The 114,616-nt window shown below is 37.2% G+C and overlaps 3 protein-coding genes across 4 annotated transcripts; 1 reads left to right on the top strand and 2 right to left on the bottom strand.

Moving 5' to 3' along the window:
• Nucleotides 1-17,914: 17,914 nt before the first annotated feature.
• Nucleotides 17,915-19,546, bottom strand: LOC145986775 (zinc finger MYM-type protein 1-like). The gene has a single exon (XM_083121181.1). The coding sequence runs from the start codon at nucleotides 19,544-19,546 to the stop codon at nucleotides 17,915-17,917; it is 1,632 nt and encodes a 543-aa protein (XP_082977307.1).
• Nucleotides 19,547-21,125: 1,579 nt separating this feature from the next.
• LOC146003301 (uncharacterized) lies at nucleotides 21,126-54,412 on the bottom strand. The gene is made up of 14 exons (XM_083141555.1): nucleotides 54,337-54,412; nucleotides 46,732-46,834; nucleotides 43,659-43,745; nucleotides 42,958-43,097; nucleotides 39,954-40,116; nucleotides 36,846-36,946; nucleotides 35,717-35,885; nucleotides 34,865-34,983; nucleotides 30,032-30,188; nucleotides 27,801-27,910; nucleotides 26,800-26,941; nucleotides 26,344-26,523; nucleotides 24,438-24,514; nucleotides 21,126-23,879 (listed from the first exon to the last, which is right to left on the bottom strand). Exons 2-14 carry the CDS (start codon nucleotides 46,787-46,789, stop codon nucleotides 23,400-23,402), a joined length of 1,983 nt encoding a protein of 660 aa, XP_082997681.1. The 5' UTR covers nucleotides 46,790-46,834; nucleotides 54,337-54,412; the 3' UTR covers nucleotides 21,126-23,399.
• Nucleotides 54,413-54,718: 306 nt separating this feature from the next.
• Nucleotides 54,719-108,672, top strand: IFT54 (intraflagellar transport 54). 2 transcript variants are annotated; one of them, XM_083141533.1, is made up of 14 exons: nucleotides 54,719-55,096; nucleotides 60,287-60,404; nucleotides 65,575-65,687; nucleotides 72,336-72,434; nucleotides 77,211-77,386; nucleotides 80,241-80,463; nucleotides 84,576-84,657; nucleotides 87,702-87,731; nucleotides 88,893-89,163; nucleotides 89,932-90,129; nucleotides 90,911-91,028; nucleotides 101,428-101,619; nucleotides 104,502-104,728; nucleotides 106,669-108,672. In XM_083141533.1, the coding sequence occupies exons 1-14, from the start codon at nucleotides 54,962-54,964 to the stop codon at nucleotides 106,832-106,834; spliced, it is 2,148 nt and encodes a 715-aa protein (XP_082997659.1). In that variant the 5' UTR covers nucleotides 54,719-54,961; the 3' UTR covers nucleotides 106,835-108,672. The 2 variants fall into 2 exon arrangements, with proteins under 2 accessions (XP_082997659.1, XP_082997667.1); XM_083141541.1 differs by lacking the exon at nucleotides 87,702-87,731.
• The last annotated feature ends 5,944 nt before the right edge of the window (nucleotides 108,673-114,616 follow it).

Raw genomic sequence — 114,616 nt, 5'->3', positions numbered from 1 at the left:
TGGAAAGTTGTTATCACTGTGAAGAGTAACTGAAAAAGTTTAAAAGGCAACATGTTGTTGCAAGTTGCACATCGCAGGAGCTATAGATTCGTTCAAACTGCTGCCAACCTCCATGGCAGAGTGGTTAGCACAATGCACTTCGATGGCAGGAGTCCTGAGTTTGAATCTCAGCCTGGGCATGGGTGTTCTTGGTGAGTGTCCCTTTATCAATTGTATCATCACTCATCTTGATCTTCACAATTAGCCAAAAATGTAAAGCAAAATAAACCCAATCAATCAATTGTTCAAACTGCTGAGAAGTTGTTAGTCACCATGTGGATGTCACAAAAGAAAGTGTTCTGTGTTTTTGCACTTGCAGAATTGAAATTGTAAAACATATGCACCTGCATTTTCACATTCATTATAGCCTTGGTGTGAAGGATGACATCTCAATGTACAGTGGGATCCATGAGTATTATCGTGCAAATTGTCCATGACTATTTTCATTAAAATTTCTCTTACATCCTATATGTTTTTAAGCGATGGATTTTTATGTATGATGTTGCAGAAGTTATCAACAGCTTGTTTTGAGTTTTCTTTTAATTCTTGAAGCTCTTATTAGGTCAAATAAAGTGCGTGAACATAGTGATGGACAATTTGCAGGGTAATACTCATGGATCCCACTGTACGTGTCTATTATGAGATGGGACAAGCAGCAGAGTGAACTGGGCTCTTTGGTGCAGATTTCTAGGTAGTATGTGAAGCAAAATGTTTCAGAAAAATATGTTGAATACATTCAAGAGACATTCAGCAGAAGCCGTAAAAAATCCATCCAGCAAGCAAGCATGCAGCTTCAAAGCCCATCAACCACAGTGCATAGGGTACTCCATAAAAGCTTGCATTTATATATGTACAAGATCCAAATTCATCAGCATGTAAAGCCAAGTGAGTTGATGGCAAGGAAAGAATTCATGTGGTGGAAACAGTGGCGGCTCGTGGTGAACCAAAGTGGAGGGGCGACAGCTCATAAATTTGCTCTACTTGTGAGTTTAATTGATTAATTTCGTATATAACAGCCAACATGATAAGAAATTGATATATTCGTCTTTACCGAATATCATGCTTTGCACGTTTGCACATATTATGATAAATTAATAATTATTTAACAGTAATGCGAAAATTACGAAAGATGGAAGAAGAAATAGAGTTCTAACAGATTTAGTTGTTTGTTTTTTAACGTAACAGAGGGGAAAATTGATAAGCACAATGACGAATATTTACGTGCATTGAACGTGAAAATTTCTAGTAAAAATGTTACACAAAAAACGTTTCCTGTCCAACATGACTAATTGATATATGAAATAGGGCAGCAAAGTAAATATCTCACTGGAAAGGTGATATCTGCGTTACCAGAAGCTCAAGCTCTACAGTAAAAACTTCAAACTTACCAGAAATCTTCTTCAGACATGCTTGTTCACCAGAAATCTTCTTCAGACATGCTTGTTCTAGATTCAAATTCGGTCTAGGCTGGCCTAGGTTTTTTATGTTTATTTTATTCATCTAGACTTCTGGGAGAAAAACTTCGCATCAACAAGTTCTCCACATAGCTCATCGCAACAAACGCACAACTACAGCACACTACCGAAAAAGCTTCACTTTTCCATGGAAAACGAAGAAACAACAAACAAAGAGAATCAAGTATTCTCTTTGCAACAAGTGTCAATGCTATTGTCTTCCCATGCAGTCATTTTATTGCCTCGGGGTTGCCAGACAATTTTGCCAATTTTTCAGAAATTTGTAGTACACAGGTTCCTGTAGCGGCTCTTGGTGAGTTTAGATGACTAGTTTCTAATTTATTTAACAGTCGGCTTGAAAAGAAATTGTGAAACTTTGTCACACTATCAAGGTTTTTTCAAAACGTGCTAATCAAAACATGTAATTAAATCTAATTTTGTGAGTAACACGAAGCTGTAGCAGACTTCCGTGGCTATAAAAAGCCATGGATCCTAGGTTCGAATCCCGGCCTGGACATGGGTGTTCTTTGCGAGTGCCCTTCCATCATTTAATTATCACTTATCCTCATTGTCGTGATTACCGAAAAGTAGCAGAAAGCGACGGTAAATAACAAATATCAAGCACCTGTCTACTTTTTCAGTTACCGATATTTTCTTTCCTCATTGGAAATTGCATTATTTATTGCTCTATGGAATACAGAATGATTTCTTTCGACGGTTGGTAATTTTCTTTCTTACGTTAACTTCATTGTTTCTGGCAACTCTTCATTGTTTACCGTTCTCCGGAGAGAGGGCCAGTTTCGCCTAGGGGGTTGGTTTCGGACGACAAACCCTCCGTCCTCCCAGCCCATTCCCAGCCACAGATCCCGCACGTGTTATTCAGCCAGTTCCCTCGCCTCTTACCCCTCGCGGCAGCGCCTGAAAATGCTCTACGTCTCGTAAGGTGGGAGGACGCCGCCCTGCCAGATTTCTCTCGAAGTTCCGTATTCCCCCGCACGGTGGCCTGCAAACTTCGCAATTGTCGCGGAAGAATGAACACAGAACCGACTAACCAACGATCTATAAGCAACGGAATATTTGTAATTCAGACAATGTAAAATATAATATATAAATGTTAAAGTAATGTTTGTTCACTTGTGATTACACACGGCAGTGCGGCGTCCGTATCGTCCTTATGAGCGGCCGCCCCTGGGTGGAAATGCTGGATAAAATTGATTCCTCAACAGGGTGTGTGGGTGTGCTTTTCCAACAAGCCAACATTCCAGATGAGTAAACATACATAAGTGTCAAATCTTGCAATCAGAAATTCCACATGTTGTGCACAAGACACTCCCAAATTTGGAGTCATGAAGGACAAATTTATCGTCTCTTATTTTTTGGTTACATGGACATGTTAGAGGCCTCAACTTCCAGAAGAAACATTCATCCAACAAGATGTTGCCAAGGAAGTTGACGTTTCTTAGATGACCACATCCATGCAGGATGGATTGGGAGAGGATCACAGTTCATGATGTGGTCACCACCATCAACGGGCCTTGCTGTGCTCAACTTTTCTTGTGGGGTTTTGTTATGGCCTAGGTGGACCTTCGACCAATGCCAATGAAGCAATTTTCGAAATTTGCACTCCTTTCAAAAACCATGTGATATTCCAAAATCTGAAAAATTACGATGCTTAGTATTGTACATATGCTTAGAATTCCTTTTAGAGTATTCACGCGAATCTTTGTAGGGTTTGCTTTTGCTGTTGTCTAGATATTCAGAATAGTTTTGTGTCTTATGTAAGCTACCAGAGCAATAACGAACAACCATGTAATCAATCCAGTCAGATCCAGATGTCACAATTCTAGCAGCACGTAAAGGGTATGCAACAGTGTTATTACTTACGCTAGCCTACCAGGAGAAGATCACAGAACTTCTGAGTGACCACACATACAGAGAACCACATTGATGGATCAGAAAACCAACAACCTGTCAAGAAGTCCAGTTTAATTGAAAATATTCTCAAACCCCTAAGAGTCCATGCCAGCCAGCCTCCAAAATTGTATGACCTGCCAAAAATACACATGGGTCACCCCATCCCCCCCACCCACCTTTCCTGAGACCAATTGTCACTGTTACAGTTAGTCCAAAGGCCTCCCCAATGGCACATTGGTAGAGCATCGTGGCCTTGTAATCAAGGGGTCCTGGGTTCAATACCCAGTGGAGTGTCATTGTGGTTCGGATCCCACTTTAAACTGTAGTACCAGTCCTGATTAGCATTACTGTGCATAAAGTGGACTTAAAACACTAAATCAACTAAACAACCAACCAACAGTTAGTCCAACCTACCGTCTTGCCAAATATCTCGCATTCCTGCTTCAGCCTGTAGGTGGACAATGTGAACATCATGCAAAGAACTCAGTTAAATTCATCCAGGAACTGAAGAAACTCAAGATTTTTCTTAACGACATTCTTGTCAGCTTTGACATGGTTTCCCTGTTCACCAGAGTCCCGGTGAATGATACATGGGAACTTCTGGGAAGTCATTTTCTACCAGTCATAGTTGATCACTTCTGCCATATCCTCATTTCCACATATTTCCTCTAGAATGGGATATATTATGAACAAAGCAATGAAGTTGCCAGTGGGTTCACCACTCTCACTGGTCATTGTGAACTTCTACACGGAACACGAAGAACTGAAGGATGCCCCACACTCATCACCCTGCTTTTATAAATATTTGAATGACACATTTGTCATTTGGCCACATGAACTACAGGCGTCACAGCTTTCTGGAATTCCTCAACAACCCCCCATCAAGTATCAGGTTTACCATAGAGATAGAAGATGATGGCTTCCTCCCATTCCTGAACATCATAATTCACCACAAACTGGATGGCACACACTGACATTGTGTGTATAGAAAACCCCCGCACACTGACCTGTACCTACAGCCCATAGTTTCCATCATAATGCATGTCTCGCCATTCTGAACACACTAGCCTGCAGGGCAGTGACCATTTTCGACCAGGAAAATTTACAATCCAAATTCACCTATCTTAGAATCAACGTACAACAGAATAGACGAAACATCAGATTAAATCACTGGCTAGGGAGTAAAATTTGATAACCCACAAAAGTATGAAACCGAGAAAAACGCAGGTGAAAGTTCATCCATTACATTGTGGGTTACCCAGATGTTCTCATGTGTTTTTGACCGTCACTGGCTAAATTCCAACTATATATTATGGGAGGTAAATGCAGGTCACCATATATGTGAATGTGCTTGAAATGTTGGATGCTAACGCTGCCGTAACCTGACTGGTAACTTAAGAACACTTGTTTAAAATGATTTTTGGAAACCAGTGCATATGAATTATACCTTTCAAAAAAAATAAGAATATGGCAGAATTTTGGACTGAATTAATGGTTACTTATAGATTGATGTACAAGGTCAGGCCGAGAGGACGAACGTTTTTGAAGAAATCACAAAATTGTTAATTGTCGCTTAATTTTTTTTTTATTAACAGCAAAGTGTTCATATTATTGCATTAGCATTTGACAACATCAAGTGTGAAAAAGAACATCTGTCAAGTGGTGTCCGTTTTCATTTAGGCATTTCTGAAGATATCCTTGGAAGTTGGTCTCCACTCTTTCCAACACTGCGTTGTCGATTTGGGCGACTTCCACGTGGATAGCTAGCTGCCTTTAAATCGTCCAATGTATGGGGCTTATGCCCGTATACACGTGCCTTGAGGTGTCCCCACAAGAAATAATCACACATGGATAAATCAGGGGACCGAGGAAGCCAAGAAATGTCAGCAAACCTGGAAATGAGGGGCTCACCAAAAATATGCCAAAGAATGTCCATTGATGCTCTGGCTGTGTGGGCCATCGCCCCATCCTGCTGAAACCACACATGCCAGATAGGAATACGTTTTCATCATAATTTAGGCACAAAGAAGTTGTTTTATCATCTCGATGTAACGCTGTGAGTTCACAGTAACAGCATTCCCATTATGGTCTTCAAAAAAGTAAGGACCAATGATGCTTGCATTTCCAATAGCACACCAAACTGTCACTTTTGGACTGTGCAGCGGTCTTTCGTGCAGTTCTCTCGGATTTTCAAGAGCCCAATAACGACAATTCTGTTGATTCACCATACTATTGAGATAAAAATGAGCTTCATCACTCATTAACAAAACCAAGTTGTCATTTTCCTCAAAAATTGCTTCCATCTGGCGAGCGAAGTTCAGCCGTTGTGCATAGTCCTCTGGTCTCTACTTTTGCACAACAACCAATTTGTAGGGGTAAAAATTCAGGTCTTCATGCAAAATACACCGTACCGAACAATTATCTATGCCAAGTTCAGAAGCATGCTTCTGAGCAGAGTGACCCAAACTGTGCAGCAAAGCTTGTCTGACACGTTTCACATTTTTTGGAGTACGTACTGTTCGTGAAGCCCCCACCGGTCTTTTATTTATTAATGTACCGTGTGTACGAAGTGCATGAATCCAACGTAAGATCATGTTACGAGTAGGAACAGCCCGATTTCGATGGATGTTAAATCGGCGACGAAACTCACGCTGAACTGCTGTGACCGACTCGTTATTCTTCCAGAAACTGTCGTAGTTAAGAACGCTGTGCTCTATCGTCCACGGTGCTATGACTTCACGAAAAAAAAAAAATGCTTGGATCCCACGAACCGAATGGTACCTGCCGGACATCTGTCCCTCCCCATGGGGCTGAGTAATAGACATTCCAAAAACGTTTGTCCTCTCTGCCTCACCCTGTACCTATAGCAACCAATACTAATACTATATCAACCAATCCTGATGTGAGCATCAATCAATCATAAGAATGTCATCATGTAACACCAACAAATTTTTATAGCACGTAGAGGACATACAACACAAGGCCTTGATATCCTCTACACATGGGGCATGTCTATCAGTGTTGTATGGAAAATAATCTGTATTTGCATTATGTCTGGGTGAGTGCAATCTGCTTGGATGCTCCATGCACTCAAGACCTCAGTTTGTGATTTAGCTGCACAGCCTTAAGGATACTCATGCGTGGAGAAATAACGCCATCTGCTGAATGTTTCTCTTCGTTTGTCAGGTGCTTGGGATAATGTGCACAGGGAATTCTGGTCATTCAGATAATATGATATGAAAGAAAATGAACTTGCTGCCCAGTGGCATGCATATTACACTACAGGCAAAATTACGGTTTTGTGTATTTTAACTTTTAGTTTCTTAGATATTAAACGAGAAGACAAAAGTTTATGAAGAGAAAAGTAACATGCATTTCCTGAATTAAGCCTGCTTTTTATTTCCTCTTTAATATCATTTTTATTTGTTAGTATTACTCCTAAGTACTTGAATTTGGAAACTGGTTCAAACGAGTTGTTATCAATAATTAGATTTTGATTATTACCTAACACTCGGTTTCGGCCTGTAAGCATATATTTAGTTTTCTCTTTGCCAACTTCCATACCTATTTTTTAGCTGCTTTGAAAAATATTGTAGCATTATTCTTAATTGTATTTACATCATCCTCCAGTAAGTCTACATCATCTGCATATGCTAACAACTGAGTCACGCCGTTTAATTTTAATCCTTCATTGGTTTCTTTCACCTTCTAACAGCATATTCTAAGGCAAAATTAAAGAACAATGGAGATAATGCATCTCCTTGTTTAACCCATTATGAATTGTAAATTTGTCAGACACATTAATACCCACACAAATTTTACTTTCTGTTTCACTGGTGCATACTTTTATCGTATTAACAAGCTTCTTAGGTATTACAAACTTGACTAATATATTACATAATTTGTGTCTTTTGACCGAATCATATGATTTTTTGAAATCAATGAATAGCTGATTATATTCCCACTTTTTCTCAAGTGTCTGTCTGATGTGAAAGATTTGATCTGTTACGTAGTTGAACTGTTACATTTAAATCCACATTGATAATCACCTATAATTTCATTAGCATATGGGGTTAGTCTTGTTAAAAAAAATGTTAGATAACATATCACGCTGCAGGCACGACTCGAACCTAGGCCCCCGGGCATCATAAATTAATAAGCTAATCCACTTCATAAAATGGGTCCTGGTGAAATGCTGGAAAAGAGCTTCCTTCAAGCACACAACACCGGCAACCTTCAGCAGATCTTGAAAAATCCGCTGATGTGAATTGTACCGGAACCCTCAGGGGAAATAAGCACTCGAGTCAATGGTTTGAACGATGAAAGTTCGAATTTCACATAAATTGTTCGAGAGAATATTTCTCTCCCCAGTTGTTATTAGAAATCTATTGCGAGAACAGTTTTTGTATCCCCAAGTTATGGGCTGAGTATTGATTGTTACGTAAAGCGTTCCTGCGGACAGTGGTGTGATAGCGTAGTTTTATTTCAGGGACCGTGTCGTCACTCTTCACTTTTGGATCTACAGATCCAACAAGATCTTCAAGCTACAGGAATCCAGAGGTAACGAACATTCCTTTATCCCCCATTCTTACATTCTCATAACCCTGCCAGGGGCTATTGATTCTTCCATGTAGGAAGTGAGGAACTTCCTACAGTTCATTTATACTTGCTTCCAGTTCTCTACATTTTAGGAGTTTCATAATAATGCACGTTATAAAATTATGAGGTCAGTGTACGTACAATTGACTAGGTTAGCTACTGTCAAGAGTTGACTGCTGTCGCTCGCTCCAGCTGCAGCCCAAAAACGATGGACATAGGCTTTACTGCCTAACTGAGGAACCTCACTGGTATCACTACAAACAAATGGGCGAGGGGAAGGTTGCAAATTAAAAGCATCCAGCGAGGAAGCATCTAGGGTTTCCTCAATCAGTGATGCCAATCCCAGCAAAATGGTACTAAACAGCACAGTTTGATGTTTGTTGGCACCTGGCACACTGCTTTTGGCATAATGGTAAAATATAGCATAATCTGCAAATGCGAGTGGCTGGGAGAGAGAAATCTAATTCAAAGAAATATATTTTCAGGAAATAAAAACTAAAATTAGGTCCAAATCTTATTTTTACTTCAGCAGCAGAAATAAAAGGGAGTATGCCTACACAGCGACAAACTATTTACAAGCAGGCCACGATCCACCCTCTATATTTTCCTTATCCTGCCAGATTTTGTTCGTGAGGAAATTTTATGGCAGGAAATCTGTAGAAGGTTGGGGGTAAGCAAAGAATTTTTGAAAACCGTTTCATGTTCTATGCTGAACCAATTTCGTACACAATTTTTCAAACCTTCCTCAGTTTACCATAACTTCTTCCTACACCCCAAAAAAGCCACAAGTCAACACTGAACATTGCCAGACCAGTCAACCATCGAAGTGTTAAACTCTAAAGTTTAAGTTGTTCTTATTTTACAGGGGCAAGCCCCCTTTGCATGTTGTGAGAGGTTCATAATTTATCGGGGATGTCACCCCATACCCTTTGCGTTCCTGTCGCTTAGCCAAGTGAGTCGCCACAGGCTGTCATAGCCTGTAGTAAAGATCCCTCAAATACTTAGACTTTGTACGATATTTTATATGTTGTTGAGAGTAGAGAAATTCCATGGTAATTATTGCAGTTCATTTTATCACCTTTTTTAAACACAGGAACAATTATGGATTCTTTCCATTGTTGAGGAATTTCTTCTTTATTCCATATTAAACAAATTAATTTATGAATTTGACATATTAACAAATTCGCACCATATTTAATTAACTCAGCTGGTATTAAATCAATGCCAGGAGCTTTGTTATTCTTTAGCCTTTTAATAGCATCTTTAACTTCAGTCAAGTTGGGTTCTGCTGTGTGTACTTCATTTACTTCTGATTTATCTCCTACATGAACATTTAACAGGTCATTAAAGTAGTTCTTCCATCTATTTAAAATATCGCTTGGATCAGCCAAAAAATCACCATTTTTATCTTTTATCAAGTTTACTTTAGTTTGTCACCCCTTTCTAAGTTCATTTACACCTTTATATAAATCTGATATTTTTGTTTTTGCCGTTTGTTTCAATTTCATTAATTTAGCTTTTCAAGTAAGTAATCTCTTTTTTTACTTCTAAATGTGCGGTTAACTTCTCGCTTTATTCTATTATAATTGCTTAGATTTGTATCATCAGAGTTATTTAACCAAGTCTAGCCTGATTTCTTATTTCTAATTAAGAGAAACATTAAAAAGATTCAAGATCAATTACTTACGTGTGTGAGTATGAAATGTCGATCAAAACAATGGTTCAGAGGTTATGACTGCCTCCTTCTTCAGGTTAATACGTATTCCTAGGCACCTGACATGATGTCAAGTTAAAAAGTGTTAATTGAGGATACAGGTAAAAGGTTATGGTAAAAAATACTTATGGAAAAAAAAAAACGCATTGTAGCTGTAACCTTCACACTAATAAAACTCAAATCTAAAACCTGCCCGTTTCCTATTCTAAAAGCAATCGCTTCTCCCAAGCACTGGCCAGGTGGCTTCTAACAGTCGCTTAGGACGTTTCTTTTAAGTGTTTTTAGAATAGGAAACGCACAGTTTTAGATTTGAGTTTTATTAGTGTGAAAGTTACAGCTACAATGCAGGTTTTTTTTTCCATAAGTGATTTTTACCATCACCTTTTACCTGTATCCTCAATTAACACTATTTTAACGTAACACCATGTCAGGTGTCTAGGAATACGTATTAACCTCAAGAAGGAGGCAGTCATGACCTCTGAAACGTTGTTTTGATCGACATTTCGTACTCACACATGTAATTGATCTTTGATATTTTTAATGTTTCTCTTAATTAGCTGTGAGTATTACGCACATCACAATATGTTTCTTATTTCTATTAGATTATGACATTCATTATCAAACCACGGCTTACTTTTTCTTGGTTTATGATATCCTATACTTTCTTTAGCTGCTGAGTCTATTGCATTACGTATGAGCTCCCAATTCTTATTTACATCTGTTTCATTTATATTTTCATCATCATTTAAATCCTGCAAAACATCGAATATATTTGAAAGTTTAATTTGGTAATCTTTCTTAATTCTTTCATCAGCAATTTTTTCTGTATTAAATTTTAGAACAGATTCTGTTGCTTATGATTTATCACTGAGATTCTTTCTCTTAATTTAGTAATTACTAAATAATGGTCACTGGCACAGTCAGCACCTGTATGTGAACGAACGTCAATTATACTAGTATGCCTTCTTTTATCAATGAGAATATGATCTAACTGATTATGAGTTCTACCATCTGGAGAAGACCAGGTATATTTATGAATATCTTGATGTTTAAAAGTGGTACTTTTCACAATTAAATTCTTTGAAGTCGCAAAACTAATTAATCTTATTCCATTGCCATTACTTCATGAAGACTCTCCTTACCAATCATGGGTTTAAAAGTCTCTTCTTTACCAATCTTTGCATTACAGTCACCTAACAGAATTTTCATATCATACTGGGGAAATTTATCAAAGACCTGTCGTAACTCTGCATAAAAATCATTTTATCTGCCGTTGGTGCATGCATGTTTATTAAAATAATTTTACACCACCTACCTTGTAAAACTACATATGATATCCTATCATTAATAAATTCTACTGTTTGAAGAGCCGAGATAATTCTATTATTTATGAAGAATCCTGTTCTGAAATTATGATTTTCAGTGCCACCATAGAAAAAAGTTTAATTTTTAGTTTTACAATCACCTTCTCCTGGCCACCTAACTTCCTGGACAGCTACTACGTCTAATTTATACTTAACTATCTCATTAACTGTACGCTGAAATGCCCCAGGCTGGTAAAGGCTCAGAACATTCCAGGTGCCTAATTTAATATCCTTATTCCTATGCCTAGTGGCATGACTTGAGATTTTGAAAAGTGTTGCCGGTCATTATTATGACAATTATGGCTATTAGAAATCTCCACCCAGAAATGCTGGATCTAGATTTATGTTAATTCTATTATCTTTTTTTATGACTCCTACAATCCTAGAAAGAACTGCCATTCATGAGAGACTGCGAAAATCCAATGTCTAATGGCCAAGCCCTGTTTTCAGCTCTTCATCTTTGTTTTTTGTAATTGAAGTGAAAAGGGGAAGATCTTTGTTTTATGCAACTGAAGTGAAAAGGGGAGAAGAACTCCACAGTTCTTGGGCAAGTTTCCCATTTGTGCGGTCATATATCAGCCTGGCAGTCCCAGACTTTGTGAGTGAGATACATACGAGAACAGAATGTAGCAGTAACAGACAACAGAATTCTGCACTTCCAGCGACTGTCAGCTAGGTGACCGCATACACTTCTACAATTGCATGGCAGAAAGCTTAACTGGAAGGGAAGTTCAGCTGTATGTACTGTTGTTGCCAATTTAGTTTTTGGAGTAAACTTTGTCCAAATCATGAATTGCAGCAAGGAATAACCTTGTTATTAGGGATGGCACGACAGGTGGGCAAGCACCCATCCAAAAATATTCAAGAAATATTAGTAAGTATTTAGAAAAATACGAATGATTCAATAAAAATATATTCTTGTCTTGACTCCATGCATATTTTTCTTACGAATATTGTTGATACGAGAAAGGCTCACAATATCATCCTGTACAAAGTTTCACTGCCTTTGGATTTACATTAGTTTACCGAATAAGAATATGGCGAGGGATAATACCTATTATTTATAATTAATTATATTTCATATTTAAAACTTGAAGCATAAGACTTGTGATCGAGATAACATTTCTGTGACTACAAGTATGTATTGCAATATCTATCTACAGCCAAAGTGCACTTTTCCCGAGGTGGGAGTACAAAACACACAGGAAGAATATCTAGAAAAACGAAACAAATAAATAAAAACATATTCACATTACTTCCATATGGTATGCAAAAGAAAGATTCATGACTAAGCTTCTTTCACCTAGCATTTTGGGTAATGGGTGACTTATTTCGCTCGTGTGGCAATTGTCAGTAACTGAACTGTTTCCATGAATTCCAAAGCATTATGAAGAAGAGAAACTCCATTTGTTTGAAGATAAGGTGTGAACAGGAGAAGAATTGCCCCATACAGTAGGTACAATGATCAAATTTAATTATTTTTTTACCTAACTTGCTTAAACGTGTTTGCTTTCTCAATCTCCAGGCATATTTCTATTGAACCACATCGAGCATTTCTTTTTCCTGCGTCAGTCAGGTCATGATTATTAAGCAAGTGATGAAACTGACTTTTTGATGTTCATTTTGCACATATTCCTTTATTTTTGCAATTTTTAGTTTTATTTTGTGTGAAAAATCACGGTTTTATGCGAGGAAAGTTTAATGCAGAATTAATTTAAAAACTTTTCTAACAGGCATTAATTAAATACAAAGATTCATACACCATCAATTTGAAACAATCCTAAGAGTCAAGTAAAAGAATCATTTGTTAAGCCTCAACGAGGAAGCACTGCTCTTTTCAGTTAAAAACTCATAATATTATTAAAATTGTATATTCAAAATCATTCATTTGAATTATGGAAAAAAAAACAAAAAGTATTTATTTCTTCACTATTGTCGGGGATTATCATACTTTCTGTAATCATCCTTGTATGTTTAATATATGGGGTATACGACATTGTATCACATGAAAAACACGTTATTTCATTTTGGAAAGCACGTCAGTAGTAGCAAATAAAGGTGGGCAGTTGAAACTTTACCAACTGTAAATGTCGAATTTTGGCATAACTTGCTTTCCGAATCTAAAATGCTAAAATTACATTTCAATTGGTTTTTGCTTCTAGGTTGCTTCACTCCATGAAGCATTAGACCTTGTTCCTTTCCAAGGGACGGCGCTAGTTTCACACATACAAATTACTTCTTGTAGCCTTTTGGTCTCTCTCTTCCATTTGTAAAGAATTTGTTCCATATTTTTCATAATTGTCGCATAAATTAAGCAATATACTCTAATGTCACCTAAATGTCAACCTTTCTTCCACGTTACAGTCTGTGACTGTATTTTGCAGACTAACGAGAGACTGGCGTCTGTACTCACATCTGGTATAATCCTCTGTGGACCTTTGATTGATTGATCTGCTTTATTTGACTTCGTTTTTGTGCCACTTTTGGCTAATTTGCGAAGACGGGGATGAGTGATGGATGATATGATGAAATTGAGGAATGGACATTCACAAACATTCATGCCCAGGATGGGATTCGAACCTGGGAGCCCTAGCATAGTAGCACGATGTGCTAACCACTCCACCACGAGGACCAGCCTTCCTTTGTGGACCTTGTTTTGTGATCTGTCCATGTGTGTTTTTGACTGTCCTTTCATCTTATCACAATTCATCCTCACCTTCGCGATTAGCCAAAAGTGGAAGAAAACCGAAGTCAAATAAAGCAAACCAATCAAATCAATTAATCTAATCTACTTCAATCAGCTAATTAAGTATAGTCTATGTTAAATTCCTTCTCAATTGAAAGGGATAGGACAAAATATCCACTTACAAACCGAAGTACACAGTGAGCAGTTGAAAGGCATGGGCAGGGAAGATATAATGACGGGAAGGAACACTTCAATGAGAGAAATAAGGAAGGTTATATCAAGATTGACACAGGGAAGATAGGAATGATAGCCAAGCAGGTGATGACATGGAGTCACTTCCTAGTCTTTCCTAGATTGGAGTGGATAGAGGGAAATTTAATCAGAAGATTTGGCAAACAGATTACCCATGTGCACGCATGTGTGAAAGCATGAGGGAGAGAGAGAGAGAGAAAGAGGGGGGGGGGTAATACAAGCAGAGGAAAATGGTGGAAAAAGATAAATAAGACATTCAACAGCAAAGAGAAAAGGCAAAAGAAAGGAATGCAGGATAGGGCGAGAGAATAAGTGTTAGTGAAAATTATGCATTTTATATCTGCCCACCCTAAGTTATCAGTATTTGGCTCATTTCCACCCAGTCAAAGTTTTCTGGCACGCCCCTGCTTGTCATCTAAAAGACTAATGCAGAGATTCCACGAGGAAAAAAAATCTAACTGAATGCATAACCACTTGTGCACCACCTCTTTCACTTCGTCATCAGTGCAGAATTTCCTGCCACCTAGTGCCTCCTGAAGGGGGTCGAACACACAATAATCACTCGGTGAATATGCAGGATGTGGTAGACACTCCAAAAAAAAAGTTCTGTAAATTTTTGAGCTGCTGCATGAGCTGTGTGTGTCTTTATGTTATCTTGCTGCAAGAGCACATCAGAACTGAGGAAACAGCAAGATTTTGACCTGATTGCAGGTTTCAAGTGGTTCTCAAGCAGATCGCAATATGTTCGGCTATTAACATTGTGTCCCCTACACGTGTAATGACCCAGGATTGGACCTTTAGTCCCCCCAAAGACTTTGCTGGCAGACACAGCAATATGGAACTTCTCTTGTTTCAGCAATGATGAATGCATCCATTCTTGCTGGCTCGCTTGGTCTCTGGCTGGAAGTAATGGACTGAGCACTTGTCACCAGTGACTATATACACTTTAAGAAACCATCTCCTTCGGCTTCATAATGTCGTAGTAGTGTTTCACAGACATCCACATGAAGTTCCTTCAGTTCAGGGGTGAGTTGTTTTGGTACCAATCTAGTGGAGATTTTGTGATACTGCAGCACGTCGTGAATGAATGGTGCACAGAACTATGACATGTTCAATTGTACATACGTATACATCATCAATTGTTGCCCATCGATTTTCTCGTATGATTTGATCCACTGAAGCAATAGTGTCTGATGTAGTCAGTGCAGTCAACTGGAATGAGCTGCATCAGTCAGAGATGACACTTCACTTTTAAACTTTGACATTTGTAAACCTGTTGAAGCAACACACAGGAATCCCCATACTGCCGTTTCATGCTCTGATGAATGTCTGTTGGTTTTGCACTCTCTCTACCCAAAAAACATATAACAGTCTGCTGCTCCTGTGGGTCCCCGATGTCAAATTTTCCATCAGACCACATGCGCTAGTACGTTCAATACAAGAGAAAATATATGTTATTTATACATGATGTTCAACTGTCTACTACATTGATTTATTATTACTATAGTAAGGTTACTTTTTTGACTCTGCCTTGTATTACCAACCCAGTATCAGTTGCCATTAACCTTCGAGCGGGCGCGGCTGCGCAAAATTTACGCCAAAAGTAATTTTCTTTAATTTTCTTGTGTTTCCTTTGAATTCGTCGACCTATGCTTTTTATGTATTCCTCAAAGAGGTATTTTGTGTTGCATATTAGCAGTCATTGTTACTAATCCATATGTTATACTCTGTCAATTGTTGTTTATTTCAGATCAGAACACAGTCATAAAGTTTGCGCTGTGCGCCTGCTCCTGTTCTGTGAATATTTCGTCAGGTCGTTGTTGAAAATGAGTCGACAAAACGTAGATGTTAGCGAAATTCAGCGTATCCTTCAAGTTTCTCGAATTGAATAGATTGATTGATTTTGATTTTGTTTTTGAGTCCGCTTTATGCACAGAAAGGCTAATCGCGACTTGACCTACTTTGGTAGCTAGGCTTGTTTCCAGGATGTTTTGAGGGGACGGACATATCCGAAAATGTGAAAGTAATTTCTTATTATTTGGTTTAGTTTACTAAGTTTATATGAGATATAGTGTGTGTGTTTGTGTGTATGTATGCGGTGATGGAAGGGGGAGGCGGGAGTGTGTACATAGGATATTGCCATATACTGCCAATAATTTTTCAAATGACGTAGAGAATTTTTACTCGACTCGGTCCCTCTTGAACTTGGAATGTAAAGTGTTTGTATATAGACTTGTAACATTTAGGTTTTCAGCAGGAATATCCGTCGTAAAAAGTACGACACACGCCTGCTGATGAAAAGCGTGGTGCGCTATAAATATGTAATAAGTGACGTACTGTTTTTTTTTCTTTTTTTCAGCATTCTAACTTGTATTTCAATGTTTCATTTATATTAACCTCAGATATGATATAAATAAATGTAGATCCAAAAACATTTACGTTTTTATTATAAAAATTCTTGCTCATAATGAATGATACTAAATGACGTAAAAAATGCGTCACGCTAGAAGGTTAAATCCAACCTTGGCTTTGTGGATAAAGTACTATCTGGCACCTGTGTGTACAAGTAAACATAATTTATATTTTGGTTCATTTGTCTCATTTGTACTCCTCCAGGTTAATTGTGTATTGGAAATATGAATTAAGAACCGCTCACATCCAGTGCAAGTACAGAATATTGCATTGAAGTTTGCTCTTATCACATGTGAGTGGACACCTTTGTGTCATAATAGAACTCAGGATCAGTGTTTGAGACCATTCTATGATCCCAGCATGACAAGTTATACCTTCACAAATCTAGTTGCTTCAGAAACATAGTATCCCCACGTTATGCATGATTTAGCTAATTTCTGTCAATCGAATGTGACAGCACTAGCCAGTTCTGCCAGACCTGATAGGTAACATGGCCATTTAACAGCACTCTTTACCCCAAGTCTTTCTCACTCTTCCCTTGCACTGGACTCTCAATGTCCTCTCTTCTTGTTACCTCTTCAGGGTAACGGAAATGGCCTCTCTTCACTAACGTCAGCTGCAGAAAAATGTCCATCTGCAAATCTACTAGACGACAATGACCTGGTTACATACTGAGGTAATTTAGATATCCTTGTTTCCAGGGAACATAGTAATTTTACAATGGCACTATTAGTGATGGCACAAATTTTGCATTGTTCCATCTTGACTAATTAGTGTAAATCTGAAGATAAAGTGCTATGTACATAAACATTACTAGTGTTAAACTTTTATTGAAATTGATACGGTATACTTGCTGATGATTTTCATGAGAGAGCTCACATTGTCTAGGTGGGAGACTGGATATACTAATACTGAAAGAGATCCCCATTTTTGGGTCTCCACTTGAATTTCCATAACTTATTCTTCCTTGTTGATAGCAATTTGAAGCACCTATGGGCTTTTATCAATGAAATATTGTTTCGTGCAATTGTGTTTATCAGCTAATCTTGGTTACAGGAAGTGGTACAAAGTCATAGATCTTTGAATCCTGGGCGAGGCATGGCATTTTGTTTGCTTATTCTGTGACCACGAGTGGTGCAAGTGCATTTCCTACATTCACTGATAAAAACAAGAGACAATTCAAATGTAGGAACTAAGGTTGCTGGCTCTGTGGCCGCGAAAGTTAAGTGGTCGACTTTCGATCTCGCCATCGAAGTTCCGGGTTGGAATCTCGGCCCGGGTATGGGTATTATTTGTGAATGCCCCTTCATTAATTTCATCATATCATCTCTCATCCTAATCGCCGTGATTAAACAAAATAGATAGCAAAGCGTCGCAAAAGAGTACACACATACGAAGTGCAGAATTGACAGTGAAAAAGGTTTTGTTTTACTCATCAACAAAGAAAATAAAATAAGAAAGCTTCCATGCATTTACTCACCTATCGCCTGAAGGTTAATTCCATTCTTCTGTTCTTCTTTGAGCAAAATTTTTCTATCCCCTCAGCGTTGAAGTCACTCATATTTGTCACCAGCCTCTTCTCAATTGATAGCATAGCAAGGGCAGTCAAGCGGTCCTGGGCCATTGTATTTCTTAGAAAAGTCTCGATTCTTTTCAGGGAAGAGAAGCATCGTTCAGGTTCGGCAGTTGTCATCGGCGTTGTGGCTACAATTCTTAGTAAAATGGTAATTTGGGAAAATGTATTTTCCAAATTATTCTTTAGAATCACGTTCAAAAGAGGGATGGATCCTTCTACAGAACGGAAGTCATCTCGTTCGTACAGTACGGAGAGTTCAGTATGCAACTTCCTTTTGTTAAGGACTGGATAACTTCGGACTGCTATGTCCAATTCGCGTTCTGGAAAGTCATTCATGTATTCCGGGAATCTTGAAGAGTTAAGCAATTGCGCAGAATCCAAATGATTTGAGAATTCAAATCTGTGTGAAGCTTCGGTGGTGATGCGATCGCACACTTCTTTTGCATCTGATGTCAGATCTGATTCACGATGCCGTCGCTTATTTGCTTGGGTGGTTTCCGATTCTCTAGGTAAGGAGTCTACATTATCTCGTACCTTTTGGATGGCGCTCTTGAAAGCAGCAGTGGCATTTTTTACTTTTACTGTGTCGGTCTGCCTTGCTTGCAATTGATTGTACAGTATATCGACATGCGGCATAATTCTGAGAAAGAACGAAAGCCAGAATACAAATTTGCGATCCTCCAGACTGTGACGCAAGCCTCGCGCTTCTTGAATGGTTGTGAATGACGCTGAATTTTCCAAGTCATGCAAACAGTTTGCAAGTTCTTCTTGATATTCGTACACAACATTTATCGTACGCGACTTAAAATTCCACCGTGTTCTTGAGCCAGGAGGAATACGACGTGCAACCTCGGTTTCCAATGACAAGAGTCGCTGAGGGGAGCGTGAAAAGAACGTTGGAAATGCTGACAAGCTGCAAAAAAAAAACACCCTAGCTGATTGATTTTGGGAAGCAGCTCGCTCCATTATTAAATTCAATTGGTGCATATAACAGTGAATGTAATGAGCAAGTGGAAAGTGTTCTTTGATGCGAGAATGAACTCCATTTTTCTCTCCTCTCATCACCGAAGCTCCATCAAATGTTTGGGCAATTATTTTATCCGGTTGCTCACCAAATAAACTGTTCATTTCTTTCATGATGCAACGGGAAATTGCCTCTGCGTCCTGTCCGTCCGGATTAAGGAAGCTCCAGAATCTTTCGTGTACAACCCCCTTAAGTTCGTACCTGTATACGAGAACCAACTGCAACTGATCGGATACGTCCGTGGTTTCATCACACATCAATGCCACAAATTTTACTTCCGACATTTCTTTTACAATTTTCTCCTGGCACACCTCAAGCATACAGTCTAATAATTCATTTTGGATGGTTTTCGAGGTGCCTTTAAATACAGTGCTGTTGTCGAGATGTTCTTTAACAGCGTTGTCTAAACTGCTGACAAAATCAACGAGCCCCAAAAATACCCCAGGGTTTGCGGAGGAATCTGTTTCATCGTGGCCACGCAGGGCCAACTCAAAAGCTCCACAGAACTTCATGCAGTCTATGATTTTTGACAAGACGTAGCGATTTTTTTCAACTCTTTCATTATGCTTTTGAAGCGATTCTAGATAAGCGCTGCTTAACTGCGTTGCTATGTTGAGTTCCGAGAGAGACAAAATTTAACTCATTATTCATGTGCTTTTTGCTTTCACTGTGCTTTCTCATATATTCACTTAAAGGTCCTAGATCTTTTACCCCTCCTTTAGACCACGAATCATTACTTCCAAAAAGTATGCAAGGAAAACAGAATAATGCATTTCGAATTTGACACCCACAAAGCCATGGTTCACTATCGTACAGTTTTCTATCAAATCGCCTTTTATATGTAGCGTTCTTACCTCCCTTTGCATTTTGCGATAGATCCAAATCTGGCAACGGCCGTCCTAGCACTTTTATTTCCAACTTTTCTTCAAGTGTTCTTGAAGAGAAAGGTCGCTGCAACAAAGAATCCACCGAATTCATCGTTATAACACACACTCACTTTCATTTCTAACAACAACAACAAGCTAATCCTTACTAACAACAACAACAACAACAAGCTAATCCTTACTAACAACAATGACCACGACTTCACGCGCCACGCGATTTTAACACAATGAACCGCGCGGAAAATTTTTGGGTCTGGAAGCCGGGGAAAAAAATTGTACTCTGCAAGTTTATTTCTGGACGATTGAAGTGCTACATAAGCATAAGGAAATATATTTCTAGCATTTAAAAACAGGTAATTTAGATAAAATATAAAATTAAAATTTCCTAAACATAATTACATAGCAGAATCCACTTTCGGAAGCAAAAAAGGCACGGACTACAGTTTCAGAGTTGCAATCTTTACAACTTACCACTGAAATAGATAAAAGGCTAAAGGGTATTGTTAATTCGCGTTCCAACTTTTTGCAGGTGCTGCTAATGTATACGACATGTTACAAACATTGCATAAGTCTACACTTATAACGAGAGAACGTTTGAAAGTGACATTAATAAACGTTGTTCTGACAGAGGCAATAGGTTGTCGTAGACTTTCTTCTTATCCTGAGATGGCACACTTACCGTGCCGAGTCTGTCTGTAGCACGCTAGCAGACGATTTTACTCGAGCCGAGACGCTATCCCCCGTACGAATAGAGGAGTGGGGGTGTACAGTATTCATGCGCGGAGGGATGAAAAAGGGGCGAAAACGTGCTGTTGAGATTCTAGCAAGGTGAGGTATTCCTTATAGCCCCAACAGCACGAGGGAAATACGTGGCGTCGCTGTTAAATGTTGAGGCTCTTAACATGAGAAGTTCCATGTCACTTTGGAGATTCATGAAACTTCTTGCATCTGTGAGATTTGCTTTTTTCTTCTTTTCATTTTAACAAATTTAGCAACGTGCTATAGCACGTATTAAGCAGCCGCCGCTGCCGAAGATGTATTCATCACTGTACAGCTTCTCAACATGTGCACATCAATCATGTTTACAAGGAAACAACAAAAAAGGTGTAATAATAATGATTATTTTCTTCCCGTTATTTCAGGAATGGAACATATTTTGGAAAACGAAATAAAACAAAGCATTTTGAAAAAATAAAAGTAAATAAAATACATACAAAGCTTTTATTATGAACTGCATTGACAATTGAAATTGTCCCTTTTTTATTACTTACAGTCTCTCAAATAAAATTAGTTTCATAAGATTTGTTTCTCAAATACATGCATTTGTGAAGGAATACAAAAATATAACTTTTAAATCTTACATAGAACAAACATTTTGTTTCTGTTAACAGGAAATAAACAATGTTCCTGGTAGAAATAACATGAATGCACACATATTATTTCATTATTGCTGTTTTACACAATACCAGATAATAGCATAATACTTAAATATATGTTAGTATTCATGCTAATACATCGCCTCTCCACACAGTATGCTGACCCAATCGTGCAACCAATACCTAGCACCGACATTCCTCCTTCCTGGGAGTGCTCAACTCTAAGACGACAAACTCATCTGTGTCCCCTGCAGATTCATTCACATTGATAGAATAGAGCATGCACAGGGATCGGTCTGGACCACAACACTGCTAGGTTTATTCTCAAGAGTTTTCCTGTTCCGAAACATTCCTTGCAGCACAATCTTCAGCTTCTGGTGATTTGAGCCTGCCAGGAAGTCCCCCAAGCAACTTACATAGGTCTGAGGAATCGGAAAACTTAAATACGAAAACCCACCAAAAGAAATACACCAATGAAAACGAAGCAAACACTCTTAGAAAACCTCACACATATACCAAACATGTAACATGGAAAGAAAATTGCTCAAACGTATCAAAGAGGGATTTGCCATACAGAAGCAGCAGTCAAGAAGCACACTACAGCCGTGAGGAAATACCAGAAATATCCTCGCTGCCATTGAACAGAGAAAACCAACCAGCTTGCATACCTAAGAAACAAAAAAGTAATTATGTAATCTCAACAAATTCAGAGGAAGATGTCGTCGAATGTAAACACTGAAAGATACAGGAGCAAACTGCGAGAGAATCGAACATTGATATCAGAGGCAAATGATGCAGATGTGCTGATGAAAGCAGAACACAGAGCAAGGAGGGAAGTGTGCCACCCTGTAGAAATCCAATGGCAAACCAAAGCACAAGAAGCAAGTGCAAGGTTAAGGTTGCATGATTGGGTCAGTGTACTGTGTTGAGAGGCGGTGTGTTAGCATGGATTCTAACGTTTGCTCAGTCTCCCTCATCAATATATATGTGAAGTATAAATAAATATATGATGGTAATGTCAAATTCACAAATCATCTGGAAAACCAAAAAGTTTTCTTCACCAACATTTCTTTGAAAATGTGTAATTCATGAAGAATACTTAATTACTGAAATGATAATATATGAGATTTCATAATCCACATTTTAAAATAAAATAATTTAAATGAGGATTAATGACTAAAGCATGCATGCATTTCATACAGAAAATGCAACAAAACAGACAAATGTCTGTTCTTTATGTATCAGAATGATAATGTTACTGAATGTAAGACTTGATTCTAAAAAATAACGTGGAAACATTAAGAGGAATTCCAAGAAGATAGGTTCTATTCATGAAAATGTGATGTTTATTTCAACAATCAAATATTATTTCAATTTGTATTAAAAAGACTTTATTTTCACGTACACAAAGCTAATTTTAGATATCTCATATTTCAACAAAACAATTATGAAATAATATTACAGAAATTATTGCCAATAAATTAATTATGTTACTGAATGTAATACTTGATTCTCAAAAATAACAAGGAAGCATTAAGAGGAAATCTACAAAAGATAGGTTCACGAAAATGTTGTGTATTTCACGAATGAAATAATATTTAAAAAATTACTATTGAAAAAAAAATTTTTCGCAAAGAAAGATATTTTAGATATCTCAGATTTCAACAAAAAAATATGAAATAACATTACAGAAATTGTTGCCAATTAATTAATTACTATAATTAAATTATGCTGTGTGTATGAAACAATAAATAAACTAAATTTATTCACTTTATTTTCTTTAACTTAAGTTCATTTTCATACATAAACATGACAACAAATTAATGTGCACAATACATCAATAAAAAAATCAAATCTCTTTCCTATTGTCACTCAATATTATATTCATTAATGGAGATAAATATCACAACAGACATCATGTATGTTCTAATTGCAGAATGGATGCAGATGTCTGCACATGAAAATCCATTATATTATTGCTATAATATTATATCATGAAATAAAAGCACTTGTATATTCTGATACTAGAAAATAAAAAAGTATTACTCTACAAAGAGGGCACTCTACTATAATTGTAGATTATTATGGTACATTCAATATACACTTCAGGACTTTGCAAGTCGCAGCACATGAAGTATGACTTCGTCCACTGTTTGGTTGTTCAGCAGTGTTTTCACTGCAGAGTCATCAATAACAACAGTGAAAAGAAGTTTCGCATTCTCACGAAGCCTGTCGGTGTAGCAATAATCGTCAGTACTGACAGGCTGATGCCCACATCTCTTGATGACAGCCTCCAGCAACTTGTCCACCGGTGCATCTGGCCACCCAAATGCTTTGAGAGTTGCTTCGTCAACTAACAGAGAAAGCAACTCTTTCACGGAGTCTGCCAATGCTCCCTCTGCCATGGCAGTTTGACTCTCACTGGGGGTAGCTGTGGCAGCCAGCAGCTGTTGTTGCAGCTTCTTCTTTTCTGCCTCAGCCAAGATTTCCTCCAGCATGTCTCTGTGTTTGCTTCTCATGTGCCGCAGCAAGCAGTCCTGACGAATAAATGCTCTGCCACATTCATCACATGAACGTGGGGCCTCCTGTACAATTAAAAAAAAAATCATCATAATCATAATTATGCATCAGCATAATTTGTTGATTTGATTGAAGGTAAATTAGGATATACTATAACTACTTTTCTACCAGAGTAACATAATGCTGCATACAGCCATTGTCATTTCTGGGTTGTAAAAATTCTGTTGAAAGTTAATGATAGCATTACAACCCAGAAATGTCAGAGAGTATAATTTACATATATTAAACCTCAATTTTCTAAATGCCGGTATAATACAGGGTGTCCGAATTGAAACACCCTAATTTCAAATACTTATATTAAACATAATATACAGGCAAGAACAGTGTGGTAGGTGGTATATGATAGCTTAGCTGTGGACATTTTAAATAGGTAATGAATAGTAAGGATTAGTTAATTTTGTATCGTTAAGTTTGTCATCTTAGTCATGAAATATGTAAAATCAAAGTCCTACCATACCTACCTCAATGAAATGGAAGAAAAAATGCAAAAAGCTGTCTAGATAATACTTCAACACCCTATACTTTTATATCCTAAATAATAGATTATTATTAGTTAAGCTCACCTTAGTATGTGTTAGAAGATGTATTTTGAGAGATGACTTCATAGCAAATGCCTTTTCACAAATTGGGCAACTGTGAGCTGAAAATAAAAAGAGGAATGGTTCAAACACTTTACAGCTCGTACTTTGCAGCTGACAAAATAAAATTTCACAAACATTTATCTCAATTTCTTAGTTTCATAAATGTGAATTTAATCATGACATGCACTCACGGATTTTAAATCTTACCCTTCTTGCTAAAATATATATCTTCACTTACTTTGGGGCACTTTCCTTGATTCAGATTCTTTAAACTAGATTGGTAGTACTGAGTAACTTGTCTGTGCATAAAACTGACTTAAATCTATCCTCAAAAAAGGCATGTCCATGTTACTTAGAGATAGTTTTTAACTTCTACCATACAATTTTATCACTTGAACACTATAAAACTTGAATAAATTCAGATCTATCTGAATATAAAATTATGTTCAAGTATTGCAGGATTCAAGTAAGATAGAATTGCAAAACTATTTATGATAGTCACAAAAGTAGAAAGTCTAATAATCTCCTAAGTTAAAAAAACAACAAAAGTTAAATTTATCTTTTACAATGTAGTGAAAATTTATTTTACACATATAATGTATATTACAGTATATGCCTATCAGAAACAGAATGAAATGAGCAGGAAAATTAACAGGTTTCTGTAGGAGGCTCACTGAGGAGTGGACTTTTCATACAATAGTCGGCCCTACACTTTCCCTTTTTAATATCACACAGTGGGGGTAAAGATTTATACTTTCTCTTGTAACCACAGAATCTGTATGTGAAGTATATATATTTGAGTTAAGGATGTGGTACACATTATTCCATATTACATGGGTATAGACCACTAAAGTTACATCAGTAAATTAGCAAAATTGCCATTAATTTGAAAGATCACAATCATATAGTCTACCAGTGAGTGCAACCTTTCTCCTATTTTGTTATTTTTGTGAATACAAAAGGTATAATTTGTATGCCTTCTGATTTCATAAAATGAATTGCTAACATGCAGCTTCTTTTTATACGATAAAATCCACCTGTGTCATGGTTGCATAAATTAATTATGGTCGTCAAGGAATCATTCAGGTTCTCCACTTTATATAAAGTCAATACAGGATCAGTAGTATCAGTGAATTATTACAAAGATAATGGTAAAGCTACCACCCATGATTGCACCAACTCATAGTCACATAGGGAGTGTGGAGGTAAGGCCCCACACATTCCTGATCTTAGTTATACTAGAGGTGATGTGATTCAGCACCATGGTCTGGTTTGCCTGCCACAGTTGTCCCCAGATGCCTGTTGTAGAGGTTGAGTAAGCCCTAGAGCTGCTTTATGCATGGATATTGACAGATTATTTTCATGTTGATACCTACTCTTTGCATAAACAAAACTAGTTTAATGCAAGGGCTTTTGTATACTGAATATGAAATCATTGCTAGTTACTCCATGGAAATTTAAACATCATACTTTTACTTCACACCATCATTTGAAAAATTATAATTCAAATATACCAAATCAAGGTTCCTAATTACTGCGGTATGAATCAACTATTTGTGGGGACCCCTCCCACACACATGGACTGCTGGGTCTGCAGGATCTTTACTCCCACCACTATGCCATCTGTTCTTTAGAAGTTTAAATCTGGAAAAAGGTATGCCTCATCTTTATGCTTATTTAAATCTTCTGATAGTTTAGAAGTTTCTACATAACTCAATTTTACAACTTAAAAAACACCCATTGCATCTTCATTGTTAATAGACATAAACACGTGTTGATTATAATTTTGTAACCTTCTGCAGAAAGAAACTCTGAAGTTGTTCACCTAAGCTATTTAACATCACAAGTTCACATAATGCAAATTAACTGTGACTAACTCAATGTTTACCTTTAATGCCTGAGTGAAGGACTGAGTGTCTGGCAAGATCCTCTTTACGAATAAATGTTTTCGTGCAATGCTCACATTCATATGGCTCTGCTCCTTCATGAACGTACTTCACATGCATATGCAACCGAGCTCTTCGGTTGAAGGCCTTACCACAGTGTTCACATGTAAAACCATTTTCACCTGTTGAAGAAAAAAAGTGTAACAAGAACAAATAAACAAATTTCCATTTTCATCCACTTTAGTGTCATATCCCATAAAGAATGCTACTTTGGTTATTGCAATCTTGGAACAAAAAAAAAGAATACGTTATTCAAATATATGTTTTAACTGACACTTTCAAATATAATTCTCTCAATTATTTCAACATTGCATTCAATGTGTGTAATAACTGAAGTTAACACAGTTAAAAAAAAACACATTTATTAATTTAACCAAGGGGTAACAATTCAAACTTACCAGTATGGTGAAATATGTGAGCCCTCAGTTGGGAAGCCTGAATGAAGCTCTTACCACAGTACTGACAAGCATGAGGTTTTATGCCTGTATGTGTTTTCATATGCCTATTCAACGTTTCTTTTGCAGCAAATTTTTGGTAGCACTGCAAGGAAAATAAAATATTACATAAACTTGATCTTAGTAACTCTATGTAAATTATATTGGATGAAAAGGAGGGTGGTCAGAAGAACTAATATAAAAAATGAGAATGAAATAGGAAACTCACCAGACATTAGAAATCTTTAAAATTTTCTGAATGTAGGCTGCATCTTCAGACATATGCGACAGATGATGAAAAAGGAAGTTATCATTGCACCTGCAAGGTTGCCAAGTTATGAGCAAAGATGAAGGTGACATGATAAAACAAGGTGATAAAAATGACAGAGAAGTGATGCTAAAAAATAAAAATACAAAATTTCTATGGTGCAATGTAAATGCAATATATTTATTCAACCATAAAAGACTACTGTCGTTCATTTCACGCACAAGAAAGATAAATGAACATGAACTATTTCATACAATTTGTAACTCTTGTCAAGCACCTGCAGTGAGGGTGGAAACGAAGTAACAAAAAATTTGCTGCCTTTGCTACTATGCAAAGTGTTATGTAATCAGAAAATACAATTTTTTTCACATAATATTAGCATAAAATCAATGGAAATTTCAAATTTTGCGTAACTTCCATGGAAATTATGCTCCGTACAACTGCAGTGGCATTTTAGCAGACCCCGCAAATGATCAAAATGTGGTATCAGTAAATAAAATCCAACTGATACTTTCCAAAACTGATACATCAGCATCACTATGGGCTCAGCCCCATTTTTAAGTGAAGTTTAATCATCTCCAGATTTTTAGAGCATTTTATCCTTTCATAGAACATGCAAGGAACAACAAAACATGAAAATATTCCATGAAAACTTTTGAAAATCTATGCAAGCATCACTTGCCACAGATTATCTCACCTCTTTACACTCATAAGGTCTTTCCCCCGTATGCATTCTTCTGTGTTTCCTTGCAGCTCCGCTAGACGGAAAGCCTTTCTTACAGAACTCACAGATATATGGACGTTCACCTGCAAGGGAAGAAGAAACTATCATTCCTGTAATACTCCCGATACCCCTTTCAAACTGATATCAGTGTCAATACTCTGAATGAATCCGTCAAAAGAGATACTTAAAAACTGTAAAAATTAAAGTAATTCAGAATATTTATAAGAAGATTCCATTTCAGCCATATTATAGCAAACTATCAAAGGTTTCATCTAAAATATTCATATGTTCATATCTGAGTCAATCATGATATTGAAATGGTTGATATTCATTTGTTATTTAATCACAATGTCCACTTTTATTATGCAGTGCTTGCATAGGTGTGTGCACGGGCGGCAACATCCGTAGATTTTTCCCACGGAGGGACAAGCAAGGTAATTTCCATGGGCATATTACCCTGATAGTAGTGTTACCCCACTCAAAAAACACCACATGAATTTGAAATTATTGCATTAATGTAAATTACTATGACTGAAATCAAATTATACGAGACATATATACTTGTAGGTTGACATTTGATTTCTAAGGGGGAGGTGTAGCCATCCCTTGCACACTGCACACATCTACGTCCCTACATTATTATACTTTCACCTAGAAATTTAGGTGATAAATGATACTAAACTCTTATTGCCCCTCCCCAACCTGACAGAAATCAATTCTAGGGGGCAAACATTGAGGTAAAAGAAAGCAAGACTAGTAGAATCTAAGAGTAGCAGGACAGAACTATACTCAAGATGGAATTTGTTTTCACGTGTCTCTTGCATTATTTCTACCGCCAAGAGCAGGAGGGGGCACATAGGGGCAATTGCCATCCTCGATATAAAATTTTGTACAAATAAAAATAACTTTTGTAGAATTTTCTTGCTCGCAATATCTGCTTTTCATACAGTCTTGTCAAGCTGTAGCTAGGGGATGGTGGGAGTTGGCCCTGGGTGCTGAAATGAAAAAAATTGGAAAAGAATGCCATGGCGGTCCATGAAACTGTTGTGCCATATTAAATCAATATTGTTTTCAGTTTGCAAGAATTTGGATCTAAAAATTTTCTTCCTCGCTTCGCTCGCAATTTTCATGTTTTCTGTAATGCATTGTAAAATACCAGAGAAAGAGAAGTTATAACTACTAAGTACTTCAGACTCTTGCTGCTAAACAGTTTTGTCTTAAATTCATGAACATAATTGTTTGGAGGAAAAGGAGCGCAGCACATTTCAGAGGCAATTTATTTATTCGTCAAGGTGCCTCTCTGTTGCTGCAGTACACCAATCATTGCAATGAAACTAAAACAGTAAGATAAAAATGAGGTTTTTCTTTACTGACTGAACTTTCATCAAGGCTTTGCCCCCTAATCAGAGGCTCTGCGCACACCTATGAGTGGCTGCACAAAATTAAGAGAATTGTGCATCTTGCACAATCTTTGAGTACGGAAAAGTACAATAAAATATATGGCTTGCCTCACTCTATATTTAATAATGAACATACCATATTTTAATATGCAACAGACAATTTACAGGGGTACAAAATGAATGTATAAGGTATATGATGATGTTTGTTAGCTTCTTCCTGGGGATGTATGTGATGTATTTGTTAGAAAAGTGGCAAAATGAAAGTTATATATTTTCATTAGTTTTAATTCTTTCGGGCCTAAGATTCAATTTTTGTGGTGCACATTTCAGTGCAACGAATATTTCAGATATTTTTTTTCTAATTGTGAACCCTTGGTGTATAAGTAACGTCTAGAAAAGTTAGTGGAAGTAACTTAGCAAAATAGAACATAATGCTTAATTTTATGTACCAAATTTCTCTAATTTAACATTGCTAAGTTCAGTGGCCTTTTCCAACAACCTCTCGGGAACTTGTGATATTGCACGGCGATGAATTTTTGTGTACAATTTTGTGGAATGCAGCTAGGTGTGCTGTTATTTCCTGCTTGACTGCTGCGGGTACCATGGAGCAGCAGATGATGCTGCAGGCTAGCAGATGACAACAAAGCACATAACTGTGTACCACACAACTATACACAAAAAAAAATCCTTCCAGATTGTGGTAGAGGCCACAGAAAATATTAAAACTGTTTTGCGGATAAGTGCGTACCTCCTTTTAGAGTGTTAATTTGCTATCACATCTTATATTCCCCAAAGCATACATACCTGTATGAGTTCGAACATGGATATGTAACAAAGAAGTTCCATAAAATTCTTTCCCACAAAATTCACAAGAAAATCTCTTTTTCTTCTTTACTTGGCCAGCATGTGCCCTCAGATGCTCGCGAAGGTTATCTTTCCGACTGAGCATCTTCCCACACACCTACAAAAAATTCCATTAACTGTAATACATCACTATGTACCATATGTTAAGGAACAAAGAATACTTTGAAATGGGACCATTTGTGTAATTATACAAATAAATTCAACTTTGAACCACTGTTAATATACATTGTATGACTCATCACTACTATGTACACAAACAGCTCTCCTCACCTCAAATAAACAACACATCTCAATTTTTATGAGGTAAATTAGAAAAATGTATGTGAGCACTCTTTGGTATATACATTACACTTCTGGTAAATATTTATTATATTTCGACTCTCAAACAGTAGTCAATAAATAATGTAAACACAGATGTACAATCAATGATTAAAAATTGTAAATAAAAATATTTACTATCCGTGACAAAAATATTGAGACCTCTGTTTGCATGCTTGTAAAGTTGTACTCCGTGGGTGGAAAAAAGTCAATTATACCTCATTGGAAAGCTTCAAGTACAGGAAAACCTCGTTAATACGATATTGGTTAATACGAAGTACCCTTTAATCCGAAGGTCTTCCCATTCCCCAGCCGATAAGATAGGATTTATAATGTATTTCAGTACGGATAATTCGAAATACGGATAATTTTTAATACGAAGTTGTTTACAAGACCCTTCCGCAAAACTGGTTTCGCTTAATTCGAAGTAGACACCTGCGTAAGTCGACAAGAGAAGATCGAATGTGGAGAGAGCTTGGACGTTATTGTAACTTGACCTTGACATGTTTTCTTGTCCTAAGAGCTGCTGACAACTCGAGGGAAGTAGCCCGAAATGCCCGCTGGACATTGACATTCTTTGTCAATGTGCATGGGAGGTCAAGCTCTTTCCCCGCTGAATGCGCCACCTTGGAAATATTCACCAGTGCTAGATGAGAAATGCGAGATAAGATTGCATGAATGTTCCAAAATACAAGAAGCGTGGCACCTGGAAGTCTCACCCATCTGTCTAGCTCTGAGCTCGAGATACAGCAATTTCCCGTGAGCGAGCAACTTTTGACCTGGTAACCGACAACTTCCGTTAACCACTTTCATTAAAAGCATGTTCTTTGTGCCCTGTAGAACTTCATTAAAAAAAGGGAAACTGTTACAGATAATCAAAGCCGCATAGGCCAACTAAAGATCATCAACCCACTTAATGCGTTGTCATCTAGGTTTCCCACAAAAGTTGACGTCGATCTTACGTATGTTGCAACTTCAGTTTCCCATTTCATACGTTTCCCAATTGTGCCGGTCATAAAATTTGCCAAAACAGTTTTGTTGTCTGCGTGACTTCTCCCTTTTTGCTATCAGCAAACGGGGGGGGGGGGGGGGGGGGGTGTCCGTTGCTAATTGTTTCGGCCACAATTTTCTTGCACGTGTGCGCACACTGGCTCCTTTCCTTTGGCGTCTAAAAAAAAGCAAACGGTTCTGAATGCCTTCTTCAAAACAAACAAAAACCGCATGATAAGTAAAAGAAAAGTGACCCCCTTCCTTCTCCTACAACAGCTCATTATCCGCCACTGGTGTGCATGGTAATGCGATAATTGCAGAATTCAGGTCCCTCTTTCTTGTTTGAATGCAGCTGTCTGGATAGGAAATATTTCCCGTATTATTGTCTGTTGCATGGTAAAAGGTAATACAAGGATCATTTTTTTTTTTTTTTTTCACACTGCTGATAAAAGTTCGATCTTCGACAACTGCGTTATCTTTAAAATGCCCATGATTTCCCTTCTGCCACCTGCTGCTCTAACTTCCAGCCGGTCTCATTGTGTTTACGCTGCAACTGGCGCCAGTGTTTAGTCTAGCATCTGGAAAGCTCTCGCTTGCCGGTAACTGCAATGACTCATCCAGTGCGAAGGAATAAGCTAAGTGTCATTGTTTTGAATCTCGCAAAGCCATATAATCCCCGCTTTTCTTCAGAACCATTAGCGTGCTGCTGTTAAAAAAACAAAAAAAAACCCGCAATGCTCAATGTAGGAATACGAGAGGAAAAGTTTTCACGGAGCGAGTGTTTGACCTCCAGAATACTCTTGAAACCTACAATAAATTGTCGATTAATCTGAAAATATGCAAGTTTCGTAAAGCTTGTTTTTAGTTTATTTTATGCTGATGAGCTAAGCGGGATTAAATATACAGTTTAAAGTGGGATCCATACCAGAGTGATTATCGAGTGCGGCACATGTCCTAGGATACACATTCCGTGCAAACAGATCGCAAGTTGTGTGTTTACTTTTTCAGAGTGGATTACAATGCAAGTTGAGGAAGAGTTTGAACTGATCCCTGAAAAGGGGGAGGGGGCGATTATGAAGTTAACTGAAGCAAAGAATACGTGACTTTTTTACGATGTCTTTTTAACAGCCGAACCAGAACGAAATTTACAGCCCCGATTTTTTTGTTTCTTGCCAGGGAAAGGTTGTGTTCTCTCCCAACAGAATCTTCTCTTACCAGTTAATCCTGTAACGGACAATGTTCTAGTGAACGCACATAAAATCCAATATTCATTCTATCCGATTATCTCCCGTCTCTTGCTTGCGCCAGTGACTACAGTCAAGATTCTTCCGAGTTTCACTTCTTGCAGTAAACGAGATTGTTTTCCTTTCCCTAGGTCTCCCTGCAAACGGGTTTCTTATGAACTAAAATTGTAAGAATTTCATGGAAGAGCAACGACTTTGCACAATTAAAAGAAAATACCGTTTCTTAAAAGACTTTTTGCCACAACATGGATTCCGTGCATAACCGGTTGTATAACTAGGCAGGATAAATGGTGTTAACCGTCTCCTTGGAATCTTTGTGTCCGCGTTAAGCTCCGTGTTCTCATTTTGTGTAACATTTTTACACTTTCTTTAAAATGTACAATATTATTATATAGTACATATAAAGCTTATTTTCTGAGCTACCACCAAGTATAAAACATCCTTTGTAGGGGTAATTTATACTCTACTTTATTTACACCTGAAAACAGGTGCCATCTTGAAAAGTTTGGATAACTCGAAGTCGTTTAATACGAAGTTGACATTTTTTGGTCCCTTGAACTTCGTATTAACGAGGTTTTCCTGTATCTAGTTTTTAATAAGCGTCATCTAAAAATTATTCTTCGTTGTATTTTCGTATTATAATGAAAAATTCACTACAAAGTGTAGTTTTTCTTCCAGTTTGCAAGAACGGGGAACTGAACATCATACAGTTCATAATCCACAATTGATAAAATATTGAGATTTTTTGTGCATGAGGACGGATTGTTTTTGAATCTCTGTGGAAGAAGTCAAATGCAGATCTTCACTAGATGCTTCAAAAATTGAAATTTTAGGCAAACATACAATCTTGAAATGCGTAATCGCAAATTCAATTAAATTGTAAAAAGCAGTTTATATGACACATTTGATCCAAATCCAGAAGTTTAACATGTGTATCTCAAGTATGTCCACAGATATAAATTATTATTGACCACTCTTAATATGCTAAACGTGTGGATGACATATGGCAAGATGTGCCCAATCTCAGACTCCGCGGGGTGCAGGTGACGCTGCGGGAATACTCTAAGTGCGTTCCGTTGTTTCGATCCAAAACATTGTGGCAATGTAAAATAATGAATAAACGATTTATCATATTATGAATGAAATACATTTTCTTTGTATACTTTAGTTATTGTTATATTTTCTAGCTTTTATCCAATCTTTATACGAACGTCATTTTCTCCGTATAATTTTATGTTGCTCATTTAAAAAGAGTAAGTGCAACGATGAGCTTGATTTGATGAAGGCAATGAAATATCTTACCAAATATTTGAACCTGTGATTTCTGGCTTCTCTTTATAAAAAAATAACGTGCCTGCAATGTACAGCAACAGCAACTTCATGACAAAGGAAAACAGCAAGAAAGTGCATGTAAGGGATCTTATGTATGTGTGCCAGTTCAGACTATATGGTAGGAACACAAGAGTTATAAAAGAAAATCTGCATTCGTCAATTACAGCATCTGAACAATGCTTCTCTGTGCACAACAATTCGCTTTGTATCCAAAACTTTTGGCTTCTTTTCCATGTCAAAGCTGCTGGCTGAAAGCAAAGTTTAAAGGGTTGCCAGCGGCGTGTGGCAACAAAGCGCACTTCGTCGTAGCAATGAGACGAAAAACGCTCGAGCCGGTTGCCAAGAGAAACAATTCTGTCTAGTTTTCAATTTGCAGAATATGAAAAGATAAGCCATAAAAATTTGATTTTTATTCCACGCTCATTATTTAGATATGCTTTGCATCGCCATTGGGCTGGCCATTACCGAGATTGAAACACTGTTATTAAACATTAATGTTGGCTGTTCCACAAATGATAGCAACATTATATATGGTCGAGATATTTACACATAAACAAGCTTCAATCACAAGAAATTTCATATTTTTACGACTGGTTTTGAAGAAGCTACACATGATTGAATTCGACTTACATAAAACACACATGAAAAAACTACACTTTTACAAACATTTTTGTTTGAATAGAGAACAGACAGATCTAAAATCAATTTGTCTTGCTTTTTCCTAAAAGTAGACACTTGTAGTTTTCCAATGAGGTATATTTGACATTTTTCCTCCCACGGAGTACAATTTTACAAACACGTAAACAGAGGGCTCAATATTTTTGTCACGGATAGTAATTCATTGCTGTCATTGAACTTTTGGTACAGATGTCAGCATGGAATTACATACCTGACAGGGAAATGCTGGTTTTGGACTTCCGTCACAACCTGTTTGCATAACGTGCCTCTCCAAATGATATTTTCGGCTGAATAGTTTCTTGCACCTTGTGCAGGAGTACGGTTTCAAACCTGAAGAGAAAAAATAGTGATGAAATTCTAATTAACACCCAGTACCAGCAAACTGCGTTCCTTAAACTTGAATTTTTGAACTTTGCCAATTACCTCTCTCTTCTTAAGCATTTAATTACACACATATTTTCTACTGCCTTCCATTTATCTACATATTTTATAGCATTATCATCTGCATAGTCACTCCTAATGGAATCAAGTCAAAATTTTTCCCTTCAATTTCTTTTGAGAATTTCAAAATTCTTTTGTGAGGTTCCACATCATCCAAAATTCCTCTTGCACAGATCTCTGTGATTGCATGCCAATTTCATCTAAGAATACACATAATTTTTCTTCATACGCATTTCTATTAGTCATCACATGAATCTTACTAGGTTTTCCTTTCATCAAATACTGACAATTTCATATACTCAAACTTTTCTTTTAAAACTTACCATCATGAACTTCTCAGATCAAAAAATTCAATCTTTCAGCTTTAAAAGTAAGGTTAAAAGAAAAAAGATAATCCGACAGTGGTTATACGGACATGTATTTGGATTATAGGCTAATGTAAATATTCATGCAAATATTGCTCTTATCTATGGAAAACTTAAAATGTCTTCAACTTCAGAAATTATTAGTTTTCAAGTGATTAATTCAACTTGTGACAATATTAGCAATGGCATGCTATATAATATTGCAAGACATTGATGCTGTTCCTCTCATAAACATCTGGCATCAAATAAAGAAATACCTGTGTGAGTATAAAGGTGGCGAGCAAGCGTTCCTTTGTCAGGGCAGCGAGCCTCACACTCTGGACAAGAGTATGTGTCCCCTTCAAGGTGAATGACTCTCCTGTGTCTGTCTAAACTGGATTTCAATTTGAAGGTTCTATTGCAATCAATACATTCGAAGTCTCCACCCTAAGCAACAAAAATTAACCAAATTCCTTCAAATTAAAAAAAGCACTAATTTTAGCAACAAAAAGGTTTTTGCAACAAAGTAATGAAAAATAAACAAAGAACATAAATAAGAAAGAAATCAAAGAAATATACATACATTGATTCCTGATGTTGAACAGAAAATACAACTGAAAAATTCATGAAAAAACTTCTGCCTGTTTTGACTTGCTTGTTTATACAATCTGTGTCCTAGAATCCTCAAACCATGAAGGGATTTATACTTTGAGATTAAAATTCAAAGTCAAATAAGCAACACAGGTACACATCTTTATCTAACATCATATATTCTCATCTTGAAAAAAACATTAAAATGTTAAAAACATAAACAGAATAATAATGTTAATGTATGAAAACAAGATCATTTCAGGTTTTTCAACAACTTTCTGATCACCAATTTAATTCAAAACCATATTAACTATTATGTTACATCAACAAGTGTTCAGTAAAGCGCTAGCAGAATTTGCTGCACAACTGAAGTAATAACCCGTAGTGCAACAGCCTGTGAGGGCCAGGGACTACCTACAAACTGCTAGCCTCACTCCCATTTGCTGAGGTTACATCCAACCAGTTACAGGGTGATGTGTGGTCAGCACGACAAACCCCCAGTCATTGTTGTATGTTTCCGTGACAGGATTACGCTACTCATTTGTAGCTCCCAGTTTCCTTACGATGGTGGCTGGCCGGCCACCAGTTCCATATGCAGGCTAAAATCTCGGGAGAAAAGCTGTTACACTTCCCCCAGGAGACACGAACCTGCACATGTGCCGTAGCCGGAGCCCAAAGCATGACACCTTAGACTGCACAGCTACGGTGCAGGATGCACAACTGCAGTAGTTTGGATATTTTATTGATAAACAGACATACAGTAAAAGTGATTACTACAACTGTTTTCAAAACTGTTTGAAAAATAATTTTATGTACCAGATGTGCTGTTTCCAAATCCTCTCCACAACAGTGACATTTTCCAGGTGCAGTGGCTGATGTTTCATCAATAAGCTCATTTACTTTGTTAAGGACAACTCCTGGAGAAAAAAAAGAGCAATTTGTAAAAACAGGCAATCAGAAAACATAAACTCTGATTTCATTAACAATACTGACTAATACCACTTTAAAATCTACATCATCTGACATTTGGAAAAGCAAGAGATTGTTCAAGGTTATGATTACTCACAAATGATTACATCAATATTTTTGTGGCAAATTGATGATTGATCAAATTATTGATAAACTGATAGGATACAGCAATAATTATAACACACACAATATTTTGAAGTACTCTACCAAATTGAAATGATTACATTGTTGAAGTTTCATTAGCATTAGTAGTAGTTCAAAGTGGTATAAACTCATCCCAAATTACAGTTATTCATGGCAACTGTAAGCTGATTCACATAGCTATGGTTTTTCTTGTTCGTGTGCGCACATGGGCTGATTCTGGGTGAGGTAGGATCCCTCCTCCTTTCCTTTGGTGTCTAAAATGAAGCAACCACTTCTAAATAAGTTCTTCAAAACGAACAAAAACCGTAGAGTAAGGAAAAAAGTGACCCCCTCCTTTCTCCTACAACAGCTCATTCTCCGCCACTTCTTCCAAAATGAAAACAATATTGATTTAATATGGCGCAAAAATTTTCATGGAATGCCATGGCATTCTCTTTTACAATTTTTTTCATTCAGATCTTCGGCATTCAGGGCCAAATCCCGCCAACCCCTAGCTACAGCTCTGAACTTGACAACACTGCAAGAAAATTTTACGAAATATATTTTTATTTGTATAAAATTTTAAATCGGGGGGGAATTGGAGCTTTGTGACCCCCTGCAGGTGCTCTTGGCCATCTGGAAGAAATAATGCACGAAAGACATGAAAACTAATTCCATCTTGAGTATCCTATTGTCCCGCTACTCTTATATTCTGCTAGTCTTGCTTTTCTTTACTACCATGTTTGCCCCCCCTAAAATTGATTTCCATTCAATTTTGGGGGACAATGCCCCCTGTCCTCCTGTGGTTGCACCACTACACTCCCTTTCCCCATAGTTGCTTTGAACTTTCATCAGCTTGAAAATACAGTAGTCTCTTGCTTATCCGACATAAATGGGCTGGCAGAACATTAGATAAGCGAAAATGTCACATAATAGGGAGGTGTTAAGAAAAAGCCTATTAAACGTCAAACTAATGTTATAATTTTAAACATTACAAACCTAACACAGTAATCATGTTTCACAACAATACAGAAAAAATTAACTGGAAAAATGAACTTACAGTTCTTGTTGCCGATTGATGATTTTTTTCCCGGTGGTATGTCGGAGAATATGGAATGTCCGATAAACGAGACTCTAGTGTAGTTCATTTTCTTTAAGAATATAATATTGTTTAATAACAGCGATAAGATTCCTCTACCCTAAATTTCTGGGTGAAAATATAATAATTAGAGCCCGGAAGTTTGGCAAAATGCCTCTTTTTATCTACTGCATATATTGATAAAAATTTTCCGGATATACGTTTCTCATGTTGTTTCGAATGTTTTAGAAGCCTTTTCATTTTGCCTATTTTGCCTATTTGGGACCCCACTGCCTATTTTTAATTATAATGCCTTTTTTTTGCCTTTTTCAATTAAATTTGACCATATTTTTTAAAAAAAATTTGTATATAAATTATTTTTCTCCCAAAAAACGTTGTTGGCATTTATTTTTCTTTCGTTTATTATGTAAAATATTTCACCTTATTTAAGTAATATTGAACTCATGCATGTCTCAACATTGCTGAAGGAGAAAAGTGTGAGAAAAATATATTTCATGCTCAGTTAGGATATTGCCTTTCGGTTAACATTTCCTTGTGCATGATTGACTGCTGAAGTGGACAGATTGATTTCGAACACAAAGAAGATATTTCTGAAATCTCCCTCTCGAACCAGAAAATTTAAGGAAGTTGCATCTGAGCTTAGTTTACCTCCGCAACCAGTCTTGACCAGATGGGGAACCTGGATATCAGCAGCTATATATTATGCTAACAACCTTGAAAAAATCAGTGAGGTGATAGATGCTCTTCCAGAAAATGAAGCGGTTTCAATTCGTGAAGTGAAAAAACTCCTGTGCTATTCAAGTTTATTTTTGCACATTATGGTGCATTCCCAGAGACAATTACAATTACAGAACTTAAAAAAAGCACCTTGTAGCATCCATGAAAATGTACGAGGAATCTATGCAGCAGATGATGGAATGCCAGGAGAAAAGGGGTCAGCTGTTGCGTAAAAGTGCAAGCGGGTAGTGAGTGCAAATGAGAACTTGAAACAATTGAAAACAATTTGTGATATTCTAAAAGGTGAAAATGCTGTTACCGAAATGCATCCAGCTACATTAGCTTGTTTTATGTATGCTCCAATAACTTCTGTCGAAGTAGAAATATCATTTTCTATTATGAAAAACATTCTCTCTTGACAGACTACTATCAATGAATGTTGAGTAATTAAAAAAACACCTTGTAGTTATGTGCAATCAAGACGGAGAAAATCGAAATGCTCTTCCCAATGTAGATTTTAACATGTTGCCAGAAATTATGGATAAAAGTAAGCGACTTCCAAATGTGCCTTTTTTCGGTTTATTTTGCCTTTTTTCATTTTTAGTGCCTATTTTCCACATTATAAATGCCTTTTTGCCTGCCTATTTTAACATAAATAAATGCCTGAACTTCCGGGCTCTAATAATAATATAGGAGCATGGATGTCTCGGAGGGGGGTAAGGATGGGCACATCTCCCCCTTTGAAAACAAATTAATATCAACCTAAAAATATCACACGTATAATTTGATTTCAGTCATAATAATTTACATTAATTATTATAATGGGGATGTAGGAATGCGATAATATCAAATTCAAGAGGTGCTTTTTTGGTAATATGCTCCATGGTTAAATACCTTGTTTGTCCCTCCGTAGGAAAAATCTGCATTCATCCAAGATTTCCCCTCCTTGCCCCCACCACATGCGCACACCTATGAATTACTATTATCAGTTTCATACTGCCTTTTTTACAACATACCTTTCATTTTGTCTCTCAGTGTTTCATCTGCATGCTCTGGATCAAGGACATCTGGAATGATCATTTCTGCTTCTCCAGGGTCACTAATGCGAGTTTTCTTTATATGTACAACAACTGCTGGTTCTTCTGCTTCCACACAAAATTTTAAGTGCCTTTTAAAGCCCTGTAAATAGAAAAACAATTAAAATTTGCCGAGTGTCAACCGTGCTCAACGTCTCTCAAGGTAAACTACAAAGAATTAGCACAAGCAGACATTACAACATTTAGGTTTATATTTGGGATGAAATAACACTAGAACCTGATCACATCATCCCAACTATAGCCGAGATCGAGAATACGTTAAGCTCTACCTCCACATCATGCATATGCCTTCATGGCATGTGTGCCCATGCGCAGTGGTACACTTCTGTTCACAAAAAGTGGCACACTCGTTTGAGTAGAAGTCCAGCTTCGTGGCCGAAAGTACAGCCGAAGTAAGTGTTCGGAAAGCAGTAGTGTTGCTTACTATCAATCAATTTAACCATATGCTGGGAATTTTGTCTCTCTCAGACTCAAAGAAATATTAATTAACTGGATTTTCCACGTTTACAATCAAAGTAATGTAAATGTGAAATATTCCTGAAATTTATTTTAAAAAGAAACTCATTTTTGACGTTCGTGACGAAGTAGTTATCACAATTCGTTAGAATGTGAAAGGCCCAGGTTCGAATTTGACCTGAGCATGGGTGTCCTTTTTGAGTCTCCTTTCCCCATACACTTTGGCAAACAGACTCGCAAAGTTGGCACTGAATATGCAATGGTAAAATAATACAAATCCTAAAGGAAGAAGAGTTTATTTATGTCACAGCCAGGGGGGGCACATGAGAGGAGGTAACCCCCACATCAGTCATCCAGGCTATTAAAAATAAGTCAATGGTTGTCCTCTCATTAAACTTTAAATGGAATTTTTGTAAAATAAAAATTGTCGGGCTTTACTTGTTTTACACGTGCACCTTGGTTTCGTAATGGAGCACAAAAATAGAATTGTGACTCTCGTAAAATTCTTACCGAATGAATGAATGTCTCCGTAGATTCCAGAATAATGACTCTTCATTTTGAAATAAATAGTTTAAAATAAAAAAAATTATGTGCCATTGGTTAATGAGATTCGTCATCACATAGCAGAATCACTATATTGATGGAAACTAGAGAACAGTTATCATTTAGGCTTGCAAACACTAACCTTCCACAAAAGCACGATTTCCCAAAGTCTTCATTAATTTTCATGCACAGGCTTCACTTGTATTTTGTCAGCAATGTGTACAGCATATGAGCACTATCTGATGAAGCGTATTGCTTTCAAATTAATGTAATTAGCGAGAAGTGATATCAACATTTCGAGCTGTACAGGAAAAGATGCAATCTTATGGCTAAATTACTCGAATAGCTTGGTTTCTTCACCTTGGCTTGTGGCCATGTCGGTTAAAGGCAGCTCCAAAATATTTTTTTCACAAAATTCCAGTTAATTAATATTTATGCTGCAATCTTTCCGTTAGGCCTTTTCTTTGAGTCTGAGAGGCACAAAATTCCCTGCATATGGTTAAATTGATTGATAGTAAGCAACACTGCTGCTTTCCGAACACTTACTTTGGCTGTACTTCCAGCCAAGAAGCTGGACTTCAACTCAAGCGAGTGTGCCACTTTTTGTGAACAGAAGTGTACCTTTACCTTGATATATTCCTGTATTAAAAAGTATCAATATGTACTTACATAAAATGCCAAACAACATTTTAGCCAATATCAAATAATTTTGTTATATAAATGTAAACAATTCATTAATGTGAGGAGTTACAGTGTGCATTTATTTCAATATCATCGAAATGGGTACTGCTACTAAAAAAAAAAAAAAAATTGACCTATGCAAGAGTATGGATTTCAAGTTGCAAGTGGAAGCATTTTCTTTATGTTGATTATTAAGCTAGACACGATACTTGAAAAATATGATGAGTGAGTATTTTCAGAACCCCGTGTATTCCGAGAAATAAAACTCAATAACTTCAACCTCAAGTTGCAGCTAATCAAACGGAAGTTTCGAATTTTCCCCTGGTCAAAATCATCATCAGTCTCTTGTGTTCAAGATGATACCTTTTTCTATGCCATCAGAAGTTTGATATTACCAAGAGAACAAATCAAATAATACTTCCATAAGCACAATGCATTTTTCCTTGCCTCCTACGGCCATCCTAGCAGTGTTACCAAACCTGATGCGCAGAGCTAAATTTCAGGTTAAATGCAGTTAAAACTGACTTTCAAGGAGCTAGATTTATGAAGGCTGGATAAAGTACCCAGTAGGGTAATTTTAAATGTCAAATTGGTGGGGGTGCTGTTATTACCGTTAACATTAAAGTAATGACAATTTATTCCTAGTTTTCTGGTGGCATCAGCCATCTCAATAATCCACCGATGGTCATATGAAATCGAAAATAAAGGATTCCCGGATAACAATATTATGTCGGACTGATTGTTGTTTTAAGTCCACTTTATGCACAGTAAGGTTAATCGGGACTGGACCTACAGTTTAAAGTGGGATCCGAACCACTATGTGCCTCCACCGGGTATCGAACCCGGAACCCCTTGATTACACGGTGACGATGCTACCACTGCACCATCGGGAACAATATTATGTCATCTTCACGGCACTATAAAAAAAAAAATATCTGGGGAGGTAAGAGGGGCTGGGGTGTTGCAGCCGATATAACAATATCATGTTACGTGTAAAATTTAATATACTCATGGCTAAAGCTGGTCTATGTGAGCCAGAGCCAGTGATGGCAACATATTGGGGCATGAGAGCGGGCACCTGAGTTCACAGCCAAATAAGTGCACGAAAGGGCCAGATCTGGCTCCAATAGAGCTTAGTTGGCAACACTGAATTGGAGGGGGAGCCTGGTGGAAACTGTTCCGCATCCCCTTAAAGTTGTTACTTCCATCCATTTTTATTGAATAACAAATTTAATGTACTTACAGATGTATTGCTGAAAGTCCTATTACAGCCATCACAGTGTAGGTTTCCTGCAGTTAATACAGGTTCTGGGTGAAAAACTCCATTTTCTCCTTTTTTCTTTCGACCTCTTTTTTTGGGTTGTTTGACAGATTTTGGTGTGTCTGTAAGAAATATTAAGATTAATTTAAGCACATGAATGATAATTTTTTTCCATTTTTGATTAGATTGGGTTCAATAACTGTGTAGCAAAATGTATTTGAACCCTTTTTCGAGGTGCATGGCTTAACATTACTAGCAGGTTTGACTTTGATTCTTTCCATTTCTTGCTTGTTGGTGTTATTTGAACCAAGGCTGTTTGTTAAAATTGAACAAATTACATATTAAAATCTTCATTGTATCCAGTGTGTCAAAGAAATTTCTAACAAAATTGTAAATTGTGTTACCAATTACATAATTTTTCATATCAGACTTTACAGTTAGAGACATTAAAATTTTACTGATGCTTTATTAAGTGAAGTACTGAACTTATCCTATTCAATTTTCTGAGTGACTGAATCTTAATGAAATGGTAAACACGATACTTTCAGCATAATGTGAGTTAATTCTATAAATTAACTGACAAATATGTTGTAAATATTGTCTATTATATAAATTCCAGTGTACAAGTAAATTTAATTTACAACCATCGTTATTGTTTATCTTTGAATATAACAAGAGCGAACCTTCCATATTTCTTTCTTCTGGTATTCCAATTACTGTTTCTGTGTTTTCTTTATCCTTCACTTGTTGCATATTGCTCCTGCATTCATCTACAAATAATGGAAACAAAATATGAACAGTGCACATATAAGAAAATACATCAATACAAATAAGACTGGTGAAAAAATTAGTAAGGTGGGCATGGTGGTTAAATTTGAATAAGTCTGAACAATGGCTACAAACTTTAAATACCTGTTGGTCTAAATTTGTTCAGATTGTTTTATGATTTTTTCAAATTCTCCTAGCAGAAAGACTAATTTATCATAGAATTTTAGAAATCATTGTCACACGAAATATGAACCTTCCTTACCCCTTTAAGTACCACACTTTTTCTTTTGATTTTATTGACTGAAATTCTGATTGGATATGATAAGGGGGTTGTTTTAAAGTGATCCACGCAGCAATAAAAATTTTACCTGTTGCCAGTTTCATATAAATAACTGTCCTAAAAATAGGACGCTGGAACAAAAGGGTATCATACTCAACATATGCACCTTTCTGACAGAACCTAAGATGATATAAGAAGTTTCATAGCTTGGTTAAAAGTTGTATTACTACTTCTCTGTTTATTGATTTTTACATTTGATACACACGATACACATACATTTTCAAATAATAAGAAAAGGAAACAACACATATATGGAACTCTGGTTGCTTATTTTGTGTGGTAAAGTGTGAAACAATCTTTGCACAATGTTACCTGACATTTCTCACAAAATGTTAAGGGTTTAGATTTGCAGTTCAGTCCTTGCCACCTTCTTTGTTTATCTCTTCGCACAACATAATGTCCAATGCCATCATACCTCACAACTTGAAATGTGGATTGCGATGATGTTTTGGTGGGTTTTCCAAATGCAGATGGACGTCTTTGTCCTGCCTTCAAATATGCCACTGCAATTGATCTTCTGTATTCCAGCAAGTCCATTCCTGATTGTGATACCTTTCTGTACACAATCCACGTATTTACAACTGCCATGTCAAGCATTCTTGTAAACAGACACCAATACCATTTTTTACCTCGAACAGAAGCATTGTATTTGCTTACGAGTCAGTCGTGGTGGTCAACGCCACCCATGTATTTATTATATGTGTTTACAATATGTGGCTGAAGGATGGAAATTTTAGCTCTAGCTGTTCTGCTCCATCGTGATGTTTGACACAATGGCTCAATAGTATCAAAGTTGGTACCGATAGCAACACATTTATTATCGTTCCACTTGACAAATAGTATCTCTCCTTCCACATCAAAATAGTAGTCAAATGTTCCCCTTGCATCTTTACTCAATACTTTTGAATCCTTAAAGGATTCTGTCTCAAACTCCTAATTTTGAGATATTTATTTCTTGGCATGGCCTTTCTCACAATATCTACACATAAATCATCATCTTCACTCCAAAAGTGCTTCTCACTGGGCACCTTGTAATAGCCTGATAGTAAAGGAATTCCTAAGAATCGCTTTAACTCATCAACTGATAGAGAAAACTTCAATTCTTTTTATTTTATTTTTGTTGCATACTTCACAGACTGTGCAGTAATCAAATTCAAAACATCGCAATCGAAAAACATTTCAAAAACTTGAAGCGGAGATTTGCCTGCCAATGTAGTTTCCATATTGGCTGCCTGTGATTCTGCACAAAGACCTTCAACTTGGAAGTTGGTGTACACTGGGTCACATTTCCTCCAATTTACAGCACATGTTGTTGCTGCCTCTTCTTCACTCCCCCTCGTAACTTTCTACTTTTGCTGAACCAGGTGTAGGGATTTCTTCAGGTTCTTCCACATTCAAAGATGAAGACTCCGTGTTTTCTTCATGTGGTACAATTTGCAAAAGTAACTCACCAGGAACATCTGCAACCTCCACATCATTTATTTGATCATCTTAAAAAATATCTTCATCGCTGATGATGTCATTATCGGGAGGCAGAATCACCACACTCAGTTCTGCAGAGTTGTCAGCTACGGCTGGATCTAGGAGAATATCCTTTATTTCACTTGCTGTAAGCCCCTTCCTAAACATGTCGACATAGGTAAGATGATGGATAACGGACACTGCAACAAGCAAGCTGTTACCTCCTGACACGCAAAAATCACAATGGCTTTGCATACGCAGCTACTCGTTTGTCTTCTGTTGCAACATTGATACCTTTAAGTTCCAGCATCCTATAAATAGGACAGCAAACTTCATTACCATTCCACAAAGACAAAAACCTTGTGGGTTTGAGAAATTCTTCATATAAATCGTATGGAGACCCTTTCAAAGTTATATATAGCATTTTTACACGCCCACTGCATATTGTTTGCAAACTAGATGAATGAAACTGATAGCATGACATAGTACTAAATATTGCTTTAATTAACTGTACTTTTACTTATGCTGTTCTCAACCCAAATTGTTATCTTTATTTATAACATAGATATTAATATGCTCTATTGAATAATAAAACAATTGCTTGTTCATAAACTTAGTTTTACATTTAATAAAAATTAAGAAATCAACTGTCCTATTTATAGGACGCTGGTACATAATGGGTTAAAGTAATGAGCACTGTTTGGATTAAAAAAAAGTTATTTATATTTGAACAAAAAACAACTTGAAAAGGTGCCTTACGCAAGCATGCGCGCTTCCCATGGACAAGGTATTCTCCATTGACAATCGATAGTAAGTATCGTAGACTAGTGGGAAATAATGTAGAAGTAAATCGGATCCTTAGTAGAATGCATTTAGGGACTTTATTCCCATGCTAAGAGAACCAAACCTGACCTGCCTAACCTAATCATGAAAGCATATATTGAACAAAATCTTAAGTAATTGCGAAAACTCTGCAGTATGAATTAACAGACGTAAATCGAAATCAAACCATGTAAAAATTGTATAGTTGCTGGATAGTTTAGTTTTAATAACAGCTTTTAAAAACAATGCATTAACTATATTATAATCTTCTTTTCTAAGAGGAAAAATATTAAAAGAACCACTGACGAATAAAATAGACATGAAAGTCACACTTCTAAAGAAGAAGAAAAAAACGTATCACGTACCTTCTCTGGCAGACATTGTAGCAACATCTGTGGCTTCATCATCTTCATCATGCCACATTTTCTTCTGGATGCAATGTTGTTATTTTTACTGTCTTAACTTCACCTATTAAAACAATACTCAGAAATTGTATTTGTAAAAATGCAGAAATTTACATTGAGGGGAGGGAAATTGAGGGGAAGGAAATCTTGCTATCAGGTTCATCCACCAAGTATGGTAAGTTATATTACAGTGGAAAAAAATGGAGGTCCTGTGAAACATACTGAGATTTATATTTTGTTTGTGTCACGAGTCTGGTGCTGAACACACACGACATGTATTATATTATAATATTTATTTATTAATATATACATTAATTATCACTATGTAGGATGACTGTGCTTTAGCAAAACAATGAGTACCCTTGACTCTCTGTACCCTTTGCTACAAAGTGAAAACTTTTGTATGATTTATGAAGATTATGTATGTTTTCTCTGTTTATTTTTGCTCGCGGAGATGGGTTATGGTGGAGTAAAGCATCCCTGTTTCCTTAGACTAAAGCAGCACAGCCCAAAGGCTTAGTGCAAGTGAATATAGCACCCACAATGACATTCAAAGCAATACAAAATGGGACATTGCCTACTGCTTCATAAACACACAATATTAATGACAAAAGCCAATAAATTTACAATACATATTAAATATTTTACATTAAAATGTATTATAAAGTAAATCAAACATGAAGCACTGAAAACTTACAAAACCAAAATAGAAGTGAAACAATTGTTAGAAGTGCTAGATTTGATGCTGATGGCAATTTTCAACATTCTAGTGCTACATTTGGTGACGTTATCATTTGCACCTATTTTCCACTTATGCGGGCTGTACTTAGGATCAAATATATTTTGTTACTTGTGGTTACCAATCGCTGAATCACATTTTATATTACATAAACACAAAAATTTATCAATTAAAAAATAATTTGACAAATTCTCCAGGGACTACAGTCAGTGAAGGGCACAGAACAATGTTACATCTCCAATTCTTTCCCGTTCTCTTGAATTCAACTTATAGTTTTGGTTATATATAAATATCTTGTGCATACTGTACGCCTCACGCCACATGGCAACCAAAGGCAAACTGCTTTGCTGATGTATTGTTATATAAATAGCTGTACTTGTTGTATAGATGTCTCCCCACCCCCCTCAAAGAAGCATATATAGAAGTCTTCCTCACAAAATTTTGATAATTATGTAGAAATAGTGAACAGAGCACTGATGATGAGTTCTGCGACACATATAATTCTTGAACAATCATGCTTACAATATTTAGGTTGAAATTTCAATTTAGAAACAACCAAGGATGGAAAAGAAATCACTAATGTGAAACAAAAACTTGTTCGGTGCAACAAACTATTGCTGACCAAATGTCTACGGACTACATCAACTTAACCTATCACCACTAAGAGAGATCATTATCCAAACTTTTACTTATTAAAACTACAGTGAAGAATGTCTAAATAGGCTAACAAGGAGAACTTTCACAACCCATCTGAAAAAGTGTTATGCATTCATAACAAAACAATTCACAATAAATGTGCATAGTGACAGGTGCATTGCAAGTTGCTTTTTCTGTACTTTCTTCTTTAACTTTTCAACACACGTTCTTTTAAACCAAAGATTCGGTCTCAGCCAAAATCTCAATTATGCTCTTGGATCACACTGTATTTGATAGAGCACAGTGATTTTTTTTTCTTGTGTATACATATTGCTTGCGCTGCAGAATTTTCTCCTCTCATTGTTTACGGTTGTTACAAGCATAAAAACACAAGTTTTGATGTAACGCTTCAGGTGGTTATATCAAAAATTGTGTTTATATGCTTGTAACAACCGTAAACTACAAGAGAAATAATAGAGCGCAGTGGATGAACGAACAGAATGAAAGCCAATTTGAAGTATGTACCTAGTCATATCATAAATTCTGTTACAAAGTTAATAATGAACTACAGGCACAGTGAGCAAGCCAATGTATTAATGGTAAGAATTTACAATACCGGACCCCACCCCGATTTTTGTAATATTTCACATACTCACTAATTCAGGCCTCCTAATCACGAATTTGAAGTTAAAATGTGGGGGTCACGTGTAGAAATTGCAAAATAAGTGAAATTGAGTGAGGAAATTTTGCAGTTACAGTGCTACGAAACTAACATTTTTTATTGGTCCATATCGCAATTGGCCCACAAACTATTCACGGATAGCACCACGAACCATTCTCGGTAAGGTTAGGTTAGGTTAGACAAACATAGTTAAAATTTGGGGTCGTAGAACCATGCAGGGGTTGCCCCACAAACCATTCACGGTAAGGTTAGGTAAGCATAGTTAAAATTTGGGAAATTAGTAATATCAGGAATATATAAATTTCATTCTAAAACATAAAATATTGCAATAACCATTGTTTTTGTGGAGAAATCCAGGGTTTCTGTTCCGATCACGGACCACTCAATTCACTTATTTTGCAATTTCTACACGTGACCCCTAAATATTAACTTCAAATTCGTGATTAGGAGGCCTCAATTAGTGAGTATGCGAAATATTACAAAAATCGGGGAGGGGCCCGGTATTGTAAATTCGCTCCGTATTAATATTTGGATGTTACAAAGGTACAGGTCTTGCCAACACAGAGCATCGATGACTGTTCAAAATGGCCACCTCTGGCCTTCACACACGGCCGAAGTCTCTGAGGTCAGTCATTGATCACAGCACGTTAAGTTTCGAAGGGAAAGTACGCCACTGGCTTCACAAGAGAACGCTTGACTCTCAAAAGGTTTGGATGCCTCTTCCTACAGACCATGCCCTCCAAAACGGACCACAACCTATAGTCCAATGGGCTGAAGTCGGGTCTGCTGGAGGGCCAATCAGTCGGAGCAATGAAATCAGGCACATTCCCCTGAAGCCACTCCTATGTGGTCTTTGCCTTGTGGGTCGGTGCTGAGTCCTGCTGGAAGCTCCACGGCTCATTGTTGAACATGGTGTGGATCAACAATTTTACAAGTGGCTCCAACACTGTTGTTTGGTACACTTTTGCAGATGTTTTCACACCATGTTCACAGAAGTGGAGGTCAGTTGTGCCATCGTATGAAACCCCCCACCAAACCATCACTGAGGCAGGACAATTGTAAGACACTTCAATCGTGAATACTTTTTCGTTCGTGAAAAGGATCCTCCTGTGGCCACTATTTGCTTAACGCTGAAGGAGTCTTTTTGTTTTCCGTTCCCTCTGGATCTTAAGCTGTGGAGTGAGAAAGTGACCAGTACTTGGTTGATAAGCATGGAGTCCCTAGGTCACTTCGGGCACATTTTCGAAATGTTCAGCTCTTGAGCCATCACTGCTTGTTTCCTGACAAGATTTCATTGAATCTGTGCCACAATTGCTTTTACGAGCTTCTGGCTCCCAACGCTGCAAGGTCTACCTGGGCCGGTCTTCAATTGTCCCTGTGTCACAGTATCTGTTGATGTCCCATGCATGAACATCCTGCTGATATTCAGCTTTTTGAGGGTGTTGAAAATGCCCAATGGTGATTTGCCAACTTTGTGCAGTGCGATTACTGCCACACGGTTCTCGTATACACCCCACTCCACTCGACTCGCTGTGAAATTCACCTTTCCGCTACCACAGCCACACACACAATGATACTGGTTGTTGTTTGATCCAACGTTGCGAGGTTACCTTGCCAACCAGTGTTGCCATCCCAGTCTGAACTTTATAACAGAATTTATGATATGACTAGGTACTAGGCTTACGACTTTTTTTTTAAACTTACATTCTTTACTAGCATAGGCAATGATTAAAAGTTAAATTCCTTGTTACTTCGAAAGACTGTGAAGCACACCTGTTTTGCCTTAAGTAATTCTCCATTACAGGGGCAAGGCAATGCATCTGCATGTTGTCTGTCATTATTCGGGAACAGAGCAGTTCCCGAATTCTTTTGTCTTTGTGTAATGTGTACTCCACGAAGGTACTGGCCATGCAAAAACCTGCATGTGGGTCAAAGTTCTTGGAATTTCAAGTGCCTCAGCTAATATCCACTCCCCTTTGCATTTTTAGACTTGGTCAGGGAACACAATCATTGTCCAGAGCATAGGCGTAACTCTTGAGTTTATCTTCCAGGGGGTCAAAGTTCATCAATGAAATGTCAATGAGAATGTATTTTATGAGCATGTATGCATATATATAGTTCCATGTAGCTATTTGCACATGCAATTTCATTTTGTTATAAGGAAAAAGGCACATGTGGTTCACAACAAATTTCGTGAAGCCCTAGAGCCTCACATCCGTTCAGTATTTTTTCATCTTAACTGGCCTTTTGGTAGGGGTTTTTCATTAAATATTTATTTTCTTAATTGCTAATTTCCAACTTTACATAAGTACGGGTTGTATGAATAAAGTTTAAGGAAAAATAAAAGTCAACAATGTTGGATTTGTTATTTTGATAGCGACCCTGTTAAATTGCCTTGACTGATTTCATTGACTGATGTGAAAATTACAGATCAAAAATATTATATTAAGGTAGTTGGAATACACAAATCATTGATGACGTGTCCCACATGGACCTGGCCCTCCCCAATCATGCACTATATTTCAAAGTCTTAAAATCCAAACTGAAGCCTATGAGATGCTCTAAAATTTCGAAGAGTTTAGTTTTTTAATCTCAATCTGTGAAATGTCAGCAGAAATTGGAGTGCTCACTCGCAAAATAGAATATTTAGAATTTTAGAGAGAAAGAGAGCAAGGGCAGAATAAAGCAGATGCTGAGGTAAACAGACCACAGAAAGAGAGAGGAAAAAAAAAAAGAAGTTTGAACGTCTCGAGACACTGTGAAATGAAAGTATTTGCACTCTGTTTAATTAATAATAGGTATATATTTTCAGTTTGAACAAAGAATTAATTGTAAAAATGTTTTCCCTCGCTTCGCTCTCAGCAAGGTCATTTACTTAAGAGTGACATCAAAACTCCTACTTATTATTTCTGCTTCAAAACAATTTTTCTTAAGAGCTTCATTACCAACTCTGTGTATTTTAAAATTGTACTCCATACACGGAATTGTAACATGCTGTAAATTACTCAATAAACAGAGAATAAATAATGCCCAATGCACATTAGGAAATGAAAGGACAGTTTCGCATTAATAAATCTTTCTTGCTACATCTAAGAAACAACAGCTTGTTACTGTAGACGAACGAGAGGTACTCGAGGCTAAATTTATAATATTTGGGCTGTCGACCCACTGTACCCCCTCGTGAATTACGTAGATTTTTTTTAATCGACAGATTTCAACGTTTTACGTAAAATAAAAGTGGTTCCAGTGTTAGGAAACACAAACAATGGAGATATTTGATCGCAAAATATGATCCGCGTAAGCAGAAGAAACTCCTATTCCGGACTACTATCGCTCATTTTCCCCGTAAAATTTCCCAAACAGCAGCAAAACTAACACTCCTGGCGTATCCTGACATCACTACGACCCCAATTTTTTACTATGTTTGCCTAACCTTACCATGCATGGTTCGTGGGGCTATCCATGAATGGTTTGTGGGGCTACCCGTGCATGACGTCTGCGCCAAATTTTAACTGCAGATTTGTGATTACAAGGCCTAAATTATTGACTATGTGAAAAATGAAAGAAATTGGCCACTCTCTGCTCATTGCTGTATTTTTAACTTCATCCACACATTCCAGCGATATCGTCCACTGCATTTGACACATTAATTTTTTCCGTTCACTAACTAAACCATCCTCCTGCAACTAACAGACATACACCTCCGGCTCCCGGCCGAAGAACGAAGATACTGAAAATGTCGATACACTCCCCAATATGCATTTTCAATGAATAGCACTTACCACACTAAAAATGCACGCCTACCTTGCAAACAAAATCCCAGTTCCATGTGACATGAACCGAAACAACATCTTGCGCAGCCTGACATAACACCAGGATTCCCAACCTTCAATCTCAGATATTTCCAACACGGCTCCAAGTTACAAAACACAAATAACGTAACAACATGTTCCTTCATATCACATGCAGATTGCTGATATGAAATGATGATGAAAATGACGTCATAAATAATCACATCAAAAAACTCTCATTACTCCACTATAATACATCTCCTAAAGCTAAAAACAACACAAATCGTTCGTATAGAACATAATCTTAATAAATGACACAAAAATCATCACCTTATTGCCGGGGCATGGAGCGTCGACGGTACCTAATATTTTATGGATGCCTTATGGGACCAGAGTTGTTACTTGCAGGCAAATATTAAAGACAAGTGTAAGTTAAGATATAACATTTTGGCATGAGTTTACAATAACGGACCACTCTCCAATTTCCATAAAATTTCGCAATTTACTAATTTCGGTGTCCTGATGACGTATCTGTAGTTCATATTTGGTGGTCACTTGTTAAAATTGTACATTTACGTGTAGAACTTGTAAAATAACCTTGCGATTTACCACGGTGATTGTCCATACACAGCAATTCGGAATCATTTTTCTTTCGCAATTAGTTAATGGTTTTCCTTTACACACAACAATCTTGCTGACGTCAGATGAGGAATGCCTACGAGGTTAGGTTAGGTTCCATTAGCATAAATACAAAGAAAATTAATATTTTATCTAAGAGAACTATACCTTGTCTTGCCTGTTGATTTCTCAATGTTGGGAAAATGGCGTCTTCCGTGGAGCTATTGTTCTTATGGTAGGGTTACGTTACGTTAAGAATACATAGTTCATTTAATTTTTTTCTTGATTTCCATACTTGACCACCAATTATTACATGCAGATTTGTGATTAGGAGTTCACAATTAGTGAGTAGGCGAAATTTCATAGAAATTGGAGAGTGGTCCATTATTGTAAACTTGTTCCAAATATATATATTCCTGATATTACTACGACCCTAAAATTTAACTGTTTCCTAACCTAACCTAGCCATCCCACGCGCCAATGGTTCGTGGGGCTAGCGTCAATGGTCCATGGGGCTAGGCATAATTCAGGAATTTCTATACGTGAGCGCCAAATTTTAAGTGCAGATTCGTGATTAGGAGACCCAAATTAGTAAGTATCCGAAATTTCAAACAAATTGGAGACATTCCCTGTATTGTTAAATTATACCACAACATTATATATACATAAAAAGATAATCAAAATAACAAAATCTCAAAAACTCGGAAGGGTACAGGGTAATTATGCGATATTTACCGGGTACAGTTGTACATCGGATCTTGTTGCTCTAAGATGTAACAACCACGTCCGGAAGGTTAGCAAAGTCAGTTATGTCCTGCTTGATATTCCGGATCCCTCATAAGTATATAAAACTATGACTGGAAATTTAAAGAGTTAAATCATAGCTACTAGATCAAACAATATTTTTCTTAGAACATTAGACGCATACACAAAGTTTTAAATCTGAATGCGTCAGCATTCTTAGTCTTCTTAATACCAAATTGTATCCTACCATTAACTTTAGAGCATGATTGGGTATATTTTTCAAAGTTTAAAATAAAAGGAAATAATTGTTTGTATTGCCGAAATAACAGTAATATATGTACATCATGCAATCTTACTTTGCTGAAAGTTCGGCCACACGCGTTACAACGCCCCTGATGTATCGTCAACCTCCGCGTCCTTATGACTTCCTTATGGACTAATTTTTAGGCGCAGTCGCAAACACACGTCGCATGCTGCTCTACGTTTGTTCTACACACACCATAGACAAATGACAATCAAAGAAAGAGTTCTTATATTTTATACATTTTCCTCTTTATGAGCTAGATATTATTTTCATGAAAGCTCAGAATCAAAGAAAAGTTAAAGACCAGTCTTATTTCGCATATTTTTATTATTTTCCCCTTTTCTTCCAACGAGATGCTTATCAGTTGTCATGGCAACAAAGATGACGCCATATTCACATATTATGGGATGGAATTCCTGTTCTGTTTATGAACATTGGAGCGGCAGCTGAGCTAATGCGGTTGTTTGACACGAAGTCGCAGTTGTGAAGTTTCGTGGCTGGAAGTTATGGAATTTATTTTGCATTTTCAGCCATTATTAAGTTAACCATGTCGGTAAACACGGTGTGGCACAAACTTACTAGTTTTTGGGATATTTATTAATGTGTTCTAATTACAACTGTTGTTGTGTGTTCGTCAAATACACAGTCGGTGCTACTGTGGTGATGCCTATTGAGACATGTCTGAGGATGTGAAACCTTTGATCATCAAGAGAACACAAGAATCACTCGGAAAGTTTATTAAGAAACCACCCTTAACAGAAAAACTACTCAGAAAACCACCTTTTCGCTTTCTACACGATATTGTTACAGCAGTATGTTCATTTTTATTACTTTTTAGATTGATCATAAGTTCTTAAGCTATGAAAATAAATTGATCATCTTATTGATAACAAAGTGTCTTATTGTTACATTTTAGAATACGTTTTCTTCTCCACTCGAAAATATACAATTTTCAGTCATTTGGTATTACATGTATTTAACATAATACATAGTAATGCTTTTGAAATGAAGCTTTGTACTTTGTGAGGTGAAGACATTTTAGTACAAAATGGATTACGTGAAGACATTTTAGTACAAAATGGATTACATTGTTCCGTATATACTATAATGCCACTTTTATCCTGACTACATCAGTTTTCTGACACACGAGAAGTATTTGCAGAAAAACACATATTAGGCATGAGTTTACAATACCAGACCACTCTCCAATTTCTATAAAATTTCACCTACTTTCTAATTTTGGTGTCCTGATGACGTATCTGTAGTTCATATTTGGCGGTCACTTGTTAAAATTGTACATTTACGTGTAGAACTTGTAAAATAACCTTGCGATTTACCACAGTGATTGTCCATACACAGCAATTCGGAACCATCTTTCTTTCGCAATTCGTTAATGGTCTTCCTTTACGCACAACAATCTTGCTACCTTGAATATTGACGTCAGAGGAGGAATGCCTATGAGGTTAGGTTACGCCTGTTAGGGTAGGTTCCATTAGCATAAATACAAAGAAAAATTAATATTTTAGCTAAGAGAACTATACCTTGTCTTGCCTAACATGAAAAAGCGCTCTCCCATGACACTGTGTTGCTAAAGTGTTGTGCGATAAGTGACACCCATTCGGAGAAAATGGTGTGTTCCGTGGAGCTACTGTTCTTATGGTAGGGTTACGTTATGTTAAGAAAACATAGTTTATTTTGTTTTTTTCTCGATTTCCATACTCGACCGCCAATTAGTACATGCAGATTCGTGATTAGGAGTTCACTATTAGTGAGTAGGCGAAATTTCATAGAAATTGGACAGTGGTCCTTATTGTAAACTCGTTCCACATAATATTTATTTATTAAAGTCGGGATTACAGCAAACAAACATTTTCCCCATATCTATTTATACAATATATCATAAGAAACAAAATGAAGAAAAGTTAATATTAACATACTAATGCGGTTAGAAATAGCTGCAGTACAATTAACAGCAATTTATTTCGTACTGTAAATAATAGATGATAAGTTAAACATGGAGGAATGATTAAATAAGTTAGCATTGTAACTTGAAATGCTAATACTTAAAGTACTAATTAAGGTGAATAATTATAAGCAATCAATGATATACATTGTTGTTAGAGTATAGGATATTTATGCCAGTGAGGGTTCTGAGTGTTCAATGATTTTTGCAAATTTTAGTGGAGTATAAGGGAGTCTATTTGAATACTGGAAAAGATTGTGTAAGTAAACTTGATGCTTGGAGAAAGTAAGGTAACAGTTTCATACATCGGAGACACATTTCTTCAATTTTACACAAGAAACTACTTACGGAAATGAGTTTCTCCAAGGTTTACGACGTTCATCGAGGTATTTTCTTTCATCGTGGAATATATTTTACCGGGAAATGATGTATTTTTCAAGAGAAATATCTTACCGACCCAAAATTGCCATTGCTTTCATTTGCTTGACTTACGACAACCGGATGCTGCGTACGTTTGATGACGTAAGCCCGTCAGTGTTTCAACCCCCCCTATTTTTACTATGCTTGCCTAACGTAACCAAACCTAACCTAACCTTATCGGAAATGGTTCGTGGGGCTATCCGTGCATAATGTATAATTTCCACCAGTGACGAACACGATAGTAGGTATTTTTCGGTGCAGAAGGTTGAAACACTGCATACCCACAACATGAGTCAAGATGTGCCCGCCATATTGTGTGGTCCGAAAGCGAAGAAAGGAATAAAAGCAGTCGGAAGGTGAAAAATTGTGTTTGTTTTCGTATAAAAAGCATAATGGCACCTTGAACTATGCTCTGCAATACACAATTGGTAAGTACGAACCATGGGAAACAGACAATATCCGATTTTAATGTGTCTTCGATCTATGAAACTGTTACCGAAAGTAATTAGCACAGTTAAACATTTACTGAGTATTTTTTTTACTGGAGAAATTATGATTTGAACTGTAGCTTATACGAGCATCCATGCTTACCAGTGAGCAGTCATTCTTTGCACTTATATCAGCACTGGATTACTACATGAGACTTGAAGGGGGTTTTGTGCTTGAGATCAGGTATAGAGCGACCACAAACAAAAGAACCTTCAGCCAAAAGGCTTCGTTCATCTTCCCCTCCATCTATTCAATTCGAGCCATAAGGAAGTATGCTTCACTCTACCCCTCTTTTCCACATGCGAGTACGATGCACAGGATATGTGGTTCTGCACATGTCCTTTTCCGGTGGTCCCACTATCTTGTGATCAGGCGAAAGTATTTAGCGATGTTATTTTAATGCTAAGAACCCTAAATCTGAACTTTCTAACCAAACAATGAAAGCGTTAGTAAAACCCCTGTGCACCTGATGTCATGTGACATAGTAGCAGTAGCAATACTTATCCAAGACAACAGTAAACGAATGGCTGCTTGCAAAGAGAGATGCATATTGTATTATGTGGAAGGAAATGAATGCTTTTCCACAAAACATGCTATAAGTAATCACTAAGCAGAGGACGTATGTGTGTAAAATATGAATAGAAATTGAACCATGTCATGGACTTTAGGAGAAGGAGTTGAATCAGTCCTTCGACCCTCCCATGAAATTATAATTTATTTGAAGCAGTGGTGGCAGTTGGGTACCAAAACAGGTGGGCAAGGACAGTTTACTTCCCTTTGTAGATAAGGTTTAGCATACCTGGGTCAAAAGTGGCAAAAAGTTTGGGGGACAACTGGCCACCTCCTAATTACCACCACTGATTTCAAGTTACAAAAAACATATATTTTTATGTGTAAGAACAGGAATAAAATTCAGTTAGTTAGTATTCAAAGAGAATAACAAAGTAATGAAAGGAAACAGTTTATATTTTCACATTTTACCAATTAATCCAAAGAATAAATGGTGTCAGGTTCCAAAATTCCAAAAATTTATTTTATGTGAGATGTCACACAACATGCACTTTGACTAAAGTTTACCTCAAACTTTTAAATTTTTTTCTTAAATGAGGTGTGTAAAAGTTAATATAACAAGAAATAATAACTATGCATTTCAGTGCATGAACTGTATAAAATGTAAAATAAGAAGAAAACAGTTGTACTAGATATTAATTCATTTAGTGGATCAAGTGCAGAGCATTCGCTACGAGACTCGGTGGCAAGCGGCCTGGCGTCAGCGCTTGTCTTTCCCAGTGAACGGGGTCTGCGACAGTCGCTAGAGTCGGCTATTAAAATTACAATTTTCAATTTGTGTACTAACCTTGACTACAGAAGGTTTAGTTTAGTTGAAAATTATGTCCCTCTGCTGCAACACATTCCTGGTATCTCCGAAGGAAATTTGCATTTACACGTGCAAGTTTGTCTACTGTAATTTTTCCCCATTTCCCATTAAACCCAGTTACAAAAATTCACACGACTCGCATTATCTCTAGGCTGTAATTCATGCACTATTGTCACTCTGTACGGCTTAAATTTAAGAATTTTAGCAGCTCTAAATGCTGTGGTTTTTGAAACACTCGTTTCTTGTGAGAGGCGGCGGATAGATTTCCGAGGAGATTGTTCTAGCCTGTGTCCTATCTCATCGAGTTTTTCCTCAGTAAGTACACGTGGGTTTTTCTATCCACTTTTATTCAGAACTGACCCTGTTACTCTAAACTTTTTTACGAGGTTTAATATAGTGGTCCTATGTGGAACGGGAACCCCAGGAAATTTTGTTGCAAAACGTCGTCGCACTTCTCCACAATTCCTCTTTCCGAAGTAACACTCGACAAGATAAATCCTTTGTTGTATTGTAAACTTTTGTGGTGCCATATTAAGTCACAATCTTCAACACACGGATGCGACACAATTCAACTTCCGAGAGAGGATTATACTGGCATCAGTCTGCAACATCAACAGAAGGGAAAGAGAGCGAAGGCAGGGAGAGCGAAAAAAAGAACAAAAAACACTGTAGCATGCAACTGTCACGAGCCCCGTTCACCAGGAAAGACAATCGCTGATGCCAGACCGCTTGCAGCCGAGTCTCGTAGCGAATGTCAGGGAATGCTCTGTAGAAAAGTCTACCCAATGTTATTAGTTTTATCAATGACCTGACTCCTACAAAAAATTCAGGATATGCCTATGAACCACATTAAAGGTGCATGTGTACAATGGTTAGTTTGGAATTCAACAATCATAACTTGGGCTTTTATGGCTTCTGAATTTTCAGAATAGTGATTGTGCCGTTAAAATATGCTAAACTAATAATGGTGAATAATTGTAAGAAACTATATTGTTAATTAATAATGGAATAGTCATTTCTATTTAATTTTCCACACCATTCTCTCACCATATATGTTGGTCATGTTTTGATTTTGTAATGATTTTACAAATTGTACTAGAATATGAGTAATTCATTTACAGTGGTGAAAATGATTGTGGAACAAGTCTGAAGTTGATAGAAACTAATATGTGCATTTTAAAGACAAAAAGATTTAAGTTATGAGGAAATATATCATGAAAAGTTATGCAAGTGATGGTACTCACGTCTTGCTGCTGTCTGAAGCATTCTTTACCCATGGAAAATGTATACACATGCAAGGGATGAAGGAAAGTACTGAAATACTTAAGCAGTCAAACATAACAATCCTAGCCTACTCAAAATGTGTACATGGTAATGCTGTAAGCAAATAGGATCATTGCTAAGTGCACCACACTTGACCCACCTACTTGGGAGATAATATAAGCACAGGATTAATAAATGGCTATTCACAAAAATAAGTAATCAGAAAACCTGTTGTGTGTGTTTATATACATGTTGATATAGAATGCAATTCATGAACACAACACATGAGTATTATGATAATGATATCTGATTTACACCATCAGAACTTGGGACTTTGTGTGTACAGCTAAGATTAGGGTTATGTTGAATTATATTTGTACATATGGAGGTCCTGACGGTATAGTTTTGAATCCAGTATACATCTATTTGAAATATTAGTTTCCTTACTAATTTTTCTCATCATTGATATATTTCTTTTTTTCATTTCAGGTGATTCAGGATACTGGTTTCCTTGAAGGTCTCTATACTCCTGAAGAAATGGTGTCTGACAATGTGAAGGACAAAGATAGCAAAATTGCATTCCTTCAAAAGCTAATAGAAACTGTCAGTAAGTGAATTTTATATGCATAGTAATAAAACATTTGTTGAAGAATTGTGGGCATGTGTCGAAACATAATAAGTGTTGACCAAAATCAAATTTCCAAACAAGTTTTCACAATCTGGCAGTTGACATAATTTTTTGTGAAACAGAGGTTCTGAGATTAAGTTAAAATGTAAGATATAGTGTAATACTAATGTGTATTTCTGTAGACCTGGAATACAAGGCATGATACACTTCTTCTTCTTCTTCCTCTTTCCTCTTTTGCCTCATAGCGTCGGGGTTGCCTCTATCCACTCCTTCCATCTCTCCCATTCCTTTGCCATCCTCTTCATTTCTCTTATTCCTTTTCATTTCGTTTGTCCTATTTCTTACATTCCTTTTCGAATGTCTTCCGGGGTCTACCTCTTGTTCTCCTTCCCTCTGTTCTAGCTTCCATAAATTGTTTTGCTTTTTTATCTTCGTCCATTCTCACCACATGTCCGAACCTATTTCATTGTCTTTGTGTCAGTTTTTCTTCTATTGGCTTCTGATTTAATTATTCTCTGATTCTTTCATTATGTATTCTAGCTCTTCTCGTTTTACCAACTATCCTATGGAAGCATTTCATCTCAACTGTCATACTTCTTTTCCTCTTACTGGCCAGCTTTCACTTTCGTATAGTAGAATTGGATCCACTACAGACTTATACACTTGTTTAGTTTTGGTATCTATTTCCCTTTTTCCGAAAATGTTCTGGCTTAGTTGGTATTATGCATTGTTAGATTTCCTTACTCTATTCATCACTTTATCATCTATTCTTCCTGTCTGGTTTATGATTATTCCCAGATACTCGTATCTTTCTGTCTGCTCCAGTTCTATTCCATTGCATATTATGTGTATTCTTTCTATTACTTATTCCGTTCTTCCTATTTGCATCACTTTGCTCTTATTTGTGTTTACAATCATTCTTTTAGCCTTTACCACTTCTGCCCATTCTGTAACCGCCTCTTGTAGCTTGTTCTCTGTATCTGCTATTAGTATTATGTCATCTGCATATACTAATGCTTGGCAATGTATCGGTCTCATATTCCAATTACTCACTTTTCTTCTGCTGTTTTTCTTTTGCATACATTTAGAACTTCATCCATAAATACTATAAAATACTATAAAGAGTAGCGGGCTCAAGCTATCCCCCTGTTTCACTCCTTTCTCCATCTTAAATGTGTCTGACATCTTTCCATCCAATCTTACTATTCCATCTACTCTTTTATATGTTGATTTTATTACTAAGTTCATCTTTTTTCCTTCTTCTAAGTATTTATCACATATTGTTCGGATGGAATATACATGATCTTGTTAGCGTCGTCTTCTTGTAATGAAGGGGTCCCGGTTTCGATACCGGGTGGAGGCACATACTGGTTCGGATCCCACTGTAGATCCAGTCCCGATTAGCCTTACTGTGCATAAAGTGGACTTAAAACACCAAATCAATCAAACAAACAAACGTGATCTTGTGTTTGTCTCCCAGAACGAAAAGCAGCCTGTTCTTCCATATCCTTTTCTATATCTTTCCTTAGCCTTAATTCCAATATTTTGAGTATACTTTAAGTGCTATGGTGGATAGACATATTGTACGATAGTTCTCACAGTTGGTTGAGTCTCCTTTCTTATACAGTGGTATAATATTGTTCTTTTCCAATTCTACTGGTAATTTCTCTTCTCTCCAGATCTTATGTTTTCCAATGCTGTTCCTATGTCTTCCTTTACATTCAAAGTATTCTTTCCATGTTTTCAACACATTTTCAATTTGTGTTTCCAGAATATTTGCTTTGTTTCTTACACTTCTTACTTTTCTTCGACCTTTTCCTCTTATTCCTTTCATTATGCACCAAAATCCTTTCTTATTCTCTTTGTATTGTGATTCCACTTCTTCTCCAAATTCTGCCCATGTTTTCCTCTTTGCTTCTCTCACTATTCTTTTAGCTGTGTTTCTTTTTTCTAGATAATCTAATTGATCTTCATCTCTTCTTGTATTGATATATTTCTTCCATGCTTTTTTCTTCTCTTGTAATGCCTTTCTCACCTCTTCATTCCACCATCTGGTTCTTTTTCTACCTGTATTTACTCTTTTCTTCCCACAAACCTCTTCTGCTGACTTGAGTATTATATCTTTGACTTTTTGCCACATTTCCTCTATATCTTTATCTTCAAATGTTTCTTAGTTTAGTTGTTCTCTTACTTTATTCTAATATTCTTGTTTTTCTCTTTTTTCTTCAACTCTTCTGTTTTTACAAAGGCTGTCACAGCGAAAGTGAGACTAATTCCTGTATAGAAAAACAGCAACCTCCATTGGCTAGCAAATGTACTAGGGTGTACTGTTGTATACGCTCGTTGACAGATCTGATGGATCTGCCAATGTAGTCTGAGTTGCACTCACACTGGGCATCATATACACGTGGGTTGTCTAGTGGGGAAAGGAATGATCTCTTGTGTTTGCTTAGAGCACTGGCTATTTTGTTCATTGGTTTGTGTGCGAGTTTTATGTCATATTGTTTCAAGGTCTTGACTAGGCAGTTGGATGTAGTCTGGTGGTAAAGGAAGGCAATCCATTTAGCTTTATCACTGCTGGCTGGGTGGAGTGGGTTAGGTTGTCATACTTGCATTTCTGCTTTGCTGCACCATGTAGAGAGTTGATGTACTGTGTATCCATTTTGAAGTCCTATGTCCGTCACTATGGTAACTTCTTCCTTCAAATCTTCTTCACTTGAACAGTACGAGAAAGCTCTTCTGTAGAAGTTTGATATCGTTTCAAAGTGGTATCGGCTCTACCTATATAGATGTATATATATCCTGGTTTTTATATGTATTGTGTATAGTTTGACTTAATGGCTGCTAAAACTAGTTACAAAGCAAGTCACAGTGTATTTTGACCACGTGGCCTGGCTACCTAGTGCATGGTAGCCTTAAAACTGAGGAAGAAACTGAAATAGATTGACCACAAATGGTAAGACAAGCAAGTTTTAAAATATCTGGCTTTTTATGAGAAAAGGTTTGTTTTGAATTCAATTGATGCTCAGATATTGTAAATGGGTTTCAAACCACTTTGCCTCCACTAGGACTGAACTGGGACCCCTTTATTATAAGTCAACAGCATTAAGAATATACCAATATATATAACATATATACCCTTTTTTATATGGGGTTATTCAGAATGATTGTAAGATTTTTTTTAAAAAATGAGTACTTGTAAGAAAACTCTCCTAGTTTTTTAAAAATTGGTGCTCTGTATGTACACTGTTCCTCACTCTGCAGAATCTACATGATAGCTCAGTTTGTCTTAACCTCATTGCAGCATGTCAGTGGTAGTTTCTGATTCACATTTTCAGTTCTTGGATGCTTGCAGGAAGAGAAGGAAGTGGGAATAGGGTGAGGCTCCATCCCGTTGCTTTAAGAAATCAACACTGTCTTCATTAATATGAGTATAGCAGTCATTCAGTGAGCATATCCAGATATGCCAGACTCCTTACTGTGTCTTCCGCAAAAAAGAACGGACTGTGAATCTTTATTTTCAGCATTGCTCAGGACACATTCACTTTGAGGAAGTCTTGACTAGACCTCGGATTTTAGGGTTTAACCTATTTTTTTTGTTTACAGGTATGTAAGAAATAATAAGTGATGTCAGCATTTCATTAAAAAAACTCAATGACTGATGAAGTTTTATAGGACCTAAAAAAACTTATTTTGATTTTTAGATCCTATTTTAGGTTTATGTGCCTAAATCAAGCCTTTTTGAAGGTTTTTATATATTTTTAAAGGTTTTTACCGGATTTTTATGTCACACAGAGGCATTTGCTTTGTTTGGTCATGAAAAAATTCAATGACGGACGTGTTTGAAACGTACTCTCTGTCGATTTCCTTTCCTCCAAGTCCATGGTGATTTTTCAAAGCCCAAATGTCTGGTGCCACTGTTACCTGTACAGTCCAAAGTGGTCTGATCTGTGTGGTCTTGCTCACTTTTCGCGTCACTTCGGTACTTTGTGGCATTCACGCCTTGCAAACTAACATTTCAGCATTGATGTTTGCAGCACTGACTATGTTTCTGTTGAAATATAAGATGATCGATTCTCACAGACAAAATTGCAGAGTTTGACTGGATAACGTGAAAAAAGATTTTTGCCTAACTATACGGCGAAGAGTGGATTTTAATTGCAAATTTCCAAGGGTAAGTTCTGCCATCGCCGAAGGGTTAGGCAACACACATAATGTTATGCAAGATATAGGTATCCCATTTTCATTGCCGGTGACTATACCTAATCAGCATTTTTCAGGAATTTTGAACTATTTTAAGGTTTTTTGAACCTACTTCAAAATTTTTCAAGCCTACCTTAAGATATTTAAGACCTATTTTAAGATTTTGAGAACCTATTTTAGGATTTTTAGAACCTATTTCAAGATTTTTAGAACCTATTTTAGGATTTTTAGAGCCTATTTTAGGAACCTAAAAGCACACTTTTTAGAACCTAAAAATCCGAGGTCTAGTCATGGCCAACTTCAGCAATAGAATGGGCATTTTGCATCCTCCATATATGAACATTGTGTTTATTCACTTTACTACATAAAAAAATGGTGGATTCATCACCAAAAAACAGCCTTATCGGAAAAAGAATCTCCTATGTGAACTCTTGAGGGTCACTACAGAAATTTTTCCTTCGATGGTGATCATCAGGTGTTAAATCTTGAAACATTTTTACAAGGCAAATTTCAAACATTTAGTGCAGAACCTTAATGATATATTAATAGTAAACATAGGTCACGGGATGATTGTGACAAGTTTTGTCATAGAAATGTGTATAAAATGGCATGTGTGAGTTCTGTCTTGGAAGTGTGCCTTGATCAATTTTCCATTCATCTAGAGAATTTTATATTACTTTTGTTTAGTTTTTTTAGTTATTTGCAACAATAAGAAATGCTTAAATAGATGAAAGAATAAATACAAAAAAAATCTGTATAAAACAAGAGAAATAAAAAGAGTGTTTTTAAGTTTTGTTTTTATATTTATCAGGAGGTAATAAATATAATTGTGTTTGTATAATTACTGGTGCATTTATAGATAAATTGTTGTTTTCCATAATCAACTAGTAATTATTATTTTTAGTTAGTTGAATTTGTAATCTTACAGTAGCCTTTCTAATTTCAGAATTAGCAACGGGAGTTCAACTTACAGTTCGTCCAACTAAAATTGTTTCAGGCCATGATCCTGAGAAAACAAATGAATTGTTACAGGCTATTGCAAGAGCTCTTGATAAGAAGGTAATAATATCTTTACTGTAGGGAGGGGCTAGTGAGTGTGTGTGTGTGTGTGTGAGAGAGAGAGAGAGAGAGAGAGATAATATATATTTGTATATTGTTACAATCATTTATCATATCCAACATAGTGATGACATTAGTTGATATTGGCTCATCAAAGTTACTTAAAAAAGAAAGTACACATATACAGAATCAAAATACAATGTAACAATTTTTGTTACCCGTTAGTTACAGTTAGTTCTACAGACGTCAAAAACGGAATTCCACACTCAGGTGTGGATATTCGTTGGAATAGCTTACATGGTTGCTGTTGGAATTGGACTTCTTTTTTCATTATACAATATCTTGTACATAGTGCTTAAAGAAGAAATCCATTGGTGTCAGATATGAAGTATGTGGTGTTCACACAGTGGGACCTCCTTCGGCCTTGCATTCCACTGGGAATTGCTGGAAACTTAGTCCTTCCCCATTCTAATCTGTGGCAAGACAAAGTTTTCTAGCAACTGGTGGGCAACATGTAAGCTACAACTTGAATCATTGTGTGGTCCAAGGTAGAATTCTATTTGGATGTCTGTCTGTAGAGTTGTTTATGGTGTGTATAATGACTTGCACTAACAAGTAATAAAACTTCTGGCATTATGTTAATGTCTGATTCAATGAACATATTAATGTGTTTAAGTGAAAAACACCAGATTTCATTTTTGGATAACCATTATTGCAGGCCAACTTTTCTTTATTTGCTACCCTTAACTTTTCATAATTATTACAGTTGTATATCTGAAATGCACAGAAACCCACCCACTTTCTTGGAGAGTCCAAATTGTGAAAATCAGAGGTTAACAAATAGTACAGCTCACCGCTCAGGAGATGATCCCAAATGGAAGTGAAGTGACGTAGCGAAAGGTGACTCCACTATTAGGGTTGGGGGAGTTCTCCCTGAGTGAGAAACACACGTGGGCTCACTGTAACCTGTGCAGCAATGCAAGTCATTTAGGGTTACCAGACGTCCTCTTTTACCCAGACGAAACCTTTTTTCAGGTTCTAAAAATGGTCCAGGAAAGTTGGTAGGTAAATTTGGAAATATCCTCATTTCTGAGAAAAAGTCAACTGCTTAACTTCAAGATTAGTAACAAAATGTTATTTGTAAATAATTGTTAATATTTTTTTCGTTTTCAATTTCAAATTAAGGAAATACAACACTCAATTGTAAGGGCAAAGACAATAAATTTTTCTTCCAACAAAGAAAAATTGTTGGACTTTTGTGTCTCTTCTGTTGTCGCTGCTCGCAGTGTGAGGTGTTGATTTCAATGCATTTGTGACCTCTACCGCAATTCATGGTAAGAATAGGTGAGAATATGCGATAAGCTGCAGCTTACTTTGATTTGAGTTTCATGACAGAATTCAGAAATAAATGGTAATTTTTTACTGCTGTACTCTTAGTTTTTACATGGTAGTGGAGAAGTGAAGTTCTGCCGATCAGTGATCTGAACCATTCCGAAACGCAAAAGTGTTTTTAGTGATGACTTACAAAAACGGTTTCCTAACTTTAGGTACAGCACCTTGAATAACGTAGTGTGGAAAACGACCCAAGAAACTGGTTCCCCGAGACGATGACAAGTAGATGGCAGTGCGATCGACCCCGGTGCTAATTTTGTTATGAAAGTAATGCGGCTTAGTTAGTTTTTGGAATATATTGTGTAGATTTGTTTCTCTAGAAAGGCGGTAAGTGAATTGATGGAAACAGTTATATTTGTGGAGTGATTTGGCATTAATTTGGAAAGAAAAGTAAAATAAAATTAATAAATAAATAGCATGCGTAACACAAGAAGAAACATCGTAATGTGATTCCGGACGTCAGGTCTTGGACTGTGTATTAGAGTTTATTTTTCTATGTTATTAGAATATAAATAGTATCCTGAGAGATATTTCATACCGAGGCGACAAACCACAAATGTCGCTTGAAAGCGAGCAGTCGGAAATCAATGCAGCCTTTCGAACCGTAGGGACAGAAGCTCTGACTGCACCGTTTCCTCAAGGAGATTTTACACCAAAGCGACACGCGACAAACGATACGAGGATTTCACACCAAAGCAACACGGGTCATTCAGTCCAAGGCAACTTTCATACCGAAGTGACACATGTTGCTTGGAAAGGAGCCAATCAAGAGCAACATTTCACATCGTAGCGGCATGACGGGAAGCACAGGCCAGCGTTTGGTTGGTGAAATCCTCAAGCGATAAGTGTCGCGTGCCGCTTGTCGCTTTGGTGCGCAATCTCACTAAAGCAAGACACTCATTGCATCCCGTATGCGCGAACAACAAACCACGGCAACATGTTGCAATCTATTGAGGAAATGGCCCAGTCTGAGCAACGCAGAAGTGACAAAGCGACACGTGTGACTTATTGTGTCGCCTAGATCTGTTGTTGTATTGTGCGGTTTATCGTGTCAGACTGAAGGCACCATGTTGCTTGTCACTTAGTTGGGAACTCTCCCTGTAGCGCGTCACTTCGGTCTCAGCACCCTTCCTTTAAGGAGCTTTCCGACCGAAGTAACAAGTAGCACGCGAATACGCCATATGAACGTGTCGTTTGCTGTTTGGACCCTCATGTGCAATGAATGCTATTTTACAGTCTGGAAGTGTGTGTCACTAGTGTGACAGTGTGAACATCCCGTGTCGCTTGTCTCATTGGTTTGAAAGTTTCCTTACACTCATGTCCATGGCACTAAGAAAGTTTTGTGGGGTTCCCCTTGTCGTTTCATGCAATCATCATTATCATCATCGCCGCGATTAGTTTAAAGTGGAAGAAAAGAGACAGTACATATCCAAAATTGAAATGCCTCAGTGTGTATATCTATAAAAGAAATGATGATGGTGATAATAATAATGAACCTAATTCAACACAAAAATTTAGTTGCCAAGAGCATTCCACGCGTATTTTTTCTCCCGTATTATTAACGAAAGTATGACGATAACAGGACGTGGTCGACTGTCTAGAACGTTCGTTAATATCTTCGCGACCACTGTACCAAATATCATAGCAATTATCACATTCAAAGAAATGCTTCATGTAAAAGAATCAGACGTTGCAGCGAAAACTCCATTTACTTCCATTATAAGCAGTCGAACACCAAGCACCGGGGTCAACACCAGCGCCTCTAGCGGATGATTTTCGAGTGGAACCAGCCTGAGAGCGCAGAAGCATGCCGTTTTCCACACTACGTTATTCTAGGCGCTGTACTTTAGGCCTGGAAGAAACAACTCTGAGGCAAAATGCCAATTTATGTTATTTTTTTAAAGTAAGAGACCAAGTTTCACAACCGTATCATATTATGGGCATAGTGAATAAATATTAGAATATTCAGATATTTGCCTATAATGAGGCCTATTATTAGTTATAAGAAAATGCTGTAAAATTGATTTACAGGGGTGTGTGATTTATAAGCTCACCAAAACACCAGTAAGCACAAAATGTGTGTTCAAAGTGCTGCATCTTCATTGAAAGTTAACTTTTTGCACTCTAGAAATATCCTCTTTTTTAAAGTTTGTCATCTGGTAACCATAAAATCATTCCCGTATATATATATATCAACCATTGACATAGTAGAGGGTTCGTACATGTATATGTAAGAAATAAAAATTAGTTATTCAGGAGTATAGAAATGAATCTAATATATACAGGTGAAGGTAAAGTTAAAGATCCCTGTGCATATAGCACTGTGCCTTGAAGGCACATTTAGGTTATGTGAGGGTAGGGCCACACATATTTTTTATGGTGGCCATCTTGGAGATGATGTGATCAGCACCACTCTGCGACTGCCTTTACTCTTCCCCCACCAGGGTACCATTTGATTTGAGGCTGGGTGGGCCCTGGAGCCACTTTATGCGGGGACAAGGCCGGAAAAATTCCAACCTTAGTTCATCCACCCTGAGTTTCTTGCATGGCAGTTAGACTAGAATCAGATCAGAGTAGGATTTCACGAGAAATGCAGTAGTGAAGGTTCCTTCAACCTATCTTTAATCAGGAAAAAGTTATGACTGCATAATTTGAACAAATGTGTCATTTTCCAGGTGTCAGAAAACAGTGTCACATATATATCACATCACCCCCTTCCCATTTTAAAAATTTTGAGTTGAATTCAATATTCCGCTTGAAACACACCAATGTGGTTCCCCCTAAACCTAACCAACCTGTTTCTATCATGACCAATTGTACCCAGCCTAACTCCAATGTGGTTCCTTTTAAGCCTAACCTGTTTCTATCATGACCCATTGTACCCAGCCTAACTCCTTTACTTTTTATAGCGGGTGTTAACCTGCGATTGGTCACGGGTGAGCGCCGGCTCACTTTAAATTTTAATGAAGTGCCATTTTAACGGTATTTAAAATATTGGCCTGTGGTGCTCTCTAGCTGACTTTTAGAGTTTCACGAGCGACCTGATCATATTTTTATGAGATGACGTAAACGGTATTATTAGAGAGACCATTGTTGTGGAAAAAGGGTCAGAGTAAGTGCAGAGCTCACATGCAACCGATTATGTTATATATTTTTTTTATTTACATTTGTGCATTATTTAGTCAACAGGTCTATCCTGTTTCTAGTGAGTTTTCATACCTATATGTTCTTGTCGTGTTAATAGAGAATTCGAAAAGTGTTGCTGTGAATTTATATCATATCAGATTTCTGGAGATCAGATGGAACTACATCAAAGAAACATGCGTCTTTTGTTAACGCTGAGACTTGTTGGCTTCGACGATGTATACTACGCTGTTTGAAAAAAACAAATATTAAACAGATCCTTACCAGTACAAAAAATAAATTTAAAAAAATGAAAATACGGTGATGTATGCCTGAAAAGCAAGGGTGAGCACTGTGCTCACCAGCAACTGTGCACGACCGATCCCGGGTTAAGGGACTTTTCAATCACACTCTAGGCCCTTATATGTGACTTTGATAACATGAGATCAAGAATTACACACACACATACATTATATATGTGTGTATGTGTGTTTGTAAATGTAGGTAGGTAGAGGGGCCTTTGGTAATATTTTGCTGGGGGCCCAACATTTGTAGATCCGGCACTGCTTGTTATACCCTGGTGCCTTGTGGTTAATGTCTACACTAAAGGCTGAATCAAACAACTGGATTTCCAGTAGGAATGCCCTAGTTGGTGCTGGACTGGCTACTGTGCTAGCTGCTAGACTGGTTTTGACTATTAGACCATGTTCTAATTGCAACTAGCTTTCTCTGCAAGATTATGTGGATCAATCAATCAGAGCAAAAGTTTAGTCATGTGAAGATAATCTGTGAGTTTGCCAATCGAAAGATTTTGTCTGTGGTTTCTATAACCGAGATGATGTACATTTGCGTTCATTAATATTTAAGAATTTATCCAAAGCAATAACATTTGTACATGACAATTGTGATTAGCCGATAATGATAATCTACTGGTGCATTAAATGTTTGGCATACTTATTTGAACAAACTATTTTTTTATGAATGAATTCTGTGCATCACATGTATGAATATACAGTGCAACCTCGATTTTACGTTTTTCGCGGGACCAAGCTGAAAAAACTTAAAATATGAGAAAATGTAAAATTGAGGAAAATTTTATAGCATTTTGCTCTATGGGACCATGAAGATTGAATGTATAATGTTCAACTGGTAATGTAATGTAAAATTGGGATTCCACTGTACATACCAGAGTTCATTAAAAAGCTTGTTGAGTACACCTTAATTACCATGTTTTCTTTGAAGGCAATTTCTAGACAATACTTTTCTTTTAATTATTTTAATTTTAATTTTTGATAACACCAGTGGCTGGCTATTCTTGTACAACATTCTTCGAATCGCTCATCCATCTTCTTAGCATGTCTGCTCTGCACAATGCCTTTTAGGTACAAAAATATACCAAGTACGGTAACAAGTATGATGTGAGATGAAAACTAGCAGATGAGCCAGTACCACACAACTAGTCCAAGTCCAACTGGAAAATCCAGCAGGAAATCTAGTCTCTTGTGATTTGGGCATTAAAAAGATAAAGATAAAAAATACACAAGAGTTTTGATTGCTTGATTGATTCATTTGGTGTTTTAAGTCCACTTTATGCACAGTAAGGTTAATCGGGACTGGACCTACAATTTAAAGTGGGATCCGAACCACTATGTGCCTCCACTGGGTATTGAATCTGGGACCCCTTGATTACAAGGTGACGACGCTACCACTATGCTATCGGGGAGGCCAATATTTATATTTAGTATTAGTACAATTTTAATTATTAGAAAATGGGACTCTATCACTTACAAAATGTTAGGATAGATGGATTAGTGTATTCACTAAAGGTGAATAAATATATCAATCAATCCTTTTCACAATAGTAAAAAGCATTTATGGAAGTTTGCGAGAATCAGCCCCTCAACCATTAGAGAATAGGCTTCATGCTACAAAGAATTATGTACATAGATAGAACATATAATAAGAACCTAAGAACTTGTATCTGGCTAGATTTCCACATACATGACAAAATTACAAATATGAAAATGCATGAAGATACATAATATGTTGTGCACAACAGTCTCTGGCCATCATTTAGTTGTTTTTTGCTTCTTTTCATCATTGAATAAATTGTCAGTACTCTTGCTCTTGCAGATTGATAGTTCTGAAGCTGTGCAGAGGGTTCTGAAGAAAGGCAAGGAAACCAAGGGAGCGAAGAAGAGCAGGGAAGATGTGAAAAAAACAGGGAAAGATGTATGTTGCATTAATATTTGCCTTTTACTTATGTGTTTGTATATCACTTGTTCGGATAGACAATATATGCAGAGCATCTAGGAAGTGATGACTTGATTCATGGTCCGTATATTACAGTATATGGTTTTCTTTTTCATATAGACTCTCCAGTTTTGCATGGTAAAGAATCACTATATTTCTATGCACACAGGGTGTTTCAGGCAAAATTGCAATATTCCAGTTGGTGAAAGTATTGATGATTATAAGCAAAAAAGGTTGTATGAACATTGGTCCGATTCATAATGGTTATCGAGACATTAGGGAATTTTTTTATGTGCATGTGACATCGGAACGTGCATCTGCACAAAATGCTGATTATGAGCACATTGTGCATGGTATAGTGGAGCCCGACTACCAGAATATGATGTGTGTCCTCACATATGGTGCATATTGCATGCAGACGGTTTGTCCCAGGAGATGGCGACAAGCTACTGCAATTTTGTCACTGGTTGAACCATAATAGGACACTACTACCATTCATTCATATTTTCACAGGTGAGGCTTTCACATGGGATAGAATTAACAATACAAGAAACAGGATGTCTGGTACCATATGAACACAACATGGAACTGTGGAACCCAATCTATAGACATGGCTTTCTTTAACATGTGGTGTGTCATACTTGATAACATGTTGATTTTCCCAATTTTTTAGATGCATAGTAGATGCACCTTACAGCATGCAAACATCAGCTTGAAGATGTATACTTGGTGACAAGGCGTTGTATGTACACTTTCACTTTGTACTCTGGCAGCATATTTGCAACAGATACAATTTCACCTACATGTTTGGATTGCAATAAACCATAATTTCTATACCTTCCTGAATTAAAATTTTCATTCTCATTAATGATGATGAAAAAGGTCTTAACCATGTGTACAAGGAGTGAAAAATAAGTATATCAATGTACACTGTAAAAACACACCATGTTACTAAATTCGTTGACCCGTACCTGCAGCATCACGTTATATTGGCACAATGGTCCAGCATCTCAGTCGCTGGTTTTCTAACCTGATTGTCGTTCATTGCATCACTGATGCTTTTACCAAAATCAGGTAACACCAGTATGTTTTGACATGCATTCAAGAGTGAAGTAATGTAAACTTATTTTCAGTTATAAGAAATAGCAGATTTACTGATGTAGTACTTCTTAAGTAAAGAACAGAGTGTTTAGGTTAGTATTTTTATTTTATCTGTAATTTCTATCCTGTCTTGTGCATCATTTTACGTACATTATCTTGGTAACCATTATGAATCGAACCATCTTCATGTAATCTTTTTGACTTAGAATCACCATAAGGGAAAACGTAGGTTCTGCAATGTAAACTGTGTTCACACAAGAGGAATCATCTCACTGTAGAATATAGGTTTAAAACAACTCTTGAATTAAGTTATAGTTTCTACTTCAGGTCATGGTAAGGCCTAATACCTCTTGTTATTATTATTTTTTAATTTAAAGATAATTTATAGTCTTATACATGTGTAACATATAATTTATGTTAATTACATGCAACCTTATAACAGTATTATGAGAAAAGACAGAGTTATAAAAAAGAATATACCATCTGACTACCATGCAAGAGACCCGGGTTCGATCCCCAGCAGGGGAGAATGGGACTTTTTCAACCTGTTCAAGTGGCTCCGGTGCCCTCCCAGCATCGTATAAAGTGGGTACCTGGAGGAAACTCTGGGGGGTAAAGGTGGCCAGGGGTGTGGTGCTGATCACATCACCCCCAGCTTGGCCAAGATCAAGAAAGTGTGGGGCCCTAACCCCACACCCCCTGTATGCCTTCAGGGTGTGGTGCAATGCACAGGAAAGCACTTTACAGTACAGTAACTTATGTCACTGAATGAGTACAGTATACATAGTATGAAATATTAAACTAACCCAGTCATACGCTAGACAAATCATTTCAGGCACACAGTATGTTTAAAGTATCATATTTAAACCAACCCCAAGTGCCAATATAAATTTTATACTTTTTACATTAGGTAATGCAGAAATTTTGGCTGAACTGATACCACTGACAACTGATACTGATACCAGTGCCAATATTATTACCCATTCCTACCGATACTGACGTGGGAAAATTAGGACAATTCATAGTAGTTCAGAATATTTATAAATTTATACGAGGGCCACTATTTATATTTTGAGCATTGGCAACACTGATTGAAGTTAGGTGCGATTTGACGTTTGCACGGAATCGTCTGGCATTATTGACCATAACGATTTTCGACGTGGATTATCAAGACAAGAGTGCATCGATCAACCTACTTCCACATTTGGCGATGAAGCCTCATCCTTTGCCACTGTGAAATGCTGGTATAACGAATTTAATCGTGGCCGCCATTCGCTCACCGACGAGATTCGCGAAGGTCGTCCAAAATCAGTTGTTGTTCAAGAAAACATTGATGCTGTGCAAAACCTAATACTGCAAGAGCGTCATGTGACATAGTGTTGGATTGAGGCAACCATAGGCATTAGTTCCACCAGCATATATAAAATATTACATGATCATTTAGCTGTGAGAAAGGTATGTTCTCGTTGAATCCCACACAATTTGACAAAAACTGAAAAAGATGCTTGCGTCAATTGGTGCAAACAAATGCTCAATAAATACAATCGTGGTGCTTCAAAAGACGTATATAAGATTGTAACAGGTGACGAATCATGGATATATGCATATGAGCCGGAACGTAAACAGCAGTCGGGTGTTTCAAGATGAACCCAATCCAACAAAAGTTGTTCGCGCTCGAAGCACATCGAAACAAATGGTCGCCTGTTTTTTCGGGAAAACTGGTCATGTGGCAACTGTGCCTTTAGAGGAACGTAGAACGGTCAACTCTGAATGGTACACAACAATTTGTTTGCCAGAGGTCTTCGGTCAAATACGGAAAACATACAAATGCCGTCGGATCATTCTTCATCAAGACAGTGCCAGCTGTCACACATCTCGTCTAACAACCGACTTTATGAACAGTCAAAAAATCGAATTGATACGTCATCTGCCGTACAGTCCTGATTTGGCACCCAATGACTTCTTCTTGTTCCCGAATGTCAAGAATAAATTGCGTGGACAACGATTTTCGTCGGCGGAAGACGCCGTTGATGCGTTCAAAAACCATATTATGGAGGTGTCTCAAGAAGATTGGAAAAACTGCTTTGACAAATGGTTCAAACGAATGCAAACGTGTATTGACCATAAAGGAGAATACTTCGAAAAACAATAAAGCAGTTTTCAATGCCAAATTCCTGTTTTTTCATTGTTAGGCTCAAAATATAAATAGTGACCCTCGTATTATAAAATTTCGTTGGAACTATACTATAGCAATTTACCAGACTTTTACTTTAAAATATTTTAATTTCACATGAGATAACTATTTATCTGCAAAATCAATTTCCTCTCACAGTGTTCTTGCAAAAATAATTAAAGTTGCGCATTTTGCATAATTTACAGGATATTTAAATTTCACAAGTGTTGCCTGGTGTTTTTGTGGATTCCACAAGACACCTAGATCCCAGAAAAAGTATTACCCTTTCTGTGATTAAATTCTAATGTATACTTCTGATATTGGTACCATCTGTATCAGCTAGAGAGGGCAGTACTAAACTAGCAAGATCATGTAAAAATCACATATTAAAATTAAGATATTGAAGATGACGATAGATAGATTGCTTTCCTGGCAGCAATTAATGAAGAGGTTCTCTCAGGATATCTCTCTCTGAAGATGGGAGTAGCGTTAGCTCTCAGAAACTTGGAAACATATCCAGAACTGGCCTTCAATGTGATAGTCATTATTAGGGAGACGAATTTATGGTAAATAGAAACTGAGGAGAGTGGTAAATAAAATGTATATACCAGCGGTGGAAAGAAAATGGCACACACTTTTTCATCATGAGAGGAAACAACATACAAAAGAGCTATAAATTGATAAACTACTTCATTTTTATATACTGTACACATACACAAGTACTTAGCTGTCCAACAAAAAAAAAACATCAACCTAAAATCACTTCATTTCTAAATTGCATATCTCAAGTGATTTATTCATTGTATGTATTTAAAGGATATCCTTGCTGTCCAACAAATAAAATAATCACTACTGCACATACACAAACACATGTTGAATATCACATGATGATAAACAAAATTCATTCATGACTGAACACAAATTACACCATTGTTTCCCTTGATGTGCGGGAACAGACTAATTTTATCGCTGCTACAGCTAGCAAGTTCAATGAAACTGGAAGTTGAGTAGACATTCGGGGGAAGAAAGGAATGCAGCTTGACAGGGAGCGAAGTTTTCGAACTAAGATTATGTGCATGGGAAATCCCAATTTGCAGCATCTTCCTGATGTGATCGAAGATGAAACGTTCTTCAGCTGCAAGTGGTAGGAAACTTTAGGCAAATGTTTCGTTACAAATCAACAGTTTCCGTGCACAATCTTGATTGCCGGTTTTGCATGTTTTCTACTTAATTTGATGATATTTCACGGTTATTTCGCGAAAAAGCGTTCATTTTGTGGAAAAGCACACATTTCGCATTACTTCGTGAATAAAACTCATGCATATTTCATCATTGGGGTTGTAGTTACGTGCAGAATGTTCAAAATTGCATCTTTTTTTCACATTTCGTGATTTCGCGCATCGCGAAAATTCAATGTCCCTAGTCATTATTATGTTTGTTATAAATATTATGTATATAATTTCTGAATGTTTTTTATATAGGTGGCAAGTAAAGGTAAAAATGTTGGCAGTAATAAACAAACAACATCTCTGTCAAGAAATGAAGCACAAGAAAGAGCAAAAAAACAAGAGCTGGTTAAAAAAACAAGATCTAAAAATAGCATGGCCAGGACTGGGAAGGATGATGCTGAGAAAACCAAAGCAAAAGATTCAAAGAGGTAAATATTATTTTACAATACATGTTGAACATTTTGTTATGTTCTATTTTATTTCTGCACAATGTCAGTGTTTATTTTATATGACATCACAACTACAAATATTTCGATACATGTGGAAGTTAGTATACAAGAACAGTTTGCTGAATTATGGCTGAGCACAACCAATAGTGATGTGACTTTTGATATTATTTGTATTGATATGAGGAAACGTGTTTGAAGTGAACCACCTATACTGGCCAGTGAATTTCCACAATCTGGGAACCATGTGAAGTATGCAAAATCACAATAATTTTTTTCTTAACAAAATGGCTTTAGTGGTTCAGTGACACATATTTTAATATTCTGATTATCTCATAATTGAATCTTCGAATATGTATTAGCAAAACTTTGGTAGATTGTGCTAGAATATTTGCAATCTCTTATAACCTAACTTTCTTTTCTATTCTGTCTAACTTTAAATTGCTACAATATTTATAGTACAGTTACGAGCAATTGCCCAAAAGAATATGCAGATTTTCCATTTGTACAATGCTGGGAGAATCAAATATGACTAAAATGTATGAAGTGGCTATGAAGGTTAAAAGCCTTCAAAAATGATTTAAATGCAATAAAAGTGGAAAAAAAAAAATACTGAAAAAATTACCAATAAGGAATAAAAGATATAATAACAATGTGTTACTATTATTAACTTATAATAATAGTAATATTGATTATATTGTTAGTAGCTAGCTACTGTTGCTTAATCAATTTTATATCAACAGCCTGCTCCCCTTAAAAATACTTAGCATGCATGTACATGGGCGTTGCCAGAAATTTTCCTAGGGGGGTCGAATCAAATATGTCGAAGACACCCCCTTTCCTCAAAAATATTCTGATAGATACAGACCACAGTGGCATATGCAGAAGTTTGTCAAAGAGGGGTTCATTTTTAGAATTATTGCATTATCGGTATTTTAAATTATATTGTTATTATTATTATTATTATTATTATTATTATTATTATTACTAGTAGTAGTAGCAGCAGTGTTAGCAGTAGCAGTTTTAGTTTAGTTTATTTTAGCATCCAATAAGTTTTTTATATGAATAATATAGTACTTGTTACAACCAAGATTACATAATAGTTACTTCGAACATTAGTACCAGTAGCAGCAGCAAACACAGTAGTATAAGAAGCTTCAAAACATGTGAAAGTTACAAATTAACAGAGTTTCAGTGTTGCAGATTATGAAAGTTTCATACAAAATTTGATATCTCATGACCATTTTTAAGCAATGACACAAAATGAGGTGAAATAAAGAGCTTCGTTTATAAATTGCCATAAATTGAAAAAGAAGTAGAAGGAAATTTCCAGGGGGTTCGACGGACCGGTTCGACCCCCACCCCCCCTCCCGATGCCCATGTGCATGCATGAATAAAAGTTAAAAATTGGACAGCTTGTAACACATATTCTTTTCTGTGTATTTCTACTCCTTATACTTCCTTCAGATATGGGAAACAATAACTGTAGCTGGATTTTAGTTCTTTAAACTGTCTTGCAAACTTCGTTAAGTTGAAGTTGCCTCAAACACAAGTGGAATAAAAAAAAAATAGTGCTGTGTGTAATATACCAGGTTGAGTCAAAAGTTCATTTGTTTTTCACATGGGAAACAGTGATGCTGGAGAAAACACCTGGAAAGCCAAGCCAGCACCTCACGGTAGGCACATGACTTGCTTGCGCGCGCGCGACCTGGTACATACATTCACACAGGCACAACTCATTTCTACAAGGCACAGTGCAATTATGGCCGTCTGTCATGGATGTCGACAAATTGGCCGTGCTTATCTTGTTACGACATTATTGTAATAAAAGGGTGAGTGCTGCGAGGGAAATTTGGTGGTGGTAGATGAGGGCACAGTGAGCATTAGGACAGCCAGAAAAGGTTCAAGCGGTTCTCGTCTTGGGACATGAGTGTGGAAGACATGTCCCGATATGGAAGACCGGCTGCCATGGATGCAGATGCTCTGCTACAGCACGTGGCAGCTGATGCAAGCATCAGTACACGGCAACTAGCACGACAGGTTGGATTGTTCCAAAGCACCATGTTTCACTGTCTTCAACAAATGGGTTTTGTCTCCCGACAGCATCAACTTGTTCCCCATGAGTTAGATACCACAACAGAATGAACGAGGAGTCTCCATCTGTCAACAATTGCTTCAAAATCCACGGAATGACAGGTTTTGGCATCGAATTGTCACAGGTGATGAAAAGTGGATCTTAGTACGATATTCTGCCAGTGGTAAGCAGTGGTTGCAGCCACATCAAGAAGCAATGGCACTTGTTCAAAGGGGACAGTTTGAAAAGGTCATGTTGTGCATATGGTGGAATATCAATGGTCCATTGTCCCGGGAACTCATACCAGACAGTCGTGCTGTCGATGGGAACCTTTACGCTGTACAACTGCAGCGGGTCCATAATGCTATGCTCTAGAAGTACCCAACATTGATGCATCGGAAGAGAGCTTTAATGCAGATCGATAACTTCCAATGTCACCGGTCATGAATTGTTACCTAGGAACTGCAGGACTTGGAGGGAATTGAAGTGTTGCCTCATCCCCCATACAGCCCTGATCTCGCACCATCCGATTGCCATTTGTTTCGCTCTCTCGCACATTTCCTGCAAGGACGACATGTACGGAATGTTGGCAGAAGACCATACAACAGAATGGCCTATGGTTTGCCGAATAAGTCCAATGTCACACCTTGTGTCTCCAGTCTCAATGTCCATGTGCAAAAACGAATGAACTTTTGACTCACCCTGGTATTTTATTCAGATTCACATGTTGCAATCTCTTTATTCTAATTGGATTTCTTACAGAAGAGTGAAGGAAGCAGAGGCTTTACCAAGCCCTGTCCACAGGCAGGCTTCCTCTCTACAGGAACAACCCCTGAGTATTGATACAGAAATTCCAGCCGAACATGATGCAACCTTCGACATCCGGGAAGAAATTCCTGTTGAAGGAGATGTTAATGACATGTCCATGTTGAATGCAGCATCTCCAGTACCTAATGGTGATGTTGATGTACCACAATCACCACAGGTATGATTTCAAATTGGAACAATTTATCTAAATTATCAATGTTAGTATTATAAATGCTTGTTTAAATGCCTAAAAGAAAGATTCTGTAAAGTGATATGCAAGTTGCAGTTGCCTGTGCATCGAACTATAATCCATAGTTATCTTTTGAACAGGAATTTAAAAAAGATCTCTTAGTAACAAGATCAAGTTGAAAACAGTTTTATTTTAGGTAAAACTTTGGTTGATGTACGTGGACTAGAAGATGTTATTAAAGAGTGCAACACACATTATTGTAAGGCAGCGATTTATTCACACATCCCCAACACCACCCTCCCGCAAGTTTCGTCAATAATCCCCTAAATACAAGGTTACATCCTCAGATGGAAATGTGTTGATATACCTCTGTGTGAGTGAAATCCATTGTGAAATCTGGAAAATACCAATGGTAACATGATAAAGAAAATGTTTCTTTTTTTTTCTTTTAAAGAATGATAATATTTGTCTTTTCATACCAATTCAATAAACTGCAGAGGTGATGGTGATCCTGAAGACCCACATAACCGTGTTGGCAGTTGTATGGGTACTTGTCCGATTCCGATTTGTCAGCATGACAAAAATAAATTTGCTATGTACATTTGTATTGCATATCATATGTATATACATATATATATTCTCAAGAGATGCGAATGTACATTTGCATCTACAAAAGGTGGTTATGTGAACCTTTAAAAAGAACAAGAGATTTTACATTAGTACACAAGCAGTTCTTTGAAATGCAAAATGAATTCCTGTTCTTAATGTTGGAAATTTACTGCTGCCAGATTCAACTTCAGAAACACGAGTTTTGTTAGCAGTTCAGGAAGTAACATACTTCTTCTCTTATCGCAAATCTGTTCAGCAACACTGAACATTCAATCACTGAATACTGATGCAGCAGGTATGCCCAAGTATTTTCTCAGCACTTGCTTCAGGTTTGAATACTCACTTTTGAATTTCCAATACAACAGCAGATCCTGGTTCAGCAATGTACTGTTTTATTTCCGATTTTGAGTTAGGTTGATCCTCTGAATGAGAGTTTGCAATAATTTTATTACAAAAACTCTACAATAATGATGAATCATAACCTAATTTTCAATAAATCTTACAAAATTAAAATATAAAACTTATTAGAAGGTAAAACTCTAGTATAATCTGTACCGGTTTAAATATCGGATTTTTGCCGATGCCGATGCCGATGTATCAATTTCTGCCAATTTTTATACATCTGTAATCGGCTTTGGCACATCCCTATAAAAGAGTAAATACCTAAATAGTATCAAAAATTTATAACTTACGTGAGTAAGTATAAATTTATCCAAACTACGTTTCGGAGGTCAATACTTCCTCCTTCTTCAGGTCCACATGAATATCTAAACACCAGCCATGGTGTCATGTAAAAAGTGTTATATAAGGATATAGGTTGAAGGCTAGGGTAAAAAACACTTATAAAAATCCTTGACTCTGACAAAGTACAAGTTCCTGTGTTCCTAAAAAGCCCATATTAAAATACTAAATGGTTTAAAAGCATGTCCACTGCAGCGTCCCAGGAATCCCAACCAGCTGTGAGGCAAAGTGTGTGGGAAACAGTCTCCATACACAGAGTTGAAGGTTACCTCCCCTCCATGGGACTGATTCCGCTCAACTCTCATTTCACCAATGCAATGAAAATTCACGTTCTTCCCCCGCAGCTCTCGAAACTTCGGCGGTGACATCAAAACCTAACTCAGTGTAATCATTACCGGCTTTATCCCACTTTTTGAGAAAATGAACCCCCCCTCCCTCCTCTAAATTGCCGTCATCTGTATTAAGTTTATTATCATTTCTGGTGCATATATGTGCAGCCTCATATACATTCCGGTCTAATTTATTACTACTTTTTAAATAACTTCCCTTTTTACGATCCTATGTTTACTTTCAATTATGTGATCCGAGAGGCTGGTTTTAGGAATCCCTTCCCTAATATCTTTATCATGCTCTCCCATCGGATTTGCATGCTCCTTCTGGTTTGTCCAACATATTCCCTCCCGCATTCGCACACAATTCTGTAAACACCTTCTCCCCTTCAAGGTCTTCTTTCCCTGCCCCCTTTCTTATATTCCTTAAAATGCTTCTCAATATTACGGGGGAGGGGGGGAGGCTTTCGCTCCACATTTAACACCATACCCTTTCATGGTTTTTTCTATTTTTTCCGAAATTCCTTTACGATAGGGAATACCGACAAAGCACCTGGGTTATGGACTGGCTAAGGAACTGATAAAAAGAATGAAGAAAATTAGTGGAAGTACCCAATTTAATGTTCAGAATTCTGTTGAAGTCAAAAAGTCCATTGAAGAGTTGGAAATTGGGGACGACAATAATATCAATAGTTTTGACGTAGTAAATTTGTATTCCAGTGTACCAAGAGACAAAGCGGAAACTGCCTTCAGAGGTGGTTGTTGGAGGAAGGAGTAGAAATTTTAGTGGCATGGGAATACGTTAGATGGTTTTTCCTCATAATTGGTTTCAACTACTTTTAAATTAACGAAAAGATCTTTAAACAGAAAGAGGGGTTGGCAATGGACAACCCGATATCCGGACTCGTGGCTAATATCTTTATTCATTACTTCGAAAAAGCTGCCTGAGACCAAATAGGGGGAAGTTTAAAATTCTATAGTAGGTATGTCGATGATATCCTCATTATTGGGAAGGAAAGGGACCTAGACCTTGTTTTCACTGAAATGGGAAAACAGGAGGAAAGGATACAATTTACCAGGGAAGACCTAGTCAACAAGAAGATTAAATTTCTTGACTTAAGTATAGCAAAAACTGATTGCGGAGTAATGACGGGTATATTTCATGGATAAGGGGAGTGGGCTTGAAGAACGGATATTCAATCTTGGAGATGAATAGAATCACTAGGAAAGCTGGGAGGGTTGTAAGGAATGAAATAACCAATATTGCCGATAGGGAAATTGAAAAAGAGGAGGGACGGAATAATGGAGTTTGCTTTGTCGGTATTCCCTATCGTAAAGGAATTTCGGAAAAAATAGAAAAAGCCATGAAATGGTACGGTGTTAAATGTGGAACAAAAGCCCCCCCCGTAATATTGAGAAGCATTTTACGGAATATAAGAAAGGGGGCAGGGAAAGGAGACCTTGAAGAGCATACAGAATTGTGTCCGAATGCGGGAGGGAATATGTTGGACAAATGGAAGGAGCATGCGAATCCGATGGGGGGAGCATGATAAAGATATTAGGGAAGGGATTCCTAAAACCAGCCTGGATCACATAATTGAAAGTAAACATAGAATCGTAAGAAGGGAAGTTATTAAAAAAAAGTAGTAATAAATTAGACCGGAATGTATATGAGGCTGCACATACCTATATGCACCAGAAATGATAATAAACGTAATACAGATGACTGCAATTTAGAGGAGGGTAGGTCCATTTTCTTAAAAAGTGGGATAAAGCCGGTAATGACTACGCTGAGTTAGGTTTTCATGTCACCGCCGAAGTTTCGAGAGCTGCGGGGGAAGAACGTGAATTTTCATTGCATTGGTGAAATGAGAGTTGAGCGGAATCAGTCCCATGGAGGGGAGGTAACCTTCAACTCTGTGTATGGAGACTGTTTCCCACACACTTTGCCTCACAGCTGGTTGGGATTCCTGGGCCGCTGCAGTGGACCTGCTTTTAAACCATTTAGTATTTTAATATGGGCTTTTTAGGAACACAGGAACTTGTACTTTGTCAGAGTCAAGGATTTTTATAAGTGTTTTTTACCCTAGCCTTTAACCTATATCCCTATATAACACTTTTTACGTGACACCGTGGCTGGTGTCTAGATATTCATGTGGACCTGAAGAGGGAGGAAGTATTGACCTCCGAAATGTAGTTTGGATAAATTTATACTCACTCACGTACGTTGTGAATTTCTGATACTATTTAGGTATTTACTCTTTCATATTTGATAGTGAGTAATACGCACTTCATCATTATGTTATTACACACTTTATAGTATCTGTTGTTCACTTTTTGTTTTATAAACAATGGTCATGTGTGTGTAACAAAGTGCTGTATCATTTTGTTTTAATACCAAATTTTACGGCATGTTTATAGGAGCCTGTTGTTATGAGGCCATCGTCAACAACAACACATCGCCCACCATCATCCAAACCAGGAAGTAGGAGGCATTCTTTAGGTAAACATTTCTTTCCTTTGTATTACATTATATTAAAATGAAAATTTAGAACTGTGAGTTAACAATGCGCGTGAAATGATGATCAAGGTTTATATAACTTTGTGCTTGTATTTTTTTTGTGTTGGAGTTATGGTTAACTTATTTGATTGTTCAGAGAATTGTGTAGACCTTAATTTTTCAATTTAAAGTTCAATCTTACCCTGCTATTTTCAAATTACAGCGTGTTTCAAAATGAATATACGTATTTCGCATGCATATATTTATTAAACTTTAAGACATACGAAGATGAAACTTGACACACATACTTACGAACCTCTCAAGTTCAGATTACAGATGTTCAATATGTCCTCCAGCAGTGAAACGAACAATATCACATCGATACTCAAATTCCTCCCATACTCGGGCAAGCATGTCCTTCGTCACGGATGTTACGGCAGTACGGAACCGGTTCTTCAACTCTTCCAGGTTCTGTGGGAGTGGTGGTACATAAACATTATCTTTAATGAAACCCCACAGGAAGAAGTCACAGGGTGTCAAATCCGGTGACCGTGGAGCCCAGCTGATACATCCTAAGTCGCCAGCTCCTTGACGACCAATCCAATGGTTCGGTAGAGTTTCATTCAGATAATCACGCACTTGGCGACTCCAGTGAGTGGGTGCCCCATCTTGTTGAAAAATGAAGTTGTCTTTGTGCAGCCTCGGAAACAACCAGTTTTGTAACATAGAGAGATACTGCTGACCGTTAACCGTGTTTCCATCAAAGAAGAATAGGCCATAAACAGATATCGCGCAAAACACATTCACTTTGGGCGAATCTCGTACATGTTCAATGAATGCATGTGTGTTCTGTAGGCCCCAAATGTGAACATTATGTTTGTTTACCTGACCACTGACATGAAACGCAGCTTCATCACTAAACACGATGCGTTGTGCGAAAGTGTTGTCATTGTCAATAGCATCAAGAATCTCGTTACAAAATGCCACACGTTTGCGTTTGTCATCAAGAACCAGAGCTTGTAACAGCTGTACCTTGTACTGCTTCATAACCAGCCGACGTCTCAAAACACGCCAAATTGTTGTTGTAGGAAGTTGTAACTCCCGACTGGCACTACGAGTTGATTTTGAAGGGCTACCTTGGAAAGCAGTTTGAATTCGTGCAACATTTTCTTCAGGAACACGAGGGCGGCCAGGACTCTTTCCTTTACATACACATCCTGTATCTACAAACTGTCGATACCATCTGCGAATGTTCCACCCATTCGGAGGATCAATTTGGTACCTCAACCTGAAACGTCTTTGCACTGTAATCACGGAATTGCACTTCGCAAACTCGAGAACACAAAATGATTTCTGCTGCGGAGTAGCCATTTCAAACAACTGACGGTTACCAAGCAAAACAGAACACAACTGACATCTAGCGGCTATTATATAAACTAGACTATGTATTCGTTTCTCCAATAGCCGAGCCGGGGCGCAGCGATCGATAGTTTGGAAAAAATAATACTTTGTAATACGTATATTCTTTTTGAAACACGCTGTATTATTATTATAACTTATGGAAAAGTTATGTGAAAATTGTGGTTCCAGCAGGGATTAAATCTTGGACTTTGTCATTCCATGTCATGGGTCTACCACTGAGCTACCAAGCCAACTTCTGGCCTCGCCACAATTCTACAAGATGTCTGCAAGTTTATAATGCCAATTAGAGGTTACTATTAGGCACCTTCATTACATGTGAACACTGATGCCACCACTCTGGACACTGCACAGTGATCCAAGTTGTGGAAATTGTGGGGAGGCCAGAGGTTGACTTGGTAGCTCAGTGGTAGAGTGAAATACCAAACTCCCTGGTTGAACCTCAATTTTCACATAACTTTTGGAGTTAAAATATATCCTCTTGTGTGCCATAAGCTGTTTCGTGTAGCTAGTCCAGTTAAATTATTATTCTCCACTGCATTTCTGTAAATTGTATAGGGTGTCATTGTTATAAACTACACAGTTATTAATAAGTATTTTGAAATTATTATTTGCCATTTGCATAAATTTCAGTTCTTATGAGTAGACCTGGGATTTTTATGTACTATCAAAGTACAAAATATGTAACAATAATTGACAAAATATGTACCTAAATATGTATTATCAATAGGATATGTAGCTAAATATGTAGTATCAAAGAATATGTAATATTAATAATAATCAAGTATCCAAGTAATTTCAAGAATTCTGCTAGATATTTATTTTATTTGAACATATTCAACATAATTTTAAAGACACAAGTTAATCAAATTAAAATTTGTACCAAATTTATAAACTCTAAAAAAGCACAGCAACGTATACATATTTAAGAAACCAATTTTGGTAACTATTAATTACTTTTCACATCGCAAATTATTGTAGAATATGTAATGTAGGGGCAGATTCAAGAGAAATTAATGCATACAGAACTTACTGATGTTTTGTTACAGAGTGAGCCACTAGAGTACTTCCCATGTTTTCAGCTGTCATATACTGCTGTCGATTCGATAAAATGTTCTTGTAAGAACTCCAGCATCTTTCGATAAATAACAGTTCCCGTATTTTATTATTATTTTTTTTATTATTGTTTTTCCTTTTGTCTTCACCCTGTCTTTCGACTTGGCAGTCAATTTTAGGTGACTGTAAGCACCAAGCATTTCATTGATTATAAAATATGACATAGCATGAGCTGCAAATCTCATGTTTCAGAGATCGAAAATATAGGAAAATGGATCAAGATAGGAAAAATATTAGTGAAATATGTTGTTTTATGTGAAGAAAATGAGCAAATATGTAAAATATGTAATATCCTGGCAAATATGTAAAAATATGTTACATAAATCTTACGCAAAATCATGTCAGTTATATAATTCGTTGATGTTTTCCTGGTCAAGGAATGTATCGAGAAAGGAATAGAATATGTAATTACATACAAATCGGGGCTCTAATTATGAGAGATGCTGTAGGGTGTGCTAAGTCCAAAAATTATAAGCATCTTCCACATTAAGTTTATTTGTTTAATGTTTCAGCTGATGAGGAGAGTATTGATGAAGTGGAAGGCAGGTTTCTGATATTTATTGTGTGAAGTTTTGGGTGATTTTTATATAGTACACAGATGTGCAGTGTGAAATTAGAGTAGCATGTTTGTTTCTACTACACTACTGACGAAATGTCTGGAGTTTTTTAATAGACTTTTTTATTTCAGTATTTTATTATTATTATTATTGGCTTTAGCATGATTGCAGAATGAGCTTTAGCTTTGAAGTTTTTGATTTGTAAAATAAATATATTATGGTTATTTCATACCATAATGAATCTGCACACACTGGTAGTTTATTCAAGTTAATTGCCATAGAGTTTGATGAGATTTTTTAGCATGTAAAAATATGCATATACTGTATATAGATATCACATCTTTTTTTTTATCTGCACATTTTATTTCTCATAATTTGTGGCACATGGAACATGGTAAATATTTTTTTATCCTTTCTATAATAATTTTTCAATGCTAGTAAATAAATGGGTGTATGCTGTATTCTTTTTTAGAAATTGGGCTGCTTGTATTGAGTAGGAAGAAGGTTTTGTTCTTTGTGAGTGTTTTTATTGGTCAGTCTTCCTATGTTTAAATCCATATTATGCACAGGACAAAATAGAATATAAAAATGCCATGCCATTAAATTACATTGTTATGATGAGCTAACTAGTATTATGTTTCTTGTATTAACTTGTTTTAAGCTAACTTTATGTTTGGATAGGCTAATTGGGACTGGACCTACAGTTTAAGGATTTAATTGAAACCACTGTGCCATATAATATGTCTCTGCTGGAAATCCAACCTGCGGTACTTTGCTTACAAATTTTTTTACTGGTAGAAATTCCTTGTTACATACTTTTCATTTCTCTGGGTTCCACCTACAATGGATTATTGATCAGTATTTGTGTATTTGATCCAGTGTTTATTCTGAGGTATGATTGGTTGGTAGGGAAACAAGTCATATACATGAACCAGTAAAGGAGAATTAGAAATGGAAGAAGGTTATTGGACAACGTGATTGAGTCAGAGAGTATGCCCGATAGAGCTTTCATTTTTCACTTCCACTAATCAAGGAGAACACCCCCTTTTCCTCATACACGTGCTAGTTTGCATACTTTTTTTTGTTTTATAGAGATCCTGCATATTTTGTAAAGTATGTATTTAATTTAATACTTAATTATTTCAGGTAAGAAGACTCCTTCCGAAACATCAAGAACAGTTACTCCATTTGCAACAAAAGAACAGAATGGAGAGCTTGAAGCTAGTAGCTTAACAACTCAAGTTGAAGGCACTATGTCACCTAATAATGATCTAAAGAGCATGAATTCATTGACAGGAGAGGACAAAGTAGCTCTGTCCCTTGGGGAAGAGAAAAGCAATATATTTAATCTAGATGGTGAAGCAAGCTCTAGCAATGGACCTGTTGTTTTGGGAAGTAGCAACAAGGAAATAAATGGGTTTGTTCCGATCGTTTTTTGTTTTTTTTTAAAGTAACTTAGTTGAAGTTTATTCATTCTACATATTCATAATTGAAAAAGCGTTTAACCTCAAATTAAAATAGAAACCTGACCTTCACGTATGGGAAGTACTTAAGAAGTAACCCTATTACAGTAGAAACCAATTTTATGTTCCCAGATTTTGTATTTTCAGTCTTTCTATATTCAATTTTCATGGTCCCAATAGAGCAAATGTTATAAAAATTTTGCAGATTTTGCATTTTTCCACCTTTTTAGTTTACCACCTTGGTCCCCTGAGAGATGTAAAATCGAGGTTCCACTCTAATATTAATGATTATTCACTTTTGAACCATATTACAGACAAATGTTTTTGGATGTAGATTTGTTTTTAATTCTTCTTCAGTGCTTTTCTATTTTCTGTTAAAATATTTTTCTTAACAAAAAATAAACATAATTTGTTCATTCTTTTGTAAAAGCAATGTTTCAGCATGTTACATGATGCTTACATCCAACCAAATATCAAATTTAAATTATTTCTTATGTTATGTTAATTTTGTAGTGGTACTCTTATCAGATATGTAGTACTTTCATATTAGTATATCCCTAATGTGAAGTGTGAATAGACTAAGCATGCACATATTAAAAGGTCACAGTTTTTGTTTCTGTGGTGGCTGTACATTTCACCAAGAATCTTAAATTCAATTCTTGTTATTTTCTGTACCTAAACTGGACTTTTGAAATAAAACTTCACAAACTTTTGAATTTCAGTGAGCATCAAGAATCCATTGTTCCTTCACCATCTCAACAAACCCCTACCCCAAGTAGACCACCTTCCGTTCGTCCCCCAACGGGCCTCATGCAAAGGCCTCGAACTAGTCGAAGCAGTTCAGCTCGACCACGAAGTGCTCGTCCCGCAGCTCCAAGGATCAGGGACAGGGGAGAAGTCCCATTGGTTGAAGCTCCTCGGTACAGTAATTTGACTTATTAATGTAATAAATTTACTAGAAAAAATATAATTAATACTAAGATATAGTTTAGTCATAATATGTAATTGATAGTTTTATGATTATGTCTTGCAAAAATTGAGAAGAATATATATATATTTAGTGACACAATATACTGACTTGTGTACATAGAAGTTTATATTAAATCTCTTTGCACATTGATGCAAAAAAACTTGTGAAGCAATATAAATTTTATGCTTTCATTTATATACGAGAATATTTTCTGATACATGAACAGTTAATGTTTGTGATGTTATTTCCAATATAGTTAATGTTATTTCCAAGGAACTCTAGAAAATTGAATAGCACATATGGCAACATTGACATAATTCAAAATACTGTTTCTAAAAAACCACTAAACTATTTTTGCAAATATATCAAATTATGTAAATGTCCGTACAAGTCTTCCTATACTCTGTCGCAGTTATCGGTGGAGGAAGCGAATGAAAACAAGTCTGTGCAAGTAGTGATGTGAAACAGCTCCGCCAATGGACACATGTGAGGGAACGAGATTGCTGAAGAGGGGGGGGGGGTGGAGCAACTGCGGTTACCAGCCTGTGCAGCAGCATGTTCTGCTTCGCTCTGCCCACGTAATTTCCCCAATTTCCCCCTTCTCGACCCCTATGCACGACATTGCTCCACAGATTCCGGTGACAGAGTACAGAAGGTTTCTTTCTTTCTTTTTTTTCTTTTTCTTGTAAAGTCCTTAATTTGGTGGTGAAAAAAACTGTGATTTGTTTCAGGCCGATGACTGGTAAAATAGTATCAAATGTGATTGTGGAGGGTGATAAGGACAAGGAAGATGACGAAGATGATAACTTTGTTGTTGAAGAATCACAACAGCCTTTAACAGAAACTCAAGTGAGTAATCCCAGACATTGCATTGAATTTTTACATTATTTTCTATTCCATCATGTAGCAATTACAGTATTTATAATTCGCTAAGTCACAGAAATGTTCCACATCATATATTATCTTCATTTAAAAGCACCTAATCCAATTGTCTGTAGATGCAGTAGAGCGGAAGTAAGTAACTGCAGTATAGTTACAAATGTAACTATGTTGTAACTATTTTTTTTTTTTATATTCAACCTTGTTATGGTGGAATGAGGTAGAGCAAGAAAGCATTTGACAATAAAAAATCATAAATATGAGATTATTATTACCCATTTCTGAAATGTTATCAACACATGTCAGGTATCATATTTTTATAAAGAATGATTTGTATGTAAGCATGTATACCATGCAGGGCCCTTTGACTACATATGTTTGAATTAAAATTCACACGCCAACACACTGAAGCAGGGAGTCGTAACGTACCCAATTTGCGTTACACGGTACATTCCATTTTGTAGGAGGAAGAGTATGGTTCAACTGCTGGTACCCATGTAACGTAATGAAATGCAATATCTTATAGATTGACGTTACAAGGAACGTAACAAAATGTATTATGGTAGATATTGTAACGGTATATTTTGTGCTTTTAAGCTGATTCTCAGCAACATACACAATATACACAACCATACATTTTTGAATCCTTGTCCCGAGGTTCAAAACTTGCAGTACCTGAAGTTCTGTGGATGCTAGTTTAGGCAATAGACACGTATTTCTTCAAATTATAGTATAACGCCCATTTCCTTTTAGATATATATAGGTTTATTCATAATATATTTACAGAAGTTAATTCTTGGCCGTTATTCGCAAAATTACATTCCGGTGTACCCTGTCCCCCCTTCCCGAAGAGAGTGTGTAGACTCGCGTAGCCACTGGCTCCACGAGTAAAAAAAAAATATAACCCTCAGTACCAAAAAAGGTGGCTGAAGGTATGTGTGTTGTGTACCCGGTTTCCCACATGAAATAAACTATTGGGATAGTGTGAAAAGAGCAAGTGTGTGTATTAAAAGAAAGAAAGTTAACATCCCCGCCGTCGGTTCACATAGTAAGGAAAGAAAGCTCGCCCAGCCGCTCCCCACAGAGAAAAAGATACCTCTTACATTGCTGTACTCCGCCAAACATCTGAGGCCGACTGCTCCCCTGCCCTTCCTATTTATAGGCCCCGCTAATGACCTAAACCGTTACTGGAAACTTACCGCTCCCCAACGGCCAAGAACCCAAACGTACAGGAATACATAGACATACACAATTTATAACATAAAAAGGATCCAGTAATGATCGCATCATTACATAGTCCCCCCTTCCTGGAGAGAGAAAAATCAAAGTTCTGTAACCTAGAAAAATAATAATCATATACACAAAGCACTTGTCCACAGTTTCTGTTCACTACAAACACACTTTCATTAGAAGATCACACGACACTGACAGTCAATGTTCATTCTAATTTTGTCCACAAGTGTACTTCGAGATCCGCATTGTTCCCTCAGCACTGGAGCTGGTTAACACATGTCGATTCTTACCCACTCAGCATCTCTTCCATCCTTCCTCCTGGACCAATGAGAGACAGTCTCCTGGAAATCCATCCAAGTAATCAAGGCTGCTGGTTCGACTCCCGGCAACGCAACTGCTCTGCGCTCCTGCCGAGATCGGAAGTCATCGCTTCGACCGGTTTGCACATGAATGGATCGAACTGGCTCTTCATCCGAAGATGTCACTGCTATGCCCGGCGCTAGAACTGCGTTCACTCGCCACCGAACTTCGACTTCTCGACGAAATTACACGGTAAAAGAATACTAACTAACACTAACTTTGCGTTACTTTCGCGATGAAATTGACTGCGGAACGACACTTTTGTATGAGTACTGTATGAGGTATGAGGTAGAGAAAATAAGTGAAAGATAGAATAAAGAAAAGATAGATAAGTCCCTGTGTACAATATTTACAAAAAATCCCCTTTTGAAATTAGACTAGAATCTGTTTCTCAGCTTGTAACGCATCCGGGATATATCTTCGTCTTGCTCCTCCTGCCGAAGTTACGTGCGCTCTCTTTGCTGAATTGGGTTCGGCTACTTTCCTTGCAAAGTCAGGTGGCGAAGAATAAGGCTTCAACTGGTCACTGTTGGCTCTCAATATTCTTCCGTCTCCGCTGTGTTTCATTTTGAAAGTATTTGCCGAAGTTTGCTCCACAATTGCGTGTGATCCAGAGGATTTCCCCGAGAATTTACTGGTTAATCTGCGGGCCTTACCAGAGATAGGATGTTCCTTAAGCCAAGCTTTATCCCCCACCTGAAACGTGCATTTGCGGCGTTTCCTATCACAAGCTTTCTTCTTGGCGTCTTCCATCCTGAATTTCGTTTCCTCCTTACTTGACATGAAATCTTGCTTATTCCTGTCATCTTTTAATACGCAGCATGGCTGGCACGACTTACAATACTGGATAACGTCTTTAGTTAGGTCTATCCAAGTGTATTGTTCCCTAACCTTCGCTAACGTTTTCAATCTCCCAGGATGACAAGCGAATGCATTATCATGCAACGACACGAGAATTTGCGAACGTAGAGAAGTAGGTGCCCATATTTTCCCTTTTCCCTTCTCTTTGTACTTTTCCGTAGGCAAATTTCTCCTAAGAATTCCCTCGTTGTCGAAGTACGAAGATTTGGCCTGGGTCTTCACCTTTTCCTTGTACTTCTTCGTTCCTTCCACCTCCTCATTCCTTGTAACCCTCGCTACGTCAGCAAGAAACTTGTCTTTCATTTGCTCGGAAATGAGGGAGGCTGTGTCCAGAAGCCTACGTGGCTCCTCAGAATTGTATTCTTCATTTCCCTCAGTGGCAGAGAATGGCAACAATGAAGAATCTTCCATATCTTTACTTCCAGAGAGACGAAGCATGGGCAGTTTTGTGCTCCGAAGCAAATTTTCCCTCTGTTTCTTCCTCATTTGCTTCGCACTTTCTGCAGTACACAAACCGCTGAAATCTGCAACTGATTTCTGCACAGTGTCAGTCGAACATTCAACACGGTCAATCATGTCCTCAGTTTCGGGGTGTGGTTTGCAATTTCCCATCGTCGCGGTTGCTTCAGTAACAGTTTCATTTCTTTCCATCGTCGCAGTCATCGTCGCGGTTAGCCCAGCTCCAGCTTCCACAGTCGACGTCCTCCCCTGCTGCGAGAACGGAAGCCTCTTTCCCACTTCCCTCTTCTCCGCAGAAAATAAATGAATGACGTTACTGTCCTCAAAACTGTAGCCTCCCTGCTTCAAATGTAGCGATATGCCGGCCTTCCTTATGAACCCACGACCTGCGATAAATCCGGTGAAACAATTGCGCAGAACGACGAATTTATGCTTAATTTTCATCCCATTCAAATGTACAGTAAGATACATTTCCCCACATGATTGTACAGAGCCTACTGCCAAAGAAATATTAATACGTTTATTGTTAATCTTATTTCCTTGTTTTTCCAGTTCTCTTGCGATCTCAATAGACACTGTGCTCACAGACGCACCAGAATCCAAATATAGCGAGAAGTCCTTTCCCTGAACCTTACAGGTGACTAACGGTTTTTTGTCGCCAGAAGTGAAATTTCTGCAGTTGCGTATTTCCCTATTCCTCCCCCTGTTTTGCTTTCCTTGTACGTGTGCAAGAACCGGAGTTATCTGTTCTGGTCTAACGGTATCTTTAGAGACGGCACAGGTGGAGCCTTTCTGCGGACCATCATACCCCCTTCTCCTCGTCGGTTCTTCTGCTCTCCACGGGGTTCCAAAATTCCCGGAAAGGCTCAAGCGGTTGAAAAGACCCGGATTTATGGCACTCATTGATACTTCTGTTCCCACGCGGCCGAAAGGGTTCGTTGTCCCCGCGGCTGCTAATTGCCTTGCGACACTCCGTGAAGTTGACGCTAGTGGTAAACTGCTATCTCTTAGCTCTGGACAATAGTACAGAGCTTCTGAATACAATCTCTTTTGAATGTCCATAGAATGGGTTTCCAAATCTTTGATTGTTGCGAATGTTCTGTTGTACAAGTGTGTTCTGAATTTAGGATGGGAAAATTTCAAAACATGCTGGATGACCTCGTCTTCTGTCCCCCGTTTCTCCCTCATTGCAAAAAGCTTCCTGGTGTGCCGAATAAATGCAAGAAGAGACTGGTCTGGTGATTGGTAATTGTTCTGAATGATCCTTGCTATTTCCGAGTCGTAATCGACACTAAAGAATTCTTCCAAGAACGCATTCTCAAATTCCCTAAAAGTGCCGAATGGTCTCGAAAATCTGAACCAATCTGCAGCGATTTCCTTCAACGAAAGCGGCAAGATTCTATCTAAGAGAAAAGTATCCCCAATTTCCATGATTTCCTGATAATTGCGTAATTCATACAAATAATCGTGTGGACTTACATCGCCGACGTTTCCCTTAAAGATCGGAATGTTAATGTTGCTTTTTTCCAAGATTTTGCTCATTTTTTCCTCGCCGGTCCTTATCGAAGTTCCTTGTGTAACATTTAGAGAAAGTCTCTCAAGTTCCCCCACGATATCTTCCTCAGGCCTTCCCTCCAAGTTCGCATTGCCTAGCAACTTGCCAATGAGCTCCCTGTCTATTTGAATTGCCATTTTGTCTTCTGTTACTTTCTTTCCACTTCGCAATAACATATGCCTTCAGTACTTCTTAGAAAAAATATCCCGACTATGAGCCCCCAGTATGTAACGGTATATTTTGTGCTTTTAAGCTGATTCTCAGCAACATACACAATATACACAAGCATACATTTTTGAATCCTTGTCCCGAGGTTCAAAACTTGCAGTACCTGAAGTTCTGTGGATGCTAGTTTAGGCAATAGACACGTATTTCTTCAAATTATAGTATAACGCCCATTTCCTTTTAGATATATATAGGTTTATTCATAATATATTTACAGAAGTTAATTCTTGGCCGTTATTCGCAAAATTACATTCCGGTGTACCCTGTCCCCCCTTCCCGAAGAGAGTGTGTAGACTCGCGTAGCCACTGGCTCCACGAGTAAAAAAAAAATATAACCCTCAGTACCAAAAAAGGTGGCTGAAGGTATGTGTGTTGTGTACCCGGTTTCCCACATGAAATAAACTATTGGGATAGTGTGAAAAGAGCAAGTGTGTGTATTAAAAGAAAGAAAGTTAACATCCCCGCCGTCGGTTCACATAGTAAGGAAAGAAAGCTCGCCCAGCCGCTCCCCACAGAGAAAAAGATACCTCTTACATTGCTGTACTCCGCCAAACATCTGAGGCCGACTGCTCCCCTGCCCTTCCTATTTATAGGCCCCGCTAATGACCTAAACCGTTACTGGAAACTTACCGCTCCCCAACGGCCAAGAACCCAAACGTACAGGAATACATAGACATACACAATTTATAACATAAAAAGGATCCAGTAATGATCGCATCATTACAATATTAACGTTATAAAGGAACGTAACGAAATGAGCACATTGGAACATAACGTAATATGCAATATGGTATATACTACCGTTACAAGGAACGTAGTAACGAAATGCAATATGGTATATACTAGCGTTACAAAAACGTAACGAAATGCAACATGGTAGTAAATAACGGTACATAGGAACGTAATGAATGCAATCCTCCGTAACGGAATGAAGTGAAAGGCAATATGGTTAATTAACGTTACATAGGAATTTAGCAAAATGTAAACCACTGTAGCGGAACGGAACAAAATGCAGTTGGGTACATACCATCTGCATAAAGAACGTAAATAAATTCAGTATGGTAGATGTTAACGTTACAAGGAAAGAACAATTCACAAATGTTAGCTAGTAACGTTATAGGCACGTGACGAATATAATCTATTTAACATCAAGGAAGAAAAAGGAATAGCCAAAATCTCTTACCTTTCATTGGAACATTGCGAAAAATAACTCAGTATATCGTATGAAATTAATGTGAAATAGCCGTTAAAAATATGGTTGTTTGTAAAAAAATGAATTTCAACCAGGGTTGTTAAAGGGTCAGGAATTTTAAATCAATTCAATTCCGGTTCAGCAGGGAATATTAGCAAGCATAAATGGATCTGGACTGTAAAGAGCCTCTTTATGTATTTCAATTCGTTCCAGGGACATTTTCTCCTGATCAATTGAAATACGGCACAGGGACCTTCTTTCCGGATCAATTTAAAGACGGTCTAAGTTCCATATTGAAATGAAAGAATATGCAACTTGGACCCAATTTAAACTGTGCGATAAAAAAGGTTCCGGTCTTGTTGCGGAACCCAATAGAACCCATTAGAATTTATGGGTTCGTGGACGTTTAACAACCCTGATTTGATATTAAATTACATTTTTGGCTCGAAATTGAATAAAGCTTCCAACTAGTGTAGAAATGAGTAGCAATAGGCGTGCGCACGGGGTGCAAGGGGCGGGGGACAAATGCCCCCCCCCTCATTATGGACATCTTTCGATATTTTAGACGCAGGGAAATATGCCATATGCAATTGCATATTAACTGGTAATAGTGTTGCCCACTCAAGAAACACCACTTGAATTCGAAATTATCGCATTCCTGCATCCCCATTATAATAATTAATGTAAATTACTATGACAAATCAAATTATACGTGTGAAATATATACTTTTAGCTGACATTCGTTTTCTAAAGGGGAGAGGTGGCCATCCTCGCCCCCCTTCCAGATTTCCATGCTCCTATATTATTATACTTTATTCCAGAAATTTAGGGTAGAGGAATCATATTGCCGGTTATTAAACGATATTATGCTCTTGAAGGAAATGAAGTATTTTGAAGCCGATGAAAGTTCCCAAAGGAACAACGGCGGAAGAAGGTGCAGTGGCACAACCACAGGGGGCAGGGGAGATTAGCCCTCAAACTTGTACAGAAATCAATTCTAGGAGGTAAGGAAGGCAAACATTGGACTATAGAAAGAAAGGTTGCAGAATCTAAGAGTAGTAAGACAAAAGGATACTCAAGATGGATTTAGTTTTCACGTCTTTCGTGCACTATTTCTTCCAGACGGCCAAGAGCACCTGGAAGGGGATACAGAGGGGCAATTGCCCCCTCTCGATTTCTATCTTTATACCAATTTAAAAAAAAGTTATATAAATTTGGACAGTTGCTTCTGATTACGGTGTAAGTTTTGCCCGTGTAAGGTAATAAATAGATTTATTATTAATTTTTGAAGCCGCACCGTTAATTTATAAACACACTGTATATGAGCCATTGTGAATTCAAGTCAATTTAAACATTTTGCGTTGTTGCGAGATTATCTATTAGGATAAAATTTGGACATAAATAATCTAAGTAGAAAAAGTGCAACTTGTATATCAAAATTGCCATGTCCATCTGATCTCCGAAAGTAGTGTTTAGCACGTCACATTTCAAGTATATGATTGACTGATTTGGTGTTTTGAGTCCACTTTATGCACAGTAAGGCTAATCGGGTCTGGACCTTCAGTTTGAAGTGGAATCCGAACCACTTGTGCCTCCATCGGGTATCGAACCCGGGACCCCTTGATTACTAGGCAACGACGCAACCACTGCGCCATCGGGGAGACCTTTTCAAGTATAGTCCATGATTGTATCTAGTATATGAACGAGATTTGTCCCTCCTCTCAAACAATTCGTGGCTTGTCCCCACTGAACAAAGTGTGTCACTTATAAATTAAGTTTCCGAAAGCAGGCATTATGTATGAACAGAACAAAAAATACTCCTGAGAAATTACAAAAATTATAAGCCAGTTCGTGACCGGGAGTTATTGACGGTCTCCCCCCACCCCCAAGCTATCCGCTTTAGGTTCCGGGTTCGAGTCCTGGTCTGTAAATATCTTTTTTTTAGGTGTCTCTTCATCAATTTCATCTATTTATCATCCATCTTCATAGTTTCGATTAATTATAAAAGTGACATAAAAGCAAAGCAAAATAAGAACAAATAAAAATAATTGCAAAATGACTACAATGTCAGAACTACATTTGAAAAATAAAATGCGAGCAGAAGATTCATTTTCAAACAGGTATTTGGGTAGAATTGTGTAGACAGACAGCATGCTCCCGAAAGTTGCCAATCCACGTGTAGCATGACCTTCGATACTGGGGTTGTGCTTTTTCAGGAAAGTTTTCTCGACCCTCCTCAGGCGTCTTATCAAGAATGCCTCGGTGTTCGCAGCATTGCCAACTTATTTTCCGTCGGAAAAATCTTTTTCCTCCTATTTAATCTGCGGTTGCCTGTACAATACAGCATATTAAACAAGATACAACAACTGAATTACGGCGAAGTAGGTTAGAAACCCTCGTGCTCAAGAGCATCTTCGATAAGGCACCTGAATTGTTTCGAGCTGAACCAGGAAATGGGCAATCTTTATTCCCGAAGGCCATTTCGTAAAACTAATGTCACAAGAAGTTTTCTGTGTCGATTTGAGAACATGAAATTGTAGGTTGATGATAGTACTACAAGACGTTAAGTGGTTTTTTTTTTCTGTTTCGTTATTTTATATAGCTTTGCTACCTATATAGTTTGAATAACTAATCAATCATTTGATGAGCAGATAAACACGAAGAAGCCGATCCCGTGGCAAATTAGTTAGCGTAATATACTGCGAAGTCTAATGTCGGATTAGAAAATATGGATGGGTCATTTGTCTTTATACCACTTCCATCACCTATCACATCCTTTATCATCGCGATTAACCGAAAGTGGTAGACGCGAAATAAAAATAGAACCTTTGCATGAATGTCCGAAAAAGAGGCAAGGGCACAACCCACCTGGAAAAGGAAAGTCAACCAAAAATTATATATATCGCGCAATTGCATTTTAGCTATAATAATATATGTTAATTATTGCATGAACATGATAACTTCAAATTAAAGCAATGGTTTTTGAGGAGACAACACTATTATGGGGGAACATGCACCTTGTTTGCCCCCCCCCCCCTGGAAAAAACTACCTTGCTTGCCCCTCCCTGGAAAAAAAATCCTGCAGACGTCCATGAACCTTTGGTATCGACTTCGGAGTATTAAGCTGCAACGTGCCACCACTCGTAACTCCAGGGTATGCCGAATTGGCAATACACAGCTCCTTGCTCCAGCTGGTCATTTCGGAGCACCAGTTCTCATCCAGGGATCGGGATTAAGACGATCCACCCTTCCTCCAGGAAGGAAACCACCGAATTGCGACACGTGACAGTAAATAAAATTCCAAATACTTTATAATTAAAATGTCCAAAATCTTTAATCACGAATCGCGCGCGTACATACTGATTCGCACAAGTTAAAAGTTATAATTTATTGGGTCATGCACGCTCACAGGCAGTCATAAGCAATTTATTTAACACGAGAGTCCGCGCACCGCCTTCTCAACTGCTACCTCAAGCGTGAGGTGCAGCATAACAGATTGTTCTAACTTACAATACAAACTCATAACATAAAATAACAAGAAAAACTGATAATTTATATAACACATCAATGTTAATTAGCGATAGTAAGCTAAAGTTAAGGTTGGCAACAATTAAAAATGCCAACGTGGAAGTTTTTACATCGCCAAGAACACGAAGTGTGGTTCCCCTACTCCTAACATAAACAGCCAATAGGAATACGATATTTTATTGAAAACGAGGGAGAAATACTTTGCTATAATATTACATGTGTATCACTTTTTCGAAACAGACTTTTGTGGAGGAAAACAACTGTAACGTTACAAAAGTAACGAGCACAATTATACGAGAGACCTATGTTATTCTCTCCGGAACACGGCATCGGACACGGTATTGCACATCAGAACGTCTGTATCATACCAGCTATAAATAACGTTCTTGCTTTGAAAAAAGGAGTGTAACGTTTTTACAGCCGTGACCTCAATTAAGTTACTGGTTAATTGTAACGTTACTATCACTTTCCACACACACTAAAGTTACTAGTCATTACGTGACGAATATCTTTTATACCCTGTAACGTTACTGGTTGCCGGCAATGGATGTAACGTTAAAGTGTCACGTGAAGACCTACTCCTTTAGAGATCAGTTATGGTTCGGTACCGTTATACACACCTGTAACGTAATGTTCATATACCTGAGGTAACGTTTCTGTTCACGAAAAAAGTTATTCTGTTTCTGGTTGTAACGTAACGGAAACCGTAATTGAAAATACCGTTCCATTTCGTTACGTTATGACTCCCTGCACTGAAGAAGAAGGTTAAATGTCGATAACATTTTTGTGAGTGTTTTTGCTTTCTTTGATTTTATATCTTGTATATCCATTATACGAAACATGTAGTTCAAAACATGCCAATTTCGACATCAAAAAATAAAATTACAGATATCAAGATTTCATAGTGATGTAATGTGTTATGCTAATTTGTGTTTAAATTTATTATTTATTTCCAGCCTGAAATATTTAGTGCTGAACAGCAGCAGCCACAAAGTATAAATGAGGGGCAACAGGGTCATCTGGTGGAACAAATCTTAAAAACTCAGAAAGAGCTGGAAGATGGAAGCCGTCAGAAAGAGCTGGAGGATGGAACCCATCAGAAACAAAACCTAGAAAACAACCAAAAGCAGCCCAGAAAAGTGCAAATTGTAAGTTGTTTCATATTTTAACCAAGAACATGTAATTTTATTTAATTTATTTGTTATTGTTCTATGTTACGTGAGAATTCATTATTTAAATCAATTTGAATTACCGTATTTACGCATGTATAATGCACACTTTTTTCCAAAATTTTTGCCCTTCAAAACTGTGGTGCGTATTATGCACGGAATAATTCGGACAGCCAAAATGAAATCACGCATTTTTTTCACTATGTCACTGCGTATAACATGTATATATCTACAGATTGCCTTTCTTTAGCAATAATAATTTTAAAAAATAACTTTTTAATGCAAAATGGCCGTTTTCCCATGAGTTGTCACTTAGTAATGGAAAGTTTTGCGACATCGAGAAAAGCAGCACCCGTTCTGGCGGCATTCAAGCACGCGCCTACCGTCACACGGGAGACGTATCAAGCGGTATTTTTCGCGGGAGAAATAACTTCCACAAAAATTGTTTTCGCCTGAGACATGGTCATGAACAGAGATCGGGCGAAAAATACGTTTTATGCACTCAACTGTTATAGAGATAATCAAAGCCACATAGGCCAACTAAAGATCGTCAACACTCTTAATGCATTTTTATCCAGGTTTCCGCAAAAGTTCACTTCGATTTTACTTGCATCATAAGTCCCGTTTATCACTTTCTACATTTTCATGACTGTGCCGATGTCCTAATATTTGCCAAAAGTGTTCCGTTGGCAGAGTGACTTCTCCCTCTTTTCTTCTCAGCAAACGTTTAGGGGGGGGGGGCAATGCCGATTGTCTTCTTGCTCGTCTGTGCACACAGGCTGATTACAGGCAAGGGTGGAAGTGGACCGCTCTTTCTTTCCTTTGACTTCTAAAATGGTCAACCAGTTCTGGATGCATTCTTGAAAACGAAAAAAACCATAGGACAAGTAAATAAAAAAATATTAAAAAAATGCCCCCCTACCCAGCTTTCTCCGCCACTTGTCTGCACGGCAATAATTGCAGAATTGAGGTCCTATTTTTTTATTTTTTTAATGCTATTGTATTGAAATATTGCTCGTATTATTGTCTGTTGCAAGGTAAAACGTAAAGAAAGGGTTTTTTCTTTCTTCTTCACACAGCTGATAAAAGTTCAGCCTTCGACAGTTGCGTTATCTTTAAAATACGGAGGATTTTCCCTGACCACCTGTTGCTCGAACTTCCAGCCGGTCGCCTTGTTTATACGCTGCAACTGGCACCAGTGTTTTGTCTAGCGTCTAGGAAGTTGTCGCTTGTGGATAACAGCAATGACTCATCCAGGGCGAAGGCAAGTCATTGTTTTGTATCTCGCAAAGCTGTTTTGATTTGACGATAACGAAATTCGATCTTCAGAAAGAAAAAGAAGAGTTAAAACAACTTCATGTTCTGCACCTTTATCTTCAGAACCTCAATGTGTAAGCTGCAAACGATTTTTTAAAAAATGCTCAATGTATAAGCTGACACCGATTATCGTCGATTAACGTGAGAGTAAATAAAGATCTCCCATTTTGATATCTGAAAATGCGCAGGTTTCATAAAGCTTGTTTTGAGTTCATTTTATGCTTTTGGGCTAATCGGGACTAAATATACAGTTTCACTTTAGTGAAATCTAATTCCAAACCAAAATGATTATCGAGTGCGACTCTGTTCAATGTGTCTTAGAATACGCATTGGGTGCAAATAGATCGCAAGTTGCCCGTTTCCTTTTTCAGACTGGCTTACAATGCAAGTCGAGGAAGAGGAAGGACTGCTCCCTGGAATGGGGGAGGGGGTGAATTAGAAGTTGGTCGAAGGAAGGAAAATGGCATTTTTACGACGTATTTTACACAGCCGAACCAAAACGAAATTTACAGCCCCTTTTTTTTGTGCCTAGAAAGGTGAGATCTTCCGAGAGATCTTATCTTACCAGTTCATCTTGTAACAGACAATGCTCTAGTAGACCCGTATTAAATCCAACATTCATTCTGACCGATTATCTCCTAACAATCGTTTTTGGTGCAAATTCCAATAACAACCCCTTCGAAATAACTACCTTTTTCCTGGGAACTAAGAAAGGTCGTTGTATCAAGAGTTGACTGTAACAAATATGAAGGTAAAATAATTACGTCAACACTTACCAAATAGAAATAATTACTGTATATTTACTGCGCTATTGCGGCTTGACTCACGTAAATAAATAAATAACGTTTACACTTAATTTCGTCATTCACTCCCAGTTACTAATACAAGCAGTCTGAAATGTCCTCACTTCCATCCATCTTGTTCGATATTCCCGTTACCTTAAAACTTTTGATCATCATTTCAAGGGAGATGGAGTTCCATGCCTCACGAACCCATTCACAAACAATCGGCAGCGACGCACGTTTCACCCTCCCGCTTGATGCGAGTTCATGCTGCCTTGATGTCATCCATCTATTGTAAGCATCACGCACTGCGACCTTGAACGGGTGGTTGATAACTTTGCTCCCTCCTCTCCTATGAAAAGCCCAACATCTGGAAGTTCAAGGTCGCGTGGTGAATGCATCAGGTACGAAAGCAAGGAAAAGATCGTTTTTATGATCTACTGATTAATTTTAAATGAAATACGTAAATGTTAGTCCGACGCTAAGAAAGCCATTTCTGGAACCTGAATTGTACTGCGCATTATATACGAGATATATATATATATTTTTTTGCTTTTCCCCATCAAAAACGAGGGTGCGTATTATACACGTGTAAATACGGTAATTATCCACAAAGATTCTGTTTGGATCCTATGAATGATCTCTTGATTTCAATAACATAAGTGACATTTAAAAATATGTAATATTTAAACAAGAATTCAGTACAAATTTTTCAGATTAACAGAATTTGGAAATGATTCATAAACGTCTCTCTTCATGTAGGAGTGGGAAGCAGGTGCTGGAGATGCAGCTCGCAAAAGAGAAAGGGAAGTAGCACAGCGTGAAGTGGATAGACTTAGAAATTCAATACAGACCCTCACAAGGGCAGCCAATCCTCTTGGCAAGCTCATGGACTTTCTGCAGGAGGATGTGGATGCCATGCAGCGAGAACTTGAAATGTGGTCTGAAGAAAACAGTCAGCTGCAGAAGGATCTCAAGAGAGAGCAGAGGTGTGCGATACTTTTGATTAATTGTAGATAAGTTTGAAAATATATTGATGCTGATACTCTTACAAATTCCTGGCAATATGAATACTTGAACATTTTAGCAAGTGTATTGTGTTGTCAACTTTACCGTGTCTATCTCCCAGGGTTTTACTTTAAAAAATAATCATAATTACAGATAATAATGGCACAATAATAAATAAAAAGGATAAATAAAATTTTATTTAATGAGTTTAGGGACTTTAAAAACAGCATGCATACAGGTTCTGTATATTTGTAAAGATAATTCAGGCTCTACAGAAGCAGATGTGTACATCTTAAAATGGGGGAAAATTGTAAAACCCAGGAAAATTTTGTTTTGCTCAACTGGGACCATGAGGATTGAACATAAGATATGGGAATATAAAATCAAGTTTTCTGCTGCATCTATTTAACATTTTTTTTTGTTTTGTTTTGTTGTTATCTAAATAGGATACAAAGTGAAAGAGTACCAACCAGATGTTGCGATTATTTCAGGACAGAATTGGAAACAAAATTACACTTTTGATTGTAGAGAACCTGGAAAGAGAGATATTGTTGTTTCTCCCTGTTCTTGTATCTTAAACAGACATCTTGAGCAGGGGAGGAGGGGGACATGTTCCTCCATTAATCAGGAAATTGTATTATGAATATGTAAGATATGGAAGCGGCCCTGGCACCCACCCAGCGTCGAATAACATGGGTACCTGGGGGAAACCCTGGGGGGTAAAGGCAGTCAGGGGCATGATGCTGATCACATCACCCCCACTCATGACCGGATCAAGAAAGTGTGGGGTGTTACCCCCACACCCCCTATACACCTTCATGGCGTGGTGCTATGCACAGGGGAGCACTTTACCTTTTTTTTTTATATGTAAGATATTGGTGTATTATACAGCATATACAGAGGTTGTTTCCGATCTATGATGACGAAATTGCACACCTCTTGCAGCACCACCAAGCGGGAAGAGAACGAAGCTGCCAGTCATGTGGGCACGTTGGACCGTTGACTGTGCATGACGAGTGGCCAGTGCGTATCGGGAAGAATGCCGCCAAAAATCAGTGCATATTATTCGGAGGGTTACATATCTGCACTTTCTGACGTAAACTACAGTGATAGTGCCATTATAAAACTGTGCAAGGAGCGTGGATTCACTGTGTCCAAAAATGGCATATCATGGGTGTTGAAAGGGGCAGGTAAGGCGAGGCGTGGGATGATTCATATGGGGCAGAAACAGGCCAACCTGTGGCCTGCCACTAGCTGCACACCAGCTACAATTCGGGACGTCCGGGCACTGATCATCAGGGAGAATGCAGCCACACAGAGAAGTATCACGAACCGGCTACAAACATCACTGAAGACATTGCACACCATCATTCACCGCAATTTCGGTTTGGAAAAGCGACACAAAGGGCATGTTCATAAGCTCAAAACAAGGTGTCAAGTCACACATCTCGCTCAACCTGCGTCTTCCTCCAAAAAAATGGCGGATGAAACTGGAATTCGTGCCATTCGTTTCACAGACATTCCAGTGAAGTCACCTGATGCCTCACCGATGGACTTTTGCGCCTTCAGCCTACTGAAACGAGCCTTGTCTCAGAGGAGACCCCGCACCATTGAAGGGCTATGGAAAGCCTGTCAGGAGAAGTGGTTGAGGCTGGGCATGACTACACTTCATGCCAGTCTCCTACAGTGGAAACTTTGCTGTCGGGCAATTGCCAAGATGCAGGGCCACCAAATAGAGCACTTTCAATGGTGGCGACATGGTTTCTCTTAAAGTAGGTGCAGTTTGAAATCATCACCATAGATCAGAAACAACCTCTGTACTTATAGTACCTACCATGTATATTTTGCGAAGTTTATCTAAATTGTCTTCTGATTTATATAATAATAATAACAATAATAATATTTGATTGCCTTCTTGCAGCATTACAGAGCAGTGCATAGAACCAATGAAAGCCCATCTAACAGAATTGGATCAAGCAATTGAAGACCAATTAGATAAGATCAGTGCAGTGAAATCAAACATCCTACGTAATGATGAAAAAATCCATCGAATGCTAGGAGTAATGAACCTTGGTGTAGAGTTGTAAATGCAAATACAGATTAGTGCCTTAAGTTGACATCATGTTAAATGTAAAAGTTAAATGGCTGAAATGTTTACTCACAATTTAAAGGGAAAGACAAGATTTCCCTTTAAATATTTTGTTTGTTTCTGTGAAACGAAAAGAATTGAAGTTGGACTGAAAACAGTGTTAATTCACTTTTCTTAATGTGTAATTTATTTTTCAAAACAATATCAGGGCATTCTTTATTTAGTTGAAGGATACTGTACAAAGTTATTAACATAACACACCTATGTGGAATATTGAACATGCAGTTTTATTGTGTTACACTTTCAATATTGCATATGTTGCACTGTATTGTTAACTGTACTTTTTTTTTTACACACACACACACACATACTCACATGCATGCACACATAATATACCCATAATAAAATTTATTTTTATAGAATAAATGTGAAAATTTGTTGTTGTTAGACATTTTCAACCTGTTAACACTTAAGCTTAGATAACATGTAGAAATGAGGTGCAGGTACCCATAATTTTCTAAATTGCAACATCAATAAATATATGTAATGATGATAACTTGATTTTTGAAATTGGTTTATTAAATATGGAATTTTATACTTGTGGAATTTCCCCCCTCTTACAAGAGTTGCAATATGTTATTTGATAAATCATAATTGCATAAACAGTTGTGTAGTGTACTAACTAGCTTGTGTTTTTTTTTAAGTTTTATGTTTTCCTAAGATTTTATTGATATACATTCTTTTTCAGTAAGCTTGTGAATTTTTTAATGTTACAATTTGTTGTTATCTAGTCATTTTATGTAAACTCAGATTTATTTTTGTAACTTATGCATTTTTGTTTCAGTGCTCATTATACATTTTTTCAAAAGCAAAATACATGTTACAGATATTACTTAAAATTGTAATTTATTGCTCCAAATGGTTTTTATACTTTTGCATACGAGAGGCAGGAACAGTGTATTTTAATAATATACACTGACTACTACTTATAATATAAATGAAGTGTGTAACGGGGGGGAAATTGTGGATGTATTGTAACATATAATAATTGTACACATTTTCATTTTTAAGTGGGAATTAAAGTGCAGAATTAAACAAGATTTTTTTTTTGTTTATGCCTCAAGATATGTTCTGAAACAAGTCTAATTTTTTAAACCATAGATTGTAAGAATAATAATTCTACAATGCAAGTAATGTGTACAGGGACAACGAAGTTAGTAATGTGTGTTTTATACAGTGTATATTGACACTTGTAGGTTTAATTGTATCTTTTGCAAATATGCTGTATAAAGAAACAAACTGCCAGAGTACTAAGTGGGGTGAGTGTACATATTGTCCTACCAATGTCAAAACCATGAATGTGCAAATTTTGACTTCACCTAGAGCCTAGTGCAGTTTCTGACTACTTTTTGATGATAGATTCCTATGCTAACTTACATGACATAATAAATATCCGTAAGTGGGTACATATTTTACCGATGACATTTATCAAAATGTAAATCCTGTTTTATCTGGGACCTTTAACAGTAAAGGGATTTGGTTTGGGCAGTGGTGTGGCAATATAAGAAGAAATCTCTTCAATTAATGTAATTCGCAGTGGTAGCACTAGAATGTTAAATAATTAAGCAAAAACTTGAATACCTTGAGATAAAAAGAAATCAATGCTATAATAATGACGTGTGGTACTCGGCAGGTTTGTATTTAAATTAATTTTTCCATGACAATTGTATCCAGGAGTATATTGCATTCAATTTTTAAGAGCTAAATTTTAGACGTCCATCTTTAAATATATTACTTGTACAGAAGTACAAAATTAGATTTTGAGTGTTACTGAAAACCCACATTGAATTCTTTAAACTGAACATGAAGGGAATTTGATCATGGCTTTCTATATTCAATCTTACAAGGCAAGTGTAAAAATCCATAACAGCATACACATGCACTCTCATACACAGAGGGAAAGGATAAAATCAAGGTTTATATAATCAGTAGTATAAATGCTATGACATTTTTGTTGTCACATGCCCAGAATAAAATGGTATTGTCAGAATATGTTCCAAAAATGAAAATCATATATCATGGAATTCTTATGTAAATTATAATTTTGTTTGTTTATGAACAAAAAGTTCAAACGGTGGACTATAACAGTTGGGCTGAAAAGTTCGTAGGCTGACTCATAGATGGCGTTACTAGAATTAAATCCATGTGCTTTTTACTTAGTACTAACCTTCAAAAGATACGTGTATAAATTTCACAGCTGCCGGATAATTAGTTCGTGAGATATTGCATTGTGAGTGAAGCAGCTTTTGTTATTGTGAAAAAATGGATAAAAAAGAATTTCGTGTGTTAATAAAGCATTGCTTTTTGGCGAAAAAAAGTACTGTTGAAGCCAAGGCTTGGCTTGATAAACATTATTCGGACTCTGCACCAGGAAAATCAACCGTTGAGAAGTGGTTTGCTAAATTTAAACGAGGCGAAATGAGCATCGAAGACGATGCACGCAGTGGACGCCCCAAAGAGGCTGTTACCGACGAAAACATAAAAAAAGTCCACAAAATAATTTTAAATGATCGTAAAGTGAAGTTGATCGAGATAGCTGAGACTTTAAAAATATCAAAGGAACGTGTTGGACATATTGTGCATGAATATGTGAACATGCGAAAGCTGTGTGCAAAATGGGTGCCGCGCGTGCTCACAATCGATCAAAAGCAACAACGTTTTGATGATTCGGAGCAATGTTTAGCGATATTCAACCGTAATAAATTGCTTCCCCATCCACCATATTCTCCAGATCTGGCCCCCAGTGACTTTTTCCTGTTTGCAGACCTTAAAAGAATGATCGCTGGAAAGAAATTTAGCACTGATGAAGAGGAAATCGCCGAAACTGAGGCCTATTTTGAGGCTAAAGAGAAATCGTACTATAAAAATGGCATCGAAAAATTGTATGACCGCTATAATCGTTGTATCGCCCTCGAAGGCAACTATATTGAATAATAAAATCGAATTTTGTCAAAAAAATATTTTTTACTATGTTAGCCTATGAACTTTTCAGCCCAACTGTTAGATCTATAATTTATTAAAAGGGGGGAAGCAAATTTAAATTAAATTCTGCATCACACGCACACAAGATCCACTTGTACACTAATTTTAAGTAAGTTCATGTTCTTGAAGCACCAGGATAGTATGCAAATTATACATATAAGATAGTACACCCCTCTCAAGAGCTAAAAAAATAGCAGCCGAGGAGGAATTCCTAAAAATTCAATCTTACTGTTCAAGTAAGTTCTGTCGGATTTTCACTAGACACCTTCAAATGTCAAAAAATAACATGAAACGGACCTGGCAGGTCAATAGTAGTCCCCATCAACAGCAATAACCTGTTCTGGAAGACCATGGATCCCACCATTGTAGAACTCCATGGAACAGAAGTCTCAAGTGAAGTGTGCACCTCATCTGGGTTTTGGAGTGGTGGTCCTCTAAGGGTAAAAAAACAGTTCGGCACAAGGACCCTTTCTAATTGAATGGAGCCCGGTCAAGCCATAAAAATGTCACGCTATAATGAATGAACCAGCTGTCGGACGGGCATATTGAACGGCATCGCACAAGCTTGTAAACTACACATCTGTGAAAAAAAAAGTGGGGAAAAAGGAGGGTGTCTTCCAAAAAAGGAAGAAGTGACCTTCAGTGGACCAATCACGGAGCCTTCCACTTCAAACAAGGGACCCCAAGATCAAACCGTGTTTGATCCTGGGAACATCTTGCGATGAGCGGGGCTCCACTATGTTTTTCCCCATTTAACTCCATGGTTTTGAATTACCGGAAACTTGTCCCTGCGAGTTTCAGGCAATTAGCGATGAGGGATGTGCTTCACTGTGTTTTTACCCTAAGGTGGCTGTCCAGTGAGGTGGGAATGGAGTCATGGGTGACAATGTGTGGCCTCTCATGATCTGCTAAGTAGAGGACACCTTTTTGATTTACAAGTATGGTGTCATATTTTCAGTTTCTCACGAACATGTTCCAGCTACCAAGAGTAATTATCTGTCTAGGTGGCAGCAGTTGCCAATGCATGATACCTTGAACAGTCCATCAAACAGGTTGTTTTGGATGGGGATCATATGATGCTAACCTATGATGATGGTGTCTTGGAGTATCATAGAGAACCCACTTCTCATCCCATGTCAGCACTCCAGCCAGAAAGGGATTGTTCTCCAGATGTGATAGCAAGGAAGCACAGACATCTGTCCAAGTTGCCTACTTTCATCATTGGTTAACATCACGTGAAACTGCTCCAAAACAACCTAAACCACCACTGCATCAAAAGAAGGTTATACTCAGTGTTTGATGGACTACTCAGGGTATCATGCATCACTCGCCCTGGACAATCAATGAAACTGTGTACTTTCAGAAGCCGTAACATGTTCACGCAAAACAGAAGAAACGTGATGCCACATGTTGCTGTCACCCATGACACCATTCTCCACCTGATGCATCCACCTTATTTCCCATATATTGCTCTGTCCAATTATCTCTTCCATTCACTGGACAACAGTTCAGAAACCATAATGAGGTGCATACAGACGAAGTATAGTGGAACCCTGATTTTCCATTTTTACCTCATTATACATTCAAAAGCTTGGTGGTCTCAATTCTCAATAAAGTCGCATTACAATTTTTTTCTGGTTTTAAGGTTCTTTTATCTTGGTCCCTTGAAAAATGTTAAAATCAAGATTCCACTAATATTATAGGTTATTCCTGTTTTTATTAAAAATCAATTGAAATAACAAATACCACTAACCAGGCTTTTATTGTCTATTTGCTTAACAATTTAATGTGATTAATTCCTTTAACATCCAACCTTTCATACTTTTAACATGTAAATCCTTAAAAGTACAAAACAAAAAAAGTCACTTTTATAACAAAAGGAGGAGTCATAATTTAGGCATTTACATTCTTCACCACGCGAAAAGAAAATATTGGTACTCTGACAGTGATGAAAACACAATATACGAAAGAACTTTTTCACATAACATTATGCACAACTAGTGTGTGTCACATGGTACTTATTATTTCATGTCTAATGATTTCACTACAGATTCTGTGATAAAATATGATTGTGCAAATAATTTTTATCTGATATGCAAGTCACAGCCAAAAATCTCTAAATAATTATACAATTTACAATTATTTACTAACACTAAAAATTACATCGGACACATTTGATAGCAGGAGGATTATGCTTATTGTGTTTCTGAACAAAAATGTATTTCTTTAATAACAAATTAAAGAAAGGGATGGAAGGAAAGTAAAAATGTCTTATATTCTGTATGAAATTCAAATGTCGCTCTTCATATTTCAGCCATAGGAACATAACAATATGCCTTACATCACAAATTTGTCGAAGGTTTAATGAATATGAAAAGAGACTGGGATATGAGTAAGGGAATCACCAAGGGGAAACATACAACTGAATAAACATTAAAAATAAAATACTAGAGAACTTCCATTACTACTCTGTTACATTCATGCTGAAAACTTTCGTTACACACAAAAATATATATATTTATATATGTTATTTATGTAAGTCTCACAATAAACACACTAGTATAAATTAACATTTTACACAATATTCCTCTCTTTCATACAACAAATCCAAATCCTTTTATTTGCCATAAAGGTGATGACAAATGACATGCCTTAAGAATTCACCCGACCAGAAAATGAAAAGCACATTAATATCTCCACCTTCACTGCCTGCTACCTGTATTTGAGGTAATTTTGAACAGGATAATGTCACTTGTACTTTACAGTCCAAACATAAATAATCTTTCAAAATTTTCAGGTGTAAATTGCCTGCCTTGTCAAAAAAGCTGCAAGTAATACAGAATTAAAAAGTCACAATATCAAACATTACAAGCAGTGATAAATTCAAAGCTCAGGTGAGCTAAAGAAACTTAACATTTTTTTTATATGGCATGTAAAACTTCATTGTATAATTAAGCAGTTTTGTACACACTAAATTTCAAAATATGTCAAAAATAAGTTTGAGATGAACAGGAAATAAGAATGACAAAGAAATCTAGACATTTAGATGACTGATAAAAAATAAATGGGCATCCAGATACTACTTACTATATCTGGATTTGGCTATCCGTAATACGTAACAAATGTTTACCTTCAGAATATGTTGGTCCAACTGCTGGAGCTTAGCTAAATTTTCCAAATGAAAAGATGCTATTATGTATATCTAAAAAGGACCTTGTTTACAACGTGAAATATCTTATTTCTCAGTGCAATAATTATGAAAACTTTCAAAATGTCCCAGATGAGAAATTTTTTAAAAAAATTGAAGAAAATAATTTCATACTTCAAAATATTTTTGTGATAAACACAATTACTAGCAAACTGTAAAACAATCCTCTAGCTTTTTTTAAGCAATCTTTGGGAGCACAAATATAACAGGCAGTTTTACACTTCACAGTTGGTGAAAAGTGATAAGATCAAGAACTATATTATGGATATAAAATATAAAATGATTAGTAGATAAGTCTACTCATGACTAGCTCAAGACCATTCACATCATGTGTCAGTGTGTGCAAGATATAAGAATTTCAATGTGTGGAACCATAATAGACTTCAATGGGCTTGCAGGAGACTAGTTCAGAGGCACATAAACACGACCTTAATAAGTTCTATCCACACCCATTGCCAAAATCACCATCAAACCACTACTGTGTAAATGTTTGAAGACCATTCATTGCATTTGTTCACCATGGCTACATTGTGTACTTCATTTTCAGCTGCCTTGCAATAGTAAACACCAGCCAGGAAAGTGGTTGGAAGAACATTTAGTACAATCGGCAGTTAAGATAATGGTAGACGAACTGTTAATCACCATTTTAATTATTTTTTTGTATCACACAGGAGAAAGGATGTAAAAGTAGGCATACAGTTGTTACTTGTACATTGCTACATGTTACTTTATTCATGGCAGAAAACACAATGAATGAAAAGGATTGATGGGACACTTTGCCTACTATTACCTTTGCTGTTGACTGTACAGTATATGGAACTAACTAGTTAAATTACTTGAGTTTGTTTCCTTATACTTCCTTCATGTCATTTCCAGAGATCAATTTGTATGTGAATTTCAAAAGAATTTTCTTTTTTGTCGACTGGTAACCAAGTGTCTTCCAAAATGGAAGGGACTATAAACCTCTTGGACAAGTCTATTCATTGCAAAAGTTTGCTGTTTCTCACATAGCAGCAGGACACGAGTCTGATAATTGTACAAACTCTTACTTCTTTACACAATTGGTCCCAGACACACACATTACTATATGCACTCGCAAGTGGCACATGGATAATTGTATCATATTGAATTGTCCAGAGCCATGAAAGATTGCTTGCATAGCAAACTACTACATACCTATCGATTTCACACACCAACGAGCTTAAATGATGCCCACAAAATATTTGAAGTTGTACGGGTCCATAGGGTATCTTATATTGAACAGAATTGTGTGTGTTTCAAAACACAAGCTTTCAAATTACATTGTGTGCTTGCTCATAATTCCATGGCAATTCAAAACTAGGTCAAACTGATTAACTTCTCTGCTTTATTTTCTGGAAAGATCACATATATTACAAGAATCAACTTCATGTATCCGAACAGTCTGAAAATAAGTTTTCAAATTTGTAGCACAATATGGTTTGCTCACAGTATATTAATGTTGCAATATAGGTGTGTATGTAGATAGATTATGCATTTCTCAAATTCCAC

Source organism: Lepisma saccharinum, chromosome 1, assembly GCF_977018435.1.
Source record: "Lepisma saccharinum chromosome 1, izLepSacc3.1, whole genome shotgun sequence".
NCBI classification, from domain to species: Eukaryota; Metazoa; Arthropoda; class Insecta; order Zygentoma; family Lepismatidae; genus Lepisma; species Lepisma saccharinum.
This window is presented reverse-complemented; position numbering and strand designations above follow the sequence as displayed.

What these genes read in the sequence shown, in the direction of transcription:
- LOC145986775 (XM_083121181.1), bottom strand. Translation starts at nt 19,546, where the DNA reads ATGAAGTTCTGTGGAGCTTTTGAGTTGGCCCTGCGTGGCCACGATGAA.
- LOC146003301 (XM_083141555.1), bottom strand. Translation starts at nt 46,789, where the DNA reads ATGTGGCATGATGAAGATGATGAAGCCACAGATGTTGCTACAATGTCT. An exon ending in CCATGTTCGAACTCATACAG is followed by an intron (nt 27,911 to 30,031) that starts GTATGTATGCTT and finishes CTTCCCTTGCAG; the next exon opens with GTGAACGTCCATATATCTGT. An exon ending in GACCTTATGAGTGTAAAGAG is followed by an intron (nt 26,942 to 27,800) that starts GTGAGATAATCT and finishes TTTTCCTTGCAG; the next exon opens with TGCTACCAAAAATTTGCTGC.
- IFT54 (XM_083141533.1), top strand. Translation starts at nt 54,962, where the DNA reads ATGTCTGAGGATGTGAAACCTTTGATCATCAAGAGAACACAAGAATCA. An exon ending in TGAAAAAAACAGGGAAAGAT is followed by an intron (nt 72,435 to 77,210) that starts GTATGTTGCATT and finishes TTTTTTATATAG; the next exon opens with GTGGCAAGTAAAGGTAAAAA. An exon ending in AGCCTTTAACAGAAACTCAA is followed by an intron (nt 91,029 to 101,427) that starts GTGAGTAATCCC and finishes ATTTATTTCCAG; the next exon opens with CCTGAAATATTTAGTGCTGA.